This window comes from Musa acuminata, chromosome BXJ2-4 (genome assembly GCF_036884655.1).
Source record: "Musa acuminata AAA Group cultivar baxijiao chromosome BXJ2-4, Cavendish_Baxijiao_AAA, whole genome shotgun sequence".
Taxonomy (NCBI): domain Eukaryota; kingdom Viridiplantae; phylum Streptophyta; class Magnoliopsida; order Zingiberales; family Musaceae; genus Musa; species Musa acuminata.
The window spans coordinates 32,931,764-33,049,506 of record NC_088341.1 but is presented as its reverse complement, the minus strand read 5'-3'; the positions used below and the strand labels follow the sequence as shown (position 1 = coordinate 33,049,506).

The following is a 117,743-nucleotide window of genomic DNA, read 5'->3' as shown; positions in this document are numbered from 1 at the left end:
TAATATAAATAGATATTGTTCGATGAACCTAAAGCATTGTAAATTAGAGGCACTCACCATTCGTTCTACTATCTTCTTCCCTTTCTCCGTGAAGTTTGGTAGAAAGTCAATAAGTATGATATTGGTTTAAAGAATACCAATAGGAGTATGTCGATCAAAAAAGAAGGAAAGATCAGTAAATCTAAAAAAAAAAGGAATATGACAAACATTAGAGTAAGTGTTTCTAATCAATTTCTTTTTATCTTTAAAGGTGAAAATTATTGGTTTTGGGTCATTAAAATGAGAATTCTATTTATTTCACAAAGATTATGAAATTTTATAGAAATATATTATTAAGTATGATCTATAGGATCCTAATATTACTGAAGATCAAAAAGATAAAATAAATAAAAATATGCAGAAAGATGCAAGATCTCTCTACATGCTATAACAAGTAATATATGAGTTTCTATTTTACTGAATCATCTTGGTATTAATATCAATAAAAGTCAAAAAATATTAAATAGTGTGTTCGGAGTCACAAACAAGTCAAAAACTTTAAAGCTTCAAAAATAAAATTTTCTCAAAAATTCTGAATCTATCATTGATTTTTTCTCAAAAATAATTTTATATTATGAATCGAATGAGATTTTAAGGTTAAAACCTAAAATATCAAATAGTTGTAAAAAAAATTACGAAATTTATCTCCAAAATTTAATATGATTTTTAAGACTATAGAAGAAACTAAAGATACAAGTATGTTATTTATTGATGAATTAATAGGCTCCTTTTTAGTTCATGAATAAAAAGTGAACGGATCTTCATATGAAACTTTAGAATATTTTCTTTAAATGAAGATATATAAGAAGAATGACCAAAAGAAAATTTTAAAAACTATATCTTAAAGAAGATATCAAAATGGTAGAGGCCATGGATGATATTACGCTCGAGACAAGGGACGAGGCCGATCAAATAAGGATCAAAGGAACTCCAATTAAGATAACAAAGAAATCTATCAAAGTTTTTGTTATAAAAAATTAAATATTTTTAAAAAATATTAGTACAAAAATAAAAATCAAAATATTTTTCTCTGCTTTCATTGTAAAAAATGTGACCTATCTTGAAAAAGAATGTTAGAATAAAAATAAATAAATAATAATTAAAATATAATAATAATAAAGATAAAGAAAATATTTTCTTTATGATATCTAATGAAGAATTCTGTTTGGTTTTTGGACAAAAGTTTATTTCACAGATTTGATGATTCATTTAGATTAATAGTATAGATAAAAAATAATAGCAAGATTTAAGTGGAAGGAAAAGGATAATTATTTGAACACCAAATCTAATAAAAAATTTATTGATGAAGTGATATTTATTCTTGATTTAGAATAAAATCTTATCAATATAGGACAACTGATGAGAAAAAGACATTATACTATTTTTTATGATAAGAAATATTTGATTTATGATAAGAAAATTTAAAAATTAATGGCAACTATACAGATGATAAAAAAAAATAAAATATTTTCTTTATTATTTTTGGATTTCTCATTTCATATATTTATTGTTACTATTATTGATAAATCGATATTATGACATAAAATATATAGTCTGTGAATTATGATGGACTAAAACTATTAAATTAAAAGAATATGATAGGTAGTCTACCTAATATTAAAAATAAAGATACTCTTTGCGGAGACTATGATTTACCTTTCAAACTTTCAAATAGGCCATTTTCATATAGTCAAATAATGATTGAAACTTATGCATGCAAATATTTATGAGCTTATGCAGACTATATCATATGATGGAAGTAAATATTTTTTTATTATTTATTAGTGATTATATAAGGATGATGTGAGTAAACTTTCTAAAAGAAAATGTTGAGGCATTCTTTGTTTTCAAAATTTTTGAAACATATGTAAAAAAAAATAAAATGGCTGTTTTATTAAAACTCTACATACTGATAGAGGGGGTGAATTTATTTCTAAAGATTTTTTTTATTTTTTATAATAATATAAGTATTCATAAGGAACTGATTACAAACTATACCTCCCAGCAAAATAAAATAGCAGAATGGAAGAACTGAGTTGTGGTCAAGATTGCCAATTGCATGCTTAAAGAAAAGGCAATATCAAAAGAGTTTTGGGTAAAAGTTATGCGTATAGTAGTATATTTGTTAAATTATTTTTCTACCAAGACAGTACAAGGAAAAATAACCTACAAAGCATGGTTAAATAGAAAACCAGATATAAGTCATTTAATGGACTTTGGTTGTGTTGCTTACTTTTATATTTTCATATTCCTATATAATAAAGAAGCAAACTTGATGATAAAAACATTAAATACATATTTGTGGGGTCTAGCAATGAGATAAAAAGTTTTAGACTTTATGATCTAATAACTAAGAAATTAATCATAAGTTATGATATTATTTTTAATGAAGAAGAAGCTTACAACTCTAAGACAATTGAAATTTCAATAGTCGCACGAGAAAAAGTCGATAAAGCACATGATACATTGCCTATTGTTAATACCTCACCAAGTCTTCTCATATTTTGAATGATTCTAATTCAAATAATTTTAATGATACCAAAACACCTTTTTAAAAAAATTATAGTTTTTTACATATATATTAGTCTAGTGATTTGGTATGTTTTGCTTTAGAACTTACTTGTTTTAAAATTATAACTTAGAAAGAAGAATGGGTGCATGGAATGAATAACAAACTGAAAGCTATTGAAAAAAAAAAGTCTTGGAATTTAGTAGATTTACCCATGGAAAAAAAGCAATTAGACTCAATTGAGTGTACAAGTCAAAATTTAGGGCTAATGGCTCGCTATAAAAATATAAAGTCTATCTAGTTGCCAAAGAGTATGCTCAAATTCCAAGCATCGATCTTTAAAAAACTTTTTCTCCAATTATCAAAATTAATATAATTAAAACAGTATTAACATTGATCGTAAAAAATGATTCCTCTAATGAATACAAATGATAAACTTATATTAGATGATGGAGTTAAAAAAATAAATAAGAAATATTACAGAAGTTTAATTGGATGGTTAATTTATCTCACACATTTAAGATTGGATATTATGTTTGTAGTTAGTTTGTTATCGAGATTCATATACAACTCTAGCAAACATCACCTTTGGAGCAGCTATAAGAACTCTTAGACAACTATTATGAATAAGTAAAATATTTTAAGTTATATTTTTCTACTAATATTGATTGGGTTGGTTGCGTAGATGTTAATAAAAATACTTCAGGATTTATGCTCAGCCTTGACTCTAAGTATAATTTTATGGACAATAAAAAAAGTACGAATATCTTATGAGGCGGAGTATGTTGTGGCTATATGCACAGCACGTCAAACAATTTAGTTTGGAAGATTTATATCAGATTTTTAAGAAAAGCAAGATGGACCAACTTGAATCTACTACAATAATAAATTTACTATTACAATAATAAAGAATCATATCTTCCACAAGAATACCAAATACATGTTTGATATCATTTCATTTGTGAAATAGTTGATAAAGAAAAAATTTAATTGACTACTGCAACAAAGATCAACATGTCGATATTTTTACAAAAGCTTTCTTGAAAGAAAAAAATTATTTCTTTAGGACAATTTCAAGTTATAACTATTTTGAATTAAAAGGGTATGATTATATTAATTCAAATAGTTAGGATTAGATAAAATAAAAGATAAAAATTTATATTAAGATAAATAGATGAGTGTGAGAAAATTTTGTTGAGAAGAAGAAGAAGAAGAAGGAGGGATTTTTGAGTGGAAGCACACATTTTTCATCAGTATGTTGTGGGTCTAATAAGTACATCAATTACATGCTCACATGGATCTTATTTCTTGTATTCATGATCTACATGTTCATCTTTCTTCTATTTTATGATCATAGTCTTTCTTATATGATCATCCTCATTACGTTGATCTTCCGATTACACGATTATCGATTGCATGATCTTCTTCCAAGAATTACTTAATCTCCTCTTCGACTGCATGATCATTTATTTTTTCGGTTTGTTGCATGATCGATCATACAATCGCTTTCTTATATTTATTTTGATTGATTTCCTTGCCTTACTTATACACTTCTTTATTAATTTACTTATCAAGATCGATTTGGAAAAAAATTACTTTGTCTAAAGACATGAATTTTGCCTTTGCACATCAAAGTATTGTGAAGCATTAGCACATAAACACAGAGCATCAAAGGTTTAAGGTATAGGGTGAGCCCTTTTCCTACTGTGAGCACATATGCCCAACCAAACTATGATCAGTGTATCCAAGACAAATCTAAATGTCATATTCATGTCTTGATGGTGAGTAATTCTTGCTAAATTTTCATTAGTTTCTTTCTCTACAATTGCCATTCAAAATCTTAATTAGATGTACTTAGTCTCAGTAGCTATGGAGAGATTGTTGTGGAGAAGGATTAGGTGGGTTTTCTGATTCAACAGCAAGGAGAAAAGGAGCACAGGAGTCAAACGTGATCAATCACAAAGTGATGGCAAATGAACCGAGAAAAGCCTGCAAGACTACATATTTGAAAAAGAAAAACATTATGCCATCTGATTCTATTAATTGCCATATGAGATTGATCAAACAAACGACTCAAAAATTCGTCGATATGTACCGTTCGATATTTAGAAATTTCGATATCGGATCATACTATTTATTTGGTATCATCGATTGATATCAGATGATAGAGATCTACTTAACCGATATGATATTTTAGAATTTGAAATATATATATATATATATATATATATATATATATATCATTTTTTCTTTAATAAAAAAAAGACTTTGTTTACTTGTCCTTCTACTTGGACTTTTTTTATAAGCCATATCCATCCATGGCATATGACAAATTTGACTAATGAGGCTAAAGTGGCCACATTTGTATGATTATTTTGAGAACCTAAGATGGTCAAACACTGAATTTGGAACTATGAGAAGATTGCGTGAATTCAGCCGAAATTACATGCAAAAGTTGTAATCTTCCCCATTTGAAATTAAGTTGTCTCATATAATTAATTAATAATTATAATGCCTCTCATCCATCTAACATCTTAAATTGGGCCAAATTGCATGAGAAAACATGTTCTTGTTCTACGACACACTCATTCTCATCTTCATCAGTCTAAACAAAGGATTAAAAGCTCGAGCACGAACAACACAGGCTTCCCAGTGTCTCAGATGACACATGTTTCCACCCTTCACACAAATGCATCTGTGGCCCTTCTTCTGCAACCACATGCATTCAAACAAGAACAGTTTGGTGTGGTTCAGCCACTCCACCATTGAAGTCACAGAAGCTTGTCGGCAATGTGGCCCAATCCTCCATTTCTGTGCCATCATCGGGTATTTGGCAGCCAGCAGCAGCCACAATTCAATTCTTTGAGGAAAGTGAGCAGTTGAAGCTTTTCCTTGACTTGCTCAGTGTGGCAAGGCAATTCAAGTCAAGGGGAAGACGAGAGTTTCCCTCCCCATTCCCCTGTTGAGAGATGATGTTCTTTTGTGCCAGCTAATTGTATGGTCTAATTATGTCCAATTATATTTATTTATTTATTTATTTATTTTTATTTTGAGATATGGCATCGCTCCATTGCGCTTCGCCGCATGGCTCTCGCGTGAGTGGTCATCTACTTCGTAATCATGTGAAGATCAATCATCAACATTGTAAGAAAAGAAATTTAGAGATCGTCGCAAAGATATAAAGTATGAGTCTGGTGATTTTTAAATATTATTTGATGTATTCAATTTTTATTTAAAAAATTATATTTAGATGATTTTAATTGTTGACATATATATATTTGTCGACATTATCGAGTTTATAAAATTTAAATATAAATACTATATATATATATATATATATATAATTTATTTGTTGGTGTTGGTGAACTTAGTGACATGGTTTAGAGAACAAAATCTTGGATCTTGTCAGATCAAATAGATTAAGATGTGATGAAACAAAGTTAGGAGCAATGTGTGCATCTCCAACAGATGTATTTGATTTGCTCAAAGAAGCCATGAGTTGCGGCTATTAACAATGCTTCTTTGACTCCTCCATCTGAAATCTTCAGAGAGTCCATGGACAAGTGGAACACGATCAGTCTGGGTGGATTTTGTGACCAAACTTTGAATTCTTCTTCCTCTTTCTTTCTGCTCTTGACTCTTCAGCGTGTGCATGATCGATCCACCCACCATTCACGGCGCTTCAGCTTGTTCCTGATTGCATCTCATTCCATGTCTTCAGCTGTAGAGCATTCCAAGCAATTGCAGAAGCATTCTGTCAAACACGTTTGGCAGTATTCCAGTGGCTACTTTCTTCATCATCTGCTCCTCACTGAAGCACTACCGGTGCTGATTTCTGGGACGCAGGTGTCCTCCGAGCCACACACACTGTTCCACAAAACCATGGAGGCCAAGCTCTGTCTGACCCACCGTCGTTTTGCGCACGTCTCAAGGATTGTTGATTGACGTGAAAGAAACAGTGTCTGGTCGAATAAACTATTGGTATAATCATTTAAAGCTTCAACCTACCTAATTTCAATTATTATTTTGTTTCTTATTGTTGTAGTAGGTATCATTTTCATCATCAATTCTTTTGGCACTTTGTCTGATGTAGCATTGCAAGGTCTTCTTCTTGTGACCAAACTGAGTCAGCTCATCTTCTACATCTGCTGCCAGATTTTGCTACTTCAGCATTTACTCAACATGGTTACTACTGGTTGTCATGGTGAGTGATTAGGAAGGATTTCAATCACTACAAGAACAGTGGGAGATTGATGATCTAAGGATTTCGGCTCAGTGATCCGACCTTCTTTATCAGTTCGTTCCCCACAGTGAAGAAGCTTTTTCTTTTGTCTCTATCTGCATGTCTGTTCACTTACTTCAGCATAAATAGCCATTAACCTCTTGATGGAATTAAAGAATAACAACGTCTGCTATTGAAAGAACATCTGCTAATTATCAGCTTGTGATGACTGTTTTGATCAGACTAATGCTAAGAATATAGTCCACAATGTCCCATCAAAACAAGTGTGAACGAATGTAAAGCTCCCAGTTGACAGAAATGAGCTGTGTTAATCCAAGTTAAACCATGTACTGATAAGAGTAGTTGAACAGGAGATTCTGCTGTAACAAGTGATTCATCACCACCAAACATCAAACATATGCTTGCTTTTGGTCAAACAATTTGCATTCTTTTCTCCATCCTTTTCCTTGTGGCAATGGCAAAAGCATGCAAGGAAATATACCCATGCATTCAATCAGGTAAACAGTAGAGAGAGAGAGAGAGAGAGAGAGAGAGAGAGATGTGCTTCTTGGTAGGTTTGAATGTTGGATTCAGACCTGAGATCAGACATGAACAAACAAGGTGTAGATCAAAGACTGGTGATTCTTGGGACTGAGACTTCTATCAATCTCACACCAAGAAAAGCTCTTTCCGGTTACTCTTCACCACTTTTCTTGGTTTCTTCATTAATTACATGCATCTTCATGGAGGTGGGACACCTTCACCGCTCTATTTAAACCATGCATTACCACCATGAACCTCCGCACCTTCACCTTCATCCATCAGCTTGCATGGCTCTTCTCATCCCACTCCTTGTCTTCCTCATCCTCCACTCTGCCAATGCGCAGCCCTCCCCGGGCTATCCCCTCAGTTCCAAGATCAGGTCATCCAGGTTCTACCAGGGATACAGGAACCTCTGGGGTCCTCAGCACCAATCAGTCTCCCCGGATCAATCCTCTGTCACAGTCTGGCTTGACAGGACCTCAGGTCTGCCATTCTTGCTACTCCCCGCAGTTGACCTTTCTCAGTTTCTATGTCGCCGAATTATGATGCTAGAAATGGTGTAGGGAGTGGATTCAAGTCGATTCGGCCGTACCGGAATGGCTACTTCGGTACTTCCATCAAGCTCCAGAGTGGCTACACCGCCGGCGTGAATACAGCCTTCTATGTGCGTCGGTGATCCCTCACTGGTTTTGTTGGAGTTGATGTTGATGGGTACTCATGCATGCGTCGGTCGTCGTGCTTGCAGCTCTCCAACAACGAAGCTCACCCGGGGTTCCACGACGAGGTGGACATCGAGTTCCTGGGCACGACGCCCGGGAAGCCGTACACGCTGCAGACCAACGTGTACGTCAGGGGAAGCGGCGACGGCCGGGTCATCGGCAGGGAGATGAGGTTCCACCTCTGGTTCGACCCCACCGCCGCCTTCCACCACTACGCCATCCTCTGGAACCCCGACGAGATCATGTGAGTGGGTCTACTCTGAGAGGACGTGCACGTGCTCTGCTCTTCCAGCTCAGACGCTGAACTCGGTTCATCCATCCATGCGCAGATTCTTCGTGGACGATGTGCCGATAAGGAGGTACGCGAGGAAGATCGAGGCGACGTTCCCGGATCGGCCGATGTGGGTGTACGGCTCCATTTGGGACGCATCATCCTGGGCGACAGAGAACGGCAAGTACAAGGCGGATTACAGGTTCCAACCCTTCGTTGCGAGGTTCACCGACTTCAAGATAACAGGGTGCTCGGCCAATGCGCCGTCGTCCTGCCGCCCGGTGCCGGCGTCGCCGTCAGGCTACGGGCTCAGCGCCCGGCAGTACGCGGCGATGCAGTGGGCGCAGAGGAACCACATGGTCTACGACTACTGCCATGACTACAGCAGGGATCATTCCCTCACTCCGGAGTGCTGAGGGGTATCGATTACTTGTTCCAGTCTGCCTTGGTGTCTCGATGGTTTCTTCCTCGAAGGAGGAAGAGCTGCCCTGCTACTTGCATCTGTATGTAAGTGGTTGAGGCGTTTGTGGTCTTTTTGGCTTGTTTACATGATTAAGGGTGTATGCGCTGAGGTATTTTGTTGGTCTTTGGGTAACTGGAATACTATTGCTTTTGGATTGAAGAGGTCTGCAAATGGCAATACGAAGGTGGCCAAGCACAATTGTACCTTCATTCCTCTTTTGTTTCTGCCTGGTTCTTCCTAGTTCATATCGTAGACACTTGTGTTCTCTGAGACGTGTTCTTCATATCCTGTGGTCACAGAGAGAGAGAGAGAGAGAGACAACACTGTCCAAGTCGCCTGTTGCTGTGGAAGAGTCACGGTGGTTGTTCTCTTCATTCACTGAATATAAGAAGACACTGCACCAACTGATATAAAAAGAAGAATCAGTAACATTCACATAGTTAAGTAGTAATTTAATGATGTTTCTGATCAGTAATTTAACGAAGATTTACCTCAATTCATGAGAGTTCCTAGACAATTAAGTCTTGAAGGAAAAGCCAGGACAAAGGACTAAATCAGAGATAGACGTTTGATTCTATGCTTTTGTACAGACAAAAGGTCCAAGTAAAACCAAAACGATGGTACTAAAAATGAACCAGTACAACACCTATAGAGACACATTGACAATAATATTTAGGAGAAGAAAAAAAAGGAACTGTTTAAACACAGACCTCTCTTAAAATTGGGAAGCCTTCTAAAATTTGGGGATGCTAAAAGTATAAATCATCGCAAAAGTCTATTTATCTAACCCCTTGCTTCCCCACTGAAGCACTGAGATAAACCAGGCCTAGACTTCTTGTTATGTCCGCAGCTAATTTTGTTTTTATGTGCTGAAGCATCGAGGATGACCTGACCTCGGAAATCAAAGTCGCCGATCTTGTACCTCAAACTCTGATGACTGCCTAGTGGCCTCCAAATCACTGGGTAAAGTTAGTGTCACGTGATCAGCTATCATAGACTCCTTCCATCCTGCATGATTTACTTGTTATCAGGTCTTAGGGATTACATATATGTATGTATATATGTGTATGTATCAATTCTTAAAGAACTTACAAGAATGGGCCAGTTCAACTGACCAAAGTCAAAACCTCATTCCTGTATATGTCCAATGATTTTTACCAATTTGAAACTTCCTAGGAACAGGCTAAAATCAGGCTTATAAAATGCAAACTTTGTGTTTTCTATGAATATTTGGTATAATGCAAGTTAGGCAAAGCTTTTTTTAAGATAACCCAAAGGCTTTCAGGTTTATGAGTCCTTAACATGGTGGAAAAACTGCAAACTGGGATGTGAGGGATCAAATATTAATTAAATTGATATACAGAAGCAAAGGACTTACTCTCTGCTAGGAAGGCCCTTGCGATCTGGCTTGAAAACATTCTCGGCAAGGACAATCCTGCATCACCCAGGTCAGTGAAAGAATTCCAGCATTTGTCAGTGCCACTGTCAACCATTGCAACAGAGGACAAATAAATATCTTCAACAGAAATTTGATTGAAAGCATCAGAATGAAATTGATTGCCTTCGGTTGCAATCTTTTCCGTGGTAGAATCTGCAATGTCATGGCACACTGGTCTGTGCAGTTCAATTGTCGTCCGAATGGCACTACTGGGATGTAAATCATTCTTCGCTAGCTTTTTGAAATGTTTCTGTACCAAAGCTGAAGCTTCCCTGCTATCATCATAACCCTTTCTAAGTGTGACACTGATAGAGCCTATCAGCACTTCATGTTCGTTGTATGAATATCGAGCTTTTGGATCAGTGTTTCTTTCATTTGCATCTTCTCTATCTGGCACTGTTTTACTTGTCAAAATCATAAGGTCATTAGTTGATGTTACTGAAGATTTTGCAGATGGAACTTCTCCCAGAACATGACCATTTGGAGAAATTTGTGCTGACATGGGGACTTGCCCACTAGTGGTAGTTATTTGACATTCACTAGCCTTGGCTTTTATTTTCTGGTCTACAGTCTGATCAGCATTGTCAGGGTGAGAATGCTGTCTCCGGTTCCAATCCAATTGTGGTTCAACCAGTCTGGTTGCCTCTCCACATTGTGTCTCCTGACAAACTGGTTCTTTAGAAGTGTTCTGGCAAAACTCACATGCAAGCATTTCATTTAGTGTTTCTATGGAACTACATGTTGCCTCAACAGTATCAAACAAACATTTCTCGTTTTTTGCATTGGCAACACCAGTCGATATATTCACCCTTTTTTCTTTTTTCCTCAATTTCTTCAACCTTTTTCTTTCCTGGAGCTCAGCTTGCCTAAACGTTACTCCATCAGAGTTAGTTGAGCATTAATTATAATGAATATGCTAGCAAATAAAACTGGTGTTTTCACATTTGTAAAAGATAACAAAAGGATATTTTTATCAGCATGGTATACAAAACCAACAATACTCTATATCTGTCAGAGGTTACCCAAAAATAATGGACTTGCATAATCCAACCAAGCTGACCAAGTAAAAGTTGTTAAACATGAACTTGTATACTAAATTACTGAGAAATCAGTCCCATTTCACAATCTATGAGTTACATTTTTTCACTGAGGATCCACTCCTTACTGAAACATAATTTTACAACTATATCAGTAAGATGATTGGATCCAGACAAAGATGTGTGGTTCCTATGTGACCATTTACAACCATGTCTAATGAAGGTTCATTGGCTCTTTGTTAAGTTCAAAATATGCAGTAGCATTTATCATACTTGTACTCCATATTTATTATTCTGTTGTCATAAAGTTCAAACTTAATCATAATTTCAGATAAAAATTTGTCTATTCTGGGGATTGAATAATTCAGATCCTTAACTAAGAAATGAAACAATCCTTAAGTTGAGCTTTTAAAAGTAAATGGTTTATATCCTCTTATAAGATAATACCACGTTGAACATGTAGAAATCATGATAGCTAAAGAGAATAAAATCCAATTGTAGAGATAAGTTGGATACATGGGGAGATACGGTTCCTTTACTAACATAAGCACATAATCTGAAGATACCTTTTCTTAGCAACTTCTTCTTCCTCCATAAGCACACGTTGGCATTTTAAAGCTTCAATATCTTTATCAGCATACCACGATTTCACCTAGCAACCAATTCTTCATAAGGTAAGAAGCAAGCTTTTAAAGAAAATGTCAACACTTAACAATGAGAGAAAAACTAGGTATATACCAATTTCTGTTCAAGCATAAAACTAGCAAAAGCAACTGAGTTTTTTGTCTCGAGAGCAATCTTCCCAGCATCTCCACTGAAGATGTACTTTTGCATTGACAAGGTACTGCCAGCACATAAAAATGTCTCCTCGCTTGCATCATCAAGCACTCCAAACAATTCTTGAGATGATATAGGAAACCTAGAAGGACTTCCTTCTATAACATTCTACAAAATGCAAACGTGAACCTCAAGAATGTGGTACATGCAACAGTGACTGATACATTTCAAACTGATGTACTATCCAATTTCTCTTACCAAAAGAGTTGTGCCAGCCTTCACATATATATGTGGCAGTAAAGGCAGCCCAAGATTTTGAACAGAAGTTTTCAACGCCCTTATAATTGAAGAACCAGTAACATCCTGTAACGGGATAATTATTAGAACTTTCTCTAAATAACAATGCAATATTACTTTCCCTCACATTCCTTTTTTTAAATAACTTGGTTTATTGGTAAACTAAAATTAGATAAAAGGCAATTAGCAATTTGTGACTTTGTCATAACAATGGAGTATCAACTCCACTGTCAGAGTTTGTTAAATAAGCCTAGTGAAGACCGATGGTTAAAAAATCGATGACCACCTTAAATAGCCCTTTCTCATTATCAAGAAACAGCATCCTCCAAGTAATCATCATGATATTTCACCACCAGGGGTGAAAAAAAAAAAAAATGATCTTTTTAAGATCAATGATACAGTATACTCATAAGATTGTTGTTCTTGTTCCTTATTATTTCTGATTACAGAAATACATAAGTAAACCATAATAGGTTCTTGATTACTGAAGAGGCATATCAGAGAACAAAGAAAAGTTTGCACACCAATATTTCACATAAATACATACAAACTTCCATACTTTGAATGGCTCTATCAGTTGGACCAAAAATAAGAACTTTGAATTGTGGTCACTAAGAAACTGGATAATGGAATAATGAGTAAAATAACTATGCTACTTAAACCATTACCTCTATATCCACATTTTTGAATGATGAAATTTCTTTTGCCTCCTCCAGAGGTAGCTACAAATGCACAGAGGTTTTCGTCATTAAAGAGAACATAGTTTTCTACAGGAAAAAAATGCAAACTTCAAATGGACCATCAATTATTCAGTTACAATTTCAGGCTTGACAAATACCAATCAAGATAAACACACAGAATACGTTATTGATTTCTGTTATAGGGGAAGTACACCTAAGAAGTGTTATATGTACTTAAAGAAACTTACCTTATCCCAAAATACTCCCAAAAGCATCCTATTCTTCGTAGAGTCCTAAGTTTTCAAGAAAGGATCAGTAAACCATACACAAATTTGAAGATAATAGTAGCTGTTCAAGAACTCTTAGTAAGATTAAATATTAAACTAGAATACATACTTTTTCACTAAATCATGAAACTATGAAAAAATACAAAGAAGATTGCTGGCTTTTACTTAACATGCTCAGGAATATGAGACCAGTAATCACTAGCACTTGATACATTAACTATCAAGCAATAATAAGCACTCCCCAGAACAGAATATTTTGATTCTGTGAAAAAAATGGGCAACAAAGTAGAAAAATCCAATTTCCCGCATAAGGTTATAACAGTAAAGCTCTGAAAGAAAATAAGACACCAATGGAAACAAATATATTAAAACAGAAGAGCACAGAAAGAACCTTATCAATGTTCAAAGATCTGCGATGCACTCGAATATGCCGTCTATAGTTAATTGTGGAGCAAAACTCACGTGAACATTTCTCACATTTTAGCATCTGAACCGTACATGGGAATAAAGACCATCCTGGAAGATCTGCTAAAGGAGAACAAATATTCAATGAATCATATATTCAACCCTTCAGCAAGAAACAAAACAAATCAAATACAATATACATACATTTTTCGGTCTCACCACTAACTTTTCCAGCTGCCTGAGCAAGGGCAACAACAGCTTCAGGAATTTTAAGAGCTTGTATTTGCTGAGATGTACTCATTATCAAGGTTTGTGGGGCTTTATTATTCTCCAAAAACTGAACAGGTTCTGTAATCATATTCATGAAAAATAGAACTGAAGTCACACTTCTACAGTGAATAAGCCTTCAATTTCTTTTTTGCCATTTTCAACTTCAGGAACTTTAGAAAGATGTAAGTTTTCCAGAAAATCTAAAGCATATGACAGCTGCATACACTGAATTGGACAGGACTTTCATTGGGCATTAAAACTGTAAAAAATATACCCCTTCCCGGCTTAGTGCATTACATTGTTGAGGGATCCGTATGGCTTCATGACATTCTGCTTTGGCTCCACGTATTGAGGTGCTTGTTGCAATATTTGGATTTTGCTACTCCTTGACTAACAGGTATATTTTCTGTTTTAAGAGACAAAAAAGAAGAGAACATAAGCAACAACACAAGAATATCGAAAGGCCATTCAAAGTATTCAAGATGAACACTGACACATGTAAAAGATATGTAGGGCAGAGCAGTCTACGTTAGAAAATGCTGCTTCATTTCCCTATCCATATTTTCGCAAATGCTATTATAAATTGTTGACAGCGGGTTCAATTACATGCCCATATCTTCACCATCCATGGAGAGATTTTGGTAGTACAAGATGGTAATATGCTACAATAAAGATAGATCGAGAGAATCATGGACATCGACGGGTACTGACTATGATGAAACCTAAAGTGTACATATATCCTAATCGTAAACTAGAAATATTGGAGAATCTACCTAATGATCGTCGCTTAGTAATGTTGAGAAACGCCAGATTAACTCAACAACTATCACTAGAGAGGTGCCAACGCTTATTGAAGAAAGCAGGATTCAAAAAGTTAATGGTGCTCACGTCCATATCAGATGCGGCATTACTGAAAATGGTGATCGTGAGATCGAACAGGTGGTGCTCAAGAGACGATAAAAAACAACCTGGAGGTGGCGGGGTCGGGCACTTACGGATCGGAGCGGACCGAAAGCAAGAAGCAGAGACGATCCGGGAAGGCGGCATCAGCAATCGCGAGACGGCGTTGGGGATCGGAGGGATCCCAGAGGCGGCGACATAGAGGATGGGGCGAAGGGGAGGAGGCGCCGAACCCTAGGAGAAATCAGGAGGGCGACGGTGACGGATTCGAGAACGAATTTATATTAATCGATCGAGAGAGAGAGAGAGAGAGAGAGAGAGAGAACACAAAAGAAGAAGGTTCAGTTTCCACCGACCAGTAAGCGAGACAAGTGGGCCCGGGTGCGAGAATGTTGGGTACGATACGGCCGCATCTTTACAGCTGATAACGGGTCGGATTGTATCCAAAGATCCGAATTTGTATCTGGCAAGTCGGATCCGGGTAAACAATTCCACCATATTGACACGGATGTGGATACTAATCCGATTTATTTTTTATTCTATGTTTAACACTAGGTATATATACATATACACCCTTTTATAATTTAATATTTTTAATTATATATTTGAGTTTTATATATATATATATATATATATATATATATATATATATATACCTTTTGGAAAATATTGCATATATTAAAAAATAATTAATTTCGTATTTATTCTTTTTGATTTAAAAATGTATTTCAACATTGAGTGCTAATTTAGCTTATAGAAACGGTGAATTTAAGGTTTCAGTACTTCAATTGACATCGTGAAACAAGTACTTATCTTGCTATTAATCCTTTATGTTGCAATGTGATTCCGATATAAACGTATGTAACAATTTGTGTCCGATTTAGTTTATGTGAGTCACGAATGTCTAAATAGCAGATTTACTTCGTGTCTTTGTACAGATCCGATATAAGTTATGTCCTTTTGAGTGCCGTAGGTTTGGTCGAGTCGGATAGAAATTGTCTTAGCTCCACGGTGCGTCTTACCCGGTAAGATTACTCGCGTGATCATAGGCGAGTAGACGAGGAATACATGGGACCCGCAGTTTGATACTGAGACTTTCGAAGGTACGCCGAGCGGGCAACGAGTCGATGGCTGTCTCTCGTGGAAGATGTCAGCACGAAAGGTCCCACCCCAAGACCTACATACGGGGCCCACATAGTGGGGCTCCATAGGACAAAGTGGGCCGCACGGAATGAGCAGTGACTATCGAGGGGAGGCGTGCCGAATCGATGCTTTTGCTAGCGGAAGATACGAGCACTCGATCGATCCGTCCCCAAACCCGCACCTATGGGGCCCGCGAAGTGGGTTTAGGGACCTTAAGGTGGGCCCCACAAGTAAGCCCGAGGGCAAGGGAGCGGGTACACCATCAATGGCTTTTGTTAGTGGACGACGTGAGCACAAAAGATTTGTTCCCAAACTGTCCCTAAGGGGTCCACAAAGTGGGTTCATGGGACCTCAAGGTGGGCCTCCATAAGTGAGCGCGAGGGTAAGCGAGACGGTACCGAATAATGGCTTTTGCCAGTGGAAGATGTCAGCACGAAAGATCGGTTCGCAGACCGTACCTGGGGGGCCCACGAAACAGGTTCGCAGGACCTCAGAATGGGCCCCACGAGTTAGCCGAGGCCTCCGGGGGAAGCGTTGGGCACCGTTTAAATGACTTTTCCCTAGTCGAAGACGTCATCAGGAAAGATCCTTCCCCAAAACCGTACCTACGGGGCCTACGAAGTGGGTCCACAGGACCTCAAAGTGGGCCCCACAACTGATCCGTCCTCATCGGGCCACCGGCCCATCAAACCCGTGCGGCCCTGCGTTGCCCGTTCGGAAATGCGAAATCGTCTTCTTCCCAACTCGTCTGCTAAGATTAACGAACCAAATCGGAGTCATAATTCGCGAGCTCAAATTGAAACGAGCGAAACCCGACGTTAAGACTCGGTCCATTCGGACTCACGAGCTGATTGGATTCGCCCTGGTCACTTGAGTTGGTCGACCCCTGCCACTTCCACACGTGACTCCCCCTATCTAATCCTCTGAGTCACTTTGTGCTCTTATACGATTACAATTGGCCAACCCTGTCTTCTCTGTGCAGCATTCCATCGACCACTCGCAGTGCAGCATTCCATCGACCACTCGCAGTGCAGCATCCAATCGTACGAGAGCTTCATGCGTGGGGCAGCAGGAGATCATGTCACACGTCGGTGGTCCTAGGGATCATAATCTCCACACGATGGCACACCTTTGGTATTGTTTGCATTGCAGTGACTCGAACTGGTGAGATGACATCGTCCTGTCAATTCTCACACGCATTTCATCAGTCTGCTGGTGGGCCTCTCTTTGTTCACTCATTTGCAGGAATACTGGATCAAAGCTACTTTCCCACTTGAAGGTTTGAGAGCAAGTGATCCTGCAGAGACTCCACTGGTATTACAGTTAATAGATCAAAGCTTTTACTGCTCTCAAAAGCTGCATCAGAAAAGGGACGCCCACACCTGACACTGTTTCGAAAGTGCAGCTTCTGTTAGGTGGTCTTCGTCAGATTTCCTGGGTACATTTCTTTCCATCACTCGTACGTTGATATTTTGATCTTCTATTGGCTTCAGTCTCCTGCATTGGCTTAAGAAAAATAATTAGAGGTATCTAAACTATCAAATATCATTGGGACATAAAGTTATCTAAACTATCAAGTTGAGTTGTGTATGATCTCAAGTATATAGATCTCATAATAATAAATGAGATAATTAACCTCTTTTGATGGGGCCTGAGAAGTGAGAGCCTAATAAAAAAAGCTTTTTGGCATTGGGAAATGTTCTCACCTCATGTCCTATTATCAATGGTGTGCTTCCTTCTGGGCAAAGCTTGGGATCCAAAAATGATGGCTTGTGAGGGTATCCCCATCTCCTCCATGATAGTTGGCCACACAGGTTTGCTGTGGAAATCAATGATTTCCTCTGCAAACATAGCATGGTAGGTTTGATGTCTTCCATTACAAGTTACTCCTTGCATGACTGAATTGATCAAGATGGTGCATGCCATTAATTAATTAATGTTGAAAACAAATTTGCTTACTTCTTTGTCAAAACCTTTGAATTATTATTTTTTTACATATTTGATGTGGAGAGAATCACTATTCATGATGGGTTTGCTTGGGCTACTGAACAAGAAATACTCTTTGGATTTGATGGAATCAAATCAAAATATCTTATTATTTTGCTTAATTAAAGGGTCAACTGACTTTGGTATTTGAGTGATTATGTTGAGCTGATGAATGGGTTTCTTCATATATTTAGAGAGGCTAAAAAGTGTTTTTTGTGTTGTTTCTGTTTGTCACATTCTAAAATTTTGTTTTATTTTATTTTTTTCATAAAAATTTCTGTGTGTGTGTATGTATATATATATGTATATGTATGTATATATATGTATATGTATACATATACATATATAAATATATAAATATATAAATATAAATATAAATATAAATATATTTATTTATTTACATATACATATACATATATATTTATATATATACACACATAAACATACATATATATTGTACATTTGACATGAAAGAAAACCAGCATTATATGAGCCATAATTGCTGAATAATTCATTTTTTACAACCATGGCAAATATAAATGTTTAAAGGAAAAAAAAGGAGATAATCCAGTAAGAGAGAAAAGTTGCATAGTGTTTTCTTAATCAGAAAGAAAAATACATCACAGTGATCTGATAAATGCATGCTTAAAACATCCCAAAAATGTGAAATGTTTTGTGAGGTTTTGTGGTGGATAAAAGTGGGGAAATGATACAAGATTCCAACACTATTAACTTTTCTAAAAGTATTGGTCACCTTCCCAAGTTAGAACACCATCTTTTTTTGACTTTATGGAGGTCCAATATGTGGAGGCAGAGGCAGCTTTAAAACAACTAATTGCACTGGTGTGAGGTCATGGTGGCCATCTTGGATTCCAAAGGTGGCAGGCATTCACAGGCACATCCAGATCATATGACAGGCACAAAAAATTGGGTTTCTTTCCCTTCTTTATTTAAGTTAATTTGATCAAATCCATACAGCTTTATTAAGCTTTCAGTGGATGGCTGTTCATTTGGTTAAACAGCAAACTTTGACCCCACAAAAGTAAGTGTTGAAAAGACATCACATCCACCTTCAGTGAATGACACAATTTACCTCCATTTTTCTCTTCTTGTTGGTCTAAATCTGTTTGAGTGTTTGACATGATTTCTCTTCTCTTTTCTCTCATCCATCATTAAACTATTTTTTTCTAAAAAAAGTAAATAAATTAATATGATAGAGTGTTGTTGGGTTATTTTTATTGTTCTTCAATAGTGTCTTTCTACCAAAAAAAGGTAGGCCACTATATCTTCAAAATTGAGTGATTTTATTTGAAAATTGGAGATAAATTTTCACCTAATTTGAGGCTTATGAAAGAGACAACAAATCACATATTATATACATTGGTTCTGTTTCATTGCAAGTATACCACAACATGCTGTCCACTTAGACCACATATCATCATTTGAAAAAAGGATGTTCCATAAAGTATTCTAATATGATGGTCTTTGGTTGGATTAATTGATGCAGTGTGCAATACTTAAGGCATAATTTTTTTGATCCAAATCCACCTAACAAAAGTAATGTTGACCAGCCCCAACAATGGAAATGATGCACTCAATGCTTTATGCTTGGCTTTGTTTTCCTTGCAAGCAAGACAACAGCACATCAAAAGAATCTCTCTCTCTCTCTCTCTCTCTCTCTCTCTCTCTCTCTCTCACATCTTTTTAATTTTATTCTTAAATACAAAATCAAGGAGATGGAGACCATACAACCTTTTGTAAAGAACTAGATTGTAGAGAATTCCAGTCACTGCAGTATCAGTTTCCATACATGATCACATGAGAAGATTGTTTTCATTGTTTAGTTGATTGATGGCTATTCCAATTCCTAAAATGCTAACCTTAATTCCAATGGAATGAAAGACACTAAAACTAGCAGTTTGTTCACTGATCAGCTATAAGTGATTTCTGTTCACAATGCCATTAAATTCACTGCTACTTGTTTGCAGGTGATGGATTCTTAGACCTCTGAGAATTAATTACTTGCACCCCTTAATGGTTCATGATATATATAGAGAGAGAGAAGATACAACATTTTTCTCTTCATCTGTATCTATAGGTTAGAAGATGAAGCATCACTTGAGTTCCTATCTAATTCTATTGGGTGGTCATGTCTCCTTACAAACTAACATCTTATGACATATAACAGTGTAAAAATAGAAGAGACTGATAGCAGTTGTGATTCTGATCTATGCACCAAAACTGCACACTTTGGCTAGAAAGAACTGTTCTCTTAAAAACTCCATGCAATCTTTGCAGCCATCTGGCACAGTGCTGGTTAGTGATGTTTCACTTGGTGACCACCAACATTTCATAAAAAATAGAATCCTGAGACTGATAGCTATAGTGATTCTGAAACCTACACAATTTGGCTGGACAACCCTTCTTTTGTTTCTTGCAATCCTTGCAACTATCTGACACAGAGCTGGTTGGTGGTGTTTCATTTTTGTGACAACCAACATTTCATAGCAAGCAAAACCCTGATACTGATAGCAATTTGTGATTCTGAATCATGAATGGAAGATAATGATGGTAGCTGTGATTCTGATAATGAAACCTGCACAGTTTGGCTTGAAGAATCTGTTCTTTTGTTCCATACAACTTCGATACCACCAAATGTATAGTAGTTTTCTGATGCAGACAGTGTACAGATAGATACCAATCTTACGCGTATGTATTCTTCTGGATTTGGTCTTTTGTTTTCTTCCTGCAATACCGCCATCACAACCCCTAACAAAAGCCAGCGGTGTTCATGGAATCTGTCGGCCATGGCTCCAATAATACCTATAGACTCTCCCTCGATCTACTGGTGGGCTTCAAAGGAGGAAGAAGAAGTCCCACTGCAACCTGCAAGCTAGCATTTCATTGCTCCAACGTTCATGAAGAAGACAGGAGAAACACAAGTTGCTCTCAAAGAACTTGACAATGAAACATAGAATGGTATAAATACTTATAATAACAGGAAATGAATGTTAAATTATATATTTAGCTTAAATATTTTTGTTTTCCCCTTGAAGAAGACAATGATTTTTGACAATTAGAACATAGAATGATAGGCACACGGAAATATATAATATAAAGAGAGATAAAAATCGTTTTTTGACAATATGATAGCATCACGGATTTAATAAACAACCTGTTTCATAGATCAAAAAACAATTTTTAAGATTAAATTAGATATGTTTTGGGAAGTGAAAGCTTCTGGTGACATGCTTCAGTGTAACAAATGGCAGAAACGTTTCTGGAGTATTGCGGGAATCAGCAGTATGTGAGGAGGCCATTACGGGAATGAAAACGAGATTATCCAGCGGAGGAAGCTCCAAAATTATTCTCTCTCCTGTCAGATCTGCGACACGTAAGAAGATGTAAAGGGGGATGAACACGAAACAGCGAAACAAAAGCAGAGACAAAACCGACAAAGCAGAGTCCAAAAGCAGCCATTTTTCTCTCCAACGGAGGGAGGAAAGGAGAGAGTAGAGAGGATGGTGGAGGTGCTCCGTGTCGATCCGGAGATCTTTCCGGGAGAGCTTCGTCACAGCGGCGTGAAGCACGATCCCTCCGAATCTTCTTCTTCTTCTTGTTCTTCGTCATCGTCGTCGTCGTCGTCTGTCACCCTCCTTTAGTGGCGGCTGCGTGCCGCTAGTGAGAAAGGCGTTGTATTTTGCGGGTCGGTCATGCGCCTTTCAGGAGTTTTGCTTATTTTTTTCCCAGCGTCTTGATTAGCGAAGAGTGGATGGAAGGTATGAAGATTTCGTCTTGAGGAGTCTTTTGCAAGCGAGGTTGACGGACGGATCAAAAGATTGGATTTTTTCTGTTCGTGTGTCTCTTTCTCTTGGTGAGGAGGAATCCGGAGACTGGTTGGTTTTGGAAAGTTATAGTGATGAAGGGAAAAATATGGTTTTTTTCCTTAATTGAGGTCTATGGACAATTTGGTGCCGAGTGATATTTTATTTTGTTTTCTGTTGTTTTGTTCTGCTTTGATGCATCTACAGCTTGAAGTTGATTAGGAGAAGAAAAGACTCTCCTTTATGGTTTCTGATATGACTGCATAAGATCCTTCATAAAGACTTGACAATTCTGAGTTCTCGGATACTGTATATAGTAGAGTGTGGGATTTGGATTTTGATTAGTAGCTCCAGATTGGATCTGGTTTTAATTTGGTTTCAGATTCGATAGTTGGTGACTTTGATGCAGAAGATTTGTTCGTTGCCACTGCGTCTTCTTTGAGGATTTGGTGGGTTTTTTATGACCTTGATCTGATTATAGTTGAGGGAAGGTCTGGAATTAGGTTGACAGAACTAAATCTGATGGCTTTCCTCGGGAAGAAACATTAACACCCCAAGTTCTGCGACTTTATCGGTTGTGGAGAGAGATTACCATGAAACTGGAATTTATGAGCTTTCTTCTTCTAGATTTGCCAGTGATTCTATACTTTCTTACCTTTTGAATCAGATTATGATTTCAGGTACTTTGTTCTTCTCTACTCTTGAAATTTGTTTTACTTCTGTTTTTTCGTTGGTGTTTTGATGATCTTTGGAACTGATCATAGAACAACTCATAACTAGGAACAGGCTGCAAATTTGTGGGGGAGAAGAAACAGCATGTGTGGCATTTAAGTCTGTTAAATTCAACATATAAATAACCAAAATAACTAATGCATGCTTTGATAATTATTGGTCACTTCTGTTTATGTGAAAGCTCCAGGTTTTGTTCAGTACCGAATCACTGGGTGCTGTTTCATTTCAAGAGCTAGATGTACAGACATGTGCTTTGATTGAATATTAACTCTTTAAATTTACTCAGATGTTTGTTAATTTAGTAACTTCAAATAAGCAATCTTATGATTTCCAACTCTCTGCTGCTCATGACATCAAATTAGTTCATCTTACGTGTCTTTTGCATTCTGAGCTACACCATTTGTTTATAACCAGACTGTTAATCTGTTACAATTGTAAGCTATAATTCCCTGAGGATAACATCCAGCAATTACAAATAATTTAAATTTGTTTATATGCAGTTTATGCTAGCACTTATCATTTTCTACCGAGATCCATGAATATGTTTTACTGAGAAGCACAATATGCCAACCAATTATCACAGACTATAATATCCAGATATATATTTCAGAAGCTTGTATGAGAAACCATTAGAGCTTGCACATAATTACTTTTCAAATACAATCTTTCAGAATTACAGTTGTAAGCACAATATGTGCGTTGACTATTCCTTTCAGAATATGGCAATTAAAGTCTAATATGCTGCTGATTTTAATAATAAATTTACTTGGTCTGTTGCAAATTTTGACATTACTGCAATATATTGCTTCCTATGATAATATGAGCATTGGGCCTGCTAATATCTTATCCCATCCCCTCATCTGTTTCCTATTGTACTTCTAATCCTTTTTTCTTGTCAAAAAAATCTGATTTATCTTCATTCTTAATAATTCTTACAGAATTTTATTCATAAAGTTCTTCAGTTTTCGTGACCACCTGTGAGCATAATTTGAAGTTTAAACACTCTTAATGGCGAAAAGATTCTACAAAAGGTCTGCACAATCTGAAAAGCATAATGCAGGCTGTATGTGGGCCTTGATTAGCTTGTTTGATTTTCGCCAAGGGCCGCCCACTCCAAAGTTACTTTCAGATAGGAAGCATGGAAGTCCTAAACAAGGTGGTATAGCATATTCATTGTTTTGTTCGCTAAGTGCTTAACTTTCCTATTTTAGTTACATGAAATTGATAATGGTTTTTCAAAATGATGTTTGGAGGAAATGATATTCCGTATTCATTTGTTTTTCATTCACTTTGTTTGCTATTTGAGTACTTTGTGATTGATGCTTCACTTTTTTCTTGTTATATTGTGTAACAGAATTCTTTTATTTCACATTGTCAAATGTTCTTTATGCCTGTCTCTTACATTTTGTGAAACCTAAAAACCCGTATAAATGGAATTCTTGTGCACACTTTTAGTTTGCACTTTTGATAGTGAACAAGCATGTACGTTTATGATTTCTACAGGTTTTCACAACATTAACTTCTTCTTGTCAAGGCACATAAAACAGTATATTGTTGAGAGATACGACTGGCTGTGATGCACAGGATTCATATGACTCATTTTTGTGGTAATAACCACCAATTATTGTAAGGTTTACAAATAATACTTGTAATTTAATGAATTATTAGGCATATCTTACAAAAGTTCTCCTCATGGTATATATCTCAAGGTTCAAATATTCACATATGCTTGAAGGAAATTAGTCTATCTCTTTTTTTTTTCTTGTCTATCTAATATTCGCTAAATATAACTATATATATCATTAAAAGATCATGAATATGAAAGGAATTGTTTTGACTGAAATATCATCATCAAACCACTGCAGTTCCCTGGATGAGATGTAATATCACAAAATGCATTTCCCTGAAGAACCACTGCACTTTTATCGTATGGTTACTTTGAAGTTGCTCCAAGTACCCTATTGTCGGAGAACATAATCTTCAAGTTGCTCCATGATGAGCACTAAATATGTCAATTCCTTGGACAATTTTTTTAGTTTGTTAGTGATAAACATGTTTCTTTTATTTAGCTTTGGTGTTTGAAGTTTCTGTATTATTTAATGCAGGTAATGGTTATTCAAAAATTAAAGTTGGCATGCACAGCAGTTATGAAGGCAAATATAAAGATGCTAATGTAAGTGCAGTCTATTCCAGAATTCTAATACATGTTGAACACATTAATTGCTTCTGTTGACTAGTAAAATTCTGTATTTGGTTGCTTGACACAATAGTCATAAGTGTCTATGATATCATGCATATCTCATAGGTGATTATCAAAATGGTCTAGGAGATTAAGTCTTTTATGTTCTAGTCAATGTAGTTGAGATCAGGATTGTATTGTAAATCATTGAATATGCCAGGTTGAATCAGAATGCGGATTGGGGTACTTATTCTATTAACTGAAAGCAAAATTAACCTGTACATGAAGAATAAAATTCTATTCTAAATGAATGATTCACCTATTCAAAAGTAATTTCTCTTTTAGTAGTTCTTTGATGTTCATCTCAAGTAATGCTCTATTCTGAACTCAATCATAATTGTTTTTATTATTCTTAAATTTTTTGTTGATTTTAACACCATATAGAATGCTATTGCAAGGTAAGTTTCACATAAGCATATAAAACCTCTTAAACTTTTTATGTGATATTACTGTAGACACACTTGACCTATTTTGGTGTTACCATGTGCTAATGAGCAAAACTTTATTTCATCCGTTATAGTACGAAGGGGTAATATTACTCATGGGGCAATGGGAGTAACTTGATGCATAATTTCTTAGAGGGGATTTCTTTTTATTCTTTTTCAATATTAATGTACATGGATATTCGATGGTAAAGAAATTGTCAGGTTATTTGAAATGCTGAAGGATTATCATACTATCAAGCTGAAATTAATATCAATATAATGCAAAACATCAGACAGTTGGAAATACATCTAAGATTTTTAACATTTTGGATATGGTATTTGATGAACTCATTATGACTTTGCGGATCAAATGAACTCATTATGACTTTGCGGATCAAACGAACTCATTATGACTTTGTGTATAGTATCAATTCCAATAATAGTTCCATATGAAGGCCATTCTCATATTATCAAAGTTAGGTTCATTGTAGTTCATGCATGTTGTGAATCTCTTTGGGTTTCTGAAAAGCCTTAGCATTGAAAACCAAGTTAGAAAATGATTTATAAAACCTACTTCGCAGAATGTTATGGAGACCAAAGCAAAGGGAGTGGATCTTTGTCTTGCTAGTGTCAAAGTACTTATGGAGGAAGAGATGCTTCGAGATCATCAAGAAAAGAATATTCTGATCTCAGGAGATGGGACCCACTCCAAGAACATTCCTCGAGAAAGAAGTAAGACAAAAACTGGCTCTGCAAGCTTGAACGATCAGCTGTCTGATAATTTTACTCTAACTGAGAGATCTTCCCGTAGCTTTGATCTGGTTGCATTTTTGATTAAGTTATACACTCACTTCAAAGGATGTGAAGAAATGCAGGTTGATTATGATAATAAGATTGACTTATGTCTTGCTATGAAAGCTGTTGTTCAGAAGATGAGTGACCATCCTGATGAGTTTGATTCCCAGCTTGATCAAAAAGAGTATTTTCTTTACAAAGCACTAGCTGATTTTTTTGAGGCTATTGCAAATCAGGAATCTCTTGATGAGAAACATATTGTAAATAAGGCTGTTCGGTCGAGAGAGTTTATGGATGCATTGGAAATCCTTGATTCAAATAAGGAAGTAGTGCTGAAGCTCCTAGAAGATCCTAATTCACATTTTTATAAACAAATTGAAGATCGTCAGAAAACTCAAGTTGTAAAAGTGGCCAAGATGGTATCTGAAAATTATTCAGAAGTTCAGCAAGATGTCAGACGAAGGAAATTTCACGACTTTGACAATAATGAACTCTTTCACAAGCAAAGTAGATACAACTTTTTCTGGAAAAAGGACAAGCCAAAGGAGGCCAAATCATTAAAGAACTGTCAGAATTTGGAAACTACGAACAGAGTGGTTGTCTCAAAGACCAATCCAATGAGGACACGAGAAGATATCATGAATACTCTGAGCTTTTCACCTGAATCACATCATAAAATAAGGCATGAGGAAGAGGGTGATAGAGCTGTATCCCATTTTTCTCTAAGAGAAATTAAAAGAAGGCTCAAACATATAATTGGTGGGAGCAGGAAAGAAGGAAGAATGATCTCCAGGGATGGTGTTTTACACAGAATTCCAATTGGATACAAAGTTTCAGGTGGCAGAGATAAGCTGCTTAACAATGAGGGTGTAATATCAAGCATGGAAAAGTCTTCTGAAGTTTTGCCCGTTTCCAAGGGAAAGGACAGTAAGGTTAATCCAGAAGAACATGAACTTAACATCAGGAGTGGTAATTCTGCCATAAAACCTGCTTCTCCTATCTATAAAGAAGGCAAGAAACACCTTGTTGATATGCTAGATATTGGAGATCAAACAGCTAGATTGCGAACAGCCCATGTCTCAAGATCTTTGGGGAGGCTGCTTTCTATCCCAGGGTACAGTGTATTATCTCCGAGAGTGATTCCCGGAAGTGACAAGGAGCTTGTCTTTCCATCTGAATTGACAGGATCTCTCCCATTACAGCAGTTCAATCAAGAAGATGCAACCAATTCTTTAAGCCCACTGAAACAAATCTTGGAGATCTCATCTTGCTCTTCCAGTAATCAAATTGATGAAATAACATTGCTTGACTTGAAAGCCAAGCTCACTGATAACCACATGCAGGATGGATTGTGTATTGGATCAGACTTGAACCATGAAGGTAATACTTAAATATGTAACTGAGCTTCCTTTTAGATAATTTCCTGTGCTTTCTTTTAGAATGAACTCTGTCAAAACTTTTCAGGAAGTGCACAAAAAAATATGGACACAGTCGATGTAACAAGCAAGTTATTGACTGACATGTTAGATGTGTCCTTGCAGCCAAATAGCTATGAATCTAATGTTGCATGTGAACGATGCAACGGAGATTTAGTAAGTTGTATTATTTGTTTCTTTTTGTCTGAACAATGTGTGCTTCCTCAAATGTATTTATGCCATTTGTTCTACTAGGGTATGTCAGAGGTAGAATCACATACTGTGACACAATCTGGATTCTCACCGAGATCTTCTCTCAAAGAAAAATTAGAGGCTCCCGAAGGCACTATCGGGAAGCCAGGGCGATCAAGTCCAGTATCTGTTCTTGAAAAATTCATCCCAGCAGAATTCACCAGTCCTAAGTTCAGAGCTGTAGAGCACTGTATGATCTGACACAATATGAATATCATTTATGTCGTCATTTACTCATCCCTAGTTTCTCATTTTCACGGGAACTGATTGATGTTATGCTTAATTTGCAGCTATGATTCCAACACAAGATGCAAAAGTCAATTTAAGGACTTACTCTGAAGGCAGACAAGCTAGGTTTAAATATGTCGAAACCGTGTTGCAAGCCTCAGGGTTACGCTCTATCGACGCAGAGAGATGGCATTTGGCAGAAAAACTACTCGAGTCATCCTTACTCGATGAAGTAGGAATGTCATGTTCTCCACACATAGATGATCCAGAGCTTCTATTTGACTGCATCAATGAAGCCCTTGAAGAGATACAGGCGAAGTTCTTCAAATGTACTCCTTGGGTATCCTTGATCACATCCAACCTCAAGCAGGCTCCAGTAGGACAAAGGTTAATCAAAGAAGTTAGCAAGAGAATCGAAATGCATATTCCCATGTGCTTACCGAACACATCAGATCAAATAGTAACAAAGGACTGGGAGTGTGGAAGTTGGATGGACCTTCAGTTCGAGACCGACAACATCGTTGTCGAGATATGGGATACTGCCCTAGATGACTTGGTGGAAGAAACTATATTTGACCTGTGGCTTGAACTCTCAGCTGACTGGTGACATTCCTTGTTCATAGTTTGATATATATGTTGAGCAACATTTCAGTCAACCAAATCCATTTCTATGCAATATGAAAAGGGGGAATGGACCTTGTCCTCTGCCTTGATATTAATGTTCCTGGTGTGGTTTTTTTTACTGTATCAGTCACAGCATTACACCTAATTACTGCAATAGTTTCTACTAATTCTATTGTCTTTCCTTATGTGTAATGCTGTGGAGGAGACCTAAAGAAGCTTGAGATGTATGCATTTGGGTCTTAAGATGTACTGTTAATAATACCCTGGAAATGGTGTTAATCACTGAGGTGTTCATCACATCTGAGTTCTATATCTTGTTTATATTAGGCATGTTCCTGTAAGATTCATGTCACTGAAGAATCTGATAACATCTGATATATCATTCATATGCTGAATGATTCATATTGTTCATCTATCTAACTCTGTATGACATTCTTCTGTGATCTCCGACTCAAAAGAATGCTCTACATACGTGCAAATTGCACTCTGCATGAATACTACTTGAAGCTAATGGCAATGGGGCTCCTGACGACATGCTTCCCTGAAACCCACTTCAGCTGTCCCTCGGCATTGCCTGAGCCACCACCGCCTTTGCTTTCGAATGTGATCTTGAAGGTCTTCTTCTCGTTTACAGAAGTGAACGAGAGGCTCGTCGGCTCCACTCGCACTGACACCCCTTCCGGCGCATCGATCTCTGACGAGTACGTCTCGTGCGCCTCGCCGACGTTGGTTACCGTCCGGGAGAATACGACTGCAGTAGGGTGATTCCCACCGAGAGGCACCAAGATGGACGGGTAGTTCAGCTCTCCCTCGGTGATGCGCTTCGCCAACGAGCAACTCACCGAACTGTGAATCACCGATCGCACATGGGCGTCGGTGTAACCCAGGCCACAGAGGTAAGGGACGTAGTCGTCGGGGTCGATGTCGTAAACTAGCCCCGGATCGAGGGCCTTAGCAGGGTCCACTTGACCGGCGCCAAAAGAGAAGAGTCCTGCCGGGAGGAACCTCTCGTCGACGATCGGCTGCCCGGTGTTGTCGGATGTGTAAGCAGTGGTCATCATTGCCGACTTCATGGCGGCAGGCGACCAGCTCGGGTGCGCCTTCTTCAGCAGCGCGGCCACTCCGCTAACGTGGGGGCAGGACATGGACGTACCTGACATCATGTTGAAGACGAACCCGGTGAGCTTCGTCGTCGACGTTGGCTGCGGCTGCGACCCCTGACCGAGCGTGGAGGGCCATGCCGCGAGGATGCTCACCCCGGGGGCGGCGATGTCCGGCTTCAGGATCCCCGGGGACTCCTTGCTGGGGCCTCTGGAGGAGAAGGAGGGGATCGCCGGCGCGCGGGAAGTATTCATGGTCGTGCCCTTGAAGACGATGGCGGCGGTCGGGTTAGAGGAGGACTTGATGTAGTCCTTGATCTTGGAGCCGTAGGCGTAGGCAACGTGCGACGCCGGGAGGACGTGCGCGTCGGCGAGGGTGCTGTATCCGTCCACCTGCTCGTTCATAAGGATCATGCCCGCGCCGCCGGCCCCTTGGACCACCTTGCCTTTGTCGATCCTGGAGTTACCGCCGCGCTCGCAGAGCACTACCTTCCCCCGCACGTCCAACCCGTCCAAGGAGCCGTTTCGGCACTTCGAGGCGTTCATCTTGCTGCCGTCACCGGCCCACACGAGAGGTAGGTTCTTGGAGCCGAAATCGGGCGGCTGCTGGTACAGCGACTCCCCGTCGAATTCCTGGCCATCGCCGAGCTTGACGGTGGCCCTGATGGTGCGGTTCGTGGAAGTTGCTGCCACCGTCAGGACCCACGGCGCCTCGTTGGATAGGGTGGACTCCCCCGGCCCTGAGTTCCCGGCGGAGCAGCTGACGAAGATCCCCTTCTTGATGGCGCCGAAGGCGCCGATGGCCACCGGGTCCGCGTGGAAGGGCGCGGGCGCGCTCCCGACGGAGAGGGAGATCACGTCGACCCCATCTTCTATTGCAGCATCCATGGCGGAGAGTATGTCCGCGCCAGCGCAGCGCCCGCGGTCGCACACCTGATACACGGCGACGTGGGCGCGCGGAGCCATCCCGGCTGCCACGCCCGCAGCGTGTCCAAGCGCGTCGGCATGGTCGACGGGCGCCCCGGCCGCAGTGCTCGCCGTGTGGGTGCCGTGGCCCTCGTTGTCCACAGGGGGAACGGCCGAGACCGCAGGGAGGCCGTAGGAGCGGATGAAGGACTGCGCGCCGATGAGCTTGTTGTTGCAGGCGGACGTTTTGAAGTCGCACTGGCCCTTCCACCTGGAGGGCGGGGGGGGCATGCCCTTGTCATCGAAGGAAGGGTGGCCGGGCGTGACGCCACTATCGAGCACGCCGATGATGACCCCCTCGCCCATGTTGGACTCTTTCCACACGCCGCCGCGGCCGCCGCCGCCGGAGGTGGGGTCTCGCAGGCCCATGAACTCGGGCGTGTGGGTGGTGAGGAGGTCGTAGGTGCGGTCGGGGTACGCGTGCACGAACCAGTCCAGCTTGGACATGGCTTCCACCTCAATCGCGGTGAACATGGCGGCGAAGCCGGTCATCACATTGCGGTAGGCATGGAGGATGCGGGAGACGGGGGAGTCATCGCCCTGCAACGAGAACTGGGCGTTGGCTTTGGTCAAGAGGGACACGTAAAAGTTCCTCCATTCCGTGGCGATGGTGAAGAGGGGGCCCTCCGGGCGTCGGACGTGAATGATGTACCTCTGCAGCCCTCGGTCGTCGGGTCCGTCCGAGGGTTCGGCGAAGTGGCTAAAGGGCCCGTCGATGAGACGAAACGGACCTCGGATGAAGAGTTGAGCGTCGACGGCTATGAACTCGGCGGAGAGGAGGAAGGAAGCGAAGAGGAAGAGGATGGAGGAGTGGCGAAGAGCCATGAGAAAGAGGAGGAGGAGGAGGAGGTGGAGAGAACAGGGGGAAAGCATGCAGCTTTATACGAGGGAAAGAGAGTGAACGGTGTGGTGGTCAAACCTCCTCGATGTGAACCGTTGGTTCTCTTCCTCTACTTGACCCGGTAAAGCACTACTTCTTCTCCTTACCTTTCATGGAGAGGTGAATGCTCGGTGAGATGAATGGCCAAAAGTATTTGACTGTGATGTAAGAATCTTAAGTTATAGTGTTCCTGTTAGAAAATATTAGAGTAAACATTGAAAGAGGATTAAGAGAATATTCTTATGTTTTTAAAAGTTAGATTATATATAGTTCGAATCTAATTTATCAATTTTAATGGTTTTTAAATACAAAAATATTAGTATATATATTAAGTATTTTGAGAAAATACATGGACATCTAATTAAAAAAAATTGATATATGAAATTAAGATTTATATAATTCCAACAATTTAATTATCACGTCACTATCAAATACAAAATAAAATTAGTTTTTTTTTTATCAAAATAAAGAATATTTCATGTAAATTCAAAAATATTTAAGTTATTGTCACCCATCAATACTTATTATTAGCACAAATAAACATCATTATCATTATCATTACTGCGATCATCAGCTATTTCGATCCTAAAGTTAGTGGACCGACCATTTCAATCAAAGACACTCGTATACATCACAAACAATCTTGAAGAAAGCTAATTTTTCACAACCTCACATGGGATGGGATGGGAGAGCTTCCAACTTTGTTCCTTGTGCATTGGACAAATCACTTTTGTAGTGCTTCAAGCAATCACGTTGACATTTCAATATGAGAAATGCTTTTTGGCCCATGAAAGAAGCCATGAAATGAACACACTCAGTTTATCTTTTGCATGTTTACTTGCACAAGTTACATGTCGTGCATTGTGTAGTTTAATGAGTTGTTGTCGATGGACTCTGTCAGCATTGTAAGAGAAGCACTGAATGCACGTTGAGCACCACAATTTGCAAGTAAATAATGTCTCAGCCACCTTAACAATCTCATCTCCTGCTGTTTCCGGGAAGGAGAGGAAGTACTCAGGTGGACTTAGACACCCACACAAAAGTCAACACCCGACAGATCTATCTGTGGGAGGTGGCATCAATCTTGACCACAAACTCCCAAGGAATGGAAAGATGAGAGAATGCTCATATCCAAAGGAAATCTAACTACTAATCCATCGATTAAAGAATGTACTGAACAAGCAGTAACAACTTGATGCGCACACATACACAGACACAGAAACGGCTTTGATTGAATCTCTCTGGATCATGCATCTTGTGTTGCAGCAAAGTCGTCGACCGTGTAGCCGACCTTGTCGAACCTTCCTCGCTCGCTGTTCTCTCGGAATTTGATGTAGTCTCGGCAGACAAATGGCCTGTAGATCCTCTTCCCCCCATCCCCCACCACTTCCTCCGGTGCTGCCACAACCTTCTCGTCCTCAAAACACCAGAAGAAGGCAAGTGAAAACCGGTTGGCCGTTTGCTTCAGAACCACCCGGTGCTCAGACGAACGTAAACGTCCATTGCTCCAAGCCTGCAGCAAGTCTCCAATGTTAACAACCAGTGCCCCCTTGACCGGCATTATGTCCACCCATTTACCTTCCTTTGATCGCACTTGAAGCCCACCCATCTCGTCGGGATACAGTATCGTTATGCAGCTCATGTCAGTGTGCATTCCGAGCCCTTCCACCTCGCCCATGCTACTTTCCTCAGGTCTCGAGTAGTTGTTTATCCTTAGATATCCATGGCACGCACTGAACTCAGAATCATAGTACTTGGTCTCAATTCCATCACCCAAACAGATCAAAAGGATTGCCAAGATCCTCCTAGATAGGTCTACCATGGCCTCCCCATACTGTTGCAATATGTGGCTGCCAAATAAGGAGCAAGACTGCATTCAACACAAGAACATGACAACTATGGAACAGAGAAACTAACACTATACTCACCAGAACTCGACGTTAGGTTGCTCAAAGATGGCATCACTTGATCCCTTTGCTGATGCAAAGTAGTTTGGACCTGAGACTCGGAGGCTCTCAAAGAATGGCGATGCTATGAAGTGAGGAGTGTAAGTGCCCACCGCAGTCAACGGCCCTATCTTGATCTTGGCATCCAATGGGAGGTTGAAGGCTTGATGAGCGAGAGCACGAAGATGGTCGTAGAAGTCTTTGTTGATGCCATGATTGGTGATGTAGAAGAAGCCCCAGCCCTTGCATGCTTGGTACAGCGAAGAGAGGGAGGTGGTCAGCACTGGTTGAGAGAAGTCCAGCACAGGGAGCTGCAGAGAAGTTTGCTCAGACATAGACACCATCCTGTAAAGAAGGGAGCCAAAGCAGGGAAAGAAAGAGAGAGAGAACAAACAGGAGGGAAACCTTGGTTTGACAACCATGTATGCGAACAATTTATATCTCACTCTGGTTGCCAAAGTTAAGTTTTATTTTTCATATTTAATAACTTTCTGCCAGTTCATGCATATGCTTATCTGGGTCTTATAGAAACATATAGTAGGGGAGCATGATGCTCCAAGTTAACCTGCATCTGCCCATCCATTAATTCAGTCTAAGTTTGGAGAAAGTAGATGAAAAAAGTCAACAAGGGTTTTGCAATAATTAATCCTAGTTAATGGCCAACATGAGGCAACAATTACGGGCAAACGTTTCTTGTCTTCTGAAGGGGACTTTGTTAGGTAAATCCTGTTACGTGATCCACCAGTATGTTCTCGAAGAGAATCAAATGCAGCAAACCCAATACAACGAGAGGGGCACTGTGCTATTGTGTTGTGCTGAACCTTTTGAACAGTCTTCAGTCCAAACTTCCAAAGTCACATGGATTAGAATGACTCAATCATTCACTAGGAGGAAAGAAGATTGAATAAATGAAAAAAAAGGAAAGATAACGTAGGAAAGAAACAACAATTGCAAGCTTTCACCTAAAATTGCTAAAGTTTGTGCTGTTGTCAACCCATCTAAAATCTTACATTGATAGATACAGAAAAGGTTTATTAATTATATTTCAAATAATAGCTGAGATAAATTGAATTCGATGAGATGGATGCTTGTGATAAAATACGCTCTTGAGAATTCAAATTCCAGACATGCAACAAACATAAAATTCAAAACAGAACCTAGATTACATTGCAACCTAGTATGATCTAATGTAATTGACTAACATATTAAGAAATTCAAACATAGTTACAAAAGTTTCAGATCAAACCTGAGGGCTGAAATTAAAAAAAAAGCTAGACCAAACTTGCATAATTCAACTTCATATGGGATTCAGCTGTCATGCTATTATATCATCGACGTATAACACTTGTATGTTTTTGAATTCAACTTGCATATTTATATGGGATTCAGTTGTAATGCTATCACATTGCCAGCATGCATTCTGCAAGTGTACTAGTTGCTCATACTTATATTCCCATATTATGGGCACTGGAAGCATTTAAAGAGATCTTTTCACATTGCAACCAGAAAACAATTCAATAATTAATCACACATGCAATATTAGTAAATGATCAACAATATATCAATTAATTGCTAAATAACATTTAAGCCAAAGAAACTTGCATATTTAATATGGGATACAACCGTTATTTTATTGCATCATCAGACTGTATATTGCAAGTGTACTATATATATATATATATATATATGTATGTATGTATTGCTTCCAACATTATAGAAACCAGAAATATTTATCAACAGGAAATCAACTTGACCAATAATAACATGTAATACTAGCAAGCAATCAACCATATGTCAATTAAATGTTTAACAGGATCTAAGCAGAGAAAAAGCAAAGAACATCACCAAAGAGAGAAAATGTCATATTAATCCTTGATCATTGGTAGTTTGCTGCTGCTGTAATATCACAAGAAACATGCCCAAATATAACTCTTGAGATAGAAATAAGCTTCATCTATGTGCCTAGTTGCTAGCTTAAGGAGAGAGACCTGGAGGACATTGAACCCTTAAATACACGAGGTCTACCCATGCTGGAACCAAAATGGAAACTTCATCGACTATTTTCACTTGAGACAGGATGCATTCTTTTTTTTCTTGAACTAGTTAATTGTGGGATTATAAATCTATCCTTAAAAGAGACTTAAGGTTTACATATATATGTCTGTAAACAACCTCAGTGACTTCACCAGTGAAGGTTTTTATTTAATAATGGCTGGAGACGTTCAATCAAGGACTGCTGTACTGCCCAAAATGGTATGGTACAGATGGTATGTATCAGTTCGAGCATGGGCTGATACACAGACCACCCTGATTTGGACGATCTGGTTAAAATAATAAAAAACAAAAAAGTGGTGGGGCCCTGTCTAACTCAGTGTTAAAAAAAGAAAAAAAAAAAACAAATTAGGGCTCGTGAATGCAAGCCCTCTTCTCATGTATGATGCTGCTGCTGCTTCTCCTCCTCTTCTTTCTTCTTCTTCCTTCTCCACCGCTTCCTCTTCTTCCTTCTTCGTTCTTTCCTCCTTCCTCCTCTATTCCTCCACCGCTCCTTCCTCTTCTCCCTCATTTTCATCTTGACTGTTATATACTGGTCTGACAGATCATGAAGACAAGTTCGGTACCCGAAATGATAAACCTTACGTTAAATGATCGCCTACATTTATCATTAATTCCCCATGAGATGCCAAGAATTTTCTGATTGAGAGAACTCATATTGAAGTGCTAAAAGATAAAATATGCATGACACACATGAAACCAAACCTTTATCACTTGCTTCTTATCTCGCAAGACTAAATCAAATCTATACCTCTAACGTACATCAATCATATGAAGAATTTGTAGCATAAAAATAGGATTTTTGTTCAAAATTGGCATCAATCATGTACCCGAATGCGAAAGATTTAGTCATATGTGATGCCTTGGTACATTCTTCACGGGTTACATTTGAGATTTCTCATAGTGAGTGGGTTACATTTGAGATTTCTCAGAGTGAGGAATTTGGTTCCACACTTGGAAGAATTTTAAAAGTAGAAAAATTGATCACAAAGTTAGAAGGTTTTGAAGAAGGGAATTTAACCATGAACTTGGAAGTTTCTTTAAAGATGGAAAATTTGACCCCAAACTTTAGAATGCGGAATTTGTGCCCAAGCCCATGATATTCTTTTGTTGGAAGGACCACAAACTAAATTTGCAAGGGGGTTTAGTCGGTGATTGTTCCAGCTGAATTTTCTGAAGTTGAGGTATTTGTCCTCAAACTTTGATATTTTTGTCTTCAAAAGCGGTTCACTATCTAGGAGCTCAATTGGGTTGAGCTAGCAAATATATCGGTTGATTTCTAAGAAAGGAGATTTCACTAATGAAAGAAAAGTACATCTAGGATTTCAGTGGAGTCAAGTTAACAATTATTCCAGATTATTTCTAATAATGCATATCTTGACCTCAAATGTACAAGACTTAGCTTGTGGTCAGTGAAGTTGAACTTAAAAGATAATTCCAAGAAATGCTTCAACAAGTTACCTCGCATTTTCCGTCACTTGAGCATTATTTTTAAATGTGCTATCTCCAAAAATTGTCTGAGATGTTTGTGATCTTTGTAGCTTGTCATAATTTTTCTGGAACAGTTGAAGCATCACCAGATTGAAGTTGTGCCTTCAGTTTTTCATCATCTTGAAGCTTGTCCAATAATTCATCACTATTGAATCCAGAACAAGATTCTATTTCAGTTGGATTTTTGCACCTCAGAAGAGGCCACATCACCTCTCAGTTCCTGGGTAAAATTCTGCATCATCTTCAACCTCTAAGAAAAATGACAATACCAGCACCAACAACAAAACAGAATACATAAATGACAATGAACTGTAATCTTATACATATTGATTTGGAAGTCAACAGGGCAACAGTTAAATACAAGCAATATCATTATAAGCTTGCTAGTTGTGCATAAGAAACAAGTTCAACCACCTTGTTTTGACAAGAATATGTAAGATATCAGTTAAGCAAACGATGTCATATTTCTAGACAGACCTCCTATCATGTTATATTTCTTGCTCGAAATAGATGGGACATTACGGCTTCTTGTTGCTGACAGCCTATCATTTTATAGCAAGGAATGAAACAACACACCTACAAAAGGATAAAAAAGAGAACCAACTTCAGATGCTTAAAGCAATGTAATTGCTTAATTAGCTTGGTAGTCATGATCCAAGGTTGATGATTATGAATTAGCATGATAGGGCGTGGTCTTGTTTTCAGCAGGTGTTGTTTTCGCCATTTATTGAGGTACATGCATCAATTATTGCTTGAGTCAATTTTAAAATTAAGAATCACAATGAAAAATAAGCTCCTGTGGAGTTTCTAATATTCCCAAGGACAAAGTCAGCAGACCAGTTAAGATGATTTAACAAGAAACAATTGCAAAAAAGAGTGAACCCCAAACAAGAACAAGTGGAGATAGGTTTATCATTAATTCTCCACTGTCATCTCTTTTGTATTTGATGTATTTATTTAGACTCTAAAGATCTCTTCACTCTATACAATTACATCAAATTTCATATACATTTCAAGAGGTGCAAAAGTTTGTCAGTGTCTGTTGTAGACTAGAAGTCAATGATGTAAAAAGAAAAAGAAGAACCAAACATCTAAGGTTCAATAAATTCACAAGAAAAGCATGACTCCATGTGAAGAACCTAATTGTTGCTTTTTGTCTAAATGAAAATTCATATACCAACTCCGATAAGGAAACTAACACCTTGTCCTGATGTGTTCAGATAAACTTGTCCTGTTATTATTATGCTAGTAAGGTTTTCTGGGGTTTAGAATTGCCAAAGGTCGAGTAACATCTCTTTTTTTTTTCGCTTTAGAAATTAAAATAAAGGACTACCGAATCCCACAGCTCGGAAGCAAAAAAAGAAGTAACCTGATAAAGAAACATGGCAAAGAGCCAGGAGAAAGTTCCGGAGGAAGAAATTTAACATCGCCTCCGTTTCCAAGCCCTTGATCACAAAGATTCTACGCCATGAGGCGCAGCTTGAAGAAATCGGAATCCTGGAACCCATCGGTCTCCAGCATCTTCTTCTTGTTCCTGGCATTGTGCGCATCCATATCCAACCCCTTGGTCACAAGATTCTAGGCCATGAGGCGTGGCGCAGCTTGCAGAAATCGAAGCCCTGGAACCCATCGGTTTCCAGCTTCCTCTTCTTGTTCCTGGCATCGGGCGCCTCCACCAAAGCCTCCATGTTTGGAATCACGGCGGCTTGGGCCGCACAAGGAGGTTTCAGTTCCTCCACTCTTCGAGAACCGAGTTGCCGGGGAGGTGTTCGTTGAATTGAGCGAGAGAGGAAAGGGGTTTGAAACCAATCTCAAGAAAACCAATATGGCTTTCTTGAATATGAGAAGGGAACATTCAATATCAATTAATCAAAAATAATATAGAAGAAAATATAGGAAAAATAAGAACTAATTCAAGCACAAATAATCAAAATATATAAGTATATTCGATATACAATAATATATCTTATTAGAAATAATTAATTATTTTAGAAAGCATAATATAATAATATATCGTAACCATATAAAGTTCCATAATTACTTGGAAATAGTATCTTTTGATATATATATATATATATATATATATATATATATATATATATATATATATATATATATATATATATATATATATATATAAAACAAAATCTATCCAAATATTTTGGGCCGCATGAGTTAGGCCCAATAAATTAATGGACATATAACAAATTAAACCGAACTGGCCTCGATTAGGGTTTTACTAAAGAGTCATTTGAACCTTTCAATGTAATAGGCTCGGTGTCGATCTATAATACCCTAATGATGAACTGAGAAGGAAGACAAATCAGGCCATGGATGACCAATCTAGGCTGCAGCTGCTGCTTGGAACGTTTGGAAGCAAATTTTCTGGTCAAGATGAAAGACCGGAAGAAAGTTAGGAAAGGAGAAATCAGTAATTTCATGCAGCAGAAAAGTGCAGTGTGAGGCAGGACGATTCGGGCGTCGGAAACGAGTATTTTAGTAGCAGCTCAGCTTTAATTAGCATCCCCAGAGAGGGAAGCTGAACCGGAACCGGACAGTAAAAGGCCTTGACCAAACCTCGAGAAGTGTGTCGCAGCAAGTGGAAAAAGGGCTTGCTTGACATGCATATTATTCTCTTTGATCCCAGCCATTGTTTGATAGCCAATCTATAGGCCGCAATAGAATTCCGCATCCTTGCTTTCTACCATACGAAACAAGCGAGGGAAAAGATCTCCGCCTGTGGAGAGGTAGCCCGCATTTCTCTGTTTCCTTTCCTATTTCTTTTTCTTTATTTCCGTGTTTAAGGAACTTTTAGGGATTCTATTCTGAAATGAAGGATGTTTGTTGATGGGCGCCTTTGCTAATGGCACTAAGAATTCGAGGGTTCCGGTTCCTTTGATCTCGTTTTCTGACACAAGATGAGATTTTTAGGGAGAAAAATAGCTCCTTTTTGTGATTTCTACCTTGTATGGTAAAGTTTTGAGATCTTATGCTATTTTTGCATTGGGATGAGATTCCTATTGATGATGAAGATTTCCTCACATTTTTCCTTTTTTTGTTTTTTTTCTATGATTAAGGAAGGTTTTTTTTGGGGGAAAATCTACTTGTTTTCTGGGGTTTAGTGCTTTGATTCGATTCCAAATCACGTTTCTTCAGCTGTGTCCACCTTTTGCCCCCGCACTGTGGCTCGGCATTGTAAGCGACAGCGGGATGTCTTCATTTTTTTCTGCTTTCTGAAATGCTGCTGTTGCTATATGGTTCTTTTCTCGGTGCAAATGGGTATTTATTATGTTTTCTTAGTATCTAAATTTGCAAATTTCAGCCTCAAGATTGTTTCTTTTATTTGGCAACTTAGGTTAACCATCATCACAGTTCAGCTACATTATGCCTGTTCTGCAGAAGGAAGATATTTCTAACATGGTTTCAGAATGGTTTTAAACATACTTAGACCTCCATGTCGTGCTAGAAAGAAACATAGATGGAGGACAAGTTGCATGCATTCAAATATTGCTCTCCCACCATTTTATGCATTTTATGATATGAGTCCAAGATCAGAATTATGCCCATCCATAATGGTTATAATACATTAGTACATGATACTAGTTTTGGATCTCATGATTATTTATGGTACTTAACTTGATTCCCTTATGTTTCAGCAACTTATCATATTGATGGGGCAAGAAAGAGGCTTAAAATCTGAAGACAATTTTCAAGTAAGATTGAGGCCCAAAGTTGTTAGTTCTTGCATTTCTAGCAGTAAAAAGGTACAAGAATGTGATAGAAAAGGACTTCCTAGATATTACGACTTGAACAGATTGGATAGTGATCTGAGAGTACTGGGCCGCAGTTATTCTTCCAGCCCCAGTTACAAAATCATGCCTCTAAAAATGAGTGATAAAGTGCCAAAAAGAGGTTCTATGTATCGGAGCTCTAAAGAGGTATCAAGAATGAGAAAACTAAGAGATATGAGGAAAGTTGAATCATGTTGCAGTGATGATGCTTTTTTTTCATTTGATATCATTGATTCATTCCATCATCATGGCTTGAAAGAACCTGTTTTGTTTTCACATGAAGAACATTCACCTCTTGGTTCTATGGATGCTACATTGGATCCTTTATCCGTTGACCCAACCTACTCAAACACAACAAGATCTATGGGTTTTTTAGATCTTTCATCTCATGATCTTCCTGACAAGAATCAAAGTCTGAATAAATCATGCTCATCTTCTGCCTCCAGAAAGAATAGTTCTATAGATGACCTTTTTGAGATCTCCCTGCAAAGCATTGAAACAGAATCTCATTCTACATATGCAGCAAATGAATTTCTAAGAGCAAGATCTCACAAGGATCAAAAGTTTCATCATGATCAAAGAACTGATCCTAGAATTTCTGAGGAAATCATTTCTCAACTAGATTCAGTAAATATTCTACCGAAGTCCTTTTCATCAAAGGTAGGGATGTCAAATATAGCTAAGTTAGAAATTGCTTTACTTAATGCCAGCCCAAAAATTCAACTTACCCCACCCAGTAACACTTCTGATCCCATTAGGAAAACCAAATCTCTCCAAAATTCATCGCATTTAGAAAAAGAAAATTTTGGAAGTAGTGCTAGTGAAGCTGCAAAAATCAGGAGGAGTGAAGTGCTTTGCGAATCTTTACTAAATGACCTCTCTATTATGGCACAGCAGATGGAGATGGATGAAAATTTACAGAGACAACAGGCTTTTATCACAGCTTCTTCCCCTGCTCACCTTAATGGAATCCTTAAACTGGAAACTGTGAATGGAAACCCAATTTTTGAGTTCTCTGTAAAAGCTCCTGAAGATGTTCTTATTGCTAAGACATGGAAAACTGATAATGCATTTAACTGGATTTATACCTTCCATAGCTCTAACAAGAAGATAAACAACAACAGCAGGACAAAAGATCAGGATGGGCAAGCACCTCCAATGGTTGGGCAGATGCAAGTTTCTTGTTTTTTGTGCTCAGAAGTAAGAGAAAAAGGATCATTGCATAACTCGATAGCTATGGAGTTTGTTCTATATGACATTGCCCAAGCAAGAAGGAGCATCATGATTGATGAAAGATCTCAGTGCTCTTTAGATTCTACTCATCCTCTGACCAGTAGTGTCAGCACAACCTCAGTCAAAGAGAAACATATAGGCATAGATAATTCAAAGGAGCACCAAAATCCTACTCGGAATACATGCAGTAGTTTTCGGTCAGATGCATCAACTTCTTGCCCATGGTCACCAGCAGATTTGCATCCGCAACTTGAGATTGCAACTACTATTGTTCAAATTCCTTTCGATAGAAGGAAGGGCTCAAAAGGTTTAAAAGAAGTCACCTCAAAAGAAAATCAAAATTTATCAAGTTATCCTGCTGTTGATCAGGAAATGGAGATCTGCAGCTGCCTAAATCCTGCAACTATCAAGGTGATAACCCCTAGTGGCACACATGGGTTGCCAAATACCGATGAAGGTGGTCCGTCCACCTTACAAGATAGATGGAGGTCTGGTGGAGGATGTGATTGTGGTGGCTGGGACATGGGCTGCCCAATTGTCGTGTTCAATAATTCTCATGCTGATGATTGGGCGGATTCCCAAACATTTGAGAGTCGGAAGTCAATGTTTCTTTTTCTTCAGGTACGGTAATCTCAAGATTTCGAGCTGCATTGCCATCTCTGTGGTATGACATGATTAATATCTGTTGTTTCTTGATGGAATATTCATTTATTGCAAATCTTTGTCTCGGGCTGAGGGGTTCAATTGGTGTGAGAATTAGTTCTAGTTAAGAATGGGCTTTTATTCACATTGCTATGGCATTATAGTCTGTTACAGGAATGTGTGAAAGGTGTTGCTAGATTATATGATTACAAATGAGACTTGAAATCTGTAGTTCAAGTAGAGTCAGGCTGCTTTATTTTTGGTAAAATTAGGCTTGCTGGCTTCGTTTTCTTTTCGATATTTTAAGGATCCTACTTCACTGGTGGAAATGTCCAGTTATCTCCACTTCTATCTGGCGTTGGATGAGTATGAAACATGTTGATGGGATCATTTTTAATTGGTACATTGCTATATGCTAAATTCTTGGTTCATTGGCCCTGCTTGTCCCCGTTATCTTTATGTGTACCCTCTAGATATTTTATATTCCGTCTTACTTTCTTTTATATTATTATTTCTGTCTGCTAAGAACATAAATAGCTGATGATAGCCCCTATCTCTCTCTCTTCCCTTAATCCAAACATGATGCTTCTCTACTGAAATTTGATACTAGATCAACTACAAAAAATGGATACAATTTTCATCTGCCTTGGATGTGAATGTTCTTGCAGTGTATATTTATTGTCATTGAAGTTCGACTGTAAACCATCATGAGCAAAATCCTTTAGTTGAAAACCCATAGAAGACTTTTCTATGACCCTCTGGACGCTTAGGTCTCAAAGGAGCAACCTCAACATGGTGGCAAGTTTTGCCCGCTATTATGGGGTTTTAGGCATAAAGACATGATATGCTGGGAGTTTTAGCCATAAAGATAATGTCATAATGATAAATTCAAATGAAGTGTCAAGGGATATTTCAAAGCATCTGAGAGTCAATTCTCTAGGACAGAAAATGACTCAAAATTGAATTATCCCGCTGATGCTGCCTATAAGCCTACAGACTGCTGGCATCACAAGATATCTTATCTAGGAACTTTTGGTTGGTTAGTGGAAATTTGCCATCTTTATTCTGGAGTGTAGTGAACTTTCCAGCATCAGGTGGAAAGATATTCATTAAATGAAGCAAATTTGATACTGTGAAGGCCATCTACGGAATGCCTGCCATTGTTCCTTTTAATCTGCTCAGGTTAGTATATTGCCAATTGAAACAAGCAAGTCTTATCATACATAACTTTTGGGCAACTTTTTGCTTAGGAATCAATGGTCTAAATATTCTAGTTGCTTATGACTCCTGAATTACAATATATATTGTGTGAACTCAGCAATTTTTCTGAAAGACCATAGATTGTAGTGTTCTTCTAACATTATCTTTTAGCTTATTGACTGCTATTACATTATTGGTTGATTTCATTCTGTGAATATTGTTAATTTGAGGCAGAATTGTGTTGCTAATACTGTGACCCTTGATTCGTGCATGCAAACAGGGAAGCAAAGAAAAGGTGCCTGCACTATCAATAATGGCCGATGGGAAAGGACAATATCTTGTTGATTTCCATGCACGATTATCAACTTTACAGGCATTCTCGATCTGCATTGCCGTATTGCATGGTTTCGATGTTGCTTCAGCTGTTATTCAGGAGAAGAACAGGCAAAAGTCACATTCTAATTCATTGAAATTACTCCTCGAGGAAGAAGTCTGGCGACTGATTGAAGCCGCTGCAAGTGAAGAAAGAAAAGTGAAACCAACATCTTTTTTGCTGGATGCACCCTTTTCTCCAATGGGAAGAGTTTGAAGTTAGAGCACTTTGTATCGGTCAAACAGCGATGCTTAAAACTTTGATCCTGCACCAGCTGCACCACGTTGCTTCGCGGAACTGCGATGCCAGAATCTGATCGGCGATCAAGGATATCGAATAAATGTTCTAGCTTAAGGGATACACTGGCAATCATTCTTGGTCATCGGGGGCAGCTACCAAGTTCGTTTAAGCTAAATTCAAGGGCTGTCTCAACCTGGTGCCAAAAGCCGGCTTTCTTTCTATTTGTTATCAGTGTGAAGGAATGATGGAAATCATGAGTTCTGGAACAATGTTACATATGTTCTAATTCTTTTTGGCAGATAAAAGGAGATTTATAGAGATTTCTGTGGTGTAACAAAGTACAGGTCTTGGATGCATGACCTTATAGATCATAATAACCATTTATACGTGGACATTGATATTGTTATGGACCTGAATAGATTTGGTCATTGCCACCATTTTCTGATCTTTATAATGCTTTCTCAGGTAAAGTGACCCTGTATAACCCCCTTTTTTCTTTTTATGGGGTTCAAATCATCTAACAAGTGGCAATCAATATCATCAATGATCTTTACTTTTTTTTCAAAGTAAAAACACTTTCAAAATCAATTTTTTGTTCTAAAAATTTGTGGTCACAAGCTTCCCAACAATCAATGCCCTGTTCTTCACGTTTCAGGTTTGTCCTTTCTCATGAGAATTGCATTCATTCTTCAGGTAAAAGCTTACAAACCAAAGCACTGTCACCCACACCATTATTCTACACTTGGCGGGAAAATAAATGATCTTATTCATAATCTCATTGCTGATGGATTAGTCATTGCAGTTGGTAATGACGTACCGGTGATGGATGATTGATGACCTGTCATTTCATGACTGGACAATGGGATCACATCGCTGTTATTATGATATCTATAAGGGAGGAGAGAGAGAGAGAGAGGGAGAGAGAGAGAGAGAGACTATTCCACCATTGACTTGCGACCGGAGGAGGCGATGGAAGCAGCAAGACAAGAGGAAGCTCAAGATGTGGTGGTGGTGGTCGTCCCCCTACCGGCGCAGAGCCACCTGGCCCAGCTCCACCATTTCGCCCTCCACCTCTGTGGCCGCCCCGGCCTCTCCGTTCACTTCGCGACCTCCGCCACCCACATCCACCAGGCCAAATCCAGGGTCAACCCTGCCTGGGGCGGAGACTCCCGGCTTCACTTCCACGAGCTCCCCATCCCTGCTTTCCCTAGCCCGCCTCCTGACCGAAGCTCCACCACGACCAGGTTCCCTGCCCACCTCCAGCCCATGTTCGACGCGTTCGAGCACCTGGACGAACCGATCTCCGTCCTCCTCCGCTCCCTCTCCGCCTCCTCCCGCCGCGTCGTCGTCGTCCACGATTCCCTCGCCTCCTTCGCCGCAGTCGAGGCCGCCGCCCTCCACAACGCGGAGTCATACAACTTCAGTTGCCTCCCGGCCCTGTTCCAAGTCTTCTACGATCGCCCATCGGCCGCCGACGAGCTGAGAGATCGCGGCTTGGCCCTCCCTCCCTTGGACGGCATCATCACCGAAGAGTTCGGGGCCTTTGCAAGGCGCCGCATTGACGAGAACACTGCCAGCGCCGGAAGGCTGCTCAACACCTGCCGCCCTATCGAGGGCGAGTTCATTGACCTTCTAGCTCGGGAACCTAAGCATCGAGACAGGAAGATTTTCACCCTCGGGCCACTGAGTCCGATGGCAGTCATCGACGGAGGCCGCCGTCGACAGCCACACGAATGCCTATATTGGTTGGACAAGCAACCGCCAGCGTCGGTCGTCTACGTCTCTTTCGGGACGACTACTGCGATGGCGGACGAGCAGGTGGAGGAACTGGCGAACGGGCTGTTGCTTAGCAGGCAGCGCTTCGTCTGGGTGGTCAGAGACGCCGACAGGGGAGACATCTTCGCCGCCGAGGACAACGGACACGTCCGACGGATGGAGCTGCCACCGGAATTCGAACAGAAGGTGGCAGGGACCGGACTGGTGGTGCGGGGGTGGGCGCCGCAGCTGGATATCCTGTCGCACCCGGCGACGGGCGCGTTCGTGAGCCACTGCGGGTGGAACTCGTGCATGGAGAGCTTGTGCATGGGCGTGCCCGTGATAGCGTGGCCCATGCACTCGGACCAACCGACCATCGCGGCGCTGGTGACGGGGCACCTGAAGGCGGGCGTCACGGTCGGAGAGTGGACGCCTCTGGCCGACAAGGTGACGACGCGGGCGGTGATCGAGGAGGCGATCAAGCGGGTGATGGTCTACGACGAAGGGAGAGAGATAAGAGAACGAGCCAGGGTTATAGGGGAAGCTGTGAGGGAGGCGATAGCGGAGGGAGGAGCTTCACGAGCCGAGTTGGATGCCTTCGTTGCGCACATTACCAGATGATGCAGCTGTCTCTGGTGAGATTGGCATCCGAGGTTGCTTAGTTTCTGAGTCATGTTGACCATACCGTGTGGAATAAGGTCGCTGCCTCCTACCCGAGTGATCGTTGGTGGAGTTCAGGCGTCGGAAACTACCTTAGGGTAGAATTATGTTGCCGATGGCAACGTCTCCTTTTATGGTGCGTCGAAGGTTGTTCGAGTCGTCCTGTTTTAATTCCATGTCGTTCATGTCCTTTTCTTAATCATTGCGAACTATGAAGTGTGTCTGTGTGTGTGATGTAGCATTTGTGGGCGATGTTTGCGAGGAGGGATTTACGCGTGGGACCCTTGTACACAAGTTTCTAGGCGTACACGTCATAGTTTTTGTGGGAGGAACACCCTGGTTCATGTCTCCGCCAAGGCAGAGGATGGCGTTTTGTTGCTGCGTGGTGTGCCGTTTCCTTTCTCTTTTGCAGAGAGAGGAGAGCGAGAGGGCTCAGAAGAGTCGGGCCTCGACACCGCCGCGTGCCATTTGCACTCTTGCTGCGCGCTCTCTCCCGCCCTCTTCCACACTAGCATTTCCTCGAGGGTTCCGCGGCGGAGCAGTTCGCGGAACTGGAGGCCGCAGCTTCCGACAAAGGCCCCATTCCGTGCCGCTGTTTTCTGTTGCCATCCTTGGATTATTTTCACGGAGCGCGGGCGTACGAGGAGGAGGAGGAAAGGAAGGGTAAGAGGTGGTTTTCTTTTGTTCATCTGCAGGTCCTTGTCAACTCCTCATTTCGTATTCTAGCCATGGGTGGAACTCCGCGCCCCGACCTGGTGGGCACCGCTCCCCCGGGCTTCCCGCCGTTGCCGAAATCGGCAGCGAGCTCGGCAGCGCCTTCCGACGGCGCCAGCTCGGTGACATGCTCGGTGGAATCGTCCCTCCCTGGTGGCGGTTTCGGCGCGATAGCGGGCCAGGAGGAGCCGGAGGAGGCGAAGCCGCGAGGGTATGGGTGCGATGGATCCGAAGCTTCCATACATGAGCGGCGAAGAGGCAGACCGCCGGGCAGTCGGCGGCTTGGTGAGTAGAGAAATCTCTCCTTCGATGGAATCTTGCATTGTTCCGTGACTATATCGAACGAAATGGTGATTAGTGGTTGCACTGCAAGCATTAGTGTTTGGGAGTGATTCTTCCCGACTCTTGTAACACTGTGAGGCCATTTGGAATGTTAACCATCAGGTGTTCGAGTAAATGCTCGATTATTGGTTATTCGTATTCCTGGTGACAAAAATCCTCATTTTTGAAATTTTGGTGAATCCATTGCCACCGTAGCAAAGCTGAACTAAAGAAGACTAAGGGGAACACCAGTAACACCATAAAAACGAGTAGACTTTCGATTTTTTGTGCATTCTCGTGAAATAGTTGTCAATACCATCAGACACAGTGACATTCTGGTGTTATTATAATAGTTTTTTCTTTGATTTACCCTCTGTCAGACTATGTGATTTAGTTAAGTCTCAATGTCCTGTAGTTCTTTGTTCTTAACATGCTTTGGTGAATTGGAGGATCATGAATTTTCGCATACTATAAACTCACATAGTTATAATTTGTTGAATGGGTTGTAAAAGGTTCTCCTTTTTCATAATGATCGTGTTTCTGGTAGAGATTGCATGTTTTAGAAAGTCAGGGTTTTGGGTAAAAGCTGACCTGTTACTGATCTGCATACCACATGCAACCTTTGACAATCTCCATCTTTTCAATTATCTGTTAGTAAGTAATTCAGGGCAGAGTTGATGGGTTTAAATCGCTGTGCTTAATTCTGTCAATATGTGCTTTAATGCTGTGTTGTTGCACTCACCTTTATTGATTAAAGGGCATGTGTTCTGCATTGACTTTTATTTTTTATTAGGCAGGCAATGAGATACTCATAAAATCTCTTGGTACTCTACATCTAGGATGCAATCTATAATACTGAATCTTAAAACTTTTGCCTACCACCCTGCAACAGGTGAATGGATTGTTACTTCAGCTGGAGTTGGTTTTACTCCCCATGTCATGATGATTGCAGTAGGTGAGGTATGAATTCTATGGCTTCATTTTTATCATGTGTTGCCTCTTTCCTCTCGGATATCTTTTTTTTTTTGTTATAAATGTGCGGTGTGGTTCCTATTCAGCATATCCAAAACTGCCGCTGAGAAGCTTGTACATGGTGCATTACTTTATGTCAAACAAGTTTATGGCTGGGAATTCATAGAGTTTTTGTGTGAGATCTATTTGTTACATGGTATTGGTTATTTTATATGTATATATATAAATTGTTTGTCTGTTTGTCATGCATGCTTTTGCTGCACAAAGCATACAGGTATATGTTTAGTCCTAAATTCCCATGCTGTTGATATAGAAATATTTTATATGGCTATGACAATCATCATACTTATAAATGATCTAGTTTCCACTGTAGATTTTCCAAAGGTTGTCAAATGGATGTGATCCCTTAAAGGTCCTTGACTTTATTGCAACAAATTACATATCAATCAAGTCGTGCTTGGTTAGAGAATATGGAACATTTTTTGTTGTATTTATTTCTGAAGTAATGATTTTTCTAAAAAAATATGTTTAGAGCAACAAAATCTATAATAATCAGATGAGGTAAAGAATTTGAACAAGTCTAATGCATACAAACTGGGTATGTGGTATGGTAGCAGAGATGAAACAGAAAGAAAATTAGTTACTTCATTTGCTTTTTATGTGGAGAAAGAAATGCACAACACTAATAGCAAAGTTTTGGAGGTCAAGTGAATCTTTATTTTCATTTGTGTGTATGCGTGACAACTGACATCTGAGAGAGAGAATTTGGAAGTAGATGGCTGAAATGCATGGTTGGGAAAATAAGGAAGTTCTGCAAGAGAATAACCTAAGCTAAATATAGCATGAAGAAAGGAATTTTTGTGGTCGGTTGAATCCTGGGTTACTAGTGATACAGATTAAATATTTTCCAATAATACAAATTAATAATATTTTCTAGTTGGTGTTTAGAGGAATACAAATATAGTTATGTTGAGGGTTTCAGATGCAGAAGTTGTAAGAACTGCTATTAAAAATTGGTGATTAATATGATCATCTTCATTCTCGTGCAGAACATTTCAGAGAAGATTATGTCATTTTCAAAGCAGGGACCCAGGGCTGTTTTTATCCTCTCAGCATATGGTGCTGTGTCCACAGTTACGCTTCACAAGCCTGGAACTTCTGGCATCATGGTCACTTATGAGGTCAAATTTTCATTTTTTAGATATTCCTTCATCAGGTATTTTTTTTTCTTTTCCATTTTTTGAATTCCTTTTTAGCATTTCAAAGCCTGATATATTTGGTACTAAATGGAAGATATATTTACAAATCTTTATCTACTGAATAGAAACCTTTGAAATGTACGCAAGTGATGAAAGTAGACTCACCTTAGTCGTCAGCATCTGGATGAAATTGATTGGTGATTAAATTGTAAAAAAAGCTGTCAATGCCAGCGATATGTTTTTAGCATTCAAAGAGCAAACTTCCATTTTGTTAGTGATTAAATTGTATTACATTTCATTACTAACAGGAGATATCTAATGCCTGCCCATATCTGCCAAATATATGAATTTTTAGTTTTGCATATCAGGAAGTTGTCATTGCTAGTTTGCACTGCAGGTAAGTGCCACTAAAATTGATCTGTGTTTGGAAGTGAATATGGATTTTAGTGTATTTGAGTTTGCACTGTGTATCACATGTTATTTGTCTCTTACGATTACTTTGGTGATTACATGCTGCAGTAATTTGTAATTGTCTGAGTTGTCCTGGATCGACTCAATAATAGGATAGCTTCAGCTGTCTAATGCTGTTTGAGAACTTTTCTGTCTTAAACTCTTTCATTTCAGTCATGGTCCAAGGTCCAATTTTTATAACTATGTAATGGGGTTTGGCAAATTATATAGGGCCTTTTTGAGATACTTTGCTTGTCTGGACTGTACTTGCCAACAAATAATGATGGATTACATAGCCAAAGTAGAGGGCTATGCATCTCTCTTTCTAGTCCTTATGGTCGAGTGATTGGTGGACTTGTTGGTGGATCACTCATAGCTGCCAAACCTGTACAGGTAAATTACTTTGACCCTAGCATTAGAATGTTTAACTTTTTGGTCTTCTCCATCAGCATATGCTTTTAGAATGGATTGACTGTGGCTAAGATAACCATGGTATTAGATCTGGAGGTCCTAATTTTTGGGCTCCATTGTTGTGTAATTTTCCTTGTTCAATTCAAGTTTCACATGTTTAGTGAGTAATCGGTCATCCCAAATCTGAGATAATGTTAAGATATAATTAATAAGTTCTAACCCATTTATTGGCTTACACTTCTAGTTTTAGATGCACTGATAGCGATTAAACATTTAGTCGTGCCGAGGATTTAGTTATACTTTGTTTATCATAATTGGAACTCATATTATTTCATTCCGCTACTTGGTTGTATGCATCGAGGCATTTTGTACACTGTCATATGCATCTTATCTGAACCTAATTCAGAACCAGCTATGCGGTGAAGAACTTAAAATAGTTCTTAGTTGACTTGGCTAAATTTATGCACTTACTTGAATCTTAGTGTTATGGTTCTTTTCTTCCCATTTCATTTTGGAACATCTGGTCCTTAAAACATCAAATAATGCGTTTCTGCTTTCTAGGTGATTGTAGGAAGTTTCATTTATGCTGGATCAAGTGCAAAGGACAGAATAATTACAGAAGATGGAAGGGATGATGTTTCTGAACATCAGATTAGGGATAAACAAGGCAAACCATTCAGCGTGCCTCCAAATCAAGACATTACTCCTAAAATGAAGGGAGGATTGCCTGGTCCATAATGACTTGACCCAAGATTAGCTCTTTGATTTTGCATGTGGCTGCTAAATGGTGATCTTTCAAAAGGAGCATACATAGTGGACCTTGTTGGAGTCACAAGACTAGTAGTGTTTCCTTGCTTAATCGTCTCTTTGATATGTTCTTCTGTAGTGCCCTCGTGATGGTGCAATGTTATGTGGCCACCCTAGTGATCATGTTGGATTGAAGTGAACCAGCCTATTTCGTATTGTTCACTCAAGTTCGATCATGCCTGTGCAAGTAGCATGAATTCCTGTAGATTCTGTGAGCAGATAAATGCAAGTTTGTGTTTTTTTGTGTGTGTTTCTCATTTGGAAGAATAAATGTAAATTTAGGTTGTGGCTTGGGAGCCAAACTGTTATGGGCAGTAGTCATCGTCTCTATCACGGAAGACCGGACTGGGTACCATTTCCACTTGTGCTTCCATCCTCCATCGACTCCAAAGAATGTATTCTCTTCCTTTCTCTACCGAAAACCCAAGAGACGGAGAAGCGGGGAAGGTATTTTCGCGAGTGAAGGTACAAGGTATCTCCTTTCTCAGACTCTTAAATTGTTTCGATGCTCTTCGACCTCTCCAATCTCCTTCGACATCATGACATTTTCCAAGGTCTGCAGCTGTTGGAAGCTGCTCTACCAGTGGACTTCGTCTTGGGGGAAGAAGAACGCGGAGTCAGATGGCAGTCACCCCCCGGCCCCTGACGAGACCTCGCACGCCAGGAAGCCCTCGGTGGTAAATCTACATGGGATGACAGACGTATCATCTGTGCTCACAGATGCGGAAGAATCTTGTGCGTTGCTTATTAGGTTGCTGTGTTGGGTGCAGGTCTACACCTGCGGACCTTGCGGTGGCGCCGGCGGGAGCGAGAGGAACATGGGTGCAGATCCCGGCACTCGCATCCTAAAGGTGATGGTTCGCCATGGGCTTGCCGTGGACGCCATTAGAATTCTGTACCGGCGCGACGGCCGCGACGAGTGGACCGACTGGTGGGGGGGAAGAGGAGGGCAACTTTCCGAGGTCAAGTGCCCAAAACCCTAATCATTCTCCACCTCCTTACTCTTCTGTTCCCCCAACTTATCAGCAACCTTTCAGTTCATCTGCGTATGCTTTGGTCATGCATGCAGGTCGTTCTGGATGATGAACGCGATGAATACTTGGCATGCCTAAGTGGTCGATACGGCATTTGCGGCGGCTACCTGGTGATAAAGTCGCTGACTTTTGCCACCAACAAGAGGGCGTATGGGCCGTTCGGGGTGGAAGATGGTGCTCCTTTCAAGTTGGATGCAGGAGGTCAAAGGATCGTGGGGTTCTTCGCCCGCGCAGGCCAATTCCTCGACGCCATCGGGGTTTATACAGCTTGACGATCCATGGCTGCCTTCTCCTACCTCGACTTCTCATGCAAGTTGTGTTTGTACTCTGCTATCATATTATATAATACATCAATGTTACCAGTCTCGGCCGAGGCAGAAGAGCCAATCCCATTCCGGATTGACCTTATCAACTTTGAGGAAGAACACTTTGATTATTAAGATTCATATGAAGAACCACCTCAAAATTAAGAGGACAGTAACAAAATAAAAGGAATACAAGGAGAACATTAAAAGGGGGATGCAACTGCTGTATGATATATTCAATAAGGGGTGAATAGATCTATCTATCCATGAATTTTTGATGCAAAAAATGTTAAAATAAGCATGAGAAATCATGGAAGAGTTTGACAACATGGCAATGTAAGAAGGCCAAAAGGTTCTTACTAAAGTAATTGAAATTGTTAATCAGATTAAAAGTGTTGGAGATATTATTGAAGATAAAAAAGGTTGGTTGCAAAGTTCTTACAAGTCTTCCTGCCATGTTGTAGTAGCAATAGAAGAATCAAAGAATCTGTCCACTTTACTTTTCTTGAATGGATGAGTTCCCTTCGAGTGAGTGCAGGAGGAAAGAATGAACAGATCATCTTCCAATCAACCTGTCGAATAAGCATTTCAGTCGTAACTGAATTTTTCATAGAAGAATCTAAAATATAAACCCTAATGGAGGATCATTTAACAAAAAGGAAAGAGGACAAAGCGACCAAAGTTACCAAAAGAAAGAGTATCAACAAAAAGATTCAAATTCAGGTTGCAGAATTTGCAAGAATACCAATCATGAGTCAAAAGATTGTAGATCCAGATGTAAAAGGTGTCCCAATCATTCTCAAAGAGAAGAATGATAAACAAGAGGCAAACTTCAATTGAGAATGAAACCAAACAACTCTTCTCTTGTATGAATGTTTAATAAGAAACATAAAATGTATGGTATTTGGACAATGATTGCAGTAATCATATGACAGAAAATAAAAAGATATTTATTAACCTTGATCATAACTTCTTTTCTCAAGTAAAATTTAAAAATAAAAAATATTATCTCCATAATAATTCATTCGACTCATCGACTACGAACATACTAGTTCACTACGTCGTAGTCCCCAAACGATATAGGGGATTTCAATATTTTGGATCTATATATCCTCAGTTATTATATATATATATAGTCTCTTATCCATCTAATACCCTAGAGACCATATATCGGGCATGATGCTATTAAGTTCATATGGTTTTTACTCAAGTCCCGCTCTAATCGGATTCTCCGGAGAACTCTTTCTCTCTCAATTTGAATAACCTTAGTCATGGATTTGTCTGAGCAAAAACACATAAGATATTCCTCTCATGACACCGAGAGCAGATGATCCTCTATCAACACTCAATAGCCCTCGTAAGGTTGGCTATTACTCCCGATGACCGGCTATACTAGATTTAAAATTTCTAGGCCTATAAGTCCGGTATCAAAGAGTGGAGTATTCATACATGACATCCTTGATATCTCAAGTCTAAAGATCAAATACACCACTGGGATGATGAAATCGTTGTTTGACAATGAGGTATCATTAATCATCTAACATTCTATGAGTGAATCAATAAGTGAACTCATTCTCACCTGCACTGTATTCCTAGTGTCTCCACAGGAGTAGCTATAAGACCAGTCACCTCCATCATATGAACGGATATACAGTACACCACTCTGTCCGGTTATCTCGATGTCCCTCTCGAGTACCCTATGATCGAGATTATTTAGGGTCTGTGTTTAAAGACGAATCGGTCTCATTATTGTGATCTCATCATGATTTGATTCTCATTGCACAAATCCATGGACATCACTATATATATATATATATATATATATATATATATATATATATATATATATATATATATAATGAGTAAATGTCATAATAATAATAAGCAAAAAGAGTGTGTGCCATATCACATGTGTCATCACTCACGTGATTGGCTTGCAGAACACCTATGACTAGCAAGCATCATATATACTGTAGAGCACCATTTGAGTATGGAAGGTTGCCATGTGTTTCGTCTGATTAGTTCCTCCATTGAATGCTTCCAAGTTAGGAAGTCGAAAGCTTGGGCGGATGAGCTCCTCTTGTATATGTCAGGCAAGGGGGGATTCGATGAAGGCAAGGCCAACTAAGCTCCTCATCTTCGTCACGTAGAACTTATAGCGTATATCTTCTAAGCATTGGAAAATCTATCATAGTTGTACCTGCAAGGTGTATTCTAAATTTGTTGACTAAACCTCTAACTTAAGGGCCATTAAACGAGGACAACACGGCCTACTAAACTCGATCGTCGAAGATCTTGGGACCCCATTGGTCAGGGCATCTACATATTAAGGCAGCTTGGCTACTACTAGCATTGAGATAGCTCGAGGCAATTCTATCGAGGTTTGCGACACCATTGACTATTGAGGGATAGCTGGCATCAACTAAGTTAATTGTGAGAGTAGGGGCACGACCAACTGTATCAACATATTGAACAAGGTTCATGAAAAATTCGATTGACACTAGTATATGGGTCAGTGTCACCACTAGAGGAGAGAGATTAGGGCCATTGAACAAACACCAATATTACATGAGTGTCTAGACGGAGGTAGTGGCATCAATAGTTGGAAAGATTGATTATTGACTTTCCTTGTTGAACATGCTATGTGTCGACAATGGTGCACCCTCACTTGAGTGCTCGTTGAGCGGGTCCGTAGTGTAGTGCTCTTGCGATATGAGATCTTCTTTCTAGTTCGAAAATAATAATGATGATAATCGATGATATCTTTGTCAATCTGACTCGGTCCTAAGCTATGTGTACAAGAGTTTGAAGGTGCCCGTAGGATAGTTCGAATACTCATATGCTTGCCCGATGATTGACCTACAAGAAGATTGGACAGGTGACGGTGTCCGATCCGATTCCTCCGATACTCGAGTTAGAGCCGAAATAAAAAGTGGATTCATTGATGAATTTGATCTATATTATATTAAATAGATGGGAGAAAATATTGTACGGTATGAGCCGAATATTTCCTTCTAAGAATATTATTGTCATATGTCTTGTTCCTTGCAGAGCTACAATTGGAGATGAATTACCCTGTATCATGAATTTTGGCATACTATACTGGTATTATTATAATTTATTAAATGGGACGTAAAGGGTTTCTCCTTTTATTAAATCGGACGTGATCTTATTAGTTGCTGCGTGATTAACTATCCTTAGGCAAAACTTCTCGCCTGACGTTAGAATCGGTAATCACAAACATGTGATCACTCATTATTAGTTATTTAACATATATTTATTACACATTATTAGTCATTTAACATATATATATATATATATATATATATATATATATATATATATATATATATATATATATAATACGTAAATCTTTTCCAATAATATTAATTGAGAATATTTTCTAGTTGGTGTTTAGAGGGATATACATGCTTATAAATATATAGCTATGTCATGGGCTGAAAGTATTCGTCGTCTCTATCAAGGAAGACCAGAGCTTTAAAATTCGCACTTTGTATTATTTCCACTTGTGCTTCCTTCCATCCTCCATCAACTCCTCCAAGTATTTATTCGCTTGCTTTCTCTACAGGAAAGAGAGGGAGAAGCGGGGAACGAAGGGAAGATAATTTCGTGAGCGAATGTACAAGGTATCTCCTTTCCCAGACTCTCAAAATTTGTTTTAGTGCGCCTCAACCTCTCCGATCTCCTTCAACGTCATGGCATTTTCCAAAGTCTGCAGCTGTTGGAGGCTCCTCTACCAGTGGACCACGTCTTGGGCGAGCAAGAACTCGGAGTCACATGGCAGTCACCACCCTGACAGTGATGAAACCTCGGACGCCATGAGGCCCTCGGTGGGAAATCTACACTTTGTTGTCGTGTGATGTTTAGTTCATTCTGTGACCACACGATTCCAGATCAATCCAAGAAACATGGGATGACGGACGTCTCATCTGTGCTCACGGATGCAGAAGACGCTGATTAGGTTGCTCTGTTGGGTGCAGGTCTACGTCTCCGGACCTTGTGGTGGCGCCGGCGGGAGCGAGAGGGACATGGGTGTAGGTCCCGACACTCGCATCCTGAAGGTGATGCTTCGCCATGGGCTCGCAGTGAACGCCATTAGAATTATGTACCATCACGACGGCTGCAACGGGTGGACCGGCTGGTGGGGGGGAAGCGGAGGGCAACTTTCCGAGGTCAAGTCAAAACTCTAATCATTCTCCACATCCTCCAGTTTCTTGGCAGCCTCTTCCCGACAGCAGCTGCAGCATAGAGCTGTTACGTTCATCCGTGTATGTGTTTTGCGCATGCATGCAGATCAATCTGGATGTCGATGGCGATGAACACTTGACATGGATAAGTGGTCGATACGGCTTTTTCCGCGGCGAAATGGTGATAAGGTCGCTGACTTTTGGCAACAACAAGAAGACGTATGGGCCGTACGGGGTGGAAGATGGTTTTACTTTCGATTTGGATGCAGGAAGTCAAAGGATCGTGGGGTTCTTCGCCCGCTCAGGCCAATTCCTCAACGCCATCGGGGTTTATACAGCTTAGCGATCGATATAATGCGTCTCATAAGATCGTCTCTGTACGAAATTAATTCTAATATCGGATAATGAATAAAGGTCTTTACCTCAATCCAAATTCCGTACTGTTCCTCTTATTTGGAAAGGAAATGGAGATCCCAAAAACCTGTAAGTAAACCATATAATATGTCAACGCATGAGATAGATAGTCTCCGTACGAAATTGATTCTAATATCCGAGAAGAGGTTTTTTTGCCTCGATCCAAATTCCTATCGTCAAGTAGTCTCTTACTTGGAAACAAGTGATTCCTTCTGTAACTCAAACTATAAGATGAGTCCATGGATATGGTATATTAGAGAGGCACAGAAGAGAAGTAACCCTATCCAAGGGAGAAAGTTTAGAGAGAGAAGAAGAGGTAAAAATTGTCATCACCTCAAGTTCTTCTCTTAAGTGATAGGTTTTGTTCATCACCATCAAACTCAGCCTCAGCCTCAGCCAAGGTTATAATTTTTTTATATATTAAAAAATATATTTTTCTAAGAGAAATTACATGATGATGATGATGATGATGATGATGATTTCCAATGATGAAATAGAAAATAGAGGTAATTTAAATAAAAAAGAGAATCAAATATCATGAATTAAGATTATAAAATTTGTAAATAAAGAGTTCTGGACATTATCTTTTTATCATTTTTTAAAGTATTAAATTATTACTCATTAAAAGTATATGTCAATATGAAACTCATGTTATAATTTAGGGTTTAGGGTTGATACAGAGCTCTTATCTGTAAATTTTGATTCTCTTTTTTTCTTTAAATTACCTCTAGTTTCTATCTCATTTTTGGAAATCATCATCATCATGATCATGCAGTTTCTCTTAGAATAAATAATAAAAAAACCCCACCATTCAAAGAATCAAAAACATTTTGAAGTCATTACAACAAGCACAAATAAATAAAATGTAAATTGAGTTTCAGTGTCACAGATTAATCAGTTTATGCATCTACTAGAGGCAAAAAAAAATGTAGATATATGCCAAATTTCTTATTTTTGGCCTGCAACCTATAGTAGACATATACTAAGAAAAAAAATAGTATACCCAAATAACTCTATATACTAACTCAGATGTTCATGCATTTTTCATGTGGAACTAAATCGGAATGTTATATGCTAATTCGGATCTTCATACCTATCTATATATATATATGATGTAGAACTAAACTGAAAGAAATGTTCACATGTAGTATTCTCACTTGATTTCTTTTTCTTGGACAAGAAGAAATATAATCTCCAGAAATTTGCAATCTGTTGCAGTGTAACCCCAAAACATGAGCTCAACAGCTCCTCCATATGAGCCATAGTATCTACTCTTACAGTGTGTGTGTGTGTGAAGAAAGCATTCTGTATGCCAACTACATGGAACGAGTATGTTGTATCATTCAAGCTGAAGGAACTTGGCACGGTTCGCATAGCATCAATCGAAGTGTGGAAATGTGTAAAGTGAGGACTGACTTCAGAACATGTTTTACTGATCCCAACATGATCTGTTTCACACTGTCAATAAGCATGATATTTGTCTTGGAATAACTCCAGCTTGTTGATTCCTATTTTGATCTTCTGACATTTTGCCAAGTCAACTCTTTTTAGATGATGAAATGCCTATGTCTGTGTGGATTATATGTTGGAAAAAAGAGGTACGACAAAGAAGAGGATAAAACCCACTATGGAAACAAATAACAAACACAAGATCAAGAATACTTTAGGAAAGATATTTAGGCTTGAAACGTGTATAAACACTTTCCTAAAAACGATATTTGCACCCTCTTCTCAATAAGATTGCTCTGGGTTTGATGCAAATAGTTTTAGTGGATATGACAAGCCTTTAGAAGATCTGTATTGAGCAAACAATAAAGAATCTTCAGAGAGGAATTAGAGAATGTCTAACTCAATCACTTGGAGAGTAAAGAAGAAGAGCATGAAAGAGTTGTCTCTGTAATTTACCCTCAAATAGCTATTTATAGATATTTTCTCAAAAGACACAACCTTTAAAACTTAACTATTTTCTCAAAAGACACAACCTTTGAAAATTATAACTATTTTCTCAAAAGACACAACCTTTAAAAAATAACTACAAAAAATAAAAGAAAACACATTTTCAAATAAATCTTTTGAAAAGAAATTCTTAATTTGAACAATTTATAACAATCCCCCACTTGTTCAAATTTAAAATTTTCTCCAAGTGATTAAATAGTATTTATGAATAAAGTAATATATCTTTCGATTTGAATATTACCTTAGTGTAAGCATCACAAAGTGAAGTCGAAATCCCAAATAGCATAAAAGCTTTGAATTTGTTATTCCTCATGACAACACCGGTGATACCACACACATAAATACAACATTCTTGTATTCCTCATAAAATCTCGCTTAGCCCTAATATGGCCTTGGGCTCATCCAAGTTCATGAACTTTTATGAGAGAAACTCCAACTCTCAATCGAAGCGGCACCACTTCTAAGTTCATATAGGTGAAGTTCTTATAGTATCTTTGTCACTCTTTGAGATACTTGTCCTAACTTGACTGAACTTCATTAAGAGTATAATTAACTCAACCCTCATTCGGTGACAACCAGCTCTTTAACATCTTTAGATGGGACTCATAAAATATTTCAAAGTGCTGAACCACTCCACATATCAATGACTTGTTCTTACCCTTTGAACTCTTCATTACTCATTTCATAATGTTGAGTAGGGTTGCTATCATTGGTGGATCTTTTATTCAAGGAGTTTTAGCCCCATCCATTTTGATGTTGATCTTACAACTTCTCTTGTAAGAGGTTTGGTGAATGGATCAGCCAAATTCTCACTTGTTTTCACAAATGTGAGTGAAATAATCCCACTCTTGATTAATTTCCTCACATAATCATGTCTAAGACTTATATGTCTTGACTTTCCATTATATATTTCACTATATGCACGAGCTAAAGTGGCTTGACTATCACAAAGTATAGAAATTGAATTCACACTCTTAGAAGTCAATGGAATTTCTAATAGAAAGTCCCTCAACCATTCAGCCTCCTTTCCTGCATCTGCTAGAGCAACAAATTCCGATTCCATAGTTGAGTGAGTTATACACGTTTGTTTCTTTCTCTTCCAAGAAACAACGCCACCTCCCAAGGTGAACACCCAACCAGTAGTGGATTTGTTATCTCCAAAACTCGATATCCAACTTGCATCAGTATATCCTTCTAAAATAGCAAGAAATTTTGAGTATTGTAGGCCATAATCTTTGGTTCGTTTAAGGTACCCAAGAACTCTTTCAATAGCCTTCCAATGCTCTACATTTGGATTGCTAGTAAATCTACTCAATTTACTAACTGCAAATGCTATATCAGGTCTTGTGCACTACGTTGCATACATAAGAGTTCCTATAGCACTTGAATATTCTAATTGAGCCACTGTTCTTCCAACATTCTTAACTAATTTGATACTTGGGTCAAATGGGGTATTTGCTTCTTTGATTTTTAAGTGACTGAATTTCTCCAATACTTTCTCTATGTAATGAGTTTGACTCAAAACATATCCCCCACTATTTCTTTTTACCTTGATACCTAGTATAGTATCAACTTGCCCAAGATCTTTTATCTTAAATGTTGAAGATAGAAACCTCTTTGTTTCTACAATACCTTTTATGTTGTTGCTCACTATTAGCATATCATCAACATAAAGGCAAACTATCACCATATAGTCATCACAAGTTTTGAGATAAACACATTTATCTGCAATATTATAAACAAATCCATTAGAAAGAATTATTGCATCAAATTTCTCATGCCATTGTTTTGGAGCCTGCTTTAAACCATACAATGATTTAATAAGTTTACACACTTTATGTTCATTTCCCGGTAAAACAAAACCTTCGGGTTGTTCCATATAAACCTCCTCATCGAGGTCTCCATTTAGAAATGTCGTTTTGACATCCATTTGATGAACATAGAGATCAAAAATTGATGCTAAAGTAAAAATAATTATAATAGATGTGATCTTAGCCACAGGAGCATATGTGTCAAAATAATCTATTCCTTCCTTTTGTCGAAATCCTTTAGCAACTAACCTTGCTTTGAACGTTTGGAGAGTACCATTTGTATGATACTTCCTACAAAATATCCATCTACAACTAATAGGTTTTGAGGCAAAAGGTAAATCGACAAGTTCCCAAGTATGATTTGACATAATAGAATCCATCTCATCATTAATATAATAGAATCCATCTCATCATTAATAGCATCTTTCCAAAAAGCAGTATCACGAGAAGCCATAGCTTCTTTAAATGTTTTAGGATCATCTTCCACTTGTAAAACAAGAGGAATTGTTTTTAATACTCTCTTGTTAGTTCCTTCTACAAGGTAAAAAGAAATACTTTGAGAATCAATCTCATCCGATTTTAATGTTTTTGCTTTTCGTACACGAGTACTTCTCCTTAATTCGTAAGATTGCTCTCCAACCTCTTGTGAACTTGATTGATGTCCAATCAAAGGAATTTTAGGTTGCTCACCAATCTTTTGAGATTTCTTCGCTAGTGACTCTTCACTAGTTGGAGGATGAACATTATTACTAGAAGTCAATAAATGTTCAAAGAACTCCACATCTCGAGATTCTATTATGATATTAGACTCTAAATTAAGAAGTTTATATGCTTTGCTATTTGAGGCATAGCCTATAAATGCACATTTGATTCCTCTAGGTCCCAATTTTGTCCTTTGAGGATCATTATTCTTATAACATGCAAGACACCCCCACACTTTAAAATAACCAATGTTAGGTTGTCTTCCTTTCCATAACTCATATGGAGAGATCTTATTCTTTTTAGAGGGAATTCTATTTAAGATATGACATGCAGCCAATAAAGCTTCTCCGCACAAATTATAAGATAATTTAGCATGCAACAACATAGCATTAATCATCTCTAGATAAGTTCTATTTTTTCTTTCTGCTAATCCATTTTGCTCAGGTGTTCTAGGTGCTGAACATTCATGAATTATGCCATGTTGTTCACAAAAAAAGTTAAATTCATTAGGAAAGTATTCTCCTCCTCTATCACTTCTTAAAGCTTTAATTTTCTTCCCCAATTGATTTTCAACTTCTGCTTTATATGCCTTAAAAGCATTAAAAGCATCATTTTTATGTTTCAATAAGTACACATATGTGAATCTAGACATATCATCTATAAAAGTAATAAAATATCTATTACCTCCTCTCGTTAATATGCCATTTAATTCACATATATCATAATGTATTAAATCTAACAAATTAGTATATCTTTCAACACTTTTGAAGGGTTTCTTCATCATCTTTGATTTAACACAAATTTCACATTTATTAAGATCATCAAAATGACAATTTATTAAGCCACACTTAACCATTCTTCTAATCATGCTAATTCCAATATGTGCATTCCAATATGTGCTAATCTATCATGCCATAATGAATAAGAATCAACAATATAAATAGAAGCAATATCTTTATTAACTTTAGAATCATTGTCAACAATAGATAATTTGACCATTCCCTCAGCGGAATAGCCTTTTCCAACAAAAGTTTCATTACGTGATAGAATTAACTTCCCGGATTCAAATACAGATTTAATTCCAGGTTTGCTAAGGAGATTCCCACTTACTAAATTTCTACTCATATCAGGTACATGAAGAACATTAGTAAGAGTGACTTTCTTACCTGAAGTGAAAGTGAGTTCCACATTTCCCTTGCCAATCACCTTAGAACGAACTTCATTTCCCATTTGAATCTCTTGCCCTTCTGTGACTTCTTTGTAAGTCTTGAAGAGTCCCTTATCATAGCAAACATGGATGGTAGCACAAGTATCGTACCACCAACCAGAAACCTTGCCAAATATGGCATTCACTTCGCTCACCGTAGCGATTATATTATCATCTCCCTCAACGGAGTTGACTTTTGGTTTCTGGCCTTTTTTAAATCTGCAATCCCTAGCAAAATGACCAGGTTTTCCACAAACAAAACAGCCTCCACTCTGTGGCTTCTTAAATTTTCTTTGATCCCTTTTGGGGCCAAAATGATTCTCCTTGTTTTGTTTGCTTTTGTTGGAATTCTTAGGCTGATTCACAACATTTGCTTTTATATTGCAAAAAGAGTTCTCACTCTTATCTCTCATCCTCGATTCCTCCTCGATTCGAAGATGTTTTTGAATTTGCTCCAAAGTAATATCCTTGGAGTCATACAAAATCTTCTTCCTATACCCTTTCCAAGATGAAGGCAACTTGGCTATTACAGCCCCTACTTGAAAAGGTTCAGGAAGTTCAATTTTTTCAGCCTTCAATTGATTAACAATGACTTGCAACTCATGTACTTGTGCCAAGATTGGCTTGTCATCCACAAACTTGTAATCAAAATATTTAGAAATTAAAAATTTCTTTGTACCTTCTTCCTCGGCATGATATTTGAATTCCAAAGCATTCCAAACTGCTTTTGCAGATGGTTCCACCGTATAAAGATCATAAAGCCGGTCCGAAAGAGCATTGAGAATGTGTCCTCTACACATGACTTCATCTTCATTTCTTTTCTTTTGTTCAGCCTTGATTTCATCGGTGTCATCGTCGGTTGGATCAGGAATTGGTTGAAGATTGGGATCAAGCACATAGAAGATCTTCAAAGCAGTCAACATGAACTTCATCTTGTCTTGCCAACGGGTAAAATTCGTTCCATCAAAACGATCCAAACGAACAAAATCTTGATTCAATAATTTGATGGTATTTGTAGCCTCCATAGTGAATTTGAATAAACTCACAAGATATCGTTTTTAGATTGTTGGAAAAAAGAGGTACGACAAAGAAGAGGATAAAACCCACTATGAAAACAAATAACAAACACAAGATCAAGAATACTTTAGGAAAGATATTTAGGCTTGAAACGTGTATAAACACTTTCCTAAAAACGATATTTGCACCCTCTTCTCAATAAGATTGCTCTGGGTTTGATGCAAATAGTTTTAGTGGATATGACAAGCCTTTAGAAGATCTGTATTGAGCAAACAATAAAGAATCTTCAGAGAGGAATTAGAGAATGTCTAACTCAATCACTTGGAGAGTAAAGAAGAAGAGCATGAAAGAGTTGTCTCTGTAATTTACCCCCAAATAGCTATTTATAGATATTTTCTCAAAAGACACGACCTTTAAAACTTAACTATTTTCTCAAAAGACACAACCTTTGAAAAATAACTACAAAAAATAAAAGAAAACACATTTTCAAATAAATCTTTTGAAAAGAAATTCTTAATTTGAACAATTTATAACATTATACATTTAGACTTTGTTATGCTAGCTTTTAATTCATTCATGAGGGTAGCAGGCAGAACAATAAACTGGCAAACCAATTGTTCTTGAGAAAATTCAGTATTCAACTCTAGGGGAAAAAAAAAAAAAATTCAGAACATCGTCTATAAAAAATTTACCAAAGTCCTCTTGATCTCCAATTCAGTGATGCAAGAACTTTCAAATTAATGGGCTCCACATATTATTAAGAGGAAAAAAATTCTGATATATGTTGATGTTGTTAAGTCCCTTTGAGAACTTACCTCAGAACTAAAGTCTGTTCAAGCTGCCTCATTTTACTTGATTCATATAAAAAACAGAGGCAAATGATACGAGAACTCGATGACCAAATGCTCACAAGATGTACAACTTCAGGCAATAAATGCATGAAACTTCTGAGATGTTCAATCTCCATTCAATTACTGTCATGAATTAATTGAAAAAGGAACAAGAAATTTACAAGGAAAAATGTTGTATCAACTTCAACTGTACAGTATGTGTCTCTTCCAACTATGATGATATGGCAAGCTCTGTCCATGCCAAAGGAGAATCCGCGAGAGCAGGAATAATGGTGTTGTTGACACCATCTGATGGTCTCTTTGATGATTAGTGTTCACAACTAATGAAATCAGAGCATAGTTATTAATAAGATTTATTTTCTAGCAGTAATATTTATTACAAACATAGTACGTGAAATTAGAACTCGCTCCACGAACATTCATGCGATTCTTATCAATACAGGGATCCAAAATGATACAGATCAAATTTATTATGAACACGGTTAATATCATCTTCTCTATTATTATTGCAAAGAAATTGAACTGTTTCTATTTAAGCCTCCATATTTGATACCTGCCTAAAACACTTATCTATATGCTTGGTAGGTTGAGCTCATCGAACGTGGATTTAGCATACGATTGCATCTTGATGATTAGTTCTTCAGATTGGTAGTGATAGATGTGGTAGAACAGGAAGTGCAGATGTTGGTATAGTTGCACACACCTCCCTTGTACTCTTCCTTTCAATTTCCATGTAATCGGCTCGTATACTAACATTCTTCCCCTCCATCTTTTGTACAAAAACTCTGGAGAGACAGAAAATGTTGAGTATCATAATTTTTTCAATAAATTAATTATCATTTCACTGTGTCATTATTTTTTTTTTCTTGTTGATTTTGTACCATTTGTATGGACTTATCAATTTACACACCTACTAGTAGAGAATCGGTCTATTTTTTTTAAAGTTTTGCGAGATAAAAAAAGTCAATGAACAAACACAAAAATAGACATAAATACGATTGGACAAGTACTACAAAGGCCACTGATAATTTTGGTTGGACAAAAAGATATTATCGTAAAATTGAACAGATACCAATAAAGGAATCAAAGATAAAAACAATCACAATTTACCAAAAATATTTTCAGAATATCATATTATCATATCGGTGTGTCAAAACTGGCTTCTCCGCAATTACCTTAGTATTTTAGTTTAGGCTATCTTTCTTGTCTACGCCATTCTCAAGCCTTTTATTAGTATAGCAGAATTTGTATATTGATCACTTTGATACTATGGCATTGCCTGAACATTTAACTCAAAATATTTATGCAAAAAAATAAATAGTATACCCAATTAGCCCCATACACTAACTCAGTTTTTCACGCATATTTCACATGGAACTAAACTGGAATCTCATATACTAATTCAGATCTTCACGCGTATTTGATCCGAAACTAAACTGGAGTATTTACGATATGCAGTGCAAATATAAGCATCTCCTGAGGTTTCTAAAAATGAAGATAATTGTAAAACCTGTGTTATTATTGACAGAACAGAGAGACAAACTAGAAACAACTGAAAGAAATGTCCGCATGTGCTATTCTCATCTAATTATTTTTTTCTTGGACAAGAAGAAATAGAATCTCCAAAAATGTGTAATCTGTTGCAGTGAAACCCCAAAACATGACACCATGAACTCAACAGCTGCTCTATATAATCCACAGCACTGCTGCAGCAAACATCCACATTCCCCCACTCTGCTCTAAACCGTGTGAAGAAAGCATTCTGCAAACCAGCTACATCAAACTAGTACGTATCGTTCAAGCATAAGATCTCATGTTTTAGTATTACTTGGTAGAATAAGAGTGTTGTTGTATATGTCAGCTTCTTTGATTTTATTCTCTAATGCTTGCAAAACAGGTAGTGGTGCTCAAGATCCCCACCATGGATGCTGCTGCTGATGTCCGAGGTATCATTTAACTTTATCGATTTATGGTTTTAAATGGTGATTATTTTTGCCTCATAAATAACAATTCATTGCATTAGGTTGCAATTTTTAAAGTTTTCCTGTTAAGAATTGGAATTGATGAGAAACAAATATGTGATGAGCCTACAATGTCGGAGAATGAAAATTTTGCATTCAAAGAAAATTGTAGAATGTGATTCAGATGAAGATTAGCGAGAACCTTACTGTCAAATTTTGTGAAAGAAAGATATATGGGTTATGGCTTTGACCTTAATATTGCTAGGTGAATGTAACAGTTCCAACAGTTAGGCTTTTGTACATGATGCAATGAGATGTGTTTTTGGGTTCAGGAGCTGTACCTTTAGTTGCTGATGATAAGGAACAGAAGATGGACATTGCTGCAATCGGGAAGAAACTGAAGAAATTTTCCATGAACGACTTGGGATCAGTTGGACCAGTCAAAGAAGAAGAAAAAAAAGGAACATACGAAGAAGAAGGAACATATGATGAAGGAGAAACAGATGAAGAAAAAGAAATAGATGACAAAGAAGAAACAGATGAAGAAGAAGAAATAGATGACAAAGAAGAAACAGATGACGACAACGACGACAACGACGACGATACAGATGTGGATATAATAAACTGAGTACTGATTTCAGAACATGTTTTACTGATCCCAATATGATCAGTCTCAGACTGTCAATAAGCAAGGCATTTGTCTTGGAATAAATCCAACTTGTTGATTCCTGTTTTGTTCTTCTGACATTTTACTGGATCAACTCTTTTTACATGCTGAAATGCCTGTCTGTGTGGAATATATATTAGACTTGATTCATATAAAAAACAAGAGACAAATGATATGAGAATTCGATGACCAAATGCTCACAAGATGTACAACTTCAGGCAATAAATGCATGAAACTTCTGAGATGCAAGAAGGTTCTTTTCTTTTCTTATCTTTTCAATCACAGTCATGAATCAATTGAAAAACGAACAATGGTGTATCAAAATTCAACTGTATAGTCTGAGTATCTTCCAACTATGATGATATGTCGAGCTCTGTCCATGCCAAAGGAGATTTCTCGAGAACAACAAAAATGGTGATGTTGATGCAATCTTCTAACACAGCAGCCATTATCTCCATTGATGTCTTTTTGATGGTTGGTGTTCTAAAATTTATCTATCTTCTAGCAATATTATTTATTATAAATATAATAAGTGAAACTAGAACTAAATTGACGAACATTTCATGAGATTCCTATCAACATGGGGATCCGAAATGATACCGGTTGAATTTATTATGAACAAGATTAACATCATCATTTCTGTTATTTTTGCAAGCAAAGAGAACTGTTTTTTATTGAGACTTCATTCATCTAAGTAGTAAAAGAACAATCCTCAAGCCTCCATTGCTTGCTAGGTTGAGCTCATCAAATGTGGTTTTCGCATAGGAATGCCTCTTGATGATTAGTTCTTCAGATTCTGATCTGTTTTTTGTTCTTGGACAAGAGGAAAGAGAATCTTCAAAAAGGTGTGATCAGTTGCAGTGTTAACCCCAAAACCAGACGCCATGAACTCAATAGCTTCTCCATACAAAGCCACAGCCATGCTCTACTCTACAGTGCGTATGAAGATGAAGAAACTAGTATGCATCATTCAAGCATCAGATCTCATGTTCTGGCATTCCTTGATAGAATAAGAGTGTTGTTGTACATGGAAGCTTCTTTGATTGCATTCTCTAATGCTTGTAAAGAAGAAGGTGCTGCTCAAGATCCCGGCCATGGTTGATACGGGGACACAGCAAAAATGTCATGTATGCTGTTGCCGATGCCCATTGACATAGTATCAATTGAACTGGTTAAAGAAGAAACAGAAAAAGAAGAAAACACAGATGGTGCAGAGTGAAAATAATCACAGTAATAAACCGAGTAATGATGTTAGAACATCTTTTGCTTATCCCAACATAATCTGTTTCAGACTTTCTATAAGCAAGAAATTTGTCTCCCAATAACACCATCTTGTTGATTTCTGTTTTGATCTTCTCATTTGTTACTGGGTCAACTCTAGTTACACAAGTGATATGGAGGACAAAAACAAATCAGGATGAAGATACTGTACTTAGGTCACAGAACAAATATATTACTGTTTGTATAAAAAAACATCCTTCAATCAATGCAACTAGTGACAGGTAAACATTTGATTCCCTCGTGCAAGGCGGTCATTCACATTCGGCTGTCCCAGCGATTGACCAGAATATAATTGCCATTATCTCTATTAGGTAAAATGTCTGAAATCAGAGGAGATCACTGTTAGAACATTATGGTCATAGAATCTTGAACATTGACTGAATCAAAATCCTTTGTGCCTGCAGATCATGTTGCTTGAATATTAATTACTTTTTAAGTGATAGGACAAACCACAAGCAATGTCTACATAAGTATAATTTGAATTACACAATTCAGGTTTTCAGGAACTTGTACTGAAAAATCGTGTGGTTGAATCCAATGAAAGAGTTAAATACCCAACAGGTCTCTGTAAATTGGTTCAGAATCTTGTTGAGCTTTTGCACCAAGATAAAGCTCGGAAATTTGCACAAAATTATGTCTGGAAATTTCAAGATAAAATGTTAGAACAAATTCTTGTTTTTCAGTGTGCTCACACCAGGAAGGACTGCTGATCTTCCACACTTCCTGCATATCTATAAGGACGATTGTTACCGAAGGATCGAGTAAGTGATGAATTCTTTCGAAGTAAAATGAAATGGTTGAAGGGGAACAGGGTTCCTGTAATACAGCATACCATGGCAAACCTTAGTGCATGAAAATGGAATACGAAAAGCAACAGTGTACAGTAATTGTGGACTCACGGTCGAGGCCCGTATATTTTGACTTGACGTATGTGTGTGTCCCTTCCATTTAGATGATTGGATAAAACAGCAATTTGGAGCATAAAAGTATGAATAAAGGTTTCCCTGCAAGATGAAAGGACAATTTAGTGCAGTTCTAATTCACAAGTTTGGATACTCGTAAGATGAACTGTCTTGCTTCCAGTGAAGAGCCTCATTATAAGTGCAGTATCTTCAATCTGACACAGCTGTCCCAGTAGGCAGGTAAAGTTTTGGACCTGCTTAAATATCTGGCAAAAACATGATATGTTGATTTTTTTTTTTTTGTTGAAATCAGTATGCATCGTTTGAGACTTTGAGTGCTGGAGGTCGCTATTTCAATCAGAAATTTTCAAATTTTGTAATTTCTACAACATGAATCTGTTCCTTTTTCTTTCTGATATATTCATTTAACAATCAAATTATACGGAACATCTCAAGAAATATATATACAATAATAAATAATAACACATATATGCTGCCTTTTTCATCCATATTGACCAAGTAAAATATATAATAACAAACATCACATCATACAAGGTTACATGTGCTGATTATCAGATTGCTCCATATAACAATTTCTTGATGTTTGAAAAAGTTTTTTTCCCAAAACCCGAGTACACTTAAAGAAAAATTGAGGCTTAAGACATTTTTCTAGGAGTTAATAAGAGGCTTTGTATTGGTCGTTGCCTATCAAAAGGGACACGTAACCTGTCTTCAATTTATTTAAAAAAGTTGAGATAATTTTTTTCTATTATCTTCCACCATTATTCTTCTGCACCTCTTTTTCCTTATTTAATCTTTTTCTGTATCCTAGGGCTATGCAGAAGTTATTCTAACTGATTCACCTACTATGTAAAGAACATTCAACTTATCAGCAAAATGAGAATGATCAACTTGAAAATGTAAAGTGCACTGAATTGACACAAATAACAATGGTATTATAAAAGAGCAAAAAGAAATATTTTAGTATCAAATAAATGCAAAAGCAAGCAAGGAGATTGAAATATCATTAGTGAGACTTACCGGGGATCATTACCAGACAAAGAGATATGGACCCAACCAACTGGCTTCACAAGCTCCACAGTTTTTATCTCCTGTTACACAGGAGTGCAGAAACCAAATTATTCAGTCCAACAGTAAAGTTCAATAATCAGATTATTGACCTATATGAAAATTCAGCTAGTCCCAGTAATTCCAAGATCAGCAAAACTGCTTAGTGGTTCTACAATCATTTTCACTCACTCGATTATTACCAAGGTCTGTAATAACAAACTTTCCATTGTAATGGTAATGTAGAACTTATAACTTACAGAAAGAAAGGAAAAGAACTAAATTGGGAAGGAAGAGACACCTTTAGGTTGTGGAAACCATCACCAGCACGGATTGAGATCTTGCTTGGTGTGTAACTCTCATCCAACTTGAAATCCACATAGAGGACAACCAGCTGAGCCAGATGATTCATATCACATTTAACAACAAATCAAGATTAACAAGAAAACAGTGACTCAAACTCAAGCGGTTCCAAATAAAAAAAAGGTAAAGGGACGGACATAGGAACACAACCTGCAGCTTAACCTTCTTCTGAAACTGGATATTGACCAGATGGGGTTGGGCTCCATCCGATCTGAATCAATAAACAAACTGATCACTAATCTATCCACTATAACCAGCAAAAGAAAGATTTCACCAGCAGTTTTTCTCGAGGGTATCCATTTATCATCGAACATATATCAACATTTAAAGCGAAAAAGATTTAACTTTTTCATATTCCTCATCGATCTTTTACAAAACTAATCGAGAAAATAATGTTTTCAGTTCTTTCTTCCACGGAAAGGTGGGAAAATGATGCATTGAGAAAGATGAACAGGGGAAGAGTGATTATTTAGCTCCCCAGCAGTGTAGCAATTTACTAGAAAACGCGGTTCTTCCATTTAGGGTTTGGTCGATTCGTACAAATTCAAAGAGGGTAAAACGAGGAAAATCGTAACTTTGGAAGATATCGAAAGACACAATGGGGAGAGAAAGAAGGAATTCATCTTAACTGCCAGTAGGTATCGAGGTTTTCGTCGCGGAGGGAGAGGACGCCGTTCCCGGGCTTGCAAGAGCTGACGCTCCACGCGGCCTTCTTCGCCATCTCACGGAGATCGTCGTCAACCGACAGCTGAGGACTCCCCGTCAGCTTCCCCGCGGCCGTCGCTGTCTCCTCTTCCCCGTCCGATTCCGTCGCCATGGCCGCCTATTCCCACCCTTTCTGCAAACGCTTTGCGGAAATCTATTTCAAATCCGTCCTCTCCCGTATATATATATATATATATTCTTATAGGAAAAAAAAGTCAACCGCTTTTAATTAAATCTTAGTTGATTGCTATAGATTTTAAATCAAATGTTAAGTGATGATTAAAACTCACCTATAAATCTTTTCACTCGTCTCTTTTGATCTCTACAAAGCCCTTGGAGTCTTGGACGAACTCAAAAAAATTATTACAACGAACAGGGCTTTCCTCGAGAGCGAGATAATATTGATAAAATGATTACGATATCATTTTAGTTATACAAAAATTAAAATAAAATAAAGATGAAGCTAAAGAGTAAATCATGAGAGAAGATATCAAGGAGAAATCATCTAAATTTAAATATATTGTGACTAAGAAATAAATAAATAAAAACTAATATGAAGATAGTGTTACAAGGCTACCCAATTAGATGTGGGGAGATAAATCTAGATGTAGATGTTAGATATAACAAGGATCCTATTAATAGTGAATAATGTTAGAAAGTTTTCACAAAAATTTCTTAATTTTGGGAGCAATATTCCACTAAGGATGCTTAGATGACAGAAATTGTTCATTTCATTCATCCCTACAAAAGTGTGTCATTTGTGGGTTATCATCCCAAATATTGGTGTTGTAACTATTCACAATGATATGAAAATTATCTTTAATATTATTGATAAGCTTATGTATTGATTTGTAGGTAGTACAAGTGTTGTTAAGGATAGTAGAAGTTTTGTTAATATTATGAGGGAGGGATCTAAGTGTTCAATATTATGAAGGATAATTTTCTTGACCACAAGAAGGTCCTGAATACTTAAGCCACCCTTGTATCTTACCCAGTGCTTACTTATGCCACCGTTGTACCTTACCAAGTGCTTTGTCGATCAAAGTACTTTGATATCTATCTAGTAGCAGACATTTAGAGAGAGAGAGGTAGGTTCCAACATATTTCAGAAGTCAACTGCCCTCTTTGATGCTTATTACAGATAAAAAGTGTTTGGTGTCAAGATTGTAATAGGAAGGGAAATAAATAGTAGACTTGTCTGACTTTTAGGAAAGTGAGGGATTCAAAAATATCCTGCATCTACTCTTGAACCAATTAGATTGTTCATCATTGATCAAGCAAGGGAGGCAACACAGGCAGCAATGCATAGAATCCAAAAAAACAGAATCAAAAGCCTTTTCCAAATCCAGCTTCAAAAGAACCTATGGAATTCTGTCCTTAAGAGTGAATGAATGTTTCCTATTAGATTGTTCAGATTTGATGAAGAGTTACCACAGGATCTATCTCCACAGAAAGGGAAATGAACAGCAAAACAAGATTGCCTGGAAAAGCAGAAACCCTAAGAAGATGAATACACAATTGGAAGTTTTGATATCATCTAATAAAAATGGCCATGGACTCATCAACAAGAAGTAACAACAGGCAACAATCTTTTACTGATGTGAGATTTAGAAAGAGACTGCTCTGTGAATTCAACATAACTGGAAGCACCATATTTCTACAAAGGAAACATATTGCACTCAATGAACAAATTATATGCTATTGATGTACACACTATATTTGCTACAAGTTATAGTTGCCTTGCAAGCCCCAGATATGCCAAGTGATGCATCACAGTGCTTGCCTATACAGAGAACTCATCTCAATGGCACCAAAAATAGGCAAAAACAAAAGGACTAATTCTTGAAAGAATTTTTTAGGGTCCGGATTGTGATCATGAGTTGTTGCCTTTCGCCTTCTACTTCTGCAAACTTCAGGCTCATCTCAGAGTATCTTCCCTGCATTTCTTTCAGTTCAGATTCCATCGATTCATTTTGTCTTTTTAGCACTGCCATTTCACTTAATACATCTGCAGTCCTCTTTTGTTCATATTGATTTGCTTCATCAAAACCAGTTCCAACACGCCTGCTGAGACAAACACCACAGGTAAGAAAAATGAAATCTTTATTAATTCTCACATAAAGAGTTGCTTGAAATAATTAACCAACAATAGAAGTTCAAACTAGAGCAGGGAAGAGGACAAAAAAATGACAGCAGGTCTTGCTTCAATAGTCACCTTATGAGCAATGCTTTATCAGTACCATCTGCATTGTATAAGTGTTCTTTATCTTCCTTTGACTGCTGCAGAAAATCTATACTGCAATTAGCTTCATCTTTACTAGCATATTTCCAACTCTGACGGAAATGCTTTTCATCCTGCAACAGTTTCTCCTTGATGTTAATCTTCATTAGTTCAAACAGTACACAGATGGCCAAAATCCAAGTGTTCAATACACATGCATACATACAATCAGCCTTGCATTTTGACATTAAGCAGAATCTCATTTACTTTTTCATCAAATGAAATTTGATAAAACTTTAATATAAAGTAGGTTAATGAACAAAGTCCAATATTCTGCAAAGATTAAAAACAGCGCCCAAGGTTATGGACATTTTTCATATTAACATAGACCAAATCTGTCATGCTTAGCTCATAGCTACAGTTTTCTGTATAAGGAAACAAAATCAAAGAAAATTTTACTAAAATAATTTATTGCAATCACCAAATATCTAAATTTATCTTCCTGAGGATAGTATTGGAAGTCAAGAAATTAAGAAAATATGAAATAAGTTCTTAAGCTAGTTTGCACATTTTGAAACGCAAAACCAGGTCAATTTAATAACACTGTTATAAATAACGGATCAATTAATTTAGTACAAATTAAGAATAAAAAATTTCCTGACCTCAGTTTGCAAGCCTTCACAATAACTCAATTTTCTTATCAAATTCCGATATAGTTCTTTGCATTTCTTTAATTGGATTGCTGAGATCCTTCTTCAACTCTATGGATGAGTCAATTAACATTACTTGTCGCTGATGATGATACGCATCATGGTAAGTTCAAGACAAATGGCATATGCTAACAAAAAAGATTTGAACAAAACAGGGATGTGCATGCAATATTGTTTATAAGCTAGTGTGTTTTTGTTCTTTTAAATGGCTGTGCATGAGTAAGTGCATGGATACATGTGCTTGCTGAAACAAAAGACTACTGACTCTCTCTGCATTGTGGGTGTGTGCCTGCATCTGTGTGCCATGTGCTACTGAAGGTGGGGTTTGTTTCTATGTTCTATGGTACATTACTCCCATCTCCAGTGGTATCATGATGTGCAAAACTAAATCTATCATTCATGTTGTTTTCCTTACATTTGTAGTCGTGCTTGTGTAGTAGTCATCTACTTTTTCCTCCCTGCTGGTCGTCATCTGTTCCTCCAAAAGAACACCCCTCGAGTGGTAAACTGATTTTCTCAGATTCTGTTTTCCCAACTCAATTTCATCCAAGGCATGCTTCAAGTCACCGTGCTGCATTGTAAGAGTTGTTGCCTCAGATTCCAGCATTGCTATCATAGCATCTTTTTCATCTTTTATCTGTCTCAGTTTATTCATTTCCACCAACGATTTATTTACTTCTTCCCTCAGTACTGCTATCTCATTCTTAAGCAAATCAATTTCCAAATTTTTATCTTGCAAAGACATCTCGCTTCCTTTAATAGATGTCCTTAATAGTTCCATCTCTTTTTCTTTCTCTTCATTTTGTTCAAAGAGAAGAGATTTCTCTGATTTGAGCTTCTCCATCTCAGTTTTGAGTGATTGCATTTCCTCTAAGGAGTTTCTTTGCCTTGCTTCCTCGGACATCTTGTATTTCTGAAGCTCTCTCTTCTTGTCTTGGAGTTCCAACAGTAGCTTATCTGCCTCTTTTGATTTAAAATCTATTAGGCCTACTAGTTGCTTGAATTTCATGCGGTATTGATCCTGAACTAGTGCCAAATCTTCATGGGCTTTCTTCAAAAGTTCTTCCAGGTTGCTTTTTTGTGAATGCAAATCAGCAGCTTCTTTTAGTGTTTGCTTGACTATATTCTCATTCGTTTGAAATGTAGATGACATATGTGCAGAAAGACTTCTAAATTCCTCTTGAAGCCTCTCAACAGTGATAGAATTGTTCCATTTTGTTTTTCTCAATTCCTCTTCTGCTATTATGGCCCTTTTCTCTTGCTCAACTTTAGCATTTGTGATGGTTGCTATATCTTCTTCAAATGCTTCGGTCTGTTTCTGAAGTTCTTTCTCCAAGCATTCAGCATGAGATTCAAGGTCACTGATTATGGATAAATGTGCCGAACACTCATACTGCATCCTGAGTTGTTCTCGTAGTTGCATTTGTTCCAGCTTTGTGGTGATATCATGGTTTTCCTGTTTCAAAATTTCATAATCCAAGGCAAGCTGCTCCATTTGCATTTCAAGATCTTCTCGGTCTTTCCTGTAAAATTCTACTTCATTGTTAAGATCAATTATCTTGTTCTCGAGCGGGTAAGTCATCTTCATATCATCACGTTCATTGAGAAGTGCATCCAATGCATATTGCTCTTCGGTGTCATTTTGAGAAATTGTTTCGAGTAACTGCTGTTTACTTTCAGGTTTCTGTAGATGTGGAATTCCATCTCCCAATTTCAGTTCCTCTAGTTCCTTGTCAGTTTCTGTTTCGATGTCCATTTTGCTACATTTCAGACAAAGTGTCTCCCTATTTCTTTGTTCCAACAGTCCATCAAGATCTTTCACGGCAAGTAACAGCTCAGCATTAGCTTCTTGTGTCATTTTTAGTTGCAAGCGAAGATGTACATTCAGATTTTTCTCATGATCTAGCTCTTGCTTAATTTCTTCAAGTAAAGAAAGATGATCTTCTGCATCATGCTGTGAGAGAGTAGATAGAGTTCTATCAACTTTTGTTTTCTTTTCTGAGAACTTGAGCTCATCACATTCCTCTTTAAGTGCATCTCTCTCGTCCTTTAGGCTATTTAATTCCCTTGAAATTTCTTGTCCTCGCTTATTCTCTTTGATGATTTGCTTTCGGAGAGTCTGCAGCTCCAGATCTGATAATTCCAACTTTCTGGTCAAAATAACAATATCATTTCTTAATTTCTCAATGCTGTCCTCTGAATCATGAGACGTTTCATTTAACCCAGCATCACCCAGACTGGCTGTTGAAGCATCTGCACTTCCATCAGGGGCTGAATTGCCAGACCAGTCACCTGAACTGGACATCGGCTTTTTAGGAGTATCACCGTTGGTAAGCGATGACAGGAAACTAGTAGGATGATTACGGGTATTGTTATGCTTGATGCTGTTCTCTCTTGGTGTATATATTCCTGAACTGGTGTCCGAACCTGATGCTGATATAGCATCAAAGCTGTGACATTTTTGGAGGTTTCCATTGGAATCAGCATTATGGACAAGAATTTCCCTGCTCGACGAGAATTTGACTTGTGCCTGACTGTTAATATGTGAACCATCAACCTGTCGAAATGTATTAGTGAATATCATTGTTACTCATAGGTAATCCAGAAGTACTATGGAACATGTGCACTTATAAAGCATTCTCTTGGACTTTAACTCTCGAACAAATTTCCTACTAATTGCTTGAAATATATTCCAAAACAAGCATATCGATTACAAGAAATTCATCTCAATACCATGCACATTAAACTACTTCTTTTGGCTCCTTATAAAGCATGAAGTTCCACCGGTCTGTCAGATAGATAGTGATAAAGAAATGAAACAGGTATTAAGCATTCCACTAAAGTCCAAACATGTGACAATGGACAGCTTAGCTTTCGGGTACTCCTTCCACAATCATGTTTTGCATATTTGAATGATGCAGATACGGCAAAGTTGTTTCATCAAGGGATTCTTTTAATCGGCAAGCTTTTACTAACCTGGTGATGTATGGCTATATTATTTTTGTAAATTTTGCCCTACACTTACAATGTTGATGCCATTCACACCATTGGGAGCTTTGATGTTTTCCTCATTGTCGAACTTGCTTAACTGACTTTGTAATGTTCTTCTTTGCCGCTTAACTATCGTTTCTCCATCTTGATCACCTTCTCTGAGGAAATATTCACAGATAGAACTGAATGATCAGCAAATCCACAGTCAAACCATAAAATGTATTTCCCTAAGGATACTAGTCTCTGTTTGTAGTCTACCTTCCATCACCATCACCATCACCCTTCACTTTTTGAATGGTAATCTGTCATTTCAAACAAAAACAAGAATAATAAGGAAATATTCAGTCAAAATCCAAGTACTCGTGTGACCCTTGGATCACATGAAGTGCCTGATCCATTCGCCCCACTTGTTTTTTCTTTGTTTGGGCAACCCTGAGAGGTTCAAAGAAAGAACAATGGCAAGAATTATATTTTGGCAAGCATGTCAGTGTGGTCTATTCTTTATTTCTTGAACAGAGCTTGACTGAGAAACTTGTGATTTCTATTAATCTGCAGTGTCAGATGATGCATGAGATCAATGGTTATCAATTCAGAAGGTAGTGATGCTCACATGCAACATGGCTCCTGTATTTGATGCTTTGAGAGGAAGAGAAACAGAGGATGCCTTGAAGACCTCAGCATAATCCGCCAGGTTAACAGCAACCTCCCCCAAAACCTCAGCTTTGCTCGATCCCTGCGATCCTTTCGACGAATCAGTCATAATTGCTTGCACACAGCACACTATAAAGCACATCCGAAAGCGATTCGAGAATCTCTCATACAGCAGCTGAGAGGAGAAATCTGTAGACTTTGTCATCCATCTTGCCAGTCTTCGGATTGCGGACGAGCTTCACTGTCTCGTACACTGGATTCGCCCAGTTGCAGGTGCCGTCCACCGCCGCGACCTTCTCCGATCTCGCCGTCGGCTTGGCGACGTCCGCCGGGACCAGGCTGACCATCATCGCCTCCGACGCTAACAGCGGCACCTACCAGAATTCAACCACCCCAAAGGCATAATCTATCTACAGATCTCTGTAACATTTGTCGGTCGGAGTGAGAGAGTAAGATGAGCTGACAGATATGTGACACCAAACCGACCTGCGTCGCATGGAACTGCAACTTGAAGACGGCTTTGCTCCTGTTCTTCTCGCTCCTCCATCGCGCCGCCTTGAACATCTTCGACCTCTGCTTCAATTCTTCATCCTTAGGCCGCGGAATGCAGGGTGGTCACCTGCACCAACCGCACAGGAACCAGCACTTATTGTCAACACACTCTCTATGCACTCACAGCAGCAAAGAGAGTACTGCAAATGGGTGGGTTGGTGGATTTGAGATGCCGAGGCTCACCCCTAGGGAATACGATGGTTGAGGTGAAGAAGAGAGCAGGAAGACAACAAGAGAGCAGATCTACCAACTGAGCTATTTGTTTCCACACACGCACGCACTCTCTCTCCCTCTCTCTCCCTCTCTCTTCTCTGTAACAGTTGGTCTTTGCGGGAATAAAATAATACAAAGTTGAAGGCAAATGAGAAGCTTCTGCGCAATAAAAAAACATGAAGGTTTTGAAAAAAGGTGGAGTTGATCTGTTGATGTGAAAAAAGTAAAAACATATGTGGGGGGATTGCTTGAGAGTTGGGACTCCTACAACAAAGAGGAGGAGATAGATTTAGTGAGTGAGTGAGAGAGAGAGAGAGACAGAGGTTGGTTTGACAATTGGTGCACATTTATGGGCAACGTGATGTTGGCCTTTTGGGCATGTGTGGGGAGGAAGTCTTTAGGGCAGTAGGAGGAGGATTAAATGGATTCCATGTTAGATCGATCAGACCAGAAAGGATGAGAATGCATTAGCCACCCATTAAATATTCCAAAGATTTAGTGTGAAAGATTCATTTCTTGAGCTCATGAGCTTATGCTGTCTGTAAAACTTCATGGTTTCTGTGTCCTACTTATTTCCCAGACGAAAATTGATGTTAGTTTCTGAGTCAGAATCTATGAAGAGTAGTAGTATTTTAGGAACATATAATGTTTGGATTAGATTGACGCAAATCTCATGCTTCTTCTCGAGAAGCGTGTAGCACCAAAGTGGCATCATCTCCATTGCACTGCATGCTCCCACAGTCACGTGTCTCTTCCTCCCTTGCAGCAGATAAAAGGCCACTGCCACTGTCACCCAATATTGCCTGTGGAAGCACAAAGTGGACTTGGTAGGACTGTTCATGTTCCCCACTAAAAGGCCTCTGCATGTTGCATCTCTGGAACAAGGTCCTCTCCCGACATAACACATGTTTGGACCAATAAATCCAGACCCCCATGGCAGCATCTTCACCTCACAGAAAACAATGCAGGGTCACTGGAAGGCAAGCATCTCTTTTACCCACCCTAATCTACTGCACTCCATGGTCCCTGAAGATGTCACACCTGGGTTCCATGAGTTTGAGGCCAAGGAATCAGAGTGCTGGGGTAGCTAGATCTGATTCGGATTCCCTTCATTTCTTTCTCTTTGTTTGTATCGCAATGCTCCATCTTCTTGTTCTCATGCTCTCTGCACTTTGCCCTACCCTGATGGAAGGATTGAAGAAGGTTGGACTGACATTAATGGGTTGTGGAAGGACAAGGATGGAGGTTGAGTGATCACCTCCTCCATTGAAGTCCATAACTAGCATGAAATATTTCTTGGGGGTTGGAGGAATTCATTAAGGCTACAACTCAGCAGCCTAATGGTCTGTGTTTCGAGTGTGCTGTCCCATCTCTTCGCCATACATGTATATATTCCCCAACTATCATTTTGCCTATTGTGAGAAAAGGACTTTGCACCTAAAAGTTCCCTTTTTAATCTCCTATATTCTCCACAAAGTTGTTCAATCATTGAGATCTTTTATCTCTTTTTTTTCTTGTTCATCCTCAATGACCTCAGCATCCATGCTGCAAGAGCTCAAGGTACTCAGTGGTTATCTTGACAAACACTGAAAAGAGGAAACAAATGCCATCATGGCTTCAACCCAACAACTACTTCAAACTTATCTTTGAGTACCTCTTCTTCTTCTTCTTCTTGATGACTGTGAGAACTGCACTTGAATCGTGGTGAGAGTTTACTTTCATCACATTGGTTGTGCAGCATTTATGAGTCCACCTGGTGGGTGGCTTTGGATCTGACACAGGAAGCCAAAGGCTTGTGAACTTTTTATGGTGATCAGACATCAGACATCTAATTAATGGTACTACCAAGGCATGAACAGTTATGCCTTGAGTGATGTGTGTAGGACCTGCCCACAAGGTCTTTATTTCACCCACAGTTTTTTATTGCTTGGATCATTGACCTTTGGATTGAAGAAGAGAGCATGGCTCCAAAGATCATAAGTGAATTTAATGATTAATATAACTTAATCTAATAATAATATATTATTTTAAGATTGATTACATGAATTTTTGATCATCGATATATCGAGCTTAAAACTCTTGAAAGACTATAAAATCTTATTTATTTTTTATAATATAAAAATTTAACAGTCTCTATTTCCATCCCATGAACATTAATGTGTATCATAACCATAGTTGACATTATCCTGGTTTTCTCCCATCAAAAAAAGGTTTTCTATGAAAAAAATGAAAGCATATGCAAGGAAGATGTGACATGATTTGGGATTAGTTGACAACTTTTGAAAGTGGGTGCCTAATTCCAAATCATGATTTGGTAGGTAAGAGAGGGATCTCCCATAGAACATAAGGTAGTGTTAAGTTAAATCAATCTACCAAACCTAGTACAAAAAGATTGTGATGTGTGCTTCCTCCATTTCCCTTTAAGAATTCTAGAACAAAATTATTAGGATAAGTAAAGGAGAAATAGAATGCTAATCAATCATGCAAATGTTAGGACTTCAACTGAGGTTGAGGCTGGTTGATATGGATATGAAGGACTCATCATAACTCCACAAGGTAGACCAAGTATATTTCTTTGTTGATAAAGGCCAAGTAGTTTTCTAAGTTGGGTAGGTGATGACAAGCAGTATTCTCCTCTTAGGTCATTCCTTGGCATAAGATCTCTGATTTCTATCCTTATTCTAGCTTGCTTCTCTGAACAAGAGAGACATGATGCCAAACACAATCTTTGAATTATAACATGGTTGCATTTGTTTGCCACTACAACAACATGGTCATAATTGTTTGTGCCTCCCATGCACTACACTACACTACCCTACACCACATGTTATTATCCAAATAGTAGAAAGTATGCACTGATCTTGATGGAATTATTAAGGACTTTGGTAAGGCAGCCTGACCTTGTGGCCATAACATGGTTCATGACTGCACATGCAATGACCAACTTGGCCAATAAGTTAAAGAAGACACTTGAATCATGAGCACATTTGTTTATGCCAAGGAAGAATAGGAAATGTGTCAGACTGGTGACTAAGCTAGAGTGGAAATCTTTTGTGGTGCAGGCTGTGGGAATATTTTACAGCAAAAAAATCAAAGAAATCAGAATAAGGTTCACCTGAATTAAGCTGCATAATGTTCTAACTCAGTGGGTTTTGTTGTGTTGTAGCCATTTTCTATTAATGACAAAGTATACCATATTGTACTAATCTATTAGCTAGTCATGAGAATGCATTTGAAGTGTTTATTTAATCCAACATGAAATTTGAAAAATCCATGATCAGTTGTTCAAAATAAACTCAATTAAGCCATGAAAAATCCAAATATCAACCTACATTATTTCAATCTAAGTAGGTGTCAAGTGTTTTGACATTAGAAGAGCCTCAAACACAAAGAGGCAACACAAGAAATCATCAATCAACAATATTTATTTTATTTTATTGGGAAGAAGATTTTTATTAATTGAATAAGAAGACTAATTAGATCAATCATTTAATTGTTCTTGTCCACCTACCGACAACTAACTAGTTGTCATAATTTTTTGAATAATTTCAAGTACTAACTAGTACTCCTAATCTTGTTTTATACATATTGGTCATTGTGATAGACTCTTTTAGCATTGGAATAATTTATCAGTACATTGGTTTTTTTGGCACTTCCATTCTCTAATTCATAATAAAGAATGGTTAGGATGCATTAATTCCTCCAACCTTCTACTTCATGAGATCTTAGGAAAAATTGCTGGATTTTATTACATCCATATTCTATGCATGATTTATAACACAAGGAAAAAGGTGTGCAACAAAAAATTTTAATATATATATATATATATATATATATATATGTATATATATATATATATATATGTATATATATATAGCAGACAAACTTTATACCAAAAAATTAATTTATATATTTTTTTGTTGGAAAACTTCCTTGTTTGTGAAATTTGATAAGAACATGCTGTTGCTGCCATCAGAAACCTCTTTGTTCTATAGACTTGTATTATATTGAATTATGAACTTGTGGAGGCCTTTACAGTTCAGATACTGATTTGATTATGCAATGCAAAATTGGAAAGAAGAGTAAAGCAGCAACCAAAGAGATAAAGTTAGAAATGAATGCCAAGCATACATGCACTTGTTTTTATTAGGGAATAATTCCAACAAATCCCTGTAGCTTGATTAATTAAGTGGTCAATAACCCCAATTTTTTTAAGGGCATTTGAATCAAAAGAGAAAAAAATTTGAACACCTCACTTCTAATATTTTAAAGTGACTCTTCAATGGATGCTTGACTTGACTGCTATGGTTACTTTTTTTTTTCCCAATCTTTTTGTTTATAAACTGATAAAATTATTATTATTATTTTACTTCTCTTACTCTTTCTCACCATATTTTATATATTGCATTAGTAAATATAAAATAAGGATTTTATATAGCAAGAATTTTTATCTTGATTTTTTTAGTTTTTATAACATATTATATACCAATTTATATCATATGTTGTTTTTAGAAAAAAAAATTATATCAAATAACTTATATGGTGCTCGTATGATCCAAATATGAAACTTATCACTTATATAATATTATACTAATCAGATATCTCAACAAAAATATGTCATGTTAATATTGATGATTATGTATGTAAAAATGATAGTAACTCACAAATCAATTAAGAGGAAACAACATTAATGAGAATTTTAGATAATTCTAAATTCAATGAGCATGCTTCAGAATTTAATATAATTGTTTTTAGTGGCAGAAGGTAATTCTTACTTATCTTATTTATGTACCATGGGATCCTCAGCCAATCTACTTACAATTTATTTATATTTTTTGTGGCTATGCAATCAAATTGGATCCACTAATATATATATATATATATATATATATATATATATATATATATATATATATATATATATATATATATATATATATATATATATATATATATATATATATATATATATTCTTGAAAATTTTGATATTTCATCGTGCTTATGTCCCATATGCAGATGATAAATGCATACAAATCTACAAAATTAATTTGGACCAATGTGCTAAAATATTAGTATTTGTTAAAAAAAAGAGTAGGTCCAAATTAATATGAAATGAAAGTATTAACTAACTCAACTAATAAAGACCTTAATAATTTATCATAAGATTCTGGATTTGAATCTCGTCTTCATCATTTATTATTTAAAAGATAATATGATATTATCAAAGGGCCCATTGACATAGGTAGGATCCTAACCATAAAAAGACTTACCCTCATATGTCACAAATAAGTGACTAATTAATTTCTAAAATTTTATTGTGTGACCTCTATCACAACAACTCCGTTGTACAAAAATATTAGTATAACATTTGTTAAGTACACATCATGTGCTATAAATCATATACTACATATCATACATCTAAGTAGTGCCTTCATGCTATGCATATCATATGTCAATCTAGTCCATGATTCAATAGTGAAACTCTCCACTAGCAATTCAATCATATAGCTTCTTATTTGATTATTAAATTAGCATCATATTTTTAGTTTTTATCTTAAATTGTCATTTTAGTTAGATGTAATAAAGGGTACAAGCAGATTCATCATCTCTAATATGGAATATCTATAAGAATCCACTGACCTGCATGGAAATCTTCAATTTGTCTTATACTTTTTAGTATTTGAGTTAGATGTAATAAATGGTACAAGTAGATTCATCATCTCTAATATGAAATATCTGTTAGAATCCACTGGCCTGCATAGAAATCTTCAACTTGTCTTATACTTCTTGAAAGAGAGAGAGAGAGAGAGAGAAGAGAGAGAGAGAGAGAGAGAGAGAGAGAGAGAGGCCCAAATAATCCATTAGGAAAGGATCCATATGACATTGACCATCTGGAAAACTTAAGCAAATGATTCATGGGCTCTTGTATATCATGTGTTTGATAAATTTTCCAGCTCTTCTTTGTTTAGGATACCCAACACTTATCAAAATTATAATTAATTTCTCTAAAAGAGAAAAAGAGGTCAATATCAATTTTGCAAGTAAGAAAATAAATATTTGGTATCACTATTAATAATTTCTAATCACTCCAATTTTGCAATTTTAAGACACATCCAAGAACCTATAAATAAAAGTATCATTTTCATTGTGAACATCAAAATATAATATACAAGATCCTACATATTTTGTCCCCTCATGATGCATCTACAAATTTTCTAGATATTTAAGTTCTTTAAATTTAAAAAAAAAAACCACCTTGAATTTAGAGGTCAATTGTACAAATATTCTCCATATAAGAAAATAGAATTATAATTTGTGTAAATGGAGAACTTTTGTAATAGAGTTATAATATTTTTGAAAATGTGCTAAAACCACTGTAACCATATTTAAATTAAATTATTTCTAATATTTATTTTCTTAAATTTAAAATATTTAAGAAAATTGACCTCTAAGGTTATTATTATTATTATTTTTTGTGGATGTTTTGTATCCTTCGTAGTTCTCCAAACGTTCCAAACGATCACCAATCGAGAAAAGGAGGGGAGGGGAGGGGAGGGGAGGAGAAAGGATTGTCGTTTTTCTCGCGACACTCAACTCCAAAGGCCCCATGGACGACGACGACGAAGCAAGAGGGAGAGGTGTCGAACGAGGACACGAGAGGACGGGGTGATGGAGGGAGGCAGGTAAGGTGACAGGGAAGGCGACGAGTTGTGGCATCGGACGACGACGTAAACGATCCAAAGACCACCTCTTTACGTGCCAATGACGTAGCTTCACGTATATATAGAGAGAGCAGATGAACAGTCGCTGTGACGTTGTTGTTTGATTACCGTATCGGTAGTATCAACCTTTACTTGTCAACGTTGAGCAGATTGATCTTATTCTTATCTGTTTGTTAGCCACATTAGATTAGGGAGTTGAGGACTTTGCAAGCAATTGGTCTCTTCTCCACCTACTCCCCAGCTGAGATCTCCAACTGATCTGCTGCAAATCCAACAGTATCGGCTTTCTTTGGCCAAACTCAAAGCCTGGGGAACACGAAAGTAATGGCGATCAACAACCAACAGGTAGACACAGTGGAGTATAGGAGTGACATGAGAGATAAGCTGGTCACAGCTGGAAGACAACTCACGCGTCACTCTTAACTCCAACATTACTACTCATCCAAGAGGGACGCAGACAGCAAGGAGTACAAATATCACGGGGTGCATCATTTGCTGGAGAATCAGCACAAGTGGGATAGGTTGAGCTACCCACTACAGGAGTTGCTTGCAACCATGATGCTTCAAATCTAATACAAAGCCATCATCTATCCATCGATAGATAAAGAGGGGACAAATCAAATGATGGGTTGGCAAGTGCCAAGGAATGAACTCCAAAAAAAGGTGGAGAAGAAAGGTTCATTCATCATGATCACTTTCAGATACCTTCATCTGTCTTTTCCTTCTTGTTTCAGGGTTTTTAATGAACTAGCGGGATCAAAATTCAACGGAGAGCAGTACATGTTCTTCAGGTCAAGAACAGATATTTACACCTGCATTCCTTTAAGATTCAGAAATCAGGAACACAAGTCTCAGCAGTTCACCTAACCATAGGAAGTTTTCATCCATATTGCATCACCACTATCAGAATAAACCTCTATCCGCATTACATAAAACATATACATCCTTTTCTTGAGAGAGTAAATTAAACATGCACGTCAATCATGGCACCAACCTAACATATTGAACATCGGAAAGCAAGTCCTCCAGCTAAGTTGCAGGGTAGTGGAAGGACCTCAAAGTGTCTTACCATGAATTTTCTTTGTAGTGAAAGCAAAGAGATGATTAAGGCAAACAAATAGCATGCGGAAACAATCTCGAATCCCAATAGCTCAGGTGGAGTCATACGTCAAACAGATTCAGCAAAGCATGAAGTAAATCTACTGTTAGTCTCGACAAATGAGCCTAATCATGCGGCTTTGACAGAGAAAAGGCCATGAAGTACGTTTCATGTGGGTGGAAATGATTGCCAAGGCCAAAATTTTCTTGTGTCACCATGACTGTTTCGAGTACAGCTCGGCTCGACGCAATCCATCTTTGGAGTGCTTTGGTCTGAAATATCTAGGAATACTTGTCAATGTAACTTCTTTTCTTAGAAATCTAGTCTCGTCGGCAACTCAAAAGGTTAGTCATTCAAGCAAGCACACAGAAAAAAAGCGTCATGGAATACCGATCTTTACTCATCTGGGATCCAATGTTTCGCTGACATGGCACTCCATCAAACCCTGCCAATGAGATCCAGCAAATGGGCGGAGCAGATCTTTCTAAGTTTGACGCAACAGAACGGTTGGATTCCCCAAAGCTGCATTGTATTCCTTTTGATGCAGTAGATCTGCTTCGCTGTCATGGTCCACGCATTATTGCGGCGCGTAAAAGCTATCGCTATTGATTGGGGGAGACGACAGCAACGGGGGGACCACGTATCATGTGGTCCAGATCACTCGCATTTGTGTGATGGCGGCCGCATGAGATCCCCTCGCCACTCGGAAGGGACCCAGTGGAATCCGGAGCAAAACTGCTTGAGTTCACGCTCCGGCGTCTATAAATCCGCACCCGGTATTGGATGTTCCCTTGTTTCCTGTGTGTGTTGGTGAGGGATTCTTTGAGGTATCCTTTGAGCGGTAGCGTTTGCTGTGTGGTCTAAGAGATGGCGGAAGAGAAGCCGGCCAAGGTGGAGGAAGAGGGACCCTCGGAAGCTGCTCCGCCACATCCGGAGGCGGTGAAGGACGTGGAGGAGGAGAAGACGGCGATCGTGCCGGCCCCGGAGGAGAAGCCCGACGACTCCAAGGCTCTCGTCGCCGTCGAAAGTGAGATATATATATATATCTTTTGCTTAGAACTAATTTTAGAAATAAGGTTTTGAATATTAATCATAAATTCTTTTAAATATGCTTGCAGGACTATAGAAACAAATTTTAAGAATTTTTCTTGGATTTGAGCAGAGTTTCTTCATATTATTGTTATTATTTTCATCTTGGAGATGATGAAATCTTTTGCTGTTAGCCTCTTAGTTGTAAGCAAAGGTTCTTCCTGTTCTTGGTATCGATCTTTCCTCCATGTATGGTAGCTCAAGTGCAAATTTGTGGCTTCTAATTTCTTGTCTTGATGGATAATTATTATGAGAGTGACAGATACGGATCCAAAGGCTTAAGCCTTTGTGGATCTCTGTCAGACACATAGACTACCACTCTGGACTCATAGATGGAAGGAATCATGGTAGTTCCAACCCACTTTGTTCAGATCTCAGTCTTATACCCTTTCTTAATCTTACCAAAAAATCTACAGCATGTGATGAATTTTTCTTGATCATTTTGGTATCTTCTTATCAGAGGTTGAGGATTCTTCCACAGAGAAAGGCTCTGGGTCGAATGACAGAGGTAGGTTTCATCAGAAAGTTGTATCCGAACCTTTATTCCTTTCTTCTGTAAGACTCAAAAGGTGAGAGGAAGAACATTTTTGTATTGTTGTTCCAGATGCTGCTCTTGCAAGGGTTGCAACAGAGAAGAGATTGTCACTGATCAAGGCATGGGAGGAAAACGAAAAGGTTAAGGCAGAAAATAAGTAAGTTTATCTTATGGCTTCGAAGATATTCTATAGTTCCATCTTATGGCTATTCAAGCAGAGCCTTCTTTGCTGTTTTTGCTAGTAAAGTTACAAGAGCTCCACCAGTTGCCATTGTTTAGCAAGTAAATTGGCTATAGGCCGTGAAATCATCAGTTTTAGGAGGCAATTCATTGGCTGTGTCATCAACAATTTCATGTTTTAGGCCTGTGTTCTTGTAGATTGTGTACTGGAACACGGCAGGGTCTAGTGAATTAGCGAAAATTTAGATTCTAGCTTTTATATGCCTTTTCATGTAGGGTTTTTGTATTGTTCTTTTACTAACAACCTGAAATTTTGATACATGATAAGAATTCACAACTTCTAATTTTCATTGAATTTTGGCACAGAAAATTTTCACTGAATTTTGCATTTCTGCTAATCATTCAGACGATCAATCATTAAGCTTTTCCTTTAAGGGTTGCTCAACTAACCACAAGTTCTTTTATATTTTGGATATAGCTCATTTTGAACAGTGTGTTCTATGTTCTGGTACTATTATTTCTTCTAAGATAAGTGACTTTTAAGCTTTGGATGCTGATTGCTCTAGTAGAAGTTTTTGAGATTTTAGGACCGACATATAAAGATGATACTAACAAGATCAAACATGCTTCTTTTCAGAAATAATAGAAGGATGAACATGTTAAGTCAAATAGGCAGAATCTATCTAAGTTATATCGAATGATACATTAATAACCCAATGTACCTGCTTTACCAAACAGGGCTATCAAGAAGATATCATCTATTAGTGCATGGGAGAAGTCAAAGAAGGCAGATGTGGAAGCCGAGCTGAAAAAGAAAGAGGTAAGCAAATTCTCAAAACATTTCACCCAAGTTGTATATGATCTTATGAGCTATAAGATCAGTTTATATATCAGCAAATAGCAATACTAGGCAAACTTTAACAGAAAGGTAGCTGACTCTAATGCCATTGCTTGTAGCTTGATTTAAACTTGGTGCTTATTTATACTATGGGGAAATTATCTACTTTCTCAAATCGAAAGTGCAGTAATGGAAGATCTAATAAATCTCTTTATCGCCTAATTCCAATTGAAGGATTGAACACATTGTTCATGGATTGACCATTTATGCACAGTGGAAGTCCTCAATTTTAAGAATTTTATTTTGACAAAATTAATTTTAGGAAGTTGGAAGGTGAAGAAATAGAAAGTTCAAAATATTGTACATCCTACATTTATTGTATAAGAATTCAGCAAAACATCATGGACAAGCAATAATGATTCCTGGTCAAATTGCAGCACTTACCAACATAAGTTTCATACTGTACTATTCTTCTCCACTCTTCCATTTTTCGTGCATAACATGGTTGATTTGGTCATTATCAAACCAAAATATTTCTGAATTTGTGACAAACATGTTCATCGAATGTTGACATCTCTTGAAGAGATGAGAAGTGAAGAATAAACCACAAAATTTAAAAGAAAAGCTTTCATTTGTATGAGGTTCAACAGCCCCTTCTGACTCAGAACAACTGATAAACTCATGACCAATATACACTTATCGATATGCAGGAAGAACTGGAGAAAAAGAAAGCAGAATATGCAGAACAAGTGAAAAACAAACTTGCCTTGATCCACAAGCAAGCAGAAGAGAAGAGGGCAATTGCAGAGGCAAAGCGTGGTGAAGAGGCCCTGAAGGCCGAAGAGAAGGCAGCAAAATATCGTGCCACCGGGCTTGCTCCAAAGAAGATTTTTGGGTTCTTTTAGGCCTGAAAGTTGACTATCGGGTGACAGATTGAACATACTATTCAGCTCTAATCTGTTTCGTGTTTCTTGTGTTTTCTGAGTGTGTTGTGTTGATCTTTTAGATGCAGCTTTTTCTGGGGTGATGTGTTGGTTGTTCAGCAGGAGAGAGGTTTGGCTGGGAAGCCGAGTGTGTATGATTTGTTAACTGTGATGTATCTGTCTATAATGTAATTTACATGAACAGAAGGATGTTTGTTCTTACTTTTCAATGTAAAGATTCTTGTGTGTATTTGATCCAACATTTGATCATTTGGTGTATCTCTGTCATTTTCATCTGCAGTGAAACACAACTTAACACAATATTCTTGTGTTCTGCAATTTCTGGATTCTTGATCAGCATGTCAACTGTTAAATGTCAATGCCACATTGCATTGATGGTATGAGCAACAGGCAGCTGCATGCTGCTTTCATCTGCAGTTTGGCTTTTAATTCCCATCTTGCAAAAAGCAATTGCTGAGATTTTAGTCATAGTTTATAAAAGCAGATGATCAAATGAAATCAACTTTATTGCTTAAAATCTGGTAAAAAAGATTTTTTTAATTGAATTACTTGGATTTGATTAGTAAAGTACAACAATGTGCAAAATATGGATCCAAATATGCAAAAAAAATGTATTTCCAAAAAGCAAAGATTTGAGTCACACTATCACATAGAGGATATCATCTCATGTGCCATTCTAATTCAAAGTTCATGAATCATGAAAAGCTCAAATTAGATTATCCATTAAGAACTCCATGTTTCCTCATATTAGCATAAGACAGTTTGGATTCCAAACATTGTTCCCTCTCCCACCTGTTTGACTGGGATTGTGGTTTATGGCATGCATGCCTCCTGTTTTATCTCCTACCTTTTCTCCCCTGTTCCCATCTTTCTTCGCCAAATCAGTACCCAATTTCATATTTTTAAATACCTTGAACTCAAAGATTTCTTCTCCTCCCTCCCCTTCTTCACATTGCATTTGCTCTTATTTATTGCAGACAGGGGGGAGGGAAGACATGCACCACAAGAGCTCCTGCATCAGCTCCATTCCTTGTTTTCCTTAGCAGAGGAGTTTAGCAGCAGAGTTAGCAGTTGCTCTTGTGCTGTTCCTGGAGAGAGCCAAACACTTGGGATTGTTTGGATCATGACCATGTCTTTCACTGGCACCCAGGACAAGTGCAAAGCATGTGACAAGACTGTCCATTTCATTGATCTCTTGACTGCAGATGGAGTCCCTTATCATAAGACTTGCTTCAAGTGCAGCCACTGCAAAGGAACTGTGTCTGTAAGTTTGGGTTCTCAACCAGCAAGAAACCATGCAGTTCCATATGAACTCCAATTTTAGCCAACTAGACATGATCGTGAGTTGTGATAGGCAATTCACCAACCTTGGAATTCATATGCAACAACTTCATCTCTCCATGCACAATTACCAATAGATGCTTGTTGGCATACAATGGTGATCTTCTATGAACACTGCAATAGATGATTACTACCGATTTGCTGTTTCTACATATGTCTCACAGATGTGCAACTACTCTTCCATGGATGGCATCCTCTACTGCAAGCCTCACTTTGAGCAGCTGTTCAAGGAGTCAGGCAGCTTCACCAAAAAGTTCCCAACAGGTGATTTGATGCCTTCCCAACATGAATGATCAACTCTGTTTCATCTGTTGTGCACGCAAAATAATATATATGAATTATGAATCCGATTCCAATGCCACAATATATATATATATATATATATATATATATATATATATATATATATATATATATATATATATATATATATATATATATATATATATGATCATGATTTGAATCACCCAAACAATCTCTTTACTTAGATACATGAATTAAAAGTATGACTTTCTACGGGTAAAAGATTCATTGAATCATTTCTAAAGTAATTAAAATCTTATGAATTTACTATTGTTATTGTTAATGTACATTATGTACATTTGAGTTTTCTTATTGTGTGAAAAAAAACTATGTTTTTTAGATTTTTTTTTTCCCGGATGATACCCTTTTTAAAAATTTTCAAATCATCACCTTCTATTTCTAATGTTTCAAAAATACCCCTTAAAAAATCATCATTTTTTCCTGTCCACATTCAAATTTGTTTTCGTCAACTGTTTATAGTATTTATGGATTGATTTTTATGCATAAAATTTTGTATGATATTTTGAAAATATTATATAATATTTTGTTATAAAAACATTATATAGTGCTTTGTTTTAAAAGAGACACTATACAGTATTTTTTATGTCCCAATATTTTTAAAATATAAATATTATATAATATTTTTATGGATAAAAATAACCTACAAAACCCTATAATCAAAAAGATTTTTGGATTTGGCTTGGATAAAAAAAAAATACTGTAAATAACTTTTGAGAGTATTTTTAGGATTTTTGAAATAAGAAATGATGATTTGAGAATTTTGAAAAGATATATCATCTGAAAAAAAAACTCAAAAAGAGAATTTTTCTGGACAATCGCACATTAAAGAATACTTTGTGGATCAAAAACTATGAGAATGTGATTCACAAAAACAAAAACAAAAAAAAACCAGAAAGAAGAAAGAGAAAGGCATTGCAAGCAGTTGGATTGGTTGAGGTGGCAACTACCACCAGGTGGTAGTAGAAGCCCAGCAGAACTCACCAGCACATAAAAAATGGGATATGCAATCTGTCATCTGATTGTGGCTTTCTTAACATATTTTGCATCACAAAATAAGAGAACTTACAGGAGGTTTTCTTATTTTCTTAGGCATAATAGTAAGCTCAGCCTCAATTTTTTTTTTATGAGACTTGATCTACCTGAGGTTCCCTCCCGATTATTCTCCGAATTCCTACCATCAATTCTCTCCTAAAACACCACTCATACAAAGAATGAACAAGACTAATGATAAAGGTTTATGATATGCATGAACATCTTAAATACAAGGATTAAGCATTTGTAATGATTTGCAAACATGCTCAGGCAGTGAAATCATCCATATGCCGGAGCAACCAAAGAGAGGGCTTATTTGTAGGGTCAATGTTTTGTCACATCATCCCAACAAGATCAAGCAAAGAACAGGGTGGCAGTCATATAAGTTGGGTATAAGAAGTGCCTTTCACCTTTTCCACAGCTTTTACAGATGAAATGGATGCAGACTCCAAGGGGCAGCCAACTTCCAGGAACTTTGATCCAATAACCAGCTATAGCAGAAGCATAAACATGACCAGCTCTGCACTGAGGTGCAACCAAATCTCAGGACTGGTTAAATGAGCTTCGTCTTTTATACTGACCTTATCTTGGCACTCATGCAAAGGAATACCACAAAGGCCTTGATTACCTACATAAATTGTTGAATCGAAAGTTGAAAGTTGACCTGAAATTGGAATTCTTCCCGATAGGTTGTTGTAAGATAAATTCATGTAGCTCAAGAAATTTAGTTGACCAAAGCTGGGAGGAATTGCACCTGACAGATTGTTGCTTGATAAATCAAGAGCCTCCAAAACCTTTAATAAGTTTATTTTGTCTGGGATGTGCCCTGTTAGATTATTTCCAGATAAATTCAAAAATCTCAATCCATAAAGATCTGTCAGTTCTTCAGGGATAGGTCCCAATAAGTGATTTTTTGACAGATCTATGGCCGCTACCAGATTAAGCACATTGCTGAACTGGATATAAAAACCGTTGATTTCTAGGTTCATGGCAACATGGGAGTAGGAAGCAGTTTCACTTGGCACGTGGTTGAGGGAATAAGACATGGCACGCAAATTACCATAGCTCTTGGGAATGTTTCCAGAAAAATTGTTTCTCGAGAGGTCCAAGATTCGTAGAGAATTTAGCTGAGATAACGGAGGTAGGTTGCCACTGAACATATTGGCCCTAAGGTTAAGAAATTTTAAATTTGAGAAGCTTCTGTCCATCCATGTTATTTCTCCAGATAACTGGTTATAACTGAGATCAAGTAACACCATTGCCCGACAACTATCAAGGGAAGACGGAAGACCACCAGACAGTCTATTTCCTCTCAAGATCAAATGCTCCAGGGATGTCAGATGAGAAATTGAGATGGGAATCTGTCCGGATATCTCATTTTGAGAGAAATCCAAATCCTGCAAGTTTGAAGAACCCTTCCAGCAATCAGGGAGTTCTCCAGATAGATGATTGTTTGATAAATCGAGAGCTATCAGCTCCTCCAAATTACACGGAAATAAAGGTATGCTGCCACTAAGATTGTTCTTTGACAAGAACAAGTATTGCAATTTGGGCATTGTCTTGTGGATGCCAGGAGGAATAAGCCCTGAAAATGAGTTATTCGACAGAAACAGATAGGATATACTTTTAGGAAATTGTGGCACTGTCCCCTCCAACAAGTTGCAACTAAGATCCACATAGGTGAGTTTACTGTCAGCTAGCTCTGATAAGTCTGGCAGCATACCTCTGATACCATTGTGAGAGAGATCAATGAACTCCAAGCTGGATGAGAAGTTCCAAAACCAATCAGGTATGGAATCTGAAATGTTAACGTCATACATGTGCAGCGAGGACAGGCTCTCTTGTGTTTTAATCCATGAAGGAAATTGAGGTCCTAATATGCATGAACTCATGTTAATGTACTCGAGCCGGAATAGAGGTTTCCAGTCTGGTCTTACATTCAAAGCCAAGGACGTGGAGGAAAGACCAAGGTTCTTTAACTTTGTCAGATTAGCAAAAAAGTTCTCAGACAGACCACCTTTGAAAGAATTCAGGCCAAGCTTCAAGATAACTAGCTCTGAGAGCCATCCAATGGTTTCCGGAACATCACCATTCAGTTCATTTCCATACAGACTCAACTGTTGTAGAGATAGTAATCTTCCAAGTGAGGAAGGCAGCTTACCGGATAGCGAGTTCATAGATAAATCCAAAATTTTGAGATTCTGGAAATCCCCTATCCATTCTGGAAGATAACCACTGAGAGAAGCACCTCGCAAGCTCAATTTTGTTAAGCTATTCTTGATGCATCCAGAAAATATTTCCTTCATGTCACTTAAATTTTGTCTGAGAGGTGACCATGTCAGATCGAGCTGCTGCAGCTTACAGAGGTTCCCAAGAGCCCCGGGGATTGAACCTCTAAGAGAAAACCTATCAGAGAGTTCTAGTACAGTGAGAGAAGACATGTTACCGATACTCGCAGGAATAGAGCCATAAAAGTAGTTCCCTCTGAGGAAGAGATTTTGAAGACTTTTTAGATCAAACAGCCAGGTAGGCAGGGTAGAATTGGAGTAGTTATCTGAGAGATCAAGGGTGACTAGTGATGTTAAATTTAAGTGCTGAAAAGAGCTGGGAATGCCATTCAGAAGGCCACACTGAGACAGGCGTATCTCGAGTATGGAGTGGAGTGCGTTCAGTGCCTCCAGCCAGTTGGCTGCAATTCCAAAGTTAACAAAGCTCAAGTCTAGGTGTTGCAAAGAGGTGAGATTAGAGAGCCACCAGCAATCGTCAAGCAGGAGGGAATGCCCGTTGTTCGAAAGATCAAGTTGGTGCAGGCTCAAGAGATTGCCAAGCTGGTGAGGTATTCTTCCACCAAAGCCTGCTCTTGACAGTCTCAGAGTGGCCAACTGCTTGAAGGAGCCCAAGAAACGAGGTATGAGCATATTTCCGAAGTAATTGCCACTGAGGTCCAGAGTAGTCAAATGCTCGATGGCGAGCAAACACGGACTTAGTTCACCTCCCAAGGCCCATCTGTCATCTGAAACACTCTGCTCCTGGTATCGGTGCTGGTGTTCATTGTGATCATTGTGAAGGTCTAATCCAATTACATGCCCTGTCCTATTGTCACAGGAAACTCCCTTCCACAAGCAGCAGTCGGTGGTCACGCTCACGTCCCAAGAAGACAGTCGATTACCAGGATCCTTGAGTCCTATCTTGAATTGGAAGAGGGCTTGCCTCTCATTGTCTTGACAAGTGAAGCCAGCAGGACAGATGGGGGAATTGACAAAGAGAAAAACAAGCAGAATAGCAGCAACCCTCACGTAATATGGAGAAGATAGCAGAGGATTACACATGGTGATCAAGTACTACAGTTGAATATAGATTTCTTTTCACCTGAAATGGATGTAGATATGTAGCAAACGGAGTGCACCTATCTCAATGCCAAGTTCTTGGAAGAGATATGGCTTGAAAATCTTCTTTTGCTTCAGTCCAATATAGTTTTTCTTCTTTCACAATGAAATAGTTCTTGAAGAGAGAAATTGTTGGACACAGTCGATTTATCATGTCAGAACAGAAGCCAGTGTGTACTTAACATATATCCTGACATAAACTTGTTGCCTCAGTATTAAAATCTAATGTAGGCCAAAAGAATATGAAGAAAGGCACCTTTGGAATGGAAAATTCAACAAGTCCTCGAGTCAAAACCCTAGTGTACGTTTTAGTAGTCATCACCTTGAGAGGAAAAGACAAAGAGAGTCACATTATGTAATTGCTGAAGTTAAACAAGGTAGGAAATTTCCAGACAGAATTTCTGAACTTTGAATAAGATAATATTGGAAAGAATACTATCTTTCAAATGTTCTGAACCTTGATAAAAAAAGAAATTGTTCTGAACCTTGATTATTCTAAACAACTTCTGGATGAGCTTCCTGGCCTATTCGTTGGAGCTTCCAGGTTCCAAGAATCCTTCATTTGGGTAATTCCACAGTGGCCAGAAATCAACATCTGTCCTTTTCTACCTAGGTCCCTCATTGACTTGATCGACAAATTGCTTTGATTAAGAAACGATGAAGCATGACTCTTGTAACACATGTGTGGGTCCAAGAATCACAATGACTTGGAAACAAGCCTGGCACTCGAGTCTTCTTTGAATGTTCTAAACGACTGCTGGAAAAGCTTCCAAATGGCTTGTCCTTTTTGTTCATTCAAAAAGGACTAGCTTATTAGATTCACAAAGACTTGTATGGGTTCAAGAATCACAAAGACTTGGAAACAAGTCTGGCACTTGAGTCTTCTTTGAATGTTCAAACCTCCAAAGTTCAAACAACTGGTGGAAGTATCACCACCTCAGACTTTTTCCACGAAGGTCCCTCATTGACCTGGTCGATGAAATTGCTTTGATTAAGAAACGATGAAGCATAACTCTTGTAGCACATGTGTGGGTCCAAGAATCACAAAGACTTGGAAACAAGACTGGCACTTGAGTCATCTTTGAATGTCCTAAATGACTGCTGGAAACGCTTCCAAACGGCTATTCCTTTTCATTCATTCAAAAAGGACTAGCTTATTAGATTCTGCTTAGGTTTTAGAACAAATCACTCAGTCATGGTGGTTCTTCAATTCCCTGCAATTGTTGCTGTTTTGCTTGCATTCATATCCATATACCACATTCAACATACAAACTTCTGCAACGGAGATGACGGTTCCACTATCCACTGTCCAGAGGTGGAGATGCGAGCACTTCTACAACTCAAAGAAGCACTGTATGATCCAAGCAACCGGCTCTTCTCTTGGTCCGGAGATGACTGCTGCACATGGCACGGTGTGGGCTGCGACAACCAGCTAGGGAGAGTCATCAAACTAGACCTCCGGAATCCCCAGCCACACACAGATTCACCTTCTGATGCTTCCTGGTCCTTGATCCTAGTGGAGGAGATAAGTTCAACACTGATGACTCTCGAATACTTGAACTACCTTGATTTGAGCATGAATGACTTTCGATCTAGTATACCAGACTTCTTTGGATCATATAAGAACTTGGGGTACCTGAATCTCTCAGGTGCAGGTTTCTTGACAACAGTGCCACAGCAACTAGGGAACCTCTCCAGCTTACTCTATTTGGATCTCTCATACAACAATCTTGATGTTGACGATGCATCGTGGCTTTCCCGTTTAACATTGTTGCAGCACCTTGACATGACAGGAACTAACATTAGCAATGCATCAAATTGGGCAGAAGCACTGAACATGTTGCCTTACATAATGGAGATTCACTTATCTCAATGTCAGATTGCAAGCATTCCTTACACCTTGCCACAATTGAATTTCACATATCTGTCTATCCTCGATCTTTCCAATAATCAAATTAGTTCCACCTTACCAAGTTGGTTATTCAAGCTAACTGCGCTGGAGTATCTATTTCTTGGCAAAAACTCTCTCCATTCTTCGCTGTCAATTGGGAACATGTCCTACCTCAAAGTCCTCGACCTATCTGACAATCTCCTTGAAGGTTCCTCTCATCTAAAAATTTTTCTTATTCTTGTAAAAATATAAATGTTGAACATTATAACTGCTCAACTCTCTTTTTTCTTTCTCCTTTTTCCAGGACCTCTTCCATCCATTATTGGTGAAGCTTTTCCGAGTCTACAGACTTTCTTCCTAAGAGCAAATTATATTGCTGGCAGCATTCCATCCTCCATATGTAAGTTAGAGCAGTTGATTGTGCTCGATCTCTCAGAAAACCATTTGTCTCATGAGCTGCCTAGCTGTTGGAAGAACTCTTCGGTTTTGCAGGTTATAAATCTGTCAAACAACAACTTGTCAGGAAAAATTCCAAAATCTATCTGTTCTCTGACCTCCCTTGAGTCTCTGCACTTGAGCAACAACAACCTTTCTGGAGAGATCCCTAACTGCGTAGTGACATTGAATAGTTTGGTCATCCTTGATCTTGGACTAAACAGGTTGGGAGGTTGCCTGCCAAGATGGTTAGGAGAAAGAATGCCATGCTTGAAGATTCTAATCTTAAGGCATAACATGTTCCATGGACATATTCCACCATCAATTGCATATTTTCAAGTTCTACAAATTATGGACCTCTCACATAATAATCTGTCGGGCACAATACCAACAAGCTTTGAGGACCTTAATGCAATGAAGTTTGCCCAGAATACGATGAGCTTCACACCTGGGTCTGATAACTATTATACAGATAGCATCTCAGTAGTTACAAAAGGAAGAGAATCACAGTATGTAAAGATTCTCTTACTTTTGACAGCCATAGACCTCTCTTACAATTACTTGTCAGGAAGTATCCCTGAAGAAATAACAAATCTTTCTGGGCTGCAAAGCTTAGATCTTTCTAATAATCACCTAGCAGGACAGATAACAATGAAGATTGGAGGATTACAAAATCTGGAGTCTCTTGATTTATCACACAATGAGTTAACTGGACCAGTACCTTCAACTTTAACGACTTTAGATTTCCTTGGCTTCTTGAATTTATCATTTAACAAGCTTTCAGGAAAGATTCCATCAGGCAACCATCTAGAAACCTTTGGCTCATCTAGTTATATGGGTAATCCTGATCTTTATGGGTACCCCCTGAATAAGGAGAACCAAGATACCAAACCATCTCAAGATCCAAATAACATTGACACAGATGTGGAGGCAGAAGAAATGTTCTACTTCTATCTTAGCTTGGGACCAGGATTTGTGGTTGGCTTTTGGTCAGTATGGGGTATACTACTTTACAAACAAAAATGGAGGTATGCATATTTTTGCTTCATAGACAACATATGTGACAAATTTTATGTTACTGCAAAAGTAAACTTTGCAAGAATGAAAATTAAGTTGTTCAGATCAGATCAAGGTTACGGTTGTAACCCATGAAACCAAAGGAGAAGTGTAATATTTCTTTATCAAATTTATACTACATCATGGATTTTCTTTATGAAACCTTATGGCAAGTTTGTAAATTATAACGAACTTGGATTTTATTAAATTTCTCTTTCATCAGTACCTAGATCATGGAACTTCTTTTTTCTTTTTGTTTGAGATGAACTTATCATAACCTTGAGTGGTTTATGGCAAATGGACATGATGGGTCTGAATCACAGATATAGTTATCACTAATTGGAAATATTATGCTCATGTTATGATATCCAGCCACTGGGAGTACACTACTTCAAATATTGATAAAATAAATCACATTTTTTTTAAAACAATTTAGATAGCACTAATGTCTTTTGGTTCTACTGTGTTTTCAGATTATTTATTGATGATATATATTATATCCTTAGAAGAGGGTTGTGGCATTAAGAATTCAATGTCCTATGTGTTTTCTTGCATTAAATATTAATAAATATGCAAAAGTAAGTCTAGATAATGTCTTTTAAATTCCACATCTGTGATTTTTGTGCATTAAATATCTACATATGCAAACTCATGTTTTTGTTACTTATATATAGGGATCTTTTCAAGCCTTGTAATGTGTATGGGTGTGTCTTTTAATCTCTTTCACTCAAAAGAGTGTCATCCTCTCCAGTCAATTTACTTCTCTTCTTCGACAATCCTAGATGTGGCAATTGTGAGATAGGGAATGTTTGATTATATTTGATACAAAGGAAGCAGCAAATAAAAATATCAAGACAGTGATGAGTGTTTCATGCATCAGAAACCTATTAGAACTTTGATAAATAAAACACAAAAAAGACACTATTACATATATACTTGCCTTGATCCAACATGTAGTTTCATTCTGATGTGGGAACACCTTCTGTGACTCAAACAAAATCATGAAAACTTTCCTTTCAACATTATAAGTACAGTTTGTGAGTTATAAGGAGAACAAATATCAGAAGCCCTAAATTATGTGGAACCCAGTACATATTGAAATATTGCACAAGAGGTCATATAAATCTAATGCTGAAATATGCCAAAAAAGAACAACAATCTAATGACACCACTAGTTGAAAAGGAATCCCATTCCTTTCAGATTAATCAAGTGGAAACTATTTATCAAAATTATTCTCCAACATAGTCAGTAGTGTTAGTGACAAACTGCTATAGCATGCATTTTTCATTTTCAGACTCCAATAGTAGAGAATACATGTATGTAGTACAGGTTACACTAAAAATGATCAACATACCAGAACTTTGGCATCAAATCACAATGCTTTACTTGGTGTTAAAGAGGGTCAACCTACATGATCCACAAAGAAGGAAGACTAATAAACTAAGTTCCAAGCTGAACAACTCAACCCCTCAAGACCATTACAGCATCCTAGAAGATTTTGCAGTTTCATCTCTCAGTGACAGATTCTCAGAAATATTCTGTGTAGATAGCCCCTTGACAGCAACAAACGTTCAGGCATTTACCTACATAATGATTTCATTTTCAAGCCCTAGTATGTATGAAATTACCTGAACAAACTTGATCATTATAATATGAAATTACCTACATAATGAATGATCTCATTCTCAGAAATATGCTTTATGGTGCTTTTTCTAAACTTGAACAAAATTATAATTTAAATATCTCTCTTAAAAATTATAATTTCTTCATATTAGCTCTATGATGCCTCTTCCTTCATATTAGAAAAAAAAAGGACATGAGAGAATTATAATTTTTCCATACCACCCTATAATTTCCAATACATAATTTAAGAAGCATTTGCTTGCATAAAAGAGATAACTAAAGCATTGTCAAAGCCCCAGAGAAGCTTTGTTTACAAAAGAGGATAAGTATAACATAATATATTATGAAGTTAGATAAGTCACATCAAGATGAAGCCTTGATTTTAGCATAGATAAACAACATAGATATATACGGAATGAGATTCTGCAACAGAGAAGTGCATACTAAATTAAAGTGGTGGTACTGAAGTGCAAAAAGATTTACAACTCAAGTATTCGATGGAAAGAGAAGCTATAAGGATCATGTAAAGATAACAGTTCCCTGTGGACTGCAATGACTAATTATAATGGATTACAATGTAAGCGCACCACTGAGAGCATCGAATACGACAAGGAAGACCTCCGCTAAACGATCATGTAAACAGAGAGAAGAAAAATCCCGATGGGCCGAGCTCTCGGTCGAGACGATCCCAGAAACTGATTGCGCAGGTCAAGGAAAGCGATAAATCGAAACTAGGGTTTTGATGCCTACAAATCGGCAACATTCTTGGAGACTAAGTGGGTCAATTTTGAGCTCACATTATCCTGTGAGGAGTCTTTATAGAGAGCGAGGAAGCCGAGCGACCGACGCCCGTCAAGGGGTCGAGAAAAGAGGACACAAATTGTGGTTGCTCGTCTATTGTGGGTCCCACTAATTTCCCTAGTGATCATGACCGTCAGTTTTCTTAATCACACAGGTAGCACGACAACGGACGGAAAGGATTTATTCAAATTATTCTCGTCTTAATCAATTAAAAATCGCGTTCCATCTTCGACCCATCACAACGTGATTAAGAAACTGAAAACAAAATTTCCGTCCTTATATAATAATAATAATAATAATAATAATATATTTACTGGTCATTTGATCCGCTTGTCCACTTATACGGAACTTTTCCAGATTTATCTTATTTGGAGATCCGTAAATGTGCCCAAATGAGCAAAAATAAATAAAAAATTCAGATTCTTTTCCCCGTGATGACTTGCCTTTGTCAAGAAGAAAAAGTACGTTCTTTGAGCCGTCCGATCTGTTCTTGTGCCGATCTCGAGCGTCCACGTCTACTTGACGCGAATCACCATCACTGAGCAGCACCAACACGTGGGTCTCGGCGACCTCCCGTAGACTAGCAGGGATGCCCACTGTCTCTAGTCGACACCAAAGAAAGGGGGCGAGGAGATCGAGAAGGAGCGACCCATGTAACTCGTCGATTCCGGCCAGAGATCGCCGGAGGAGGGTTTCACTTTGGGAATGGCGTCGGAGGAGCGGCCAGATTGCGCGTCGCCGGAGGTCGGGACGACCGCCGACGGAGCGAAGCATCTGGTAGATCGTACCCGTGTCCGCTACTTCTCTGTTCTCTTTTCTTTACTCGGTTCTTCTTTCTTGTGCTTCAGCTAAATTTCCATGATCAGTTTCTTGCGAAAGATTGCAAGGCATTTGGGGTGTTCTGCCTTTTATCTCTCTGTTGGGAATGCGGATTGTGCTTGCACTTCTGCGAGATTTGAGACGGTTTGTCTGACGGAAATGGTAGAGAGTATAGATTTAGGTTTTTGTCGAGGAAAATGGCAGAAAGGTCAGATTGCTAATGATTTACGGAAGAGAGGGGAAAGGAACTCGAACGTTTTAGGGAAAGGAGGACAGATTTAGGGTTCTACTCGAGTTTTAACAGTTGAAGGTGTCGGTAGCTTGTGATTCTTCTAGTTTTTTGGTTTCTCCTTTATCTTTCTATTGCATATTGGCAGAAAAGTTCAGTGATGTGTTATGAAGTAACTGAATTGACCGTTTTTCCGTAAGATTGGCAGTATATGAGTGAAAGGTGCCGTGAAAATGTTTTGAGTTGGGAGAAAATGTTGCTCATGTCTATAGTACGCTACAACCTGATCTGGTTAATCCAGGATCAAGCTGACCCCAAATGGACCTTGTGCGGGGTCTGTACAGGAATACCGTCGACAGGCTTGGGTCAAGAATATGTCAATCCGAGGAAATCCAGGTTGCAATCAGGTTAAGGGATCTGGTAGCAATATAACTGACCTAACTTACCTTTTCATCCACCAGATATATTGCTTTATATGACATATATTGCTACTTTTTAATCCAGTACTGCATTATTATATGTTTCTTGGAGTTATTAGTATTTGACATGTTGCAACATCACCTAAACTCATGTGGAGTGTATTCTATATCTTGTTATTGTCTTGGTCCAAACCCAAAACAAACATAAGCCTGGCCCGGTCAACCCAATTTCCAATATGAGTTCAGAAATTTGATGTTGGGTTGGGCTTGGGCAAAAGGGGTAGGAGTTGCAGGCTGTTTTGGTTCAAAGGGCTGGATTGGGTTTTGGACAAAGGGCTGGGTTTGATGTATTGGACGTGGAGAAATACCCAACCAGAACTAACCTGTCTTAGTTGCAGCCCTTGTCTCCAATAGCAATCAATCTGACTCTTGGTAGTTTTTGTTTGCTTATGAGATAATATGAGCCACAACAGATCTCCCACACAATAGCCTTCTGCACAACCTATATACACATTGGCAAGAATAGGATATAGGGGAGTTGCACTGAGTCAAAGAGAAGAAAATAAATAAATGATCTTTTTGCTATTGGTTGGTGTTGGTGTAGATCGAATGCCCTTGGTCCCATTATATACTGAGATGTAGATATATGCTTTTTGCCAGAGTACTTTTTCTTTTCTTTCTTAAGAGTGGATTGGTACCAAATAAGAATCGTTTAATTAAGATCAAAGAGTTGTGGTTAAGAAAAGAAACTAAAGATGACTGGTAACTAGGCCTTAAAATGCCAGAATTATCTTCGAATTACACCCACCTCTCTCCCCAGTCCCCACCCTCTCAACCTTCCTCTTGCTCCTATACTCCTATGGTAGCTTAATATCCTAACTTTATGCCCAGCCACTTCCATCTAGTGAATCCCTTCCCTTAGCTGTGCACTTCCCCCTCCTCTGTATATGTTAATTTTAACCATCCAATTTTCAGGAACTCTCTGATTGTTGATTATCCTTTTTGCAGGCCCTTTGTTTATATATGCTAAATATTTGTTGTACAAATGAGTTGGCATCATTAGAGACTGTTGTTTATCTTGTCCTATATGTTCGTGGTATATATGAGAAGGTCAGGTACTATCCTAATCTGGAATCTTTATGGATAATGCTATGATGAAAAAGGAGTTCAAAATTCAATAATTTTAGAAGTTAAGCACGATATGTGATCACATTTTAAGTGTAGAAACCAAAGCCATCTTTTGTTGAGGCAAAAGGAGGCCAAGCCTATAAGCTCATTTTATTCAGGCTATAATACCAGTGCACCTATCAAGTCTACCCAGGAGTTGGAAGATGAAAGTCCTGCTCAAGTCTTTATGGATTGATCATAAACTTAGGTATTTAACTTAGTTTTCATGTACTGAACTTATTATATTGATAAATTGTGGACCTGCTTTAGTTTTTGCTAGTTTGAGTCATTTCACAGTTCTACTAGTTTCTCACATTGTAACGTCCTATTTTCTTGGGGTGGATGGGTGGGGACTTCATTGTCACTTCCTGCTAAGATTTTCAAGAAAAAATAAATAAATAATAATAATCAGAGGAAGAAGAAGCTAAGCTGGTACACCAGATGATGCGGAAGATTGAGTTGATTGAAGATGTCCAATAATGAAACCAATTCCAACAATGATGTTGTAAAGTAAGAAAGGTTATTCATGATTAGGGATCAGACGAATATGAAACTGAATCTTCTCCAAGAAATAAAAGATGGGGTTGATTGGTTCTGGTTATAGCCATTAATTCAGGACATTGATTGATTAAAATTTCCTTGTATACTTTCTTATTAATTTATTCTAGTTTGTCTTTCCTTTATACACTTGGCGAGGCTATATGAAGAGGAGATTTTAAAAGCATTTACATGGTTGAATGATATGAAGTATTCCCTGTAATATTATGTGTGAGTGGTGTCTCTCCCTTTAAAAAAGAGCTCATAAGATATATAATGAATCCAAAATATCTATCATTTTCCTTCTCTTCCTCTGTCCTATAATTTGTTTATTTTATTTTAAGAATTGAATCTCCCCAAAACATCATTAATCCTGGTATCCTGACCTTTACCTGTTGAGCTTCCTGGTCTTCCAATTTAACAGTACCCTACCTTTTGTCAACCCTGTATCTAGAACTTTTCAATTACCTTAAACAATCTTGAGTCTTCAATTGTTGGATATCTGGTGTTTTGTAGCAAAATCTTCTGCTTCATTAGAGACAAGTGGAGCAACTTCAATACTTTGGGAAGGTTAGCTAGGAAACTCTCTTTTCCTAGAAGTTATGGTATGTCTACCTTGAACTCTACTCTACCTCTTTTTGTTGGTTAATATTTTTCTTAAAATTAAAAGATTAGAACATCCTTTAATTTTAGCCTTATTTTGTTCAGCTCATTTCCAATTTTATTGAGCCTTAACGCCCTTATAACAATCCCAACTCCTATTGCACAATACATATGGAAGAGTTTGCATACTATCTTTGTCGTAAAATGCATCCTAGCCGGCATCTTTTGTGGGAGCAAACACACTCCATGTAATATTATATTTAGCTTGGAATTGTTCTTTTATTTGGAATATGGACTCTAACATGCTCTGGTTATTTGCATATTGTAGCTTGTCAGAGAAGTAAAAGATTCACCTGATTGGTTGCCTTCTGGTTGGGTTTTGGAGACTAGAACTCAAAAGAATGGGGCATATGCAGGACGAGAGATAAAGGTACTAAAATTGTTCATTCATTGTTAACCTTAATATAATTATTTTGCTTTGTTTCCAATAGTTGTGAATGAAGTTAATTTGTTATTACTCCTGTTCTTTATAAAGAATACTAATATATGATCCATTAACTTTCTATATAGTTCATAGCATATTTCTGACTGAGAAACTATTCAAGTTCGAGTGTACATTCTGGATCTTTCAAAAATAGTTATAGTTGGATGACCTGAATAAGTTTCTTATGCTGCCCCTACTTTGACCCAGTATTGGTGGAATCCTCATGTAGATGGTTGTCCTTTTTATTTCTTAATTTTTTGTTTTCTTAACGAGCAATACATTGACATGAGAATCAGGTCTAGATTCATATATTAATTGTCTGCTTGCTAAGGAGAAAAGAAAATACAAGGTTACATAGAGGATATTTTTTTTAAAATTAGTTATATATCTTATCTATTTATCAGTATCATAAAAATCTGTAACATTGAAGCTAAGACTCAGAAACTTAAAAGTGCATTTTCAATGGCATCATTTCACTTTCTACTAATGTTTTAAGAATTAATGAGTGCCCAATCTGTGAAAGTGTGAGGGTGAATATAACAGTAAACACCAAACATAGGCTGCAACCCTGGCAGTCTATATATTCTTTACATATGCTTGCATTAGTCTTGCAACTTGTAGATTGTATATCATGCTTTTCTTTAATTCTTGTTTAACTTGTTTAATTGTTATAGTTGTGTCAATATCAAGATAATCCAGAACATATTTACAACTAAAACGGTGCCAGCTATTTTGTGTTAGGAAATACAATATTCTCTAATAGTATATGGCTTTGATGATTCATTCATCTACTTTTTTCCTCCAGTGCTATTACAATCCATCTACTGGATCCAGATTCTACTCAAAGAAACAGGTATTTCGGCATCTTAATGCTAGAAAGGATTTTAGTCCTACAACCAGAGAGACAAGGAGTATCACCTCAAGTAACATGAAGAAACCTTGCACTTCAACCAGTCAAGAGAAGAGCATCAAAGAGAGCTCCTCCAACAATGTTTGCTCTTATGCAAGCTTCTCCTTTAGTATTTATGGGTTCTCCTTTAGTACAATGACACTTTAATATGTTTGATGGTTCAGGCTCCAACTGGATATGGTTCAAACGAGTTACCTCATGGGTGGATTAAGGAGATAAGGTTCAGAAAGTACAAACGAGGAAAACCTGTAAATGAAACGGTACTATTTCGTAGTGTATAATTAATTCAACTGTAATGTATTTCAATTATTTGTATCCTTACTTGGATGAAATATTGACATTAAATTGAAATGCTGAGGAGTATTTTTATTGATCTACATATTCTTTGGACATTTAATACCAAAATCTTTTACTTCTAGATTTCATGTTTCTTATTCGTTCTCCAGCCTCTTTCTCTTTTACATTTGTAGGGTTGACTTCTCCGCCAAATCAAAAGACTAATAGAACTTTTGTAGACTAAGAAAGAGCTGCTAAACTCTAGATCATCATATATATCGATCCATCCTAGTGCACTTGGCTTCAAAAGTCTCATTGAACTCTCTAAATTCCAGTCAGGGACATCACTAGCTTTTGATCCTTTTTGAGTAGGAAAGGTAGGTCCCCTTGGGTGATTAAAGAGCTTTGAAGGGCCCTTGAGGTATGAGACACATCTACTAGACCCAGTTATTACTAGCTAAAACCCCTACTTGGACAAACTAAGGGTCCCAGAGGTTAACTTGGGCATGCAGATTATGCAAAACATGATCACAAGTTCACAACCTCAAAGGATTCAGGAAATTTTGTAGGTTGCTCAAGGGATTGTGTGAACAGAGGTGAGGCCACAAAGGGTCATGAAAGCCTTAAAGGGCCTTCCAGTGAAGCAGAGGGCCTAAAGGGCTTTCAAGACAATTAGATTATCACATCCAAAGTGGATTTCCAATACAGAAACATTCAAAATGTGCCAACAATTTAAAAATCGTACCATGACATGGAAAACATAACAATATTACAACCCAAGCTCAAAGCCTTAATTACGATAAGCTAACTACAAAAAGGAAACATAAAATCGATCCTTTTATTTATAAATTTATTGAATAGCTTGAATGTTGCTTCCACCTTGTGTTTGTTATGATCCCATAGGCCCCTAAAGTAATGAAACATCAACATAATAAAAATTCGATAAATATAATGCTTTTTTAAGAAAATTCTGTATGGATACTGTGGAATATACTGTATTCCTCTTCAGTATGCAGCTGGCTGAGACACCATATAGTGTGTATGCAATATGCATCATTTTGCAGCACATGATTTGATGTTAAAATTCCATTCAAAACATATAAAACATGGTACAAATTACAAAACTATAACTTACAGAGCAGCATATACTGGAGTTCACAAAAATATCAGTAAATGATAACTGTATTTAGAACTTATCAAGTATGTGATGGTATTTGGTAGTTTATACTCATTTGAAGCTATTTGGATTAGAATAACTATTGACCCATAGTTTTTGAGGGGAAAAAAAAAACCATGCTTTGTGTATCCAAGTAACTGGCTACAGCAATGGACGCAGCTGCTCGCTTTGAATGTTCTGCCAATAAGGACCATGTACATAACCACACATTTATATGCAAATTACAAGGCTTTCTATCCAGTTAGTTTGACCACATTAGCATTTTGCATTAGTTTTTATGCATATGTAAAGGACAACCATCTGCAGATTGAAACAATGAAATGCTGTCCCTGTCTCGATATTATGAAGTATCATTATGGGTACCACTGCATACAGGTTAGTAAAAATCCCAGAGAGATCAGTGTTGTCCTTTTCATCCAGTACAAGTCCATGCCTAGTTTTGGCTAGCCAGTTCAAGGCCCAACTCATTGCTCGAGTGGAACTCTTGGTTTCATCCACATGCAAGATGAACCATTTGATAGACATCAATCTGTAGTACCTAATCCAATATAATCAGCAGTACAGGATTTGCAGCATATGACATAGGGCTAGTATCTGGAATATATTAGACAGAATTATTACTTGATTCTGGTGCTAGTAAACGCTCTAGTCCTTGCCATTTGATGTGGCTTCAGATTTATTTGATGACATCATTTTTCTTTTAAAATATATTGAATCATTGGGCTAAAAACATGGATTGTTTATTGTTGAATTATGATACAGTGCAACAAGGAACTTCGGCACGACCAGGCATATCGGTCCTTGGTCAGATTGGTACATATCGATCAGTATCAGTATAACGACACTTGGTACACTGATACATACTGATCACACAAATGGTGGTGAACTTCGGCACGACCAGGCATATTGGTCCTTGGTCAGATTGGTACATATCGATCAGTATCAGTATAACGACACTTGGTACACTGATACATACTGATCACACAAATGGTGGTGGAGGAAAAGGAGGAAGAGGAAAGAAGAAGAGGAGAAAGTAGGAAGAAGAAGGAAGGAGAGGAGGGGTTGAAGGAAGAAGAGCAGGTAGAGGAGGAGGAAATGTACTCAAAATTAGGGCGGTGACAAGTGGCAATGGTTCAGCTGCGTGTCAGTGAAGAGAGCTTGTGAATGTGAGCCCTCAACCTGAAACATGTTAAAGTCATTTTTCTTTCTTTTTTTTGTTGGTGGGTCCAGATCGCCGAAATGGGGGCAATCTGTGTACCGGCTTATGCCTGGACCAATATGTATCGCTCGTTTCATACCAGTCCAGGTGAAATGGCATTTCTTGCGATGCAATATGGTTTCTTGACTCACAAAGTTATCATATATGTTATCCTTCATCGAGATATTATGCTCAGTATAAATTTTTGTGGTCCTAGAAGATATTCTTGTTCATGATATGTATCATAGACAATACAGAACCGTTGAAGATCACTCAGAACCATCAAAATCCAAAATGAATTGGTAAAGATATCTTTTAGACCTGCAGTGCACTAAGCATGTCAACTCGCTATATGGCACCATGTTGATACTGCACCATTCCAAGTGGAGATCACTATAGGATTGATAAGCCTTGGTTGAAAGAAGAAGTGCATCTCTTTACTACAATTATCATTCACTTTGCATGAGTTAACATGCAAAAAGTACTTCATTTAAAAAGTTAAATTACATTTAACTTTGTAGTGTCAGAATCTACACAATGCCAAATGAATATAATGCACAGGTATTTCACCTTCGGAAGTGATCATGATGATAAAAAATTTTCCATTTCAACTATTCATGGCTTAAATGTATTCATGTGTATGATTGCCATTGTTTATCCATTCTTGGCTTATTTTGTTTTTAGATCATTACTTAACTCACTTTTCCATATAGTATAAGCAATCTGTTTCTGTGGTCTGTTGTCTGGAGGATGTCTACTTTGCAGAAGTTATATCAGATTATCAGATATATCTTTTATTGTCTTCTGTTATTGCTGCAACAGTTATACATTGATCCAGATGGTGAATATGCATTTCGCTCCTTAAAGGATGCATTTCGGTATATTGAAACTGGAGATGTCAATAAATGTGCGAGCAAACCACAGAAAAGGAGTATACGTGAGTTGCATACTGTAGAAAGGGAACTACATGTAAGTTTATATCATATTTCTTCGAGACTCATACAATCATTACTTGTTCTAATTGATATTGAACTGTTTTTATCTATATTGCTTTCTGCATGGCATTGTTGGATAAAATATAGCGGCAAATAAGTTGAGTTTTATTTTTTACTGTATCTTTTATGAAATTAATGTCTCAGAGTCATTCATAGTGTTATGGCATGCGGCTCATAATTGAAGGCAGCTAACTCATGATGGTGCTTATTGATTTCTGACATCTTTTTTTTTTGCACTACTGACATCTGTATTGATAGTTGTATTTAGGCTATATGTATCTGCTTAAGAAAATAGAAATATATTGATGCAGGAAGTTAGATGTCTTCATCATATCATTGTTGGGAAGAAAGGAAACCAGATTAAATTTGATTATTTCTAGACGATCCACTGTTAGGTCTCTTCTTATCTTGCATGTAGGATCCAAGTTTGACCAAATGATTTTAAAGTGGTTTTAACGTTTAGGGCGTTCTGGGGTTTTCTCTTCATTATGTTGCTGGTTTGGGCAGATTTGGAGGAGAATTGACAGCAGCAGCCATTTTAAATAATTAGTGGCTGATGAAAGATGACATGACTTATGTTGCCTTGACCGTCGATTTCTACATTTATAATAAAAGAAACACTCCATATTTTAGTAGGACTTAAGTGACTAGTTCACATGAATTCTTTATTATAACCCTTATTAAAATTGTGGCAATTATTTATCTCAAGAGCACAAGGATGTATGTGGCTCAAAAGTTCAACAAAGGAGGAAGATGGCTGCATCAGAGAAGGTAAATCTGAGAGGGCTTTTTCTAAAGCTAATTTTGCAACTCAATGATTTGTGCATTTAGGAATGGGATAGTAAAGGAAAATTTTTATAAATGCTGGATCATCAAGACATCAACTGAAAGCAAGCCGGGAGTCTCATCATTAGTCAGAGAGCCTGTAGCTTACTGCTTTTAGATTGTTTAAATAGGTGAGTGACTGGATCAGATGGTTAGTCTTGGCATTTTATACTTCAGAATTATATGCATGATTGAAGAGCAAATGACTACTATTTTAATGAAGCTGCTGCAAATTATAAATTCAGTGACTCATTGGTTGAAACTTGAGAGGTTACTTTTCACATGACATTCACAAGATGAAACAAGGAAACAGTGACAAAAAGAATTGCATGTTCTTCTCAGCCTACTGCAACTTACAGATACAATCTCAGAAGTTGCTCATCTTTTAGTAAATGCAAGGTGAGCATTTGGTTTGGAGTTTTTCAATATGTGATCAAACGAGTTGCAAACAACGAAGATTCAGAGATGTATCTCTCTGTTGTGTATGATGCTGAGACTGTGAATGTGCCAATGTGGCGCCACTAATTCTAGGTGTCTTAGGTATTCGAATGATTCAGTTGATCTTTCTCGTCTTTTTTTTTTCCTTTTTTTTCTTTTTCATATATATATATTTTTCCTAACCATGTAAACCCAGGAAAACTTAGTGGATCTATCTGTAAGTTCTAGGAAGCTGCAGGGAACTTCATAGACTCAACTACAATGTTGACCTCAATCTGCTGCAACGTGGGGAATATTTGTTCCACTCTGTCTACAACTGCATTATCTAGATTCATGATTAAGTCTACTAGTATCTCTGAGGTTTCATGATCTACCTCCTTATTGATGCCAAGGGCTACCTTTACCAGCTTGTTTTTGCATCACCAATCACTTGTTGAATATGGAGGTCTCTTGTTGAAACTTTCTTAAGCAACAATTAAAACCTTGATTCGGTCCGGGTGGCATCAGTGTGCCACTGGTACAGCACTTAGTACTTGTTCATGGTTCCAAGCATCAGGATGGGTTGGTACTGATTGGTACTAGCCGGACCATTACAAGCAAAGAGAGTGAGGGTGAGGAGCAGTATAGTTCCATGGGGCGGAGGTGAAACCACAACACGATAAGCAGCATTGGAGGAATGCTGATGAGGAGGAGGCAACAACACAGGAGGGAGGAGCTGTAGCAGCGGAAGTGAAGAAAAAGATAAACTAAAAAGTACTAAGGGTACTGTACTGGATGGCAGGTTTACCATCTGGTAGTATAGCTTGGTACCAGTCCGCTTACCACCCAGTAAGTCTAGTGCATTGGGCAAAATTCTCCAGTTTGCGTACCAGCCACTCAGTTGTCGGATTGGTAAAAACAGGTCTGTTCGGACGTGTGATTGATTTTTACATGCTGCTCTTAAGTAGTATTTGGGCAATAATTGGTAGAACAATATATCCAAATAATTATTTGAAATGTTAATTCTAGTAGGACAAACATGTTACTGCATGGGAACAGTAAATAAAAAGTGAGACCTGCCGTTTCTCCAAAATTGTACCAGAGAGTAACTAATTATCACAGGTTCCACACAATGCGTAAATTGATGCTATATGGTGAATCAACATAATTGCAAAAGCCAACCTTTAAGCTCTTATGTAGCATGCCCATTGCCTAGGGAGGACATAATGACTGAAAAATGTTTGTTTAGTCAACTTCAATGGGTCCCAATATATTGTTACTATCCCCCTTTAGCCATTCAATCCCTTTAGTATTCCCTAAATCAGGTCAGAATAGAGAAGCAAAGCATCAAAAGCAAGCAAAACGCTGATGTGTCTTTGTACCAGCCATGTTTTCATCTTTTGTCTTAGCCTCAGATCCTTTAATTCTCTGTTGATCCTCGAGCTTTGTTAGAAGCAGACACATCATCTTGAGGTGAAACTTGGAAGAAGAGGCACCTCATCTCAAACAAGCAAAACCAAACAAATATAAAGCTCTTTCCTTTTCCAGTCTCATCTTAGGTTAGGTGGATGGTCGCATTAATATTAGCGAGTCAAAGAGATAAAGTTTATTGTTAGATTGTGTATCATTTAATTCTACCTATCTATATACTAAATAAAAATTTAGTGTTAAATATCTGCTATATTGAAGCACTTGACTTGTTAAATAGTATAAATTATAGTTTTTCACAAGTATTCCACTTTGGGTTTATGGCATCCATGGTGTTCACAAATTGCAATGTCTCAGGCATGTTCATTTACACTTTTTTTTTTGTTGTTGCTATATTGTTAATTTTATTAAATTGCAACTCAATTAGAAACGTACTCTTTTCATGAAGTGATTAGAAATTATGAGTTAAAGCTGTCAAACGACAGCAGTAAATGATCTAACACTAACTTGCAAAAGAAATTGAGATACCTTTTTTCTTATCAATATAGCTGCTTTTAACTGAAGATGGAGACATCCAATTATAGCTACAGCTCTATCTTGTTTGCATAATGCCCACTTGGGTCTATCCTTTATTGTAGATTCATTCAGTAAATGTTGCAACTTCATGCATTCTCTGATCAATATAGCTACAGTAAATGTAGATTCATTCAGCTACAGTAAATGACACAGCAGTAAATGATCTAACACTAACTTGCAAAAGAAATTGAGATACTTTTTTTCTGATCAATATAGCTGCTTTTAACTGAAGATGGAGACATCCAATTATAGCTACAGCTCTATCTTGTATGCATAATGCCCACTTGGGTTGATCCTTTATTGTAGATTCATTCAGTAAATGTTGCAACTTCATGTATTCTCCACTTCTTGTTTTAGTTAGCTAGGATTATCTAGCAATATTCATTAAAAACGAATTTGCTCGATATGCATGGTGTTCATGTTAGGTTACATTTTAATTCATAACCAATTCATACATATGATAATTTATCAATATTTAAATTACCCATTTCCTTGTAGGTTTTCTTGTAGATATTTTTGCCAATGTTCTTATGCATTCTTCTCTGTAGCCTGCTGCTGCAGCCAAAAGATTACACTGGCGAAGAGATGCCGCAAGGAGATGCCTCTTTCCAGGAAAAGGTACTGATTCAGATGTGAAGATGGCAACGGAGATCAACAAATCACCTCAGTGGTCAAATTTGTCTCCCTCAGGTCATGCATCAGCAACAATAAAATAAATCAATGTTGTTATCAAAAGAAGTTATTTAAAGAATTTTGTTCAAATTTCTAATTTTCTTTGTGCAATTAAGTTGCGAAAAATTTAGTGAGGCCTTGGGACTAGTGGTTGCTTACCCTCTTCATCTGAAAAAGGTTCCTGCTTGAACCTTTCTAAAAGTGGTGCACGACTGATGACAGGGCAATTCTCTATGTGGTGTTCCTCCCTCTATTTTTTTTTAGAAAAACAAAGGCTAAAGTTTTGATGAACTTATTGAGACTAGAAAAGGCCAAAAAATGTGATATAGCTGCTTCTTCAAAGTGTACATTTCATAGTTTTAGAAATCAAGGGGAATTAAGAAGCAATTGGTTTATACTAATGAACAATTGATTGATCAATTGTTGTGCATACTGAAACCTGTAAGCTCTGGTGATTGATCATAGTATTAGCTCAAACTTGATTTGTGTGATAAGCTGGGGAAATCCCTGAACAAACATGACCATCCTTTTCTGAGATCTAGACCTTTACAGAGAATACAGGTCTCGAACTTGTTTATGTATGGATATTAGGATCCAACTCTTAATTCTAAAATTGAATGGTTAAAGATTTTTATCTGCAGGGTATAAAAATGGACACTCTTTGGATTGCTAGTTTTGACTTATTTTTTCCTCTTTTTTTGTCTTCTTATTCCAGGCACAGAAGTAGCTGATTCATCACATGTCAGGCACTTTGATGGAGTTGCATTTACAGGCCAAACATTAGATCTGGGAAAGGAGAAACTGTCAGAACCAGCAATAGGAAAGCCATCAGACTCTGTTAATGATAAGCTGTCTGATGCAATGAATGAATCACCTAAAGCATCACAAGAATGTTCCCAGTTGAAGCAAATTTTTCTTAATGATGAATGCCTCTCCAACGGGTTTGATGAGACGCAGCAAGCAAATATGAGACAAGTAAAGCATGTACCGTTGGTGCCTCTCCGACAGCTGAATGGAAATCTACTAGCTCCAGAGACTAACTCGTTGGATGAAACAAACTTAACGCTCGAGAATGAGGAGCAATCTGAACCTAAGAAGAGCAGAGGAGGACACAAGCGTGGCTTCACGAGAGCCAAGGCCATAAAACCAATGAAGATGCCACTCCGAGCATCTAAACGATTGGCTGCACTTAGGGGCAACCAAATGTCAAACTCTGGAGCCATTCAAAGGTCTAATGGGGACAAATCAGCTTCAGTTTTGGCTCAGAGCGCTCAATCTGATCTAGTTAACAAAAGAGTCCACCAGAAAAATGTGACACCCATAATAGACCTTGAACAATCAGACGATCTTGAGAGCCACAAGCATGCAAGTGAAGAATCAAATGCCAAAAAACAGGTTCAATCGGGAAGATCTAGCAGTGAAAAACCATTGGCACCGTACAGATCACCATTCGGTGACTCTTGGCCAGACCCATGCCTTGAATTTGCTTTCAAGATGCTTACAAGTGACATTCCCGTTTTTGAGGAAACTGGGGACATTCAGGAATATTTCCATCAGGCACTGCTCTCGACAAAGAACTCAATTCTTGGTGGACCAGCTTCATTGACTTCATTCACAAGCTCAAGCCAGAGTGAGAATCTTGTACAGATGGAGCCATGGGGGACACAAGTGTGCTTCAGGAGTGATGGAAGTGCATGTTCCTTGCAGAAAGGCCAGCAGTCCAGCAAGAAGGCAACCTAAGTGGTTTTGTTTAAACTGGTATGTTACTGTAGCACTAAAACTCTTCCAACTTTGATACTGCAGCCTGGTGCATTTTGAGGCCATGTTGTAAAACTAGCAATTTTTTGTATCATTTTAGCAGACTGGTGGAATCGACTCTTAACCTTAAGCTTGCCGTTCCGGTCTGGCTTATGGCTTATGACAGCATAGCTGCTCAAGTTGTGCGTTTTATGACCATCTTTATCCATGACCTGTGAAATCAGCTATGTGCAATTTCCTTGTTTAATCGTTTTAGTTCTTTTTTGTCTTTCAACAGGCAGATATATAGATCGGTGTACTTCACCTTTCAGCTACATTGTGACAGAGATGCAACAATAATTACTGGTAATTGAGTGCCATGCTTTTCTTCTTGATGTTTGAAAGTTCAAATAGAACGGGTAGTGAATATTTACAGTGGTAGTTCTGCGAGATGCAACCCTGA

At 38.0% G+C, this 117,743-nt stretch overlaps 16 protein-coding genes across 34 annotated transcripts; 10 read left to right on the top strand and 6 right to left on the bottom strand.

Annotated features, from left to right (window-relative positions):
- The first annotated feature begins 7,350 nt into the window (after positions 1 to 7,350).
- On the top strand, positions 7,351 to 9,030 carry LOC135610399 (probable xyloglucan endotransglucosylase/hydrolase protein 32). Of its 2 annotated transcripts, none has more exons than XM_065104861.1 (4): positions 7,351 to 7,796; positions 7,891 to 7,977; positions 8,059 to 8,276; positions 8,362 to 9,030. In XM_065104861.1, the coding sequence occupies exons 1-4, from the start codon at positions 7,563 to 7,565 to the stop codon at positions 8,717 to 8,719; spliced, it is 897 nt and encodes a 298-aa protein (XP_064960933.1). In that variant the 5' UTR covers positions 7,351 to 7,562; the 3' UTR covers positions 8,720 to 9,030. The 2 variants fall into 2 exon arrangements, with proteins under 2 accessions (XP_064960933.1, XP_064960934.1); XM_065104862.1 differs by having other exon boundaries at positions 7,600 to 7,796; positions 7,877 to 7,977; positions 8,362 to 9,025.
- A 280-nt stretch (positions 9,031 to 9,310) lies between these two features.
- LOC135610398 (uncharacterized) lies at positions 9,311 to 15,162 on the bottom strand. Of its 7 annotated transcripts, none has more exons than XM_065104860.1 (12): positions 14,953 to 15,162; positions 14,232 to 14,363; positions 13,892 to 14,035; positions 13,674 to 13,810; positions 13,244 to 13,288; positions 12,984 to 13,037; positions 12,277 to 12,381; positions 11,980 to 12,186; positions 11,808 to 11,893; positions 10,328 to 11,070; positions 10,145 to 10,248; positions 9,311 to 9,774 (listed from the first exon to the last, which is right to left on the bottom strand). In XM_065104860.1, the coding sequence occupies exons 3-11, from the start codon at positions 13,986 to 13,988 to the stop codon at positions 10,151 to 10,153; spliced, it is 1,572 nt and encodes a 523-aa protein (XP_064960932.1). In that variant the 5' UTR covers positions 13,989 to 14,035; positions 14,232 to 14,363; positions 14,953 to 15,162; the 3' UTR covers positions 9,311 to 9,774; positions 10,145 to 10,150. The 7 variants fall into 7 exon arrangements, with proteins under 7 accessions (XP_064960932.1, XP_064960931.1, XP_064960928.1 ...); XM_065104859.1 differs by having other exon boundaries at positions 10,145 to 10,201; XM_065104856.1 differs by having other exon boundaries at positions 10,145 to 11,070; positions 14,255 to 14,363; positions 14,953 to 15,161.
- Positions 15,163 to 21,425: 6,263 nt separating this feature from the next.
- On the top strand, positions 21,426 to 28,817 carry LOC135610396 (uncharacterized). The gene is made up of 7 exons (XM_065104852.1): positions 21,426 to 22,490; positions 23,481 to 23,698; positions 24,648 to 24,715; positions 25,788 to 27,381; positions 27,466 to 27,593; positions 27,672 to 27,858; positions 27,959 to 28,817. Exons 2-7 carry the CDS (start codon positions 23,551 to 23,553, stop codon positions 28,501 to 28,503), a joined length of 2,670 nt encoding a protein of 889 aa, XP_064960924.1. The 5' UTR covers positions 21,426 to 22,490; positions 23,481 to 23,550; the 3' UTR covers positions 28,504 to 28,817.
- Positions 28,818 to 28,906: 89 nt separating this feature from the next.
- Positions 28,907 to 31,415, bottom strand: LOC135610397 (subtilisin-like protease 4). The gene has a single exon (XM_065104853.1). It carries the CDS (start codon positions 31,409 to 31,411, stop codon positions 29,018 to 29,020), a length of 2,394 nt encoding a protein of 797 aa, XP_064960925.1. The 5' UTR covers positions 31,412 to 31,415; the 3' UTR covers positions 28,907 to 29,017.
- A 1,179-nt stretch (positions 31,416 to 32,594) lies between these two features.
- On the bottom strand, positions 32,595 to 38,789 carry LOC103976798 (gibberellin 20-oxidase-like protein). Of its 2 annotated transcripts, none has more exons than XM_065104850.1 (3): positions 38,325 to 38,789; positions 33,395 to 37,187; positions 32,595 to 33,316 (listed from the first exon to the last, which is right to left on the bottom strand). In XM_065104850.1, the coding sequence occupies exons 2-3, from the start codon at positions 33,832 to 33,834 to the stop codon at positions 32,713 to 32,715; spliced, it is 1,044 nt and encodes a 347-aa protein (XP_064960922.1). In that variant the 5' UTR covers positions 33,835 to 37,187; positions 38,325 to 38,789; the 3' UTR covers positions 32,595 to 32,712. The 2 variants fall into 2 exon arrangements, with proteins under 2 accessions (XP_064960922.1, XP_064960923.1); XM_065104851.1 differs by having other exon boundaries at positions 33,395 to 37,175.
- A 695-nt stretch (positions 38,790 to 39,484) lies between these two features.
- On the top strand, positions 39,485 to 44,852 carry LOC103976813 (uncharacterized). The gene is made up of 3 exons (XM_009392142.3): positions 39,485 to 39,702; positions 40,612 to 42,600; positions 44,102 to 44,852. Exons 2-3 carry the CDS (start codon positions 40,627 to 40,629, stop codon positions 44,408 to 44,410), a joined length of 2,283 nt encoding a protein of 760 aa, XP_009390417.2. The 5' UTR covers positions 39,485 to 39,702; positions 40,612 to 40,626; the 3' UTR covers positions 44,411 to 44,852.
- Positions 44,853 to 45,335: 483 nt separating this feature from the next.
- Positions 45,336 to 47,048, top strand: LOC103976833 (cis-zeatin O-glucosyltransferase 2-like). The gene has a single exon (XM_009392162.3). It carries the CDS (start codon positions 45,404 to 45,406, stop codon positions 46,808 to 46,810), a length of 1,407 nt encoding a protein of 468 aa, XP_009390437.2. The 5' UTR covers positions 45,336 to 45,403; the 3' UTR covers positions 46,811 to 47,048.
- LOC135610394 (AT-hook motif nuclear-localized protein 9-like) lies at positions 46,847 to 51,964 on the top strand. 2 transcript variants are annotated; one of them, XM_065104846.1, is made up of 7 exons: positions 46,847 to 46,985; positions 47,089 to 47,512; positions 47,576 to 47,848; positions 48,777 to 48,844; positions 49,906 to 50,037; positions 50,737 to 50,898; positions 51,478 to 51,964. In XM_065104846.1, the coding sequence occupies exons 3-7, from the start codon at positions 47,578 to 47,580 to the stop codon at positions 51,652 to 51,654; spliced, it is 810 nt and encodes a 269-aa protein (XP_064960918.1). In that variant the 5' UTR covers positions 46,847 to 46,985; positions 47,089 to 47,512; positions 47,576 to 47,577; the 3' UTR covers positions 51,655 to 51,964. The 2 variants fall into 2 exon arrangements, with proteins under 2 accessions (XP_064960918.1, XP_064960917.1); XM_065104845.1 differs by having other exon boundaries at positions 47,089 to 47,848.
- A 244-nt stretch (positions 51,965 to 52,208) lies between these two features.
- LOC135610395 (jacalin-related lectin 19-like) lies at positions 52,209 to 53,270 on the top strand. Of its 2 annotated transcripts, none has more exons than XM_065104848.1 (3): positions 52,209 to 52,397; positions 52,494 to 52,685; positions 52,793 to 53,270. In XM_065104848.1, the coding sequence occupies exons 1-3, from the start codon at positions 52,263 to 52,265 to the stop codon at positions 53,027 to 53,029; spliced, it is 564 nt and encodes a 187-aa protein (XP_064960920.1). In that variant the 5' UTR covers positions 52,209 to 52,262; the 3' UTR covers positions 53,030 to 53,270. The 2 variants fall into 2 exon arrangements, with proteins under 2 accessions (XP_064960920.1, XP_064960919.1); XM_065104847.1 differs by having other exon boundaries at positions 52,215 to 52,400; positions 52,793 to 53,263.
- Positions 53,271 to 56,770: 3,500 nt separating this feature from the next.
- LOC135609133 (jacalin-related lectin 19-like) lies at positions 56,771 to 57,668 on the top strand. Its single transcript, XM_065102227.1, has 3 exons — positions 56,771 to 56,913; positions 57,064 to 57,255; positions 57,377 to 57,668. Exons 1-3 carry the CDS (start codon positions 56,779 to 56,781, stop codon positions 57,611 to 57,613), a joined length of 564 nt encoding a protein of 187 aa, XP_064958299.1. The 5' UTR covers positions 56,771 to 56,778; the 3' UTR covers positions 57,614 to 57,668.
- Positions 57,669 to 69,251: 11,583 nt separating this feature from the next.
- LOC135610393 (anaphase-promoting complex subunit 10-like) lies at positions 69,252 to 72,341 on the bottom strand. Of its 3 annotated transcripts, none has more exons than XR_010486111.1 (7): positions 72,100 to 72,338; positions 71,621 to 71,681; positions 71,409 to 71,501; positions 71,081 to 71,151; positions 70,037 to 70,141; positions 69,692 to 69,953; positions 69,252 to 69,535 (listed from the first exon to the last, which is right to left on the bottom strand). XR_010486111.1 is itself a non-coding variant. In XM_065104844.1 (6 exons), the coding sequence occupies exons 1-6, from the start codon at positions 72,285 to 72,287 to the stop codon at positions 69,884 to 69,886; spliced, it is 588 nt and encodes a 195-aa protein (XP_064960916.1). In that variant the 5' UTR covers positions 72,288 to 72,341; the 3' UTR covers positions 69,585 to 69,883. The 3 variants fall into 3 exon arrangements, 1 of the variants encoding a protein (XP_064960916.1); XR_010486110.1 differs by having other exon boundaries at positions 69,252 to 69,457; XM_065104844.1 differs by lacking the exon at positions 69,252 to 69,535 and having other exon boundaries at positions 69,585 to 69,953; positions 72,100 to 72,341.
- A 1,403-nt stretch (positions 72,342 to 73,744) lies between these two features.
- LOC135610392 (uncharacterized) lies at positions 73,745 to 79,786 on the bottom strand. Of its 3 annotated transcripts, none has more exons than XM_065104840.1 (9): positions 79,484 to 79,786; positions 79,235 to 79,367; positions 78,919 to 79,122; positions 78,708 to 78,830; positions 78,356 to 78,399; positions 78,132 to 78,255; positions 75,522 to 77,663; positions 74,391 to 74,530; positions 73,745 to 74,242 (listed from the first exon to the last, which is right to left on the bottom strand). In XM_065104840.1, exons 2-9 carry the CDS (start codon positions 79,310 to 79,312, stop codon positions 74,011 to 74,013), a joined length of 3,087 nt encoding a protein of 1,028 aa, XP_064960912.1. In that variant the 5' UTR covers positions 79,313 to 79,367; positions 79,484 to 79,786; the 3' UTR covers positions 73,745 to 74,010. The 3 variants fall into 3 exon arrangements, with proteins under 3 accessions (XP_064960912.1, XP_064960913.1, XP_064960915.1); XM_065104841.1 differs by having other exon boundaries at positions 73,745 to 74,239; positions 79,484 to 79,785; XM_065104843.1 differs by lacking the exon at positions 73,745 to 74,242 and adding an exon at positions 75,059 to 75,188 and having other exon boundaries at positions 74,403 to 74,530.
- Positions 79,787 to 88,117: 8,331 nt separating this feature from the next.
- LOC103976865 (remorin) lies at positions 88,118 to 91,160 on the top strand. Its single transcript, XM_009392202.3, has 5 exons — positions 88,118 to 88,362; positions 88,885 to 88,932; positions 89,029 to 89,116; positions 89,878 to 89,959; positions 90,688 to 91,160. Exons 1-5 carry the CDS (start codon positions 88,203 to 88,205, stop codon positions 90,880 to 90,882), a joined length of 573 nt encoding a protein of 190 aa, XP_009390477.1. The 5' UTR covers positions 88,118 to 88,202; the 3' UTR covers positions 90,883 to 91,160.
- A 2,638-nt stretch (positions 91,161 to 93,798) lies between these two features.
- Positions 93,799 to 99,204, bottom strand: LOC135610390 (receptor-like protein EIX2). 2 transcript variants are annotated; one of them, XM_065104838.1, is made up of 2 exons: positions 94,373 to 99,204; positions 93,799 to 94,246 (listed from the first exon to the last, which is right to left on the bottom strand). In XM_065104838.1, exons 1-2 carry the CDS (start codon positions 96,945 to 96,947, stop codon positions 94,110 to 94,112), a joined length of 2,712 nt encoding a protein of 903 aa, XP_064960910.1. In that variant the 5' UTR covers positions 96,948 to 99,204; the 3' UTR covers positions 93,799 to 94,109. The 2 variants fall into 2 exon arrangements, with proteins under 2 accessions (XP_064960910.1, XP_064960909.1); XM_065104837.1 differs by having other exon boundaries at positions 93,799 to 97,326; positions 97,490 to 99,204.
- On the top strand, positions 98,971 to 100,525 carry LOC135610391 (receptor-like protein EIX2). Its single transcript, XM_065104839.1, has 2 exons — positions 98,971 to 99,103; positions 99,200 to 100,525. Exons 1-2 carry the CDS (start codon positions 99,058 to 99,060, stop codon positions 100,480 to 100,482), a joined length of 1,329 nt encoding a protein of 442 aa, XP_064960911.1. The 5' UTR covers positions 98,971 to 99,057; the 3' UTR covers positions 100,483 to 100,525.
- A 2,866-nt stretch (positions 100,526 to 103,391) lies between these two features.
- On the top strand, positions 103,392 to 117,499 carry LOC135610388 (uncharacterized). Of its 4 annotated transcripts, none has more exons than XM_065104831.1 (8): positions 103,392 to 103,588; positions 106,914 to 107,015; positions 107,875 to 108,072; positions 108,144 to 108,239; positions 111,453 to 111,599; positions 115,420 to 115,561; positions 116,259 to 117,301; positions 117,402 to 117,499. In XM_065104831.1, exons 1-7 carry the CDS (start codon positions 103,517 to 103,519, stop codon positions 117,281 to 117,283), a joined length of 1,782 nt encoding a protein of 593 aa, XP_064960903.1. In that variant the 5' UTR covers positions 103,392 to 103,516; the 3' UTR covers positions 117,284 to 117,301; positions 117,402 to 117,499. The 4 variants fall into 4 exon arrangements, with proteins under 4 accessions (XP_064960903.1, XP_064960902.1, XP_064960904.1 ...); XM_065104833.1 differs by adding an exon at positions 106,499 to 106,587 and having other exon boundaries at positions 103,439 to 103,588; positions 116,259 to 117,499; XM_065104830.1 differs by having other exon boundaries at positions 116,259 to 117,499.
- Positions 117,500 to 117,743: the final 244 nt, after the last annotated feature.

Coding starts and splice junctions, on each gene's coding strand:
- LOC135610391 (XM_065104839.1), top strand. CDS start 99,058: ATGTCCTACCTCAAAGTCCTCGACCTATCTGACAATCTCCTTGAAG. Junction 99,104..99,199: donor ATCTGACAATCTCCTTGAAG/GTTCCTCTCATC, acceptor TCCTTTTTCCAG/GACCTCTTCCATCCATTATT.
- LOC135610392 (XM_065104840.1), bottom strand. CDS start 79,312: ATGTTCAAGGCGGCGCGATGGAGGAGCGAGAAGAACAGGAGCAAAGCC. Junction 79,123..79,234: donor TGCAGTTCCATGCGACGCAG/GTCGGTTTGGTG, acceptor GAATTCTGGTAG/GTGCCGCTGTTAGCGTCGGA. Junction 78,256..78,355: donor GATGGTGATGGTGATGGAAG/GTAGACTACAAA, acceptor ATATTTCCTCAG/AGAAGGTGATCAAGATGGAG.
- LOC135609133 (XM_065102227.1), top strand. CDS start 56,779: ATGGCATTTTCCAAAGTCTGCAGCTGTTGGAGGCTCCTCTACCAGTGG. Junction 56,914..57,063: donor CGGACGCCATGAGGCCCTCG/GTGGGAAATCTA, acceptor TGTTGGGTGCAG/GTCTACGTCTCCGGACCTTG. Junction 57,256..57,376: donor GCGGAGGGCAACTTTCCGAG/GTCAAGTCAAAA, acceptor GCATGCATGCAG/ATCAATCTGGATGTCGATGG.
- LOC103976813 (XM_009392142.3), top strand. CDS start 40,627: ATGGGGCAAGAAAGAGGCTTAAAATCTGAAGACAATTTTCAAGTAAGA. Junction 42,601..44,101: donor CAATGTTTCTTTTTCTTCAG/GTACGGTAATCT, acceptor GCATGCAAACAG/GGAAGCAAAGAAAAGGTGCC.
- LOC135610398 (XM_065104856.1), bottom strand. CDS start 13,988: ATGAGTACATCTCAGCAAATACAAGCTCTTAAAATTCCTGAAGCTGTT. Junction 12,187..12,276: donor AGGCTGGCACAACTCTTTTG/GTAAGAGAAATT, acceptor TGCATTTTGTAG/AATGTTATAGAAGGAAGTCC. Junction 9,775..10,144: donor AAGGGCCTTCCTAGCAGAGA/GTAAGTCCTTTG, acceptor TAAATCATGCAG/GATGGAAGGAGTCTATGATA.
- LOC135610390 (XM_065104837.1), bottom strand. CDS start 96,947: ATGTGTAATCCTCTGCTATCTTCTCCATATTACGTGAGGGTTGCTGCT.
- LOC103976833 (XM_009392162.3), top strand. CDS start 45,404: ATGGAAGCAGCAAGACAAGAGGAAGCTCAAGATGTGGTGGTGGTGGTC.
- LOC135610393 (XM_065104844.1), bottom strand. CDS start 72,287: ATGGCGACGGAATCGGACGGGGAAGAGGAGACAGCGACGGCCGCGGGG. Junction 70,142..71,080: donor TTGTCTGGTAATGATCCCCG/GTAAGTCTCACT, acceptor TTCATCTTGCAG/GGAAACCTTTATTCATACTT. Junction 69,954..70,036: donor AAAATATACGGGCCTCGACC/GTGAGTCCACAA, acceptor GCTGTATTACAG/GAACCCTGTTCCCCTTCAAC.
- LOC135610396 (XM_065104852.1), top strand. CDS start 23,551: ATGGCGAAAAGATTCTACAAAAGGTCTGCACAATCTGAAAAGCATAAT. Junction 27,382..27,465: donor ATCAGACTTGAACCATGAAG/GTAATACTTAAA, acceptor AAAACTTTTCAG/GAAGTGCACAAAAAAATATG. Junction 27,594..27,671: donor AACGATGCAACGGAGATTTA/GTAAGTTGTATT, acceptor TTGTTCTACTAG/GGTATGTCAGAGGTAGAATC.
- LOC135610388 (XM_065104831.1), top strand. CDS start 103,517: ATGGCGTCGGAGGAGCGGCCAGATTGCGCGTCGCCGGAGGTCGGGACG. Junction 108,240..111,452: donor GAAAACCTGTAAATGAAACG/GTACTATTTCGT, acceptor TTGCTGCAACAG/TTATACATTGATCCAGATGG. Junction 111,600..115,419: donor CTGTAGAAAGGGAACTACAT/GTAAGTTTATAT, acceptor TCTTCTCTGTAG/CCTGCTGCTGCAGCCAAAAG.
- LOC103976865 (XM_009392202.3), top strand. CDS start 88,203: ATGGCGGAAGAGAAGCCGGCCAAGGTGGAGGAAGAGGGACCCTCGGAA. Junction 88,933..89,028: donor CTCTGGGTCGAATGACAGAG/GTAGGTTTCATC, acceptor TTGTTGTTCCAG/ATGCTGCTCTTGCAAGGGTT. Junction 89,117..89,877: donor AAGGTTAAGGCAGAAAATAA/GTAAGTTTATCT, acceptor TTTACCAAACAG/GGCTATCAAGAAGATATCAT.
- LOC135610394 (XM_065104846.1), top strand. CDS start 47,578: ATGGGTGGAACTCCGCGCCCCGACCTGGTGGGCACCGCTCCCCCGGGC. Junction 50,038..50,736: donor GCATCATGGTCACTTATGAG/GTCAAATTTTCA, acceptor CAAATTATATAG/GGCCTTTTTGAGATACTTTG. Junction 50,899..51,477: donor TAGCTGCCAAACCTGTACAG/GTAAATTACTTT, acceptor TCTGCTTTCTAG/GTGATTGTAGGAAGTTTCAT.
- LOC135610397 (XM_065104853.1), bottom strand. CDS start 31,411: ATGGCTCTTCGCCACTCCTCCATCCTCTTCCTCTTCGCTTCCTTCCTC.
- LOC103976798 (XM_065104850.1), bottom strand. CDS start 33,834: ATGGTTGTCAAACCAAGGTTTCCCTCCTGTTTGTTCTCTCTCTCTTTC. Junction 33,317..33,394: donor CAACCTAACGTCGAGTTCTG/GTGAGTATAGTG, acceptor CTTATTTGGCAG/CCACATATTGCAACAGTATG.
- LOC135610399 (XM_065104861.1), top strand. CDS start 7,563: ATGAACCTCCGCACCTTCACCTTCATCCATCAGCTTGCATGGCTCTTC. Junction 7,797..7,890: donor CTGGCTTGACAGGACCTCAG/GTCTGCCATTCT, acceptor AGTGGATTCAAG/TCGATTCGGCCGTACCGGAA. Junction 8,277..8,361: donor TGGAACCCCGACGAGATCAT/GTGAGTGGGTCT, acceptor ATCCATGCGCAG/ATTCTTCGTGGACGATGTGC.
- LOC135610395 (XM_065104847.1), top strand. CDS start 52,263: ATGACATTTTCCAAGGTCTGCAGCTGTTGGAAGCTGCTCTACCAGTGG. Junction 52,401..52,493: donor ACGCCAGGAAGCCCTCGGTG/GTAAATCTACAT, acceptor TGTTGGGTGCAG/GTCTACACCTGCGGACCTTG. Junction 52,686..52,792: donor GAGGAGGGCAACTTTCCGAG/GTCAAGTGCCCA, acceptor TCATGCATGCAG/GTCGTTCTGGATGATGAACG.